Raw genomic sequence first — 144,179 nt, forward strand, 5'->3', positions numbered from 1 at the left:
CACACACACACACACACGCACGCATGCACACAGAACACACACACACACACACACACACATCATTCTCGTCTTTATCCTTCCACATGTCCCAGGAGTACAGATACATGCAATGTCCCTAGAGGCAGTTTTTGCAGGCGTTCTTCATTTTAAGGTCAAGTCCAATCTGACCTCCAGTACTTTACAGTGATAGCAGCCAGGTGCTGGACGGATTTGGTGTTTCAATGAGCCTTTGACCTTGGCTTGGCTTGAGGACACACAGATAGTGTTACAGAATGAGGGTATTGTTTTTCCTTAGCCTGCAAGCTACACAGCTTATCACTGATGTACTTGTATGGGCCTAAAGCATTTCACTTTTATACAGTGTGTATAAACAACACATAAATAACGACATAAATGATTTATTCTCAATTACTATAGTGCAATTAAGTATTTTTTTTGTTTAAAAGCTATTGTCCTTTGAGATAGACTGTACAATTCAGTCTAATTAAGCCTCACCAGCAATGCTGAGTTTGAATAAGAACAAATAAAGAGGCAGTTGTTAGCTCCAAAATGAGCATTTTATTTGGATGGTTGGGGTCAGAGATGTATAATTTGTTTTCCAGTACACATGGTTATCCACAAAGCTTAAGTCCAAACCATTTCCGGTCTTAAAGCTGAATCTTTCATTAGTACCTAGCATCACCCCCCCCCCCCCCCCTTTTTGGTACAAATTCAACAGTTGTGCTGACAAGTTCACTACTTTTCAGTTTTTATCAACGCTTTTTTTGACGTTTTATACAAAAAACTCTTAACTTCTAAACATTTAATGTCACCCAGGTTTTTATTTCTTTCACTTTGTAAATAAATTTGGGAAACAACATTTTTCATTTTTGTTGTCATGAAAAGATAAAAACATGCAAAAAACTTGAATTTGTAGTCCAAATTATACATTTACAAGTTTGGAACTTTTTGCACTTCATATACTACATCAAACAAAAAGAGATAAAGAAAAAAAAAAAAACAAACAAAAAAAAAACATTATGTACACATATCTTTTTACAGTGAAGTAAAACTTGAAAATATCAGATGATGACTAAGGCAAATGAAGTGTACATAGATTAGACCAAAACAGTTTTTTTTTTTTGTTTTTGTAAAATACTACATCACTTCAGAAAAAAGAAACCTGCTACAAAAGTATGATTCATAACTCCCTTTATTTGCAACCAGCTGCATAATTTTAATTTTTAGTGAAAACTTCTAGAAGTCTAGTGTACTGTACAGTGCTGCTCTTAACTGTTTTTCTTTTCATCCAAGCTAACAGATGATCCTTCATTTTCTTTGAAATTTATTTAAATAACCTTCAACAAACAGGAGCATTGTGTAACCAAAGGGAAAAAAAAAAAGCATGTAGAAGCATACCAGAGTTTAACATACTTTGTTTGAAATCACTCCAAAAGTCAGTACCATTAAAGCCTTTAACATAAAACTAATCATTTAGATCCAAAAAAATGTACAAAAAGGCACATTATATCCCAGTGCTTCTGTACTGTGAAATTCAAGTGTAACTGAGCGCATTCAATACCAACAATCTGAGTGGTGACAGTCCATGTGTCCCCCTCCCCCCCTCCCCCCCACGCATCCTCCATAACTGGACCACAGCCTATGCCTAAGCTTTCAACAAGCATATGTATGCGTAGACTACAACAATAAGCCTAGGTTGGTTGTTTTTGAAAAAATTTCTGAATCAATGTTTTTTTTTTTTTTTTCTTTTTTCTTTTCTTTTCTGTCACAGTTCTGCCAGAATATCAGAAGCGGTCCAAGTCCAACAACAGGAAATCTTTCCTATTCTTTTTTTTTTTTTCATCTTTTCAGGGGCTCTATGTCCTAGTCGTCACTTCCACCGTACATATCTGCCAGTTTTCTAAAGCGTGGGCCCCAGTCGTTGAGGTAATCGTAGTCCTGGTCACCCCCGCTGCTGGAGGAGTTGAGAGAGCTTAGAGAACCAGCTGTGGAGCCGCTGCCCTCGTAGTCGAATACTAGCAGGGAGTCATAGGGAGGAGCGGTGGGGTCGTTGTCTGCCGCTTTGAGTCCCTGTACAGAAAGAAATAAAATCTCAGATAAAGGAGGGGTGCACAGCTTCCTCCCCCCAAATGCTGCACACAAACAGGATAATCTATTCTAAAACCAGTCTGTGGTTCTCCTGCCACTTGCTGAGGAAATCAGATTCTTATCCAGATTAATCAGGCTGTTCCTGTGAGTCTCCTCTGTGTTTTTTTGAGATTGAGCATGACCAGCAGCCTCAGATTACTGGAATCATCTCTCCTCCCCCCAGACCCCTGTACAACACCTCCCTCTCCAAGGACCTTGTAGAGACAGTACAAGTCTGGCAGTATACTTTATCTATAATCTAGATAGCAATATCTTTTATACATGATATATATCAGGCTCTTCCCTTAACATTAGCAGTATGTACAAGAATCAACTGTATCACAGGTGAGAGGAGCATGTGTGTTTGGTAGTTCTATTTTGAAAATTGCGCTCGACATTCCCAGAAATCCTCACAGCATCATGAGAGGATTGTTATTGATTTCTAGCCCTGTTCCCCAACGGAACTCAGGAGAGTTGATGGATTGCTAGTCTAGGAGTTGAGATGTGCTTTGGCCATGAACCACTTGGATCCAAGCCTGGTTTCTATCTTTTATTGCCACAACTGAGGACACCCAACAAATAAGAAATGAATTAAAATAAGTGGAGCAACATAACACAAGAGAAACAAGACCTCCGCTTATTGGGAACTTGTCAAAGATTTATAGTTTCCTCTGTGCTGCCATTATAGCGCTGAAATGCGCTCAAATAAAAAGATGGATTGAATTAAAGTGCCTGGGCACTTACTGATTATTTTCCACTTGTTAGCTTTTGTTAAGTATTTGCTCAGGGCTGCAGTGCTGATAATTTGGTGGGAAATATGACAGATGGATCGTTCATTACAATTACAACCATAATTGCATTGCTGGTTATAGCTTATAGCCCCCTCCATCTACAACCAAAAACCCCACTGGCAGTTTCATAAGATTAGTCAATCACAGAACTCAGCCTCATAACTTCATTATAACTGAGTCATCCGCTGTGCTGGAGACAATCATAACTCTGAAATGGTGAACTGTCCTCACATTTTGAGTCACTCTGTCCCACAAGTAACAAAAGAGATGTGTAATCAAACACACTGGAATTTCTATTCACAGACAACTGTGCCAAGGCTGAAACAAGGCACTATGCAAAACAATGAAAGCAATCATTTCAGCTTTGTCTGCTTCTATGGCACTGGATCCACCTGTGAGACGTCATGTTGAGCTGCTGCTAATATATTTAAATGTAACCCCCCTCTATGGTAACCGACCAGGAAGTTAACTAATAGACCTTTGTTTGTCCAACTGTGAGGTTAAAGCCCTTATGCTAAACCTATGCTTATTTTTTGTGTTCCTTTAATTTAATTAAGAGCCACAAGCTCCAGGGGTATGTCCACATTTCAAGATGGAGATGAGACCCCTCCTCCACCCCTCTCTGTCTCCCTGCCCCTCTAGAAACTTGCCCTTATCAGTTAGGCCAGATTCCAACTCCATATGAGCAGTGCAGCTACAATGACTGAGCTTTAGCAAGAGTCAAATCTGAGACTAAAAGCAGTTCCACAATCCCTGGTTGCAGTAATTGTTTTCTGGGTCAGGATACTCAAACATGAAAAGTCTCAAAGGTCTAGTGAGGATATTAAAGTGACAAGTCTGATGAAGAATGGTGTGTATTGTCAAACTATTCTTTATTGGACGCTATAAAACACAAAATTTCACTCCATATCACCTGTTACGACAAGTGTATTAGGTGTATTCATGACACACGGTGAGAATGAAAATGAGTTGTGCCTGGGTAAAGGAATCTGAGAGATAGATGGTCAGGGAGAAGTGCTGAAAGAACACGGTCTAATCTAAAAACATGGGCGCCATCCAAAAACTAGGGGAGAACTCCATTTGTAATGCTGTGAAACTCTTGTCTGTTGGAGCTTGTGAAAAATACATGACTGCTCTTTTCATTTTACATTCTCCCTTCATGCTGGAGTCAATGATGGCCTCAGGCAAACGAGGGCACTCTGAACGGTACACTCCGATAGAAAGCCAATGTATTGCTTCTCTCATCTCCTGTTTCTATGCTGACACATCTATAACACTACTTTGGTGAAAAATGGAGAGAAAAACAATTATATCTAAGTGAGTTAGCATCATGTACTTTTTGGTCTTTATACATGTCTAAGCGGGTATATGTGAGATGAGAAAAGTTTCGAGTTTCTGCTCGTAAAAGAAGAAAACAATTCTGATAATAATTGATTCAATTTAAAATATTTTTTTCTCTCAGTACAAGGCAGTGCATACTCCAATACTGAGTCATATGAGCCAAATTGTTTATTTAGATACAAGTTTATCGTAAGAAAGTCATTCAACCTGAAAATGAAATTCAAGCTTTGTCACAGCACTGATCCTTTCATTTCAGCTCTTTTCCTGGGATTTGATTTCATACAACAAAACAATCTTTGTTTTCAATAACTGTTGCTGGCTGGTGTTTTTACCTCGTTGATGAAGTCTCCAATGTCTCCAGGGTGGGGTGCTGCTGACCTCATAGGATACTGTGGTTCAGGGTGGAGGGGTCTCTCGTCTAAACGACGGATTCCCACTGGCTTGATAGCATCAGGTTCAATCGTGTCCGGCTGTTGGAGCTGGCTCAGGTCATAATCCTGGGGAACACATAGACAAATAGGAGTTAGCTGTGCAGTGTGACAAGACTTCCAAGTGGGTGTGATTATTTAAATAGGTAAACACATCTTGTGTTGTACAGAGGAAGAAGTTCAGCTGATTGAAGGGAAGGTTTCAAAGTTAAACTGCAATGAGGAGAGTTAAGGGAACATGGCAGAAACTTTAATCTTCTTGTCTGTGAAGCACAAGCCCTGGGACAATGTGACACATTAAAAGAGCCATCACTGAGGGGGTCCAAGTGAGGACCACATTGCATGCTGCTGCGGAGTGTTTTTACTTGTGTGGTGTGCTGCAGGAAGGATGTGCAAGGGGCTGTTTTGCTCTAATCAATGCCTAGACACAGGATGGTGGATATGCATAAGCCATTGCTAATCCTATTAACATTACCACAGCAACGTGAATGGCTCATAGTTTGTGCAAAGTCATGGGCAGGGAAAGGGGAGGAGAAAGAGTGAAGAGAGAAAAGGAGTAAGGAAACAGAAAGAGAATGCAGTGAAGAGCAGAGCCGATCGGAGCTTGACTGGATGGTATCACGATGACAGCAGATATGATGAGAATATGCCATTTGAGAATCAGGGTGTGTGCCTAATAGGCGTGCATGATGGATTGTCCCTCTTTAGAAGATTTTCAGTAATCCATCCATCTCTAATATCCCTCCTTGAAAATTGTCTTTGCTTAGTTGAACATGCACCTACCCACAGACATGTGCACGTTCACTCCCAGGGGGAAAAAGGCTGCAGACACTCCAATTTAAAAATAAACAGGGGAATAAATATAAACCCTGTGATGATGCACCAACAACCCAGATATCCAAACATTCTGAAGCAACTGGGCACTTGCCAAACACCCAATCTAAACATTAATAAGAATTATCTCAAATCTAAAACAATCACATTTATTATTCATGTGTAATTTGATTTCATGGACAAAGACAGTAACCCTGAGGCTAGATGTAGAAGAACAATGGTCATCACATATTATTCAATAAGGCCATCCATCATTTTGGTCCACTTCAGTCTGACTCCTGTTTGACCTTCACTGAGGTCACACACCAGAGGGGTCATGAGATGGGAATTGCAAGAGAGCTGTATAATGGCTGAACTAAGCAAGAAGGGCTACTGACATACCAGCTGCCTTCAGGGAATTGACTCCTCACACACTGGCCTGGTGAAATGGCTGCCTCTAGCACTCATGACCCACATTAAAACATGGTAGACTGAACCTCGCCAAGCCTTATATACTTTATCTGTGTAGCTGAGCAATTTCCAACAGAACTGAGTTTATCTCTAATCATGCCAATGGGAATCTTAAACCAGGGACCAGAGATTCCAGACACTGGTTCACCATCCTCTGTGTCCGCACGCAGTATGATCGCCCTCCAGTGACTTCACACATCTGAGTGATAGCACCTTAAAATAAACCTTAAAAAATTAGCTTTTATTTCATTTTGATTGTTTTTGACAGTTGTATTTGTCAACATGCAGACATTCACTCATGTAATTATAGTGCTGACTTGTTAATAACACCTTAAAAAATATATTAACATCTTATTAATGTCTATAGTAATGTCTGCCTATGGAATATAGGGCTGGATTTATTTTTAAGTGTTTGTACTCATTTTTGCCTTTACTGTATAGACATGAGCATCTACTATAAACTTTTGAACTGTCCAATGTTTACCCTGCCTTGCATCCAATGTGTGGGATTGGATACAGTCCCCTGTGACGCTGCATGTACCAGGATAAGTGGTAGACAATGGATGGATAGATGGATGGACATGAGCATGGCAGTGATGTTCTAGCTCTCAGGAGGAAGTTAAACAAACATAAATTCAAATTTAGCCACTATTTCCTTAAATCCCATTGCAAGAGTTTCATGCACAGTTGGACATAGTTGTGGCAATGTCACCCTGAACTCAAATCATTTTGCACACATTTAAATAATGGCCAAATGTGCAAAAACATGCTTCATGTTGTAATGAAAAACATTTAAAGGATAATTTCCTCTCTATATCTTGTGACAAAACACATAAGGCAGTTAAACTATCTGCATAAATAGGCCTGATTTGTGTAGAACTTGTGTTTCACTTATTGAGTAGGATTAAAAAAAGAGAATCGAAATAGTTTTTAACATGTTACCAAAGCCCCACAGCATAAGGTGACTGAGGTCATCTGTTGATTGAGATGACTCATCTCAGTTTTATTTTTTCACCTGCAAACCTGTGCACAACTTCTCAATTTGCTGTTATTTCTCCATTATTTTTTTCACGCAGTGCAGCTTGATCAGCTGTCTGCTTTTGATGAAATGAGTGTTTCGCAAATGAATACAGACCAGGGCAATGGCAACAGCAGCCAAAATCATATACTCCGAGAACGCCCAGTGGTCTGACACTTCAATTTCCTTCCCAGCAGGAGATAGGGAGAACAGAGGTGAGCATTATAAAGACCACATTGCTGGGAAAGTCGGGTCCATTTTTTACCCAACACTGACTGCCCTGATTCCACAGACAAGACCATTTTCTCCTGGCACCCTGCCCTTCTCTACACCACTCAAAATGGAAGCTTGTTTTCCTTCAATAAATCGTTCTACCCGTTCTTTAGCCTTTGAGGGGTGTTCATGCGACAGCTTCTTTTTGACATGTTCTGGTTCACAAGTGCATTTTTTATGTGAAAGTAAGGATGTGAATACACAAGTGGGTGCGCTCCCTCCTGCCTAATCACTTGCAGATGTGTAATGGCTTTCCAGTCATATTGTTACCTTAGACAGAGCTTCATTATTGCACCACAGCAGATGTCTGTCTCCAAATGACATCAGCTTACCAATTACAAGTCTCCGAGGCTAATTTGGCACTGTGCTGGGTCAGAATGGGGTCTCCTGCTCATTTCTGCTATACCTAGGCCACCCGAGCTCTTCAGCCAGCAGCAACAAAATAGCCCATTTGGTATATTACTGCCTTTTTTATGAAATGATTCCGTTCTGCTAACAAGGGGTCATTAGAACAATTGAATTTGTGTCTGTGTGCGCCTGATCAGTACAGGGGGATACAGAGCTGTGACTTTATTGATGCCTGCGGTGCTGCATTTGTATTTTGTGTGTCTGTGTGTTATAGGGCTATGAAGCAGGAACTAGTTCCAGCTGAGGAGACATTTGCAGTCTTAGAACCAATAGGATCAATGTGTTTTTGCCTGATTGATTGAGGTTGCTCTTCAAAACTACTCCCTGAAAAAAAACAAAAAAGCAAAACATTTCTAATTTGCAATAAAATCTGTGCTTGGGAAGTGTACATTATGTTTAAGTGCAGAAAAGGGCTAGGTGGTCTTATTTGTCATTATGCTGCTTTAGTTAAACAGAAATTGCTACTGCGCTCCATTGATGTGACCTGAATGTTTCTCCCACACAAAGACCACACACTTGCCTTTTGTCACCCGTTCAAAAAAAACGTAGAGCATCATGATGTGTAGATGTTTGACATTTTCTTGCACTAGAGCCAACGTGACACCCACATTTCTCATTTGTAGAAAATGATTTATGGTTGCACCAATACATCAGGCATTTGGTAAAATTTAAATTTGGGCAACAAACATAATGATAAATGTAACTTCTGAAATTAGTTCAAAATCTTGTATATGCATCCAGTATTGTAAAAGTCCATGTGTAACACTGATATAGAAATGTGTAAATATAAGTTTGTGAATTATTTATCACCATTTAAACATTCAAATACTGACTGCTTGTGTCCTCTGTGGTAAACACCACTACAGCTGTTACCAAGTTCTGAGTCAAACGTTTCTACAATTTGATGCTCAGCATCAATGCTCTGACCCCAAACCAACAAGACATAGACAAAGAATTGCAATAACTAAAAAAACTGTTCTCACTTGTCTGCACACTGTATAAGGCAATTTCCAGAAAATATATTGACCTCATATTGCCACATATTAACTCTTCGTAAGCCACCTTTCTTACCTGATCCTCCTCTCCTCCACCTTCCTCATCATATTTGAGGATGTTGTCTCTCACATCATCTTCAGGATCGATGAGAAGCTGCTTGGCCTGGCGCTCTTTATCACGGCGCTTCATCCACACCACAAACAGAAGCACAAGAACTGAGAAAGAGGGAGATTTCATATTACAAAACATAATAATTTACATATTTTCATAAAAACATAATCGGATGTTTTACAGCTCGGATGGTGCCCTGATCAAGGCTGTCTCTTTGGTAATCCTATAGTAATCTAGTCATATCTCAAATAATCTTTAGCTGTCTTTATAATCCCTGTGTGTGTTCGTGCGATGTGCTGTTTGACAGAGACATTGAGACACTCACTCAGGAGAATGATGATACAAAGGAGAATGGATATAATGGCACCGGTGCCCAGACCGGCAGCCATGGTTGGCTGTTGGTCAGTACAGTCTCCACTGATGTCACACTGGCACACTTTAATCCGCAGATAGGAGGTGTTGGACATGGGTAGGTTGCCTGAGTCTGTGATTATAATGGGGATGTCATAGATACCACTTTCAAGGAAGCCAATCTTCAGGCTCATCTGAGCAAAGTCACCTGAGAGGAGAAAAAACAAAAAGAGCAAATTATCTATAATGGTTCCTTTTCAGATGAGACTCATAGGAAGAGATAATTATACAGCAAGTTAATGTGATTACTGTACATGTAAAATAACATCATGTTTCTTTGTCAGATATGTCGTTCAGGGGGGGATTAAATCAAAACTCAGAACAGTTGTTTGTATAGACTGTTCACATTATAATTACTCTTATTAAACACAGATATGTAGCTTAAATTCCTACCTGGAAAGTTACATCAGCATATCTAATCCAAAACATGGTCAGGATTTAGATTTGGAGCTTATAAATCTACTGAATACCTTCTGATAATGCTGCTTAGGCTGAATTCCCAACTGCAATAATCCAAATGCCATTATCCTATTAGAGTATAGTCACTGCATTTAAAACGCATCTAATATCTTACACACAACAAATGAATTCCTGCACTCATGTTTTTCCTTCAATTTGCATAAACAATTAATGACTGCTTGGTAAGGTTAATATAATAACATATGGTCAGTCCCACCTCTACCTGACACTTCTGTAGTGGGCAATTAAAAAATGATTTTTAAGTATTGCTCACAAGTATCAAAAATCAAAGTCTCAAGCTTTAATTACCAAACAACAGACATGTATGAAATTAAATGCTAATAATTGAAAAAGGCTGAAACAAGTCTTTGATTTTCCAGTAATTATTACAAAAGAAGGCCACTGACAAAAAGATCAATCGAAACAGGCATTGACAGCAAAATGATTTCATTTCATTCTCATCATTGTGAGCAGCCTAATATGAATCTAAGTAGGGTTATTTAAGTGAAATTTTTTGAGTGTAATCCATGTCTTACCACTGATTCTGGTTATGGTCCAGTTTCTCCGGACATCAGATGGCCGGTAGGCTAACTCAAAGGCAAATGGCCCTGCGTTGGGGTTCAGGTCTCCATCGAGTGCAGTGATGTTGATGGCGTTTGGCTCTGGCTTCTCACATATCTCTGCCTCCTGAGGGAACACCTTGGGAGCATTGTCGTTGATATCTAGCAGGAAGATCTGGAGTGTACCTGTGCCAGTTGCTGGAGGTACACCTGCATGGACAATGACACGATATATACACACACAGACACACTTAGCCTATACATATTTATCAGAAATTGGATTTTTAATAATTTACATATGGATAGGAATATATGTACTATTGGAATGCCAGTCATTCATTTTGTAGTCATTATGCAGTTGACAGAGAAAAGTAAACCATGAACTTTATTCTTTGGGTCTCATACTATAACACGGCACTCTAAAGAGCCATTTATTCTAGTGGGAGAAGACCCATCCAAACTGCATACTGATCTTAGAATCTAATCTCAAGTGAGGAGATAGACAGAAAGAGGGAGATATCACAACATTTGGGTGTGTGTCTGAAGAACGTCTTCCTGATGAGGAGGCGGGCTGGGAATACTAAAGCAGACAAACAGAGCCCACTGTCGCTCCTCTCAGGCTTCTCTATGTATTCACTAAGCTAAGAGGCTTTTTTACCATTCAGGCCACGCTCAAAAGAGCTAGTCATCCAATCCTGACCCATTAATGCTGAGAAACCTCTTTATTGGTAGACTTTTTAAGCCTATTGGCCTAAGCTATGCTCTGAAGAAGAGGGTAAACTTGAACAGAAGTAAATCCCAAAGGTGCAAGGAAGAGGTGAATATATCTACATGCTGGATGGTGCTGGGATTGCTAGCACATTAACCTTCAGCTAAGGTGGTCAGTGTTCCAGACAGGGCAAATGCCTGGTACTGACTGACCTTCAAATTATGTCTTTGAGTCTATACCAGAGATAGTTTTACTTTTTTCTCACAGATACTGTGAGTTTGTGCACTGGCTGCAGGTGAAAAACATCATAGTCAAAGTGATGCTGGTTGGAAGATTGACCTTTGAGAGGTAAGCTACATTAGACATCCACTAGGTTTCCTTTTGAAAAGGCAGCATTATCTCCTCCTGAATGCTCTAACAGTAATGGCCTGGAATAGAGTGCTTGTGTAACAGCCTGCACTAAACACCTTGACCATCTAGCTGATGCATCACAGTAGCTCAACAAGGTATTTTTTGCAACATCGCTCAAATGGTTACATACCACTGTCAGAAGCCAGAAACGTTGCATTGTACAAACTATTCTTCACAAAAGGTGACTCTCTGTCCAAAACGGCACTTGTTGTGATTCGACCTGTGTTGGGGTCAATTCTTAGCCAGTTGGCTGGATCTGAGAGTTTGGAGTATCTGAGCAAAGGGAAAAAGAGTTTTACACAGTAATTCACACTCCTTAATATTTGTTCTAAGATGAATTTTCAGTCAAGCGTTATCTGCAAGTTCTGTCAAAAAGTAGGGAGAAAGTTTTAAAAAGGTTCAGTGTTGTTTTCTGCAGAAGAAAATACAGTTGGAGAATTTAGTCTCCATTACCAGTTTGGCATCTCTTTCTTCTAAAATGTTTTTGTTATTATTTGTTTACACAGAATAAATATTTTAGACATCATGTATTTTACATAATTATTCAGCCTCACAGGGGACAGAACTGGCTTGTTGTTATCAGTAGCTCAAACTAATTTGTAGGACAAACCGTGGAATTACAAAGCTAGCTTATTTCTCATGGACTGTTTTCGGGCAGATAAACTTCTACAGCCAAACAGCTGTGAGGCAAGATGTCTGGTGAAAATGAAAGAAAACAGAGCTTGTTCAACACGAATGAGATAAAGACGTGCTGGGTGTTGTTTAAGCAGGAATGAGGCTGAAAGTGGCCACATTAGAGAGCTCAGAGAATTTCCTTTTCCCCTTTTTAGTGTAAGTCTACCTGATGCTTTGCTGCATGAAGCGATCAGGGTCCTGTGCAGTGAAGGTAGTCAGAGTTGATTCTGGCAACATTCCCTCTTCCAGTTTAATGAGCTTGGGATTGGGTTCAAAGTAGGGGCTCTCATTGACATCTATCACTCTGATGGAGACAGTGGCAGTGGACTGGCGAGGAGAGTGGATGCCTCTGGCTAGGGGGACCTCGTTCCTTGCTTCCACTGTCAGCACATACGTCCTACTTATTTCATAGTCAATAGGCTAGAAAACAGGATGAGAGAGAAAAGTATAGAGAGTGACTCACACCTTAAAAAACAGGATAGATATGATCACATTATATTTCTGGCTATGGTGAGAGAGCAACACAGAATAAAAAACTTTTTCTTCTTCCTTACTAAATTTTTACTATTGTAAAAACTCTGCAGACAGTGGGATGAGATAAAGATATTGTATCCCTTTGGGGTCATCTGAATTACACATTAACAAAAGAGTTGTAAGAGCAGTGCAACCAACCAATTTAATTTGAAATGAGTTCTGATTTTTAAAATTGTGTTCTTAGTTCATCTAATATGAATTTTCACCTAATTCACATCAGAATTTGCTAGCAGTAAGTTAGTCTGTCCCTATAAAAATCATTGCTAGTGCTAAAAAAAGGTAATATATGTGACAAAAAAGTTGCAGTGGTTTTCTTTCATAGGAGTCTCATAGGGGAGTTGCTTTAAACAAAATATTTCTACTTTTCAAATAACTGAACTGGACAGCTGGATTATTAATTTGTTTTCTGGGACAAACCGAACATTTAAGAAATTTTCACTTATATCAACTTTAAAGTATTATCAAAAATGTTATAAACACTTACTGAATATTTTAACTGCCAGATATGAATACTGAGCCAACCACCCCCACATGTCTTAGTAAGACACACATACTATATAGTATGCATCTCCAAGAGACTATATTAAAGTGGGGGCCTTACCTTGACGACTGTTACCAGGCCCTCGTTAGTGGTTGGATCAGTGGGCACGGAGAACCTGCCAGTGGGGTCGCCCCCGGTGATTTTGTAGACGGCATTCCAGGCCGGTGTGTTGGGCTGGTCCTTGTCAGTCACAGTCAGGTTTGCCACAATGACATTCACACGGTTTTCAGGCACGTCGCCGAAAAACTATATGAATAAACCATGAAAGTACAGAACAGCAAGCTGTTAGTGATACTGCTGTGGCAGCAGAAAATACACTGAGCCTCACCTCACACAGCACAGCAGGACCAATCTTGAGTAAATAGACATCTAAGGTAACTTATCATGTCATCATGGTCATCTCATTCCCTATCCTCCCCTGATAGCACAACAGTGGCATTACAAATTTCAGTGATTCTCCAGCACAGTAAGTACCTCTTTCACTTTAACAGACATCCTAGTAGTTGCATGTGTCAACATTTGGAGCGGGATATAACACTTTATGCATGGCTGGCTACTTGTGTATCTGTATGGCTTTGGAAATGCTAAGCAAGCAGAACTAGGTAAGTGAGCAGAACTGAGAGTTGAGTGCATATATCCACACTGGGGTGAAATGGTGGTCCATGTGGTGCTTTTCTTTCACTAAGATTACTGTAACAATCTCTCAGATACAAGTTGTTTCTTACCGTCTCAGCAGTAAACTCTGGTGGATTGTCATTAATGTCAGTGACTCTGATGACAGCAGTGGCTGTGTTGGAGAGGCCATACATGGGGTTACCCTCCATGTCAGTGGCCTGGATGATCAGTGTGTATTGAGGCACTTTCTGAAGGGGAAGAGAAGAAAAACAATAACAGGATTAAAACAAAATTCTTTGTATAGCAATGAGGTGAGCATTTTTAACACTGTTAGCCATTAGCTGTGAACTAAATTACGTTGAGCATTTATTCATAATATTCTGACCCCAACAACTAGAAATACTATTTAATATGACTGAGTTCATTACAAAATTACTACTACAAAACTACACCCTCAAAAATGCCCACAGAGGTAAAACAACACCTCTAAGACTGTGTTAACAAAAACTAAGCTTTAAAAGCTGAAGCTAAGTTTTATTTCTATTGTATTGGCTTATGACACACTTTACAAGTGTCCCTAATAAGCTGGCAACTCAATGTGCAACAGTATTAATGTTTTCTAGTGAAATGAAACAAATCTGAAATGGCTAGTTAGCTAATTATAATGACGAATGGGGCTTTTTATATAAATATGATTAATTCCCTACAGGGGCACATGAGTTTGTGAGTGCATGTGTGAAACTTGCACCTCTGCTATCTAAGCCATCATGAAGATAACAAATGACTCTTTTCACATTAAAAGCCACTCAGGTGACGGACCAGTTGTTGGGTAATGAGAGTCGGGCAAATTACTTTCATGGTGGCACTGGCGGACATAAAACTGCAGCCCCAGGGTGGGAGTGATTGAGCAGTCACCTAGCCAGATTGCCCTCGCTAGAATTGCACCAACTGGCTCCAGCTTTCTATATTATTTTATTTATTTTTTCAAACAGCCACATGATCCAATTAAATTAAAGAGTGGTAGCATTTACAGCACGGAAAATGGAGGAAAACAAAATGCAAGAAAAGCTTCTGCTTTGGGTTGGAAAAAAAAGAAGGCGACAATGAGGGAAGGGAGACATTTAGCTGCTCAGTGAGGCTCAGTGCCTCCTTGTAAGAGTAAATAAGTGTAAAGAAGCCAAGTCCATTTCTACTTCTTATTTAGTTAGTAATCAGCAAAATTCACTTTGGCTCATTAGTTCTCAGACAGTCTGAATATGAGCAAAGCTACTCAAGCTGTTTTGAAATCATATTTTAAAAAATGCATTTATGTAAACAAGGAAAATGGATATGTTGATCTACAACAAGCAAGATGAAAGTGAATTATTATAATGGATATCTTGCTAATGAAAGTTTCACTTAAATGCTGATACAGCAATTGTATAAGACTACTTTCACAAAAATTAAATAGAGTCGAATGAGAAAACAAGCTAAACTAATTCATAAATATATGTAAAAGAAGTCAAAGGGAAAGGGAGAAGGAAATAAAGGAAAAGTATCAGTCACTTCTCTGTCCAGGCCGGCCGCCACCGTGATGATGCCTCCTGTTTTGTTGTTGATTGTAAACATATTGGAGGTCGGACTCTCTGGATTCTGAGACAGGATCTTATAACGCAGCATCCCGTTAGCTGTTTTGGGATCGTCTTTATCAACAGCTGTTACTGTCATAACAAATGTTCCTATGGGACAGAAAGACAGAAACAAGAAGCTAATTTCTTTTCTTTCATATCTTCCATTGACAATCAAAAGAAAACAGACCTTGAGTGAATAGTATCATCTGACCCATATCAGATTTATAACTTTTTAATATACACTTCCGAGGTTCTTTCTTGTGATCCTAACACCACTGATCACTTGATACAGTCCAAGAAAAATTAACAAAGTGGACACCCCAGGAATGCCATCAATGCAGTTTCAGCTGATAACAGCATGTGGAGGCTCAGACTACAGCCAATTGTTTGCTCATACTGTGTGATGTTGTGCTCGGTTTTCTGAGTGTATTACCTGGCTTGGAACCCTCTGGAACAGTGCCGTTCCAGATCTGATGAGTGAACTCGGGTCTGTTGTCGTTCATATCGATCACATTGATCACAATGTCAATAGGGTTTTCTACTTGGTTGCCATTCAGGTCCACTGCATGAGCTCTCAGCTGAAGGAAAACATAAACACATCTGAACTGTAGAACTGTTCAAGCAAGGACTATTTTCAACTGTGCAAACAATATGTATGTTGGCACAAACTAACCAATTAAACTGCTGTGATAATTAACAGCACAAGTCATCACTGCAGTTATTACTGTATGTACAAGAGCATATTCAGAAAATCCAGCTTGACCATAACAGATCTTCTTTTTGCTTAGTATTTTTTTAATTAGCAGTTTTTCACCATTACGTGCATAGGCCAAAAGACAAACAGTGATCAGAAAAGACAGAAATTGAGAGAAATTGGCAAACTCAAATACCAGTAACATACTCCAAATAACCAGCATATATTTTATCATATTAGTAAACACTATTAGATGACATGTATCATTTAAAAAACCTTGCTTGATGCCTTCCTGTCTGTGTCAAAACTCACAAATACAGTTATATAATTTAAAGACCATAGCAATGTAATGGAAGAACAACAAATTAATAAAGCAGCTTTAGAAGAAACTGGAAGTTATCATAATCTATCTAACACATATTAAATCTGCTCAAAAGCATCATTTTAAATCTTTTACATTCTCAAACAGATAAGTCACATTACCGTGGAGGTTTTTTATGCTACACATGACCGTTGAGCAAAGCCAGGGAATGTACAGCCCAGCCAAAGCAGAAAAACCATTTGCAAATTACAGGGGTATCATTAAAGATACTAGTATGAACGATTGCATCTGACTTACATGGAAGCTGGGAATGTGCTCTCGATCCAAGGGTTTGTTGACTGACAGCTCACCAGAGATCGGGTCAATGATGAAGATGCCAGTGGGAGGCTGGTCAGCACCAGGGCCTGTCACACTGTATCGCAGGGACCGATTTTTGTCGTGATCTGAACGGATCTGTGGGTGTTAAAATTTGTTAATGAACACTTTCAAGCAATGCTAAATATAGTGTGAGCCATACCTGAGTTTTAGGACTACTACCGATACAGAGTAGTAACATAACATACACAACACTTATGGGTCAAAATTTGCTACATTGGGTACTATACTCATTTACTTGCAATAAGCTAATAATGAAAAACCTGAATTTCCCTTCTGCAATTAAAGTTTATCTTATTTTGTCTATCTTAATGGTAGTACCTGCCCAATTTGTTTGTTTATCTAATGCCAACAGTAAAACTGCATCACCATTACGATTGCCAGAGATTGTATAGAGATGTCTTTAGATTGCTGATAAACTCCAAAACATTGTATTTCTTAAAAAAAAAGAAGAGCAAAGAAAAATCTAACTTTAAGAACCTATACCGAGCAAATCTTTAGTTATTCAGTCATTTGGTTAGTAATAACTCGCCGTGGAATAATTGATTGGCTAATTATTTCAGTACCAATCATAGTTTTTATTTAAAAATGGTTGTTGTGCAACTAAAAGGGTGTATAGAAAGAATGTATGTCTGTGTAGCATTGAAGTTCTGTCTTCACTGAGCTACCTCTCTTGTTTGCCATGTAAGCCTTCACTGTGGGTCCATGCTGACAGAGTGTTTCCTCATCCTAATATTATCCACTCAAACCCAGAAACAACCAATCTTACATGACTGGATTAAATGTAATATGTGTATAGGACACTCATGGAAGTGAAAAAGGATCTAGTATTTCCTCACTGTTGTATTTCTTGTGTTCTGTTAGCCACCCACATCCAGCCCTGACCATAGAATTACTGCAAACAAATTGGGACATATGTGTCCTTGAGTCATGATAAAGGCAGTGCAATATCTCAACAGGCAACAATCGCACTAGTGAGCACTTCAGATTTCTCTCCGCTTCTAAATAATACCATGTTATATTGGTACCGAATGCTCCCTGAAACAAAAGATAAATTCCACGGTAGAAAAAAGATACCTGACCTTTAGCGAAGTGCTGTAAATATGAAGCATTTTCTTAAAGACATAAGTATCATGTCTGTGCCTCTCTGAGTGGGAACTCAGCGCAATAGGAACCTATAACATTGTCATATCAAGAAAAAAACTTTTTTTTTTTTTTTTTCTTTTGGAAGTTGTGAAAATGGTGTGTGTGTGCGTGCATGTGTTTGGGTGAGGCTGTGATACCCGGACAAGCTCTTGTGGGAATGGGCCTCGGGAATTTTCTGGGACATTGATTGGGGGGATGACCCAATCTCTCTTCATGCGTTTGAGTTGGCCGTCCAGGTTTCGTGGTGGAAACACTATTTCCTGCAAATCCTTGGACATGACTGTAGGGACAGCATCTTCCTGGACCTGTGGAAAGGAAAAGATTTAGTCCAGAGCTAAGTAGCGATCACACAGGCAGAAAAACTATTACATGCATTTTTGCCACATTAGTAGCATGGCTCTATAGATTGTATGTTGGGTGACTAAAGACTGAAATATCTCAACAACTATTTTGTGGATTGCAAGATGCTATCATGTTAATAAGAACCATTCATACCTGCTAAACATCAGCATATTAGGATTGTCGCATTTAGCTCAGAACACTGAATACAGCCTCACAGAGCTGACTGAATAGATGTTCAGTCTTGTTATTATGTATACCCCGTGTTCTTAATCTTGATTACTTAATCACTAAAATCAACATCAGCACATAACAGTCTATGTACTTGACAGACACCTTACTTGAATGGCTGATAACCTTCTCTTTTTGGGTTAGAGAAGGAAATTGATTTGGTGATAAAGGAAAAAGGCTCCCATTTTCTACTCCAAACTTATAACCTCTTCCATTTAATACCTATTCTGAATCTGTGTTTTATCAAAGACAGTAATCTTTTTATGACTTCCTTTGTACCTTAAAATATCTACAGTAAAACATGTCATGATACACCTTGATGCACTTTAGGGTGGGTAACACGGCAGTGACACAGCACCAGCACTGGTTTGCTTTAAATGCCAGGCCTCCTCTTATGTCCTGATAAAATGCACCCACACAGATAGACCAGCTTCCATAATGGATCTGCCATCCTCCCTCAGCTGTAATGAATGAGATTTGAAACAAAGGAGGATGGTACCTGCAAGCCAGACACTAAACACACAGATGGCTCAAATTGCCTATGCTGCTCCAGAGACTGGGGAGACTGAAGTAGTGCCAGAGAAAGTTAAAATAACCTTGAACAAAACAAGGCAGGAAGGAAAACAGAAAAACAATATGTAAAATATGTCAATGTCAAGGAATGATAGCTCGGATTTCAATGGAACTGTCACAGCCCTTGAAGTATTTTCCCTACTGTTGCCTCTAATTATGTGCATGTTGATTTGTTGTGAAATAGTCAATAGTCCTACAAACTACTGCAAAGTTTCCTACACAGACAGAGAAATTAATTAGCACTTTACCACCTTATATCATGACCCATATCCCACATTCCCCTTCATATAACATCTGGGGAGCTGCCGAAGAGCTTCCACTAATCATGTTTGAAATCCGATTATACTGCTTTCACACATTGGAAATGCAGAGAGGCATGCACGCAGATAGTGAAGGAGCATGCTTCAGAAATATCTATTACCTTATTAAAATGGGTGCAAGCGAGAACAGTAATTATTTGCAACCTGTGTCTGGAATGATGAATGGCATGGTGGGTTTGTTCAGCTCAACAAGCATCTATCTCTTGTGCACTGGAGGTCTGCATCCATCCACACTCTCCAAACCCCCTCCATCTTCTGACTAGGAGTCGACTTCCAAGTCCAGGAGGGTATAAGGCTGACTGATAGCCTGAGTGTTTATGAGTGAGTGGGTAGGATTTTCTGTGTGTGTGCTTGCTCTTTTAGAAAAATTCTCTTGGATTCTTAAATGTTTTCTCCTTATGGACACAGGCGGAGCAGAGGTTCTAATAGAGGTGGATATAGTGGGCGAGGACATTTGTGTTAATGAGAATATTGTTTGGTTGTCATTGATTAAAATGTTTCTCCAAGGATGCTGCATTCATGACACAAGTAAAACAAATGTAATTGCTTAATTGTGATTAAGACATGCGTGATGATTCGTGACAATAGTTGTACTGGGGCTAAGATAGCCACTCATGACCTCATAAAGATATGGGAAAGTTAATACCTGATTACATCAAAGACAAATCAGGGTGAATCCAAATGCTCTCAAAAGATACACATCAAAGTAAAGCTACTCAGTATAACTAGTTATGATACAGGTGATCATTTGTGTACATGCATAGAACCAACATTTGAGATTCAGACCTCTACTTAAAATCTAAAATCCTGCAGAATATCCATGTTTACCTGTTTGGGACGTGTATGTATTTGCTTTTGACCAACCAACCAAGAACAGTGACTAATGGTATCATTAAAATCACATACCTGCAGAAGTGCCTATTGTTAATTAGTGTCAATGGCTAACGATGGTGTTGTGAAAAGCCATGGAATCATTACTGGCTACAAGTTTAATTTCGGCCCAGCAGACCACTGTAGCCACAACACTGATGACTCATAACAGTCAGTATTAAGTTTGCACCCAGGTGAAAAGTAATGTCTGCCTTTCCAGTGAATGGAGGGTAACATATTTAGAAACGGACAATAATGGTCATTTGTTTAGGTGTATTACAGGGACTATAAGAAAAGCACAGCAGCTTTTGTAAAACAAATATGATTATGATATGGGGGTGTTTTTTTTTTCGGCAGCTCCCATTGGGGGTTGCCACAGCTGACTAATTGACCTGCATGATTGAACTGGCACAAGCTTTACGCCAGATGCCCTTCCTGACACAACCCTCTCATTTACTTGGGCTTGGGACTGACACTAAAACCACACTGGCTTGTGCAACAGTGGTTGAGTTTAACAGCCCCTGGTCTTCCAAGAGCATATCCTATCCAAGTACTAACCAGGCCCATCTCTGCTTAGCTTCTGAGATCAGATGGGATCAAGCACTCACAGGACCGTACATTCATATGAGGGTGTTCATTAGGACACCAAAAAAACAAAGATCTTACAGCAAAGATTATTAGAATATGCACTTAAAACCCTACAGAATGTGTCAGGACAGAAAGTGTCACAGCCCCAGCTCTCCCCACAGTGGAGCCTGTGTCTGTCTCTGTGTTGCCCCCTCTATGTGTTACAGGTACTGGCTGGGCTAGAGTCTATACACCTGGCACACCTGGGCCGGCCAGGTCAGTCCCCCAGAATGCTTAAAGCTGGGCAGCTTTAAGAATAACAGCCTTAAGGACTTGTTTTCATTTCCTGGGTATAAGATAGAGCATGTGCAGTGCTTTTTTTGCACAGTTCTGCTCCTTGGCTAACAATATTGATACATGAGCACCTGGTCATTCTAACTAATTGCAGATGACTGCACAACACATCCAGCGGAATGGTTAGAGCCTCACTCTACAACTCAGAAAGATGCTTCCCATCTTCCAAAGTGCTGAGAGACGTGCACCCCTTTTGGATTATAAGGCAATAACCTCACGATCACAAGGCATGTTCAATGGAATCAAGTTAAAGAGATGCTATTTGGCATCTGTTTTTGCTAACCACTGACCATGTTGCGTATATGGTTGTGCTCCTATTAAAGTAACACATTAAGTTTTAATTAGCCAGCATTAATCCAGTCTCTCGGAACACCTGCTACAAAAAACTGCATGGTTAAACCATGAACATACAAAACAACAAGGTGTGAGTGATACTGCTGTGGCAGCAGAAAATACACTGAGCCTCACCTCACACAGCACAGCAGGACCAAATAGACATAAGTAAATAGACATCTAAGGTAACTTATCATGTCGTCATGGTCATCTCATTCCCTATCCTCCCCTGATAGCACAACAGTGGCATTACAAATTTCAGTGATTCTCCAGCACAGTAAGTGCCTCTTTCACTTTAACAGACATCCTAGTAGTTGCATGTGTCAACATTTGGAACGGGATATAACACTTTATGCATGGCTGGCTACTTGTGTATCTGTATGGCTTCGGAACTACTAAGCAAGCAGAACTAGGTAAGTGAGTAGAACTGAGAGTTGAGTGCATATATCCACACTGGGGTGAAATGGTGGTCCATGTGGTGCTTTTCTTTCACTAAGATTACTGTAACAATCTCTCAGATACAAGTTGTTTCTTACCGTCTCAGCAGTAAACTCTGGTGGATTGTCATTAATGTCAGTGACTCTGATGACAGCAGTGGCTGTGTTGGAGAGGCCATACATGGGGTTACCCTCCATGTCAGTGGCCTGGATGATCAGTGCGTATTGAGGCACTTTCTGAAGGGGAAGAGAAGAAAAACAATAACAGGATTAAAACAAAATTCTTTGTATAGCAATGAGGTGAGCATTTTTAACACAGTCATTAGCTGTGATGTCATTTTGAACTAAATTATGTTGTGCATTTCTACATAATATTCTGGCCCCATTATATGCAAATGAGGATAGACAAACAACTAGAAACACTGTTTAGTATAATGCAGTTCACTACAAAACTGCTACTGCAAAACTACACCTTTAGGAAATCACTTTGGCTCAGTTATCAGACAGTCTGAATATGAGTAAAGATACTCAAGCTGTTTTGGAATCATATTTTTAAAAAATGCATTCATGTAGACATGGAAAATGGATATGGTGATCTACAATAATCAAGATGACAATAAATTATAATGGATGTCGCTTAAATGCTGATACAGCAATTGTATAAGACTACTTTCACAAAAATTAAATAGAGTCGAATGAGAAAACAAGCTAAACTAATTCATAAATATATGTGAAAGAAGTCAAAGGGAAAGGGAGAAGGAAATAAAGGAAAAGTATCAGTCACTTCTCTGTCCAGGCCGGCCGCCACCGTGATGATGCCTCCTGTTTTGTTGTTGATTGTAAACATATTGGAGGTCGGACTCTCTGGATTCTGAGACAGGATCTTATAACGCAGCATCCCGTTAGCTGTTTTGGGATCATCTTTATCAACAGCTGTTACTGTCATAACAAATGTTCCTATGGGACAGAAAGACAGAGACAAGAAGCTAATTTCTTTTCTTTCATATCTTCCATTGACAATCAAAAGAAAACAGACCTTGAGTGAATAGTATCATCTGACCCATATCAGATTTATAACTTTTTAATATACACTTCCGAGGTTCTTTCTTGTGATCCTAACACCACTGATCACTTGATACAGTCCAAGAAAAATTAACAAAGTGGACACCCCAGGAATGCCATCAATGCAGTTTCAGCTGATAACAGCATGTGGAGGCTCAGACTACAGCCAATTGTTTGCTCATACTGTGTGATGTTGTGCTCGGTTTTCTGAGTGTATTACCTGGCTTGGAACCCTCTGGAACAGTGCCCTTCCAGATCTGATGAGTGAACTCGGGTCTGTTGTCATTCAGATCGATCACATTGATCACAATGTCAGTAGGGTATTCTACTTGGTTGCCTTTCAGGTCCACTGCATGAGCTCTCAGCTGAAGGAAAACATAAACACATCTGAACTGTAGAACTGTTCAAGCAAGGACTATTTTCAACTGTGCAAACAATATGTATGTTGGCACAAACTAACCAATTAAACTGCTGTGATAATTAACAGCACAAGTCATCACTGCAGTTATTACTGTATGTACAAGAGCATATTCAGAAAATCCAGCTTGACCAAAACAGATCTTCTTTTTGCTTAGTATTTTTTTAATTAGCAGTTTTTCACCATTACGTGCATAGGCCAAAAGACAAACAGTGATCAGATTTTTTTCTATACATGTAAGACACTGTCCATTCACTGATATATCTATATTTTTGAGCCGACCCTTGCAAAACAAACATAGGAAAATATAGGTAAAATCTACAAGGCTGTTTTTAACAGGCTACTTGAAGTGTAAACTGATAATATATCAATATCAAAATGTGAAATGCATACAGCAAATTTATATTACAAGAGACAGAACATAGAGGGAAATTGGCAAACTCAAATATCAGTGACATACTCTAAATAACCAGCTCCTCTTATATTTTATCATCTTAGTAAACACTATTAGATGACATGTACAGTATCATTTAATTTTAAATAAAACCTTGCTTGATGCCTTCCTGTCTGTGTCAAAACTTACAAATACAGTATTAATAATAAAGTTATATCATTTAAAGACCATAGCAATGTAATGGAAAAACAACAAATGAATAAAGTAGCATTAGAAGGAACTGGAAGTTATCATAATCTAACACATACTAAATCTGCTCAAAACCATCATGTTAATTTTTTTATATTCTCAGATGGATAATTCCTGGGGGACCCCGGTGTTTATTGAGTCTGTGGAGGCTACACATGAACAGAAAAACCATTTGCAAATTACAGGGGTATCATTAAAGATACTAGTATGAACTATTGAGTCTGACTTACATGGAAGCTGGGGATATGCTCTCGATCCAAAGTTTTGTTGACCGACAGATCCCCAGAGATCGGGTCAATGATGAAGATGCCAGTGGGAGGCTGGTCAGCACCATGGCCTGTCACACTGTATCGCAGGGAACCAATTTTGGCGTGATCTGAACGGATCTGTGGGTGTTAAAATTTGTTAATGAACACTTTCAAGCAATGCTGAATATAGTGTGAGCCATACCCAAGTTTTAGGACTACTACCGATACAGAGTAGTAACATAACATACACAACACTTATGGGTCAAAATTTGCTACATTGGGTACTATACTCATTTACTTGCAATAAGCTAATAATGAAAAACCTGAATTTCCCTTCTGCAATTAAAGTTTATCTTATTTTGTCTATCTTAATGGTAGTACCTGCCCAATTTGTTTGTTTATCTAATGCCAACAGTAAAACTGCATCACCATTACGATTGCCAGAGATTGTATAGAGATGTTTTTAGATTGCTGATAAACTCCAAAACCATTGTATTTCTTAAAAAAAAAGAAGAGCAAATCAAAATCTAACTTTAAGAACCTATACCGAGCAAATCTTTAGTTATTCAGTCATTTGGTTAGTAATAACTCGCCATGGAATAATTGATTGGCTAATTATTTCAGTACCATAGTTTTTATTTAAAAATGGTTGTTGTGCAAGTAAAGGGGTGTATAGAAAGAATGTATGTCTGTGTAGCATTGAAGTTCTGTCTTCACTGAGCTACCTCTCTTGTTTGCCATGTAAGCCTTCACTGTGGGTCCATGCTGACAGAGTGTTTCCTCATCCTAATATTATCCACTCAAACCCAGAAACAACCAATCTTACATGACTGGATTAAATGTAATATGTGTATAGGACACTCATGGAAGTGAAAAAGGATCTAGTATTTCCTCACTGTTGTATTTCTTGTGTTCTGTTAGCCACCCACATCCAGCCCTGACCATAGAATTACTGCAAACAAATTGGGACATATGTGTCCTTGAGTCATGATAAAGGCAGTGCAATATCTCAACAGGCAACAATCGCACTAGTGAGCACTTCAGATTTCTCTCCGCTTCTAAATAATACCATGTTATATTGGTACCGAATGCTCCCTGAAACAAGAGATAAATTCCACAGTAGAAAAAAGATACCTGACCTTTAGCGAAGTGCTGTAAATATGAAGCATTTTCTTAAAGACATAAGTATCATGTCTGTGCCTCTCTGAGTGGGAACTCAGGCCAATAGGAACCTATAACATTGTCATATCAAGAAAAAAACTTTTTTTCTTTTTCTTTTGGAAGTTGTGAAAATGGTGTGTGTGTGCGTGCATGTGTTTGGGTGAGGCTGTGATACCCGGAGAAGCTCTTGTGGGAATGGGCCTTGGGAATTTTCTGGGACATTGATTGGGGGGATGACCCACTCTCTCTTCATGCATTTGAGTTGGCCGTCCAGGTTTCGTGGTGGAAACACTATTTCCTGCAAATCCTTGGACATGACTGTAGGGACAGCCTCTTCCTGGACCTGTGGAAAGGAAAAGATTTAGTCCAGAGCTAAGTAGCGATCACACAGGCAGAAAAACTATTACATGCATTTTTGCCACATTAGTAGCATGGCTCTATAGATTGTATGTTGGGTGACTAAAGGCTGAAATATCTCAACAACTATTTTATGGATTGCAAGATGCTATCATGTTAATAAGAACCATACTTGCTAAACATCAGCATATTAGGATTGTTGCATTTAGCTCAGAACACTGAATACAGCCTCACAGAGCTGACAGAATAGATGTACAGTCTTGTTATTATATTTAGCCTGTGTCCTTAATCTTGATTACTTAATCCCTTACCTCAGCAAGAAATAAAGTAATTCAAACTATGTGCAACTATGCAGCATTTTTTATGTCAATTATTGAGTCTGCAAAGGGAAAGGTGTTACCATAGACTCCACCTTATAATTTAAAAATCCTGTGAAAAACATATCTAAAATCCTTCATTTTAACCTTCATAATTTTAGGCAAATCAGACCATCACTGCTAGAAAACGCAGCTAAAATATTTCTCCACTCCATGATTTATTTCTCCTATAGAATACTACTTTACAACAAACTCTCTTCTTAAAAAATCCTTAAAAGTTTAAGATAGAAAACATCTTTCCTTTCATCATTGCCCTTAAGAAATACAATATTTTAAGTTTTGAAATTTCTGAAAAATTCAAATTTGCTTGTTCAGTTTATAAAATCTTCCATGGACTTGCTCCACCACCATTGGGTGAGTTCATCAAATATTAATGGCAAAGTAACCAGAGCCTCTACTAGAGGTGACTGTGCAATACCTTAATAACACACAACATGCAGCAAACCGATGTTATCAGTCAAGGGCTGTGAGATTTGGAATAACAGTCCCGCTGAATTAAGACAATGGTCTACCTTCAATGCATTTAAAATCCATCTCAAACAATGGCTTAAGAGGAACCAGATCTGTGATCATTAATTTTTGTGACAATATGTGCTAAATTTAATGTTGTATATTATTATATCTATTTGTTGTTCTGTACCATGGATTTTCATTCGTATTGAAGGGTGTGCCCTGCTGTGTTGTACATGATAGTATGTGTTGTTTTTCTTATATCATATTGTTTCTTCAGACTTGCTGGGGACTACAAGCTCTTCCATTCAATACCTAATTTGAATGTGTGATTAATCAAACACCTCAGTCTTTCATGACTTCGTTTGTAGCCTAAAATATTTACAGTAAAACGTGTCATGATACATCCTGTTACACTTTAGTATGGCTAATGCAGCTGCGACACAGCACCAGAACTGGTTTGCTTTAAATGCCAGGCCCCCTCATATGTTCTGATAAAATACATCCACACAGATAAAACACATTTAATTGCTTAATTGTGATTAAGACATGCGTGATGATTCGTGACAATAGTTGTACTGGGGCTAAGATAGCCACTCATGACCTCATAAAGATATGGGAAAGTTAATACCTGATTACATCAAAGACAAATCAGGGTGAATCCAAATGCTCTCAAAAGATACACATCAAAGTAAAGCTACTCAGTATAACTAGTTATGATACAGGTGATCATTTGTGTACATGCATAGAACCAACATTTGAGATTCAGACCTCTACTTAAAATCTAAAATCCTGCAGAATATCCATGTTTACCTGTTTGGGACGTGTATGTATTTGCTTTTGACCAACCAACCAAGAACAGTGACTAATGGTATCATTAAAATCACATACCTGCAGAAGTGCCTATTGTTAATTAGTGTCAATGGCTAACGATGGTGTTGTGAAAAGCCATGGAATCATTACTGGCTACAAGTTTAATTTCGGCCCAGCAGACCACTGTAGCCACAACACTGATGACTCATAACAGTCAGTATTAAGTTTGCACCCAGGTGAAAAGTAATGTCTGCCTTTCCAGTGAATGGAGGGTAACATATTTAGAAACGGACAATAATGGTCATTTGTTTAGGTGTATTACAGGGACTATAAGAAAAGCACAGCAGCTTTTGTAAAACAAATATGATTATGATATGGGGGTGTTTTTTTTTTCGGCAGCTCCCATTGGGGGTTGCCACAGCTGACTAATTGACCTGCATGATTGAACTGGCACAAGCTTTACGCCAGATGCCCTTCCTGACACAACCCTCTCATTTACTTGGGCTTGGGACTGACACTAAAACCACACTGGCTTGTGCAACAGTGGTTGAGTTTAACAGCCCCTGGTCTTCCAAGAGCATATCCTATCCAAGTACTAACCAGGCCCATCTCTGCTTAGCTTCTGAGATCAGATGGGATCAAGCACTCACAGGACCGTACATTCATATGAGGGTGTTCATTAGGACACCAAAAAAACAAAGATCTTACAGCAAAGATTATTAGAATATGCACTTAAAACCCTACAGAATGTGTCAGGACAGAAAGTGTCACAGCCCCAGCTCTCCCCACAGTGGAGCCTGTGTCTGTCTCTGTGTTGCCCCCTCTATGTGTTACAGGTACTGGCTGGGCTAGAGTCTATACACCTGGCACACCTGGGCCGGCCAGGTCAGTCCCCCAGAATGCTTAAAGCTGGGCAGCTTTAAGAATAACAGCCTTAAGGACTTGTTTTCATTTCCTGGGTATAAGATAGAGCATGTGCAGTGCTTTTTTTGCACAGTTCTGCTCCTTGGCTAACAATATTGATACATGAGCACCTGGTCATTCTAACTAATTGCAGATGACTGCACAACACATCCAGCGGAATGGTTAGAGCCTCACTCTACAACTCAGAAAGATGCTTCCCATCTTCCAAAGTGCTGAGAGACGTGCACCCCTTTTGGATTATAAGGCAATAACCTCACGATCACAAGGCATGTTCAATGGAATCAAGTTAAAGAGATGCTATTTGGCATCTGTTTTTGCTAACCACTGACCATGTTGCGTATATGGTTGTGCTCCTATTAAAGTAACACATTAAGTTTTAATTAGCCAGCATTAATCCAGTCTCTCGGAACACCTGCTACAAAAAACTGCATGGTTAAACCATGAACATACAAAACAACAAGGTGTGAGTGATACTGCTGTGGCAGCAGAAAATACACTGAGCCTCACCTCACACAGCACAGCAGGACCAAATAGACATAAGTAAATAGACATCTAAGGTAACTTATCATGTCGTCATGGTCATCTCATTCCCTATCCTCCCCTGATAGCACAACAGTGGCATTACAAATTTCAGTGATTCTCCAGCACAGTAAGTGCCTCTTTCACTTTAACAGACATCCTAGTAGTTGCATGTGTCAACATTTGGAACGGGATATAACACTTTATGCATGGCTGGCTACTTGTGTATCTGTATGGCTTCGGAACTACTAAGCAAGCAGAACTAGGTAAGTGAGTAGAACTGAGAGTTGAGTGCATATATCCACACTGGGGTGAAATGGTGGTCCATGTGGTGCTTTTCTTTCACTAAGATTACTGTAACAATCTCTCAGATACAAGTTGTTTCTTACCGTCTCAGCAGTAAACTCTGGTGGATTGTCATTAATGTCAGTGACTCTGATGACAGCAGTGGCTGTGTTGGAGAGGCCATACATGGGGTTACCCTCCATGTCAGTGGCCTGGATGATCAGTGCGTATTGAGGCACTTTCTGAAGGGGAAGAGAAGAAAAACAATAACAGGATTAAAACAAAATTCTTTGTATAGCAATGAGGTGAGCATTTTTAACACAGTCATTAGCTGTGATGTCATTTTGAACTAAATTATGTTGTGCATTTCTACATAATATTCTGGCCCCATTATATGCAAATGAGGATAGACAAACAACTAGAAACACTGTTTAGTATAATGCAGTTCACTACAAAACTGCTACTGCAAAACTACACCTTTAGGAAATCACTTTGGCTCAGTTATCAGACAGTCTGAATATGAGTAAAGATACTCAAGCTGTTTTGGAATCATATTTTTAAAAAATGCATTCATGTAGACATGGAAAATGGATATGGTGATCTACAATAATCAAGATGACAATAAATTATAATGGATGTCGCTTAAATGCTGATACAGCAATTGTATAAGACTACTTTCACAAAAATTAAATAGAGTCGAATGAGAAAACAAGCTAAACTAATTCATAAATATATGTGAAAGAAGTCAAAGGGAAAGGGAGAAGGAAATAAAGGAAAAGTATCAGTCACTTCTCTGTCCAGGCCGGCCGCCACCGTGATGATGCCTCCTGTTTTGTTGTTGATTGTAAACATATTGGAGGTCGGACTCTCTGGATTCTGAGACAGGATCTTATAACGCAGCATCCCGTTAGCTGTTTTGGGATCATCTTTATCAACAGCTGTTACTGTCATAACAAATGTTCCTATGGGACAGAAAGACAGAGACAAGAAGCTAATTTCTTTTCTTTCATATCTTCCATTGACAATCAAAAGAAAACAGACCTTGAGTGAATAGTATCATCTGACCCATATCAGATTTATAACTTTTTAATATACACTTCCGAGGTTCTTTCTTGTGATCCTAACACCACTGATCACTTGATACAGTCCAAGAAAAATTAACAAAGTGGACACCCCAGGAATGCCATCAATGCAGTTTCAGCTGATAACAGCATGTGGAGGCTCAGACTACAGCCAATTGTTTGCTCATACTGTGTGATGTTGTGCTCGGTTTTCTGAGTGTATTACCTGGCTTGGAACCCTCTGGAACAGTGCCGTTCCAGATCTGATGAGTGAACTCGGGTCTGTTGTCATTCAGATCGATCACATTGATCACAATGTCAATAGGGTATTCTACTTGGTTGCCTTTCAGGTCCACTGCATGAGCTCTCAGCTGAAGGAAAACATAAACACATCTGAACTGTAGAACTGTTCAAGCAAGGACTATTTTCAACTGTGCAAACAATATGTATGTTGGCACAAACTAACCAATTAAACTGCTGTGATAATTAACAGCACAAGTCATCACTGCAGTTATTACTGTATGTACAAGAGCATATTCAGAAAATCCAGCTTGACCAAAACAGATCTTCTTTTTGCTTAGTATTTTTTTAATTAGCAGTTTTTCACCATTACGTGCATAGGCCAAAAGACAAACAGTGATCAGATTTTTTTCTATACATGTAAGACACTGTCCATTCACTGATATATCTATATTTTTGAGCCGACCCTTGCAAAACAAACATAGGAAAATATAGGTAAAATCTACAAGGCTGTTTTTAACAGGCTACTTGAAGTGTAAACTGATAATATATCAATATCAAAATGTGAAATGCATACAGCAAATTTATATTACAAGAGACAGAACATAGAGGGAAATTGGCAAACTCAAATATCAGTGACATACTCTAAATAACCAGCTCCTCTTATATTTTATCATCTTAGTAAACACTATTAGATGACATGTACAGTATCATTTAATTTTAAATAAAACCTTGCTTGATGCCTTCCTGTCTGTGTCAAAACTTACAAATACAGTATTAATAATAAAGTTATATCATTTAAAGACCATAGCAATGTAATGGAAAAACAACAAATGAATAAAGTAGCATTAGAAGGAACTGGAAGTTATCATAATCTAACACATACTAAATCTGCTCAAAACCATCATGTTAATTTTTTTATATTCTCAGATGGATAATTCCTGGGGGACCCCGGTGTTTATTGAGTCTGTGGAGGCTACACATGAACAGAAAAACCATTTGCAAATTACAGGGGTATCATTAAAGATACTAGTATGAACTATTGAGTCTGACTTACATGGAAGCTGGGGATGTGCTCTCGATCCAAAGTTTTGTTGACCGACAGATCCCCAGAGATCGGGTCAATGATGAAGATGCCAGTGGGAGGCTGGTCAGCACCATGGCCTGTCACACTGTATCGCAGGGAACCAATTTTGGCGTGATCTGAACGGATCTGTGGGTGTTAAAATTTGTTAATGAACACTTTCAAGCAATGCTGAATATAGTGTGAGCCATACCCAAGTTTTAGGACTACTACCGATACAGAGTAGTAACATAACATACACAACACTTATGGGTCAAAATTTGCTACATTGGGTACTATACTCATTTACTTGCAATAAGCTAATAATGAAAAACCTGAATTTCCCTTCTGCAATTAAAGTTTATCTTATTTTGTCTATCTTAATGGTAGTACCTGCCCAATTTGTTTGTTTATCTAATGCCAACAGTAAAACTGCATCACCATTACGATTGCCAGAGATTGTATAGAGATGTCTTTAGATTGCTGATAAACTCCAAAACATTGTATTTCTTAAAAAAAAAGAAGAGCAAAGAAAAATCTAACTTTAAGAACCTATACCGAGCAAATCTTTAGTTATTCAGTCATTTGGTTAGTAATAACTCGCCATGGAATAATTGATTGGCTAATTATTTCAGTACCAATCATAGTTTTTATTTAAAAATGGTTGTTGTGCAACTAAAAGGGTGTATAGAAAGAATGTATGTCTGTGTAGCATTGAAGTTCTGTCTTCACTGAGCTACCTCTCTTGTTTGCCATGTAAGCCTTCACTGTGGGTCCATGCTGACAGAGTGTTTCCTCATCCTAATATTATCCACTCAAACCCAGAAACAACCAATCTTACATGACTGGATTAAATGTAATATGTGTATAGGACACTCATGGAAGTGAAAAAGGATCTAGTATTTCCTCACTGTTGTATTTCTTATGTTCTGTTAGCCACCCACATCCAGCCCTGACCATAGAATTACTGCAAACAAATTGGGACATATGTGTCCTTGAGTCATGATAAAGGCAGTGCAATATCTCAACAGGCAACAATCGCACTAGTGAGCACTTCAGATTTCTCTCCGCTTCTAAATAATACCATGTTATATTGGTACCGAATGCTCCCTGAAACAAAAGATAAATTCCACGGTAGAAAAAAGATACCTGACCTTTAGCGAAGTGCTGTAAATATGAAGCATTTTCTTAAAGACATAAGTATCATGTCTGTGCCTCTCTGAGTGGGAACTCAGGCCAATAGGAACCTATAACATTGTCATATCAAGAAAAAAACTTTTTTTTTTTTCTTTTGGAAGTTGTGAAAATGGTGTGTGTGTGCGTGCATGTGTTTGGGTGAGGCTGTGATACCCGGAGAAGCTCTTGTGGGAATGGGCCTTGGGAATTTTCTGGGACATTGATTGGGGGGATGACCAACTCTCTCTTCATGCGTTTGAGTTGGCCGTCCAGGTTTCGTGGTGGAAACACTATTTCCTGCAAATCCTTGGACATGACTGTAGGGACAGCATCTTCCTGGACCTGTGGAAAGAAAAAGATTTAGTTCAGAGCTAAGTAGCGATCACACAGGCAGAAAAACTATTACATGCATTTTTGCCACATTAGTAGCATGGCTCTATAGATTGTATGTTGGGTGACTAAAGACTGAAATATCTCAACAACTATTTTATGGATTGCAAGATGCTATCATGTTAATAAGAACCATACTTGCTAAACATCAGCATATTAGGATTGTTGCATTTAGCTCAGAACACTGAATACAGCCTCACAGAGCTGACAGAATAGATGTACAGTCTTGTTATTATATTTAGCCTGTGTCCTTAATCTTGATTACTTAATCCCTTACCTCAGCAAGAAATAAAGTAATTCAAACTATGTGCAACTATGCGGCATTTTTTATGTCAATTATTGAGTCTGCAAAGGGAAAGGTGTTACCATAGACTCCACCTTATAATTTAAAAATCCTGTGAAAAACATATCTAAAATCCTTCATTTTAACCTTCATAATTTTAGGCAAATCAGACCATCACTGCTAGAAAACGCAGCTAAAATATTTCTCCACTCCATGATTTATTTCTCCTATAGAATACTACTTTACAACAAACTCTCTTCTTAAAAAATCCTTAAAAGTTTAAGATAGAAAACATCTTTCCTTTCATCATTGCCCTTAAGAAATACAATATTTTAAGTTTTGAAATTTCTGAAAAATTCAAATTTGCTTGTTCAGTTTATAAAATCTTCCATGGACTTGCTCCACCACCATTGGGTGAGTTCATCAAATATTAATGGCAAAGTAACCAGAGCCTCTACTAGAGGTGACTGTGCAATACCTTAATAACACACAACATGCAGTAAACCGATGTTATCAGTCAAGGGCTGTGAGATTTGGAATAACAGTCCCGCTGAATTAAGACAATGGTCTACCTTCAATGCATTTAAAATCCATCTCAAACAATGGCTTAAGAGGAACCAGATCTGTGATCATTAATTTTTGTGACAATATGTGCTAAATTTAATGTTGTATATTATTATATCTATTTGTTGTTCTGTACCATGGATTTTCATTCGTATTGAAGGGTGTGCCCTGCTGTGTTGTACATGATAGTATGTGTTGTTTTTCTTATATCATATTGTTTCTTCAGACTTGCTGGGGACTACAAGCTCTTCCATTCAATACCTAATTTGAATGTGTGATTAATCAAACACCTCAGTCTTTCATGACTTCGTTTGTAGCCTAAAATATTTACAGTAAAACGTGTCATGATACATCCTGTTACACTTTAGTATGGCTAATGCAGCTGCGACACAGCACCAGAACTGGTTTGCTTTAAATGCCAGGCCCCCTCATATGTTCTGATAAAATACATCCACACAGATAAAACACATTTAATTGCTTAATTGTGATTAAGACATGCGTGATGATTCGTGACAATAGTTGTACTGGGGCTAAGATAGCCACTCATGACCTCATAAAGATATGGGAAAGTTAATACCTGATTACATCAAAGACAAATCAGGGTGAATCCAAATGCTCTCAAAAGATACACATCAAAGTAAAGCTACTCAGTATAGCTAGTTATGATACAGGTGATCATTTGTGTACATGCATAGAACCAACATTTGAGATTCAGACCTCTACTTAAAATCTAAAATCCTGCAGAATATCCATGTTTACCTGTTTGGGACGTGTATGTATTTGCTTTTGACCAACCAACCAAGAACAGTGACTAATGGTATCATTAAAATCACGTACCTGCAGAAGTGCCTATTGTTAATTAGTGTCAATGGCTAACGATGGTGTTGTGAAAAGCCATGGAATCATTACTGGCTACAAGTTTAATTTCGGCCCAGCAGACCACTGTAGCCACAACACCCCACTTTCCAGAGACTGCTGGGCCACATATTTAGAAACAGACAACCATGGTCATTTGTTTAGGTGTATTACAGGGAAAAGCGCACCAGTTTTTTAAATTTATTATTTATTTATTTTTTGTCTGCTCACATTAGGGGTTCGCCTCAGCGGATCAATTGATCTTCGTGATTGATTTGCGCATGAAGACTCACTTAAAATTGTACAGAATGTCTCAGGATAGAAAGTAGCACACACACATACAAAAATACCATGTTATCATGTGTGTATGCAGTAGCACTCCTGTAGGTTTAAAGTAATTGAGCACAATTATATAATTCACTGAAGTTAAAACCTGTCCTGCCTTAAAAGCTTCTTTTCATTTCCTGGTTACAAGAAAGAGCCTGTACAATGCTTTTTTTTTTTGCACACTTCTGATCCTTGGCTAACCACAATGTTGACACATGAGCACATGGTCATTCTAACTAATTGCAGATGACTGCACAACACATCCAGCGGAACGGTTAGAGCAGCACTCTTCAATTCAGACAGATGCTTCCCATCTTCCAAAGTGCTGAAAGATGTGTGTCCCCTTTCGGATTATAAGGCAATAACCTCACGATCGCATGGCATGTTCACTGGAATCAACTTTATGAGATGCTATTTTACATCTGCTCTTGCTACCCACTGACCGTGTTGAGTATATATTTGTGCTCCTAGTAAAGTGACACATTAAGTTTTAATTAGCAAGCATCTATTCAGTCTCATGGAACACCTGCTACAATTTAGGTAACTAGTCATCTGTGAATGTGCTGTGTGCCTAATAAGTGTAAGTTATTTGAGGCGAGGGCAAAACTGATCATTCCACCTTTCTACAGTAGCCAGAAAATTTAAAAACAAATTAGAAATGTTATGGACGTAGTGGTGGTCTATTTACCTGCTGGTTAGAGTTTGTCGAAGATGTCAGCCTGACTTGGGTCACCCATTGCTGCTGAGTGGTGGTATCACTGGCTTTGACTAGCAAGGGTGACGCAGAGAGGGTCGAGTAACGAAGACTCCTGGCAGCATAAACTACTCCATCGGCCTCTATCCGGAAGTCAGATGGGTTGTTGCATTCAAACTGCACCAGACCACCTCGGCCACAGTCAAGAAACCTCACTGCAAGAGACAGAGACATGGATTTAAGTTCAAATTTATCCCCACAGTGAGAGAGAAACCTAGAAAAAAACAGCTATAGAGACAAAGAAGGTGGAAGACAGACAGTCAGACAGACAGAAGGTCCACAAAGGTTTTCTGATTCTCCTTCTCTCTCATACATTATTCACTTCAAGCTGTGCCCCAAAGGTATTGCTCAAAACAGGTGCAGTGGAGGAGCGAGTTGCAGGCAGAGAAAACTACAGAGGAAAGGGAAATGCGCCCTTAAGGGCTATTAAAGAAGAAAACCCAAAACATCACATTTCAATTTGGATGTGTAAATTAGAATGTCTACATGCCCTGCCTTGTTTGGGTTTTGGAAAATATATACAATCGTAAAAGCATGTTTAATTCTGCTAGATACATCATTTTATTTTTTAGCTAAGGCCATTGCATGCTAGCTTTGTCCTCCATGACATACAGGGATGCTTTCTGCAGATGACTGCCAATCCTCAGCTCCTCAAGAGACAGAAGTAAGCATATGTGATGTTTATTTCATCAGCATGTTCACACAGAAAAGATGCTGAACTTCACCCATGCATGCAGACACTGCAGGCAGGTAGCTCATGGGGGTTTGAGTCCCACAGGTGCCTTAGTGGCAGTGGTACAACATCGGTTCATGTTACAAGTGAGTGACAGCACAGCACAGCCTACCTTACTCCTACATGTACGCACACACACACTTAAAGATTCATTGTGTTGATACGTTTCCAAGGCAGCGCCCCCACCTCCATGTTTATAGCACACAAAATGGCATAAAACGGAAAAAACAAAAAATTCCTCATGGCCACAGAGATCATAATTTTACCATTTATCATTTGTGTGGAAGCTCTGCTAGTGCCGCTTTGAATTATTAAAGCAGATGTGGAATTACTTAACAAAAGCCTTGAAGGGGGGTGCCTAATCTTCCTTTATGCTGCTACCTTGGGGACCCACTGATGTCTTCAGTGTATCATCTGCAATCTGAGCACACTGAGTTCCTCTAGGCTGCAGAGGAGGACGCAGTAGATGAGTCTGGGGTTTAAAGGAAGTCATACATTTAACCCCAGATCTAATTTAATTGTATCGCCCAAATGCTTGCAATCAATTCAGCCAAAGTGAACCACGGCCTAGTACAAACAAATGTCACTGTGATGACATGGGTGAATTTAACACTTTTCTTGCTGCTTATAACAGCAGACATGACAGATGTATTAAGGCAGAGAGCCTTGATCCTGACATTTACAAAGATGTGTCTATTTTCTTAGAGCAAGCAAAATCTTCCTATTACTAAAAAGTGAATGTGATAAAAGAAAAGAAATGAAAAAATAAATACTACAGCAAGCATCTTTTGCTAATTAGGTTTTGAAGTGTGAGAGCTAGAATGCAAGTGAATGGGAGAGAGAGGGAGGGGGAGACAGAGAGAGAATATAAATCAAACATATGAGGTTGCCTATGTAAAGTTTGGAATTTGACATCCAGTGTATTCACAATGTATTCATCCTGATAACTAAGAAGTGCAACTTTGCTATACTTCATCAAAACTCAAACAGGGATAAAAAATCTTCTACAAGGACAATGGATTACATGCCATTACAGCCTTCTAAAAGTGGTAAACACTGGCAAAATCAGAAAGCAGCACAGCAAACTGGATTTTTTTTTTTCTGAACAATTGCCATTCATTGAAATATTGCTTAACTTGCACACTAGGGCAAAGAGCACTGTAGGAGAGCCAGCACTTTCAAAAATGAAGACAGAGGATGACAAGACAGGCTATTTCTTCTATACTGGAATGCACTTAATCTTGACCATCTTCTTCCTGGCTGCTTTTGTTCAATTACCCTTGACCAATTAGTTTTTTTCTTTGAACCTGGAAAAGCCGTCATCAGATAGATGACCTTCTCTCTCTAAAGGTTTTGCCTTAAAGCTAGTTGCCTGTAAACTCAAAGCCTTTAGGCAATCACCAGGCAGTCCAAGTCAGCAGATACTGAGACAAAGGTAGAATACAGAGTAAGAGGACTGTCAAAATAACTCACAATGCAATAGAAGAAAAGTCCATGGACATCAGAAAATTCAGTATCTTACTATTCTTACTGAAGTACTTGGATTAGGAATATGTTACACTCTAATTCAGAAAAACAGAGAGATGTGCCATAAATATTTTAAGTCATCTTTGAAACATAAATTACAAATACCTTTAAAAGTCAATAAGAGACTACAAATGTTAATCTGGCTCAGCTTGTTAAATACAAATGCTTAAAGGTGTTGTCAATATCTATCATTAATCTCAGCCATCACAAAATGCATTTTAGTGTCTCTCACTCTGCCACATCTTTGTTTCACATATATTGTCTTTCTGTCACTAGATGCTGCCGGCCATGTATTTCCATTTTCTATCCTAATGACATTTTCCACCATACATTTTTGTATGCATGTGTAGCGGTGCACTTGACAGCAGCGTTCCCCCTGTGAGTTATTTTAGCCCAAGTCTCTTGTTGAGCTCTCTTTAACATTGTCTGAAACTTGGCCATCAGGACACCTCTGAAAGGCCCTTCAGCAGTTAGCCCCCAAGGCAATCGCTACTCAAACTCCCAGCAGGCACAGCCATTTCCAATGATAATGAATGGGAATGTCCAACATGTGTCTATTCATTTATCGGCCAGACTCTGGTGGCTTCTAAAATCACAGAAATGTGTGGCTCCACTTAAAACCAGGCTGCTGCAACTTATCTATATCTAGATGTACTGACTCCCTGAGGTACAGAGCTAAAAGAGACCTTGGGCGCCACACCCTATCAGACATGTCGTCATGAGAAGAAAGATAAAGGCCTTTGCTTTGGACAGAAATGCCCATGCAGCAGAGGGGGACTGAGGGTTAGGGTTAAAAAAGGGGGATGGGGAGAGAGCAAGAGAAGCAGAAAAAGTCCCGTCAGCAGAAAGCCCTGTCCAACTAATGCCCTGCACTGGGGCCCAAAATTACCTCCGACTCAATGATTCTATTCACGGCTTAGATGTCCCCCTCACTGACAAGCAACACAAAAACCCCAGCTAACCTCTCCGTAGTGCCAGAGTGCCTCGCTATTGTCTGCTCCATCACGTGACAACTCAGACAGACACAAATAGTTAAGAAAGAAACAAGCAGAGGCAGACAGAGATACATTTAATTTGGAACAATGAATGTGGACTCCATGACTGCATAGAGGCAAAGAAAATGTTCCACAACCTCAACCTTTATACCGGGTTGCCAAATAGACTGGCTGCAAGTGAGCAGGCTGAAAACCTCTTCAATGTACTGTAAATGTGACAAGACTGATACCTCTCATGTGAGATCATCCCAATATACCATCATTCATTCCTTGGAAGTGCGGTCACTGACAGCTGAGAAATACTCAGCATAGGTGTTTCATCAGTAGTTAATGCAGACCCTGGCAAATAACCTCCCCCACCCTTCCCCAAACACACACATCTACACACATATACAACCCTGGCAAATAGTACAGCACTCACACAATGACAAAATGCATTACTCACAAATGAATGTGACCACGTTTAGTTCAGTGGACTGGCAATGAGACAATGCAATGTGAAGCAGAGGCTCCAACTGAAAGTGTGGTGTGAGACATCAATGCCAGCACCACTGTTTACAAGATCCTGTTAAGCCCCATTGGAGCGTGCACCTCAGTTTAAACCGCTGCGAGATGAAATTTTAATCTTGTCCAAATTTGGAGAGAACATGCCAAAATAAGGTCCACATTCTTTATAGACTTTGTGGGCGACTACAAAAAAATACAGTTCACATCATGTTCTCTAATAGCCCAATTATTACACAAACTGCTAAAAGCACAATAAACTCATGTTTTCAAAATAAGATGGCTGCCTGCTATGCATAATTCTGTAGGCATGTTATTCTTACTAACTCTATTATCTAATGCTATTATTATGAATGCATACTCTGCAGCTTCAAGGCTGTAAGAAAAAAAAATGCTACTGTACAACTTATCCTATTCTTCACAATTATAGCCATTATAGTTCCATTATAGAAACTGTGACATTTGAGGTGATGTAAAGTTGCACTACTTATCTGAATCAAGGTATTTAAAAAAAAAAGCATTTATTTATAGAAGTAGAGATGTGGCGATGTGGTGAAGATATATTTCTGTTTTCAGAAAACAGGGTGTTCTTCAGAGAAAGTAAACTGTTTGTAGCCGAAGCATGGATTTGAGAATGATGATACTCCCTTTTTGCCAGTCTAAGCCCTTGAAGGCATTTTACTAATGCACTGCACTTCAAATGTGGAAAGCATTCAATGCATTTATAGCTGGGCCTAAAATATGTAAGGGATTTACATGAAAAAACATATAGTATTTGTACTCTGTTCAGTGTCTCTAGCAATTAAGAAAACTAAAGACGAATTGCATCAGAGCATAAACACATTTAACAAGCAGCTGGCTCATTTCCCTAGCTTGATTGCAGTGACCATTCCCCTAGCACTTGGTTTGTCTAGTTTATGCATATTGTTGAAGCTATTTTTCCTTCCTAAAACTGCTGCCTCAATTATAGCATTATGAAGAGGCCCTCAAAAAAATTATTGATACTACCTTTACTTATCACACAAACCCACAATGCTATACACACTGAGAAACATAAGTACCATAGAGCATCTCAGCAGCTAAAGCCTTGGCCAATCTCAATCTCACAGAGATTTTTAAGATGCCTTGATCTAGAAAACTGGCCCTTAGTGGAGGAGAAACTGGCTCCAATCATTTGATGTGTTTTTTTTTTCTTCTTTTCATTTCGCTTGCATTTATATCACATTTGCACATGGTCATTTGCTCTACCAGGGCACAGCAACTATTGTATTCGAAGGACAATTACAAGGGAAGCAGACTCCCCACTGGGCCAGGACTCACCTGCATTTCCTTTTGAATACCAACGTTCCTCCCTGTTACAAAGGTTCTATACTGTGTCTCAGCAATGATTAGCTTTAAGGAAACTACCATTACTCTCTCCATTGTCTGCCCCATGCTTACACATCAAGCTTTCTAGCTTTGTACCTGCTGGGTTTTGAAGAAAAAGCCAGCCTCACGCAACCAGCCTCTGTGATCTTCCTAAACTGACATTCAGTAAGAGCCTCTTATTCCAGTGGCAAAACAGGTTTTGCTGCAAAACAAAATACGTGATGACAGTTGGGCTCTTTTGAATAAGTAATATTTGGCCTTTGAAAATTAGCTATCTCAATAGGTTAGTAGTGAAGGGGGAGTGCAGCGGGCCATCACAATTATTCTTGGGGCTTTGTTGGGTAAATGAAATGATTCTGTGTTTTCCAGTACAATGACAGCTGGGCATTGTGTGGATTACTGTGTCACTGGAGCCAAGAACTGATAAGGCTAAGCTACATCCTTCTGCAGTTATCAGTGCATAGCTACTGGGATTTTGTTCTGTGAGTTATTGAGACGAACGGCCTGATATAGAAGCTTTAGTGGGTTATAAAACTGACCACATTACCAAGATGTCAAACACTCTTACTCTTTATGATGTATATCAGCAAAGCTCTGTGACCCTTGCAAATGCGTAAAGGTGAAGTCCATTAGAAAAAAGGCGTCACATTAATATAGCAGTAAATTAAACAACAGAAATTCTGAACACTCATATCTTTACAAAGTAAAAAAGAAATATATGCATACTCATATGTCTCACTGGTCTTTCTCTTCCAAGTTCAAAGGACAATAATTGATACTTATTGAAGAAGGAAGCTTACAATTACTGTGATTGGGCTAAGTGGTAAATGTGACCATAAAACGCCTGCATAGCCTCCTGTCTCTAAATCTTGAACTCTACAGTCTGCACCGCCCAGTTGGCAGAACCTCTTCGGTGTAAATGATTGAGTTCTATGAAATGAGGTATCGAAAAGTCACACACATGACAGCTATTCTTTGACCTTAGTGTGTCCCCTCATGAAAGGCCACAGGTTTTTAATTGCTCAATATACCCAAAGTCACCTTAAAACTTGCTGCCATTAGTCACTCTGTTCTATCTACACAAATTTTAATAATTAATGGAGAGACATAGCAAGAGATGGAGAACAAAAGTGGACAGGGTTAAAATAAACTCCTTTCTGTCAGGCTGAAGGCCAGAGGCAGGTTAAGACAGAGATACCTTTTAGAAATCAGATTGTGAATAATGAGCCGTTTAAGTTGTCCACATGCATCTCTTTTTATTGTTTCTGTGTTACTGAGTTCATTTTCTAGTGGCCATGTGCTGCAGTAATACACATTTTAGAAAATGCTCCACTGCACCATGCATCCATCTCTGCTCTCCCATGGTACTACTGCATCTTAGACATTTTCAATTGGATAGTTGATATAGTTCATTTCTTATGTATCCGTATGATTAACAAATATACTGCAGCAAGAACTCAAGTACTATGCACAGAATTCACTTAGAACCTGAAGTCAATTTTAAGTAAGAAAACCACCCCCATTAGATCAATTTGTCTTTCCATTTGAGTGACTATGTCACACACAGGTCTATAGATACAGCTCATACAGTGAGCAATTTGCTCAAAATGGCTGAAAGAGCTAATGGTATAGGTTTTTTCTTAAATGAATTTTGTGTTAAGTCCATGAAAATGACAAGTATTAAGCTAACAGCCCTATGAAAACGCAAAAAGGTAAGGCAGCCATCATGTCTCTGGTTCCCAGCTGAGCTGATATTTTCTGAAGAGGCTGATCACAAGGGCCAGCACTAAAACTGCCTTACTGCAACCTGTAAAATGGCATTATTAGTTTCTTTTGATCTCGAAAGCACAGACTCAGAGCTATTTTGTTTCTCGCCTTGATCATTTCTGTCTAAGCTCAATTATAAAAATCAGACAAAGAAGTGACCAGTTATGAGGTAACTTCTGTTGGCATGTTTTTGGCTCTTGTAAGACTTTTTAATAACACCAGCAGAGTAGCTCCTGTCTCTGATTTGTCGCTGACAGAAGAAGGAGAAATATATCTCTCTGTCTAGAACTGTACCAGTCATTGTGCCACAGGGACAACCATTATCCATGGCTTTTGGTGGAAAAACAGAATAGGTGATATATGATGTCAGTGGCTTATTCTGCCTTCACCGAGAGGAAAACTATAATCATGCATATTTAGCTGCTGAAAAGCTGCTGGCAAATGCTAAGTCTTAGCAATTGTACTATGTCTCATTTACTGTACCACTTTAATGAAGCGTAACGTGCATGTTTATGGAAACTATAGCAACAATGATTTAAAGATATGTGCAATGAGATGGTTATTGTTAGTGAGTTACTAAGAGTGTATGTATGTTTTCACATAGGGTGGAAACATACTGAATCACTCAAATCATGACCACATATGTGTTCTTCATGCAGTTATACAGCTGAGAAATTAATTATGCTACAGGAGTGGTTGGAGGAGCTTCCAAATGGTCATGTTAGGCTGACGGCAGTTTGAGTATTTAAAACCAAAATGATAGGTGGAGTAACACTGTAGGGATGGATATCAATAGATGGTTTATCAGTCATTTTAATTACTTCAATCAAAAAAATTAATTTAAAATACATCTAATCATTATAAAGGCAAAGGTCCACATTGTTCCAAGTTAGTTAAAAGATAGACAAGGCCATTACTGGGAGAAAACAAGCCAAACAGTTCATAAAACTTTGATTAACAATGGACAAAGGTTTTGCAAATTAATGTTCAAGAAGAAAAAGCCATTTCCTGTGAGATGGCCACAGAGGAAGCTATTTGTACGTTATCAATTTTAATAAAATTAGCATGGTTGTATATTAGGATGTGATTAAATTCTGACAAATTGTCTAACCTTTTGTGTCATTACTTGGAGTTCATTTAATACAGAAATGAAGCGGATCCAGCCACCATAAATAATAACCATCATGTGTGACAGGAAAAGGTGTTATCTCTTCATATGTGACACACTACATGCGATACAGCACATATTAATCTCACAGTAATCAACTGCTTTCAGTCTAATACTAATTTAAATCATCTTGTTCATCCTACTACTAATTTAAAACAAATTAAATTTTGTGTTTTAAATTAAAACACATTTAAACTTTCATTACATTGTGCTGAGTTACTCACACAAATGACCAGTGAGAACACAATGACAAGGACATCATGTGATATTCAAGGCAGTGTAACAGAATAATATGAATAACATTCCAATTTACATGCACTACTTCCCCCACTCTGCTTAGTGAGTCATATTCACACATTCACAAATGAGTGGGAGTCAAGGCTATGGCAGTGGGTGTAAAAAAATAAAACATCCTGCATATTTGAAAAATATTAGTAGAAAATGTACAGGGTAGAACTGGAAGCTAATCTTGCTTCTAAGTCTATTAGCCCAACTCCACCTCCTTAAGTTTTGTCTGGACGTTTTTTGTCTGTTCTTAATTTCTACTTTATTTTCCTCTGTTTTCAGTTTTGCTGTATTAGTCAAAATGGGCTTAAATATGCGATTTTTTTTTTTTTTTTTTTGAGTATATCAAGTGTGATGACTTCAGCAAATTCACAAAACCTCCCATTATGTTTAACCTGAGGTGAGATTGAATCTGTTTATATAAGCTCCAACCCTCCAGTAAATGGACTATCGTTTAATAGAGGAGATACGCTATTACGCAAATATAAATTCAACCATATTCTTAGCAATGATGAGACACTATTTATTGAAAAGAAAATAGCTAATAAGACAGCTAATAAAAAAGCAAGGTTTGTGCATCTGCTCTACCTTCATAAGGAATAACACTGGTGCCTGCTGTGCCCAGATCTGTTGTCAATCAAACACATGCAAATGAATAGCTGAGGTACAGATTGATACAGACCAATGCATCCAATTACAAACCTAGCCACACAAACAAACATATTGTTTTTTTTTTTTTTTACATTTTCTTTATAACATGCACACACATACTCACACAGATGTACATATTCCCTCTATGCTTCTACATACTCACAGAACTGCACAGCAATTTGAGCCAGATTCAAATAGTGAGGGATTTCAGGCAACACAGATCATTTGAAGAAAAAAAAAACATCTAAGGATGAGATGCACTCACTTACAGTAAGATGTAAAATAAAAGCTCAAGAAGAATGCATGGGGATCTGGGTCTGACTCTGGGGCCATTATGCCATGTGTAGCACAGTCACAGGTTTTTGAGAACAAAGCTAATGGAAATCCTGCTTCTATGCATTTTCCTTTGGAGAAGTCAGGGCATGGGGAAAAAACAAGGCATGTGAATCCTCTTTGGCTGGGAAACAAAGTGACAGACAAAGGAGATGAGGCTATCAGCCTCTAGAAAAGACTATCATACTTTAAGAGGGGTGCCACTACTGATTCTCTCTGAAAGCACACCAGAAAGTATTTATGGAGTCATTTGTACATAAAAAACATATTTTGTATATCCTACCTTACTCATTACACCAAACTCTGTAAATTGTACAAATCGTGTGGAAGTTAAAATATTCCTAATGAGATGGAATAAAATGCAAAAGAAAACATAAGAAAGAAGAAGATAAGCTCTTTGGCTAAAGAGGTCATAAGGACATTTAAATTCTCCTTTTTCAAAGTGAATGAGTCATTGTGGTGAATAGACATTACATTCACAGCTACTAAACATTATCCTCAATTTGCTCACTTGCTCTTCCACATTTGAAAATCTTTGACTTTTTAAAATCCCTAAATAAGAACAAAACATACCAACATATGAAAAAACCTAAGGCTACGGAGTGACTGCTTCTAGAAACCTACATCCTCTGAAAGGTTGGGGAAGAAGATGTGAAATGTGGGGAAAAAAATCTATCCTCAAAACAATGACAGCAAGCAAAAAAAAAGCTTTTCAAAGAAAGGGATTACGGCAGCTGCCAATACACTGGGTGTGCGCATTTGCCATTACACGTTGGAATCAATACGTGTCAAATTCCGCTTGAAACACAATTAGCCTGTGCTTAAAGAAAAAGATGAAAAATACACAGAAGGGAGATTAAAGACAAGCCCAATGTTCCTCTGAAAAGCTTTCATATCCAACACATTCACAGCTTTTCAGATGCATGACAGCTTGTTATGTGCTGCTCCAGTTGAAGAAAGCAAACAGAGAGGAAAGCATGCATTTGTATGAATTTACAAACGCTGTCTTAATGTGTCAGTAGAGCTTACTCCTTTGTACTGTGTTTGTTCCTGAAGATATCAAGTTACAACTGAGATACCGTATGCATCTTGCCACGGATCTTCTTTGACCTGCTTGACCCTTTCCTACACATGGTTTGCGCTCAAAAGAGTTGAATTGAAAAAAGGGAGAAGACAGGTTATTCTATGGTTGAATGATAGTATAATATCCATCTGTGCAAAGCAATTAAATTTTGTATCTCAAGGCTGAATGAATCATGTTTTCAAACTGACTGCAAATTTGAAAAAGACAAGGAACTAATTGTACACTATTTTTTCAAACGCTGTCAGTATATAGACTTTGAAAACATGAGTTTCTTAACTGATTTTGGATGAAAAGTTGTGCGACACCTGCATCTCTTGCACATTTCAGGAGGTGTTAATTCCCGTTACTGTTTTATTTAATACGGAATTTCAGTCTCTCACGCTCACTGCGGCATCAATTTGTAAGAGAGACACATCTTTCCATTAGGGCTGTTCACTTTCATATGCGTGATTTCTTTTTTTTATTTCCGAGCAGAGGCAATTTAACACAATCCAACCCAACAAATTGACATACTGCACTGGAGTCTTGCATTCACATAATGGAGAGTGAGCAGCATTAAAACTACACAAAAACAAAAAGTTTTCTGTTCCAAAATGCCTGAAGACTGAAAATTAGGTATACACATCTATGAAATGTGCAATGCGCATTTCAAGAGTTTGTAAAGAATGACAGAAATAACGAAGCTTGCCTTATATGAGCAAAATCAGTGTTACACATCACAGTTCCTTCACTGTAACAGTTGCCCAGTGCAAATGCAACATCAGGTGTGAACAATTAGTGTTGGCATCAGCAGCACAAAGAAGCATCGCCTCTCACATGCATTATCTGTCTTAAGGGAACAGTGGAGCATTAACATGTGGGGTGCATGGCTGTGTGACTGGACTCGGTGAGAGTAGAGACCTCTTATTTCCCTGTAATCAGCTGAACTGAGTGGGTTCAGAGAAGGATCTGTGCAGCTGTGCTTTATTACAGACACAATGAGTCCCAGATTAGGGGAACTGGAAGTAGGGAGAGGGGAATAGAGGATCACAGGGGAATAGGAAAGGGGGGAGGGTTAAATAACTCCAAACACATCTGTCCTCAGTTTGTCTGCAGATATAACACCAAACCACAAGCATGGTCATGTACAAATCTGTCTCCGCTTGGAAAGGCTGCCTGCGGAAATGTTTCCAGACCTTGGGTTTTTAACACAAGGACTCGTGGGAATAGTCTGTCGCCTCACAGTGAGAGCAGTGTACTTCAGGGTCACACTAACACTGGCAATGGTGGCACAAACATGCAGGTGGCACAAACATGAAACACCAGAGAAAGCTTCTGGTGTTGTTATGTGGTATCAAGGAAATGATCAGTAGTGCGTGCATTGTGACCCACAGTTTTATAGTGAAAAGGCATGCTGTTTGTCCACATTACCAAGAAGAAATAGACAAAAAAGACAATTTCTTTGTTTTGAATGCCACAAAAGTGGCCTGATCTGTCAATAAGCAGGGTAATTGTCCAAATATACAATGTCTTCAGACCAGGCCTGTGTATCTACCCAGTTGAGAAGTGAGTTTTTACACTTAAAAAGTGCAAGCATCATGGTACCTCCACTTGAGTCACCCTAACTGACCCAGAGAAATAAAGAGACAGATGAAAGGGAGTGAAGTGAGGTGCTATGTTTGGTCTGTGCTGTCCCATTCCGCTTCAGTGGAACCTCTCAGGCAAACAAAAAAATGCACGTTCACAGTGTGTTATGTCAACAGAGGCAAGATTCACAAGGAAGACATCCCACTGCCATTGGGGATTACTGAAGAGTCTCTCTGACCCCCCCTAGAAGAGTATGTACGTAAGGAGTGATTAGACATCAAACTACACAGTTGCAGCCTAATCCACCACATAATTCCTAGTGTGCCTCCCTGCTTTCTTCTTTCATATATACAGAGTATATACAAGATGATTCCTAATACTACTCAGAGTTAATCCAAAAATAAGATATTGTGTTTGTGGTATAAGACTTTCCTGTGTTACAGTTGATTTACTAACAGGAAAAGCTACAACTAACTTAATTTAGTTTTCATGACTATTGATCTCATTTTTCATTACTAGGGAAATGCCAAACTTAGGTAAAATTGGCAGCAACTGGCCAGCAGTCACATGGACACAGGTAAGGTCAGCACAGCTCCATTGTCACAATTAATCAGGAGTAACTTGTTTTAGATAGGGTTCTCTAAAGGGTGGCTACACCCTCACATTCTGCTGCAAGCATCCCTCCCATCATATTTAAAATGCAACAGTGAGGCTACAACAAGATAAAGGCGGGGCTATGTAATTTGTGATGCACAGGGTCTGGGAATGTGGAGTAGACGGGGGGATTTGGTGGAGCTTGACAGTTACTACCAGCATGTTTCCTCTGAGAGAGGCACTGTGTGGATACCTGTGTTGTAGCTGAGCAAGTGGCACAACTACGAGAGGCTGTCATGTGTGTGTCTCTGTGGGAGTGTCAGTAGCCCTGCTGTTTTTCACGGTTAAAGTCACTGATCGTCAGTCTCTAATATGCTGTTAAGCTCTGCAAAGAGCAGAGATATTTACTACCCCTGCAAGGTAATAAATCTTGTTCATATACAACGACGTTTTTTCCACTCTTAACAGGTTTGCTAAACTTAGTACAACTGCAGCTATCACGAGGGGTGAAGAAAAGTCTTATGTTGTCACAGTTGAGGAGGACCCAAACCCAAGCAGGTAGAATTGAGCAAAATTTGAAAAAAAAAGTGTGATTTTTTTTAAACACAATATACCAACATATGACGTGATTATGTAAACAGCACAAAAAAGCAATTTAGGTTGTAGTAAAACTCTACTAGGCAAGCAGGTAAGAACATCAATTCCAGAGACTGGAATTGATCCTATTTTTTAAAGCACATGAGCAGACGAACAGGAATGAAGGGGGCTGCATCACTTGGTCTGTGGCTGGTTTTATTACTTACACTGCTTCTCATCTAAGGCTGTTCTCTCTACTTATCCGCATGCCTCTGATTCAGTGGAGTGGGCACAGGAATTATGTTTTTCTTTTCACTAACTTAATCTACTTTCATTGGCTGATAAAACCTTGTGCTAAAAGTAAGCTTATTATTTATTGTTTTGAACAAAGTCTATCTGCACCAGGTGTGAGCATGCTCAGATGGATGTAGGGATTCAGACAAGAAGTCCAGGGGTGATGATAATAATAACAATAATAATAACCTTTTATTTTTGTTCATATCTTCTGTGGTCAGAGGATGGCACAGCTGCTTATTAACCAATATGATCTTCTGCGCTACTCTATTTCCTCTAGGACCACACAGGACAGATCTGGCAATATACATGGACACTCAAGATGTACAGCCTAATAACTCACATTATATGAATTCAATAACACATGTCTATAGTGCTGCATGGTTGTTGATGGGAGCAGTAAAACAAACTTTAATATCCTAGTGTGTTAGAACTGTTAATGATCAGTGCTAAGAGCTGTTAAGCTGTAACTCACTGTCCACAGCCACCTTACTGCCAGTGCAGATGGTAATTTTCATGCTAAAACTACATGTGAGTGTTGAAGAGATCTCACTACAAAACAGGCAGCACAGTGCCCATAAATAACATTCAGACATTTTTAAAGGCATACCAGCTCTATGACGTCCGCATTGAGCTTGTGGAGCCTTAAAACTCACCACAATATATGATTCACCAACTCTTACTGTCTTCTCAGCAAAGCATGACACTAACTACTTTGAAGGTCATTCTTGAGCTTGTGATTTGGCATCTGAGGGCAAATAATAAGTTAGCTGATGTAGGGCTTTGGCAAGGCTGGTGAGTTCAGAAAAACATAGCAAGCATGGCATGCAATGAGATTACAAAATGCCGGCCAGCTGTGTCTGTTGATGCTGTGGAACGCTTTCAACATATGGCTTGAATTAAATACATCAGAGTCAGACTAGGCTTTTAAAATATGCAAAGGCCCCATGGATCTAGAAATGCTGGATTAATTAAAAACACATTGAAAGACACATAAAATGTATCTTGACATGTAGAAATGCTGACACTGTATTTATGTGATCACAATTCAAAAGCACAATTCAAACTAAAAAAAAATACTTGGCCAAATGTTTCAATATAAATAAGTACCCAGTTTTAAATAAAAATCTTAACAACATTTGACAGCATGCATTTAACATCAAAGATTTAAATATATATGTGGTGCTGAAGTATATGATATGTTTTTACCTCTAACAATATTGCTAAATGGAAATAATCGAAATCACATTTAAGTAGCTAGAGCTATAACAGCCCATTTCATTAGCACAGGAAGTTGTGTATATGTGTATACTGGTATATAAGGTGTTACAGTGTCTGACTGCAGGCCATTAAGAGTTTAAAAATGAGAAGCCACCTCCTGCACATGTTCAGACAGATAAATATGAACTAATTGCTGCCAATAACAAAGGGGTAAAATGCTGGCTTTGAAGGGCACCCTGTTTTTTTTTCAGATTCTTTAATCTATTTTGAAGTTCATCATTGCACTGGGCAAAAATCAACATAAAAGCAGAGAAAAGGTATAAAAAGTAGTAGTGAATACTGTGAGCCATTACATCCATCTGTGTAACGTTGATTACAAAGGGATGGTAGATCAGATTTTCAGTTTCTGGCTAAAGCAAACACAGCAAAATGGTAAATAAATGTTTAAAAACCAATCAGTCACTGAATGAAGTTCCTGACACTCAAGACCATAGCATGAAGCACATACTGAAGTTTAACTAGTTATCACAGTAACCTTATTACAAAACTATAGCTCCATGATAACCCGTCTTTACCCCATTCATAGCAAAGTAAGCAGAAAAATTGAGCCCAGGTCAGAAAACTCATGCTGAACCCTTTCACACTACTGAAAACCATAATAGCTTCTGGGATTGTTTTGCTGGTATGAAATTTAAAATTTGTAAGATGACAAAGGGTCAGTTGATGCACTAACATGCAGTCTAAGAAAGGGCGTTGTCCCTGAACCTCAGTGTGCTGTTCCATCTTGTGTTACATATCCCCTCTATCCTTTGTGCACAGGGACAATAACAGTATGAGGTAGACCGGGGGGTGGGGTGTTAGTTGCAGGGTTGATGGCTGAGCTCTGGTTACCTTCCCAACCACTGCTATAACAACATATGGAGGAAGCTCAGTTACATGACAACAAGTCCATCTTCCTCTATTTGTCTCTTTTCTATTCTAATGCCTCAGGACAGTTAAGCACTCTTAAGCAGTACACACACATATACACACACACGCACACAGGAGAGAAAATCACATCATTGGGCTGCTAACACAATAAAAATTTCTAACGTTTATACAATGTTCTCTTTATCACTAAAGCAAATAAATGCTTGACTTCAATTGCTTTGTTATGCAAAATCCAAAATATTAATGTTTGTAGGAAAATAATTGTATCATTCCTCTCTTTTGTACACTAATTTACATAATGTGGGTGTAGAGGGGTCAAAGATCATCCCCATCACAAATCCCTTTGAGCGAGGATTCACAATGGGCAGTAGCTGAATGCTTTTAGCCTAGCGGCAAAGGGGAGTGCAGCTCCTCCCTTGGTGCCATGCTCCTCCATCCCAATACCCACACCTTTACTACACCCTGTTATTCACTGGGTTTACCAACTGAAAATAATCTTACAGCCTGTGCTGTAACCCGAAGCAGTCTATTGCATATCAGTTTTCAACTCAGAGCAAAAAAATGCTTTGAGGAAAGGAAACAATACGACAGAAAAAAAACTGTGGAACAAAGAAAAATAGGAGGGTGTAAAAGCAGAGCTCTACTTGTAGCTATTTTATTGTATCCAGGTCCATGGCGGAAACTGTGGGGCTTCTTTCAGTTGTCACATTAAAAGACCCATCCATCAGAAACACAGCTTAGTGTTGGCCTTGCAGACTGGCAGAGGGGACACTTTTCCACTGTGGCCAACACTCCTGAAGCAAGCTAGTGTAAATAAGATTTCCACTCATTATGACAAGCATACAAACAAGGCCACCACAATCCACAGAAAAGAAAAGAAAATTAAAGACATGGTGTGAGGGATGCTTGTTGTACACTAACCAAGTGCAGCCTAGCAGAGAGTTTACTACATTTTACTCTAAATAATATTCCGAGGTTACATGATCAAAAACCATGCAGTTCACATGAAGTGCATTCAGCACTCATGAGTTCATTAAATCACATTCTCCGAAAACTACAGTTGCTGTTTTCCAATTGGGACTTCAGCCTCATAGAGGGCTATTGTGCCAGAAGCCTAATAATTAAATATGCAGACTTCAAAACAACAGCAGATATTTTAAAGTGTCTACAGCTGAGACACTAGCACTAACATGACAGCTGTTGTGGCCAGGATGACCTGGAAGCACAAACATTTGCCTCTCTGCCTCACAGGAATCCACATTAGGTGGTCGTTGGTATTACAGAACCCCCTGGAAGTGCCACGGTGGCAGCTGTACACGAGAGTTTACAGCCCAAACACAAACATGAGATAGGGTGTTCAGAAAGGGATGGCTGCTACAAGTGCATTTACAGAATCACACACACTATCCATGACTATGTGCCAGGAATAAAACAAATTACATGACAGACTGTTTAATGAAACCAAGTACACATTTACATATATTTACTTAGAAAAAGAAAATAAGGAATAGAAATGATGTGAGTGGGAAACCAACCCCATTTGCATCATAAATCAATCAGGATAACATCACTACAGTCATGTGACCATACACCAAATACTGAAAGGATGTTGTCCTTGCATATGTCCCACTCAATCAGGCTTCAGTCTTCTGCTCAAGTAGACCAGTGGGAGCTGAGCTTTTAAGATCAATGTAACATATGGAACACACCAAAGTGAGAGGGAGTGGTGCCCAAGGGTTAGATTTAAACATGAACAGACAGCTGGTGCCTTAAGCTATGACAGCAGAGAATTCATATGGAATTCTATTCCCATTTTTACGGCTGTGGAATTGTGGAGCTTCTCTGGTAAGAACATTAAAGGGTTTTTTATGGGTCTGCTAGTAGAGAGCGGGTCAAGTTAATGAGGGGCAATGTCCAGCCCATGCTCCTCCTCACTTTAACTGCATGCTACCTCAAAGCCAAAGTGTTGGACCCTCAGTCACATCAGCGACATCTGGCCCCTCCATCTACAAACATGGCCCTTAATGGGCAATTACAAAGTCCAGGCCCTGGGAATATGCTTCAGTTTACAGTTCCAATGTATCCAAACCCAGAATCCTCTGTCTATCATGGCCGCATTAGGTTATATGAGACAGGAGGCCCATCAGACCTAATAAGCCTTATCCTTTCCACAGGATGGCCATTAAACTCCCCCCTAGAATGGCAGCCCAGCCATCAGCTCCCAGTCAAGTAAATTAAACAAATAAATGGCGTCCTCAGAATTACAATTAAAGCATAGAATAACATGAAACTATGAAGAGCTCATTAAAGCTCTACTCCATACCAAACTCAATTATAAATCATTTATAAGGCAGACATCCAATGTGTGTATATTGTTTCACCCTTTCAAAGTCAGACTCATATTCAGTCCTACTACATGCAATTCATTTGTATGTGTGACAGAGAGAGAGAGAGAGAGAGAGAGACAGAGAGAGCGAGCAAGCGTGAGAGGTTACACAGAGCCATTTTAGTTGCCCCTGACAACCCATGGTTTTTGCCAAGTTAAACCCTATTCATTTAAGTTCCTCTCTTCTTCATTTCACTCTTCCTCCCTCTTCAGCTGGGGGTCTCCTGCTTTTATTAAGTCCCCTCCCCCCTGTCAAACGCAACCACATTATCCATGTCAAATCCATTGGAGACAGCCTGAGGAAGTCAATATGGAGCTGATAAGATTCCTGAGGCAGGGAAAGCAAATAAATAAATAAATACATACACACACACACACACATTATATATATATATATATATATATATATATATATATATATATATATATATATATAATTTTTATTGATTTATGTGTTTTTCTTGTACAAGCACAAGTAAAGCTCTCATGCTGAAATGAAATCTGGACAGAGAGAAAATAATAAAACTCTTTTCACAATGTTAGTAAGCTCAGAGCCACTGAAAAGAGGATTTTTGTACAAACACATTAGTCTGCACAGTTTATTAAAGTGTTTCACCAAAGAGAAAATTCAAACATTAGGTAGACAAAGAACAGATCAGTTGTGCTGTAGAAAAAAAAAATACTGTTCAGAAATTATTTTTAGCTATGTGATATATTAGCTCAGGTTTGAGCAAAATAAACCACAAAATCATATACAACATCATGCTTGTCTTCTGCAGTCTTTTTTTGCAATTAACGCCTGCCAACAGCTTTTCACCTTCCTGTCCTGAGCCGCAGGTGTGAGAAGACCAATGTGTGACCCGATGAAAGACGCTGCCACTGTAGTGCCAAACAGTCATTTCCCCTTACTGATAGGCCATTCTTTATTTAGCGTAGCCTTAGGAGGTTTGCTTTCCCACCAATACACACCGGCAAAGACACTAAAAATAAACCATTGCCACAAGCACAGCTCATTGGTCACACACTAACCACAGCAAACTAGCTATTCTTTACCTGATATGATGGTGGGTCTTGAAATCAGACAAAAAACAGCAGAAAGAAAAGATTGAACATGGCATCACAGGTGAAAGTGTGGATCACCACCTGTACAGTGTTATTTCTCCCACTAGTTCTTCTGCTCACCCAATGGCCGGAACTCTAGAAGTGACAGTGAATACTAACGATGCGAGCTAGAGTCTCCTGGGCCTCTGTACAGCAGGCATGGCGTAGAATCATAAACGAGCAACTTTGACAGAAAACACATAGGCTTATAGAAAAAAGTGGTGAAGGATGAGCAGCAGAGGAGGCAATGAATTTAGAGGTTGGGGGATTTTTGATATGACAGGGGTTAGTTATTTGCTGGCAGCAGCAAGCCCTTTACCAACAAAGGGCCTTTCATATTTCCTGTGAACAGAGACAGAGACTCCCATTAATCCCGGAGGGAGGGCTCATCTCAGGCTTCTCCTCCGCACATAAATTACTCTTCTTATGCCCTTCCTCCCATTACTGCTCAGTGTTTACAGCATAAAGAGTAAAGAAAGAAAGTAGAGGAGCCACACATCTTTAATGTGTTAGGCCACTCTTAAAACAGTTATGTCGGCACTAACTCATAACACATGTGCCAACATTTGCTTTGTTCCAAGCCACAGTCAGGATGCTCTGGCTACCCCACTCTCTGTGTCCCTCTACTCATTCTGACTATGTCTCATTTCTGTCTTTCTCATATGGGAGGAGTGAAAAAGCACTGCCCAGCTGTCGCATTTCTGAGCAGTTGAAAGCTGCTCTGATGGACAGAGAACATGCCAATCCCCACTTATCCTGCACAGAATGGAGTTTAACAGTGGTGCACAGCTGTCTGTGTACACATGCTTATAGCCCTTGGTGGTCTGGTGGAAAGCATGATAAGCGGCTAAGGAACCATCGTCTCACCTGTGTGGCATGCTGAGAGTGGATTTGCAAGAAGTGGAGGGGAAAGAAAAAGATAGGAACGGAAATGAAGTGAGAATGAGAGAGGAAAACAGTTTGAAAAACTCCCACTTATGTGTGTGCCCAGTGTCTGGACTGTCGTATTCAAACAGGCACAAATCAATGGTGTTGCAATTGCATTTTCCAAGCACAGTGCACACTGACCAATAAATGAAGGCCTGGGATCAGAGTATAGGCTAAGGAGAGGGTACACACAGCATTGACTGTGGCCAGGTTTCATAGAATGGTGTTCCAGCTGTCAGCAGGGTCCAACACCTACTGTTGACATACACACCCTTTAATTCCTGCAACAGCCCTATTTATAAGGTGTGTAGTGTGAGAGCCCTCTTTTTGTTAGTTTATCTACCATTAAAAGCAACAAACAGCCACACTGTTTTCCTACAAGAGTGTACTGGTTGCTGCTGTTAAGTGGTGAAAAATGTCATGTCTTCATAATGGCTATTCATTTATGGTACTTTGAAACTGGCTTTTAAATTCAACACAATGATTAAATGGTAATTTTCAAGCCTGAAGTCAAAAAATGTGTCAGCATTGCATTACTAGATCCATAGTGTAACGTCTCAAACACAAATGTGGACTTGTACTCCACCTTGTATCATCAAATATCTAATAATGGAAGGCCACACATCTCTCCCACACATCAGTATGTAACCTGCTAAGGCTCACAAATCTGTTGTGTCTAGATTTTTCCATGAAGCTCCTGTCTATAAAAAAAAAATCTCAAACTGCACAACTTCAATATATTCCAATCCATAAAAGAATGGGTGACTATTACACAGCATTACCTATCATAAAAAAATCATCTCTTTCAATCAAATAGATGTATAAAATAACAATCAGTGCCAGTGTTGCTCACTACAGCCATTCTGCACAGAGAAAGCCTGGTAAATGTAGAACAAAGCCTTGTTTGTGTCTTTTGACCTCAGCTCTCCTAGACTACACATTCTTGGTAGGACAGAGGGAAAATGTTCAATCGAGTTCACCACAGTTGTTTTTCCGCTATTTATCCCATAGCACCCCCTTTAAAAGACGAACTGTGTAAGGGTGTGTATACTGGGAATTGGAGGAGCTGCTTAAGACAAACACTAAATTCTGTAGTAATAATGCTATGTCAACCAGCTGGCTTATGTTTTTGGCAAGTCATCCACAGTATATTTTGTTGTGGACTGTGCTCAGTTAAAGACGTTCTTTATTCATTACTCACATAATTTCTTCAGGTACTCACCTGATTAATTAATTAACTCCAAAAATCAAAATATTTCTACATTATTGCCCCTACCTAAATAACAGCCAGTAGCTAATTTTCCAAAAAAAGTGACTCAGCTAGATGAAACCATGGAGGACAGCCCAGGTTTTCATACTACCTGTTAATGACTGACAGCTTTATCAAACAGTGACAGGGATTTGAAAGTACGACCTAAGCAGAGGAGTAGAAACAGGTACATTGAGTTAATATCCTTATCCATTATTAACACTTGTAAGGACACAGCAATATAAATAGATGCCTCGAAATGCTGCCATCTTTGGCTGAGATTCTCAGACAACCAAAGGTGTGATTTGATCCATCAGGCTGTGATAAACCGACTGTGACTTCATGTGCTTTACTGACAAATTTAGTAATTTTAAGGGAAGTGCTCCAGCATTTGGTCCCAGAGCACAAAATGGCCCACATTGAAAGCAAATCCAGTGAAAATTTTTGGATGTTAAATCTCATCTCTATCTCTATGAGTAACTGCCATCTTGTATGAAAAAAGAAAATTCACACCTCAAATAGGAGGAGAGTGTTAAAAAAAGATGTGATATAACCATGATGTTGCTGAGTTCTAGCTGTCCAGCGAGCTTTCAATACACATTATAGATTGAATTAATGCACACCAAAATTCAGCTGAATATTTAAAAGTCACTTTGCATTTCAAGTATTTGTTGGTCATTCTCTTTTTCAGCTGAACTCTGTGTGAACCTCAGATTTAGAGTGACAACCATATTTAGCCACAGTGTCATCATACCCTAAGTGCATGTTTTCCCCATCAGCTGGCACCCACTTGTCCACAGTCCTTGCTCGAGGTATAAGCTTTTGCGATATGGAGCATTTCAGATCCAGAATAGCCCTCCCACTTATACGGACCCCAACACCCACAGGCAAAGATAATATTTTTTCCATTTTGTACACTTCGACAAGTAGTCCAGCCTGAGCACGCAAATAGGTTCTTGCAACACACATACACAGTGCATTTACAAACAGTACACACAGCACACAAAATTCTCATGCATTAGTACTTTTTACCTCATCCTGTCATCCTATATCGTTGTAAGCCAAGCTACTCTAAATTAACTACAGAGGATGGCTGCAGCCATGATTCCTACTACCTAAATGAGGTTATAGCTAAGCCTACTTTATATTTGAACAGAATGAACAGAACAATAGTACAATATCAAAAATGTTCTTTAAGCTGGACATCACTAAAGATGTCCTCTAATAACAAAAACATATTTGATTTTTTTTTTTTTGTTTGTTTTGTTTTTATCTATTGCTTATTTCCATTGGGATGTGATTGTGGTCCTATGTACAAACAATGCATCAGGCAGAGATAAGCTTCCCCAGAGTCAATAAAAACGGTTTTAGTTGAACCCCATAAGGGACTGGGTATGATTATAAACACAAGTAGTGGAGCTGGAAATAACATCATAGCATGTTGATCCAATATAAATGCATGCCTCCCTTGCCTCCCACCAGGTTTTACAGACTGGGAGCTCTGAGAGAGGATGGGAATGAAATAACATGTGCTCAATCTTCTACACCTATAGCTGTTTCTCCGCAGTCCACACAACATTCTTTACATGCTTCATTTATTCAAATGCTCTGCTGCCTGTTCAGCTTTTTTCCCTCTGTCTTACAGCTATAAATGTACAAGTAAATCACAACCAAAGACCCACAAAAACAAAAAGATTTATGATTGAAATAAAACTGCAATGTCTATGTGGCAGTTAAAATCGCCTTTGCAAAAGCACTTTGATTAGCGATTCAGAATCCACAAAATACTTCAAGTAATAATAATGACCTCAGTTCAAGATGTGCTGTTGTAATGTGTTTTGTGTTCCAAATGTTAATCCTTCAGACAGTTCACATATTGCACCCTGATCTCTCCCAGACGAATTCAAGATAGCACTGAGATTCAGTGTAACTCCTTCTGTATGCACTCTAAGTGTCTTCTTTGGCAGCAGACAGTCAGGGTAAAAAACTAGTGATTTAAATGAAAGAGAAAACTGGAGAATAAAGTTCCCCCCAGGTTTGATTCAAAGCCCAGCCCCTTAATAAGCCCAATTCATTGTCCTCCTGGGTCTGGCTCCCTCTATCACTAGTGACAGGCGTGAAAGGTCAATAACCTTGGCTCATAGCCCCAATATGGTTAGCAATGCCATAAATTAATGGTTGAGGCCGTTATTCCAAATTCTTCAAGTCAGCTGAAGGAAGCTTATCTTCTGCAAAGGTCACAGTCCTTAGAACACTTAGTCCAAGAGTGAAAGGCTGACACAAGATCTATATAAGATTGAGCGGTGTGCACTCAGGTGGAATCAAATGGAAGGTAGCTGAGATGCTTTTGAAAACCTGCATTACAGTTGTCAAGCATGCAGAAGAGGCCTGCTCGATTATGGTAAAAAATCATAATCACAATTATTTTGGTCAATATTAAAATCAAGAATGATTCAATGCACTGGCACTGCTCTGGACAATTGCTTAGTGACTCGTAACATGGTTTTTGCTGTTACTTTAGACTGTTATCATCTTATAATCTAAAAGTTTTTATGCAAAAGAACATGAGCCTTATTTTAGTATAAACATGTTAATATCAGATCTGGCTTGGATGGCATGAAGAAAATTCTCTTTGTCCAATCACCAACTGGGCTTCTTCTTGTCTAACTCATTTTGATATTACTTGGCAATTTAGGAAGAAAGTATGTTTGGCCTAATGCAGCAGATCTCCAGCTAATCCACAGACTAAAATCACTGTCATTTAACAATGAGATGTCAGTATTAATATAAATATTGATGAATTTAATACAATTGATCTTGCTTCTGAACAGAGCTCCCAGATTATAACCTCATACAAGCAGACTTTACCTTTCTAGTATAAAATGGTGGGCAGGTAAAAGATGAAGCAGATATCCAAAGAAAACAAAACAATTTCCAAGAGACATTCAAATCAAAATCGCATTCAAACTATCTTTGTCTTAGCCACCTCACTGGTGAATATTTGCCTAACACACAAAGTAATTTTATGCAAGTCAGACTCAACATGTTTAGAGAAATTAGCAGACCTTCCCTTTGTAGCAGCAGTTATAGCCTTCAGTAAGAATCTACCCCCCTCCAGGCTCTGTCCTGCTGAGCAGGCAATGCTACAGGAAATAAAGTGGCGACACGCTGCACGCTCTTTAATGCCTCAGTAAATATCGACAGAGGAAGAGATAAAATAAACTGAGACAACATAGGCCACGGAGCGATATGTTGCTTACTGCCATAGTGTGCTCAAATGGAGACTAGAAATTACTGCAGGTCAATCATAATATCTGTGTGGTGATGGCAGACACTAGCAAGGCCTAGTAACAGTAGATCACTTGAGACAAGCAATATAGTGGCTTACATATGCTGATAAGACAACAGTTTGGGAAAGGAGGAACGAAAGTCAATGTTTATCACTAATCCAATCAAGATTCAACTAAAAGATTTGTTTTCTATAAATAAAAGTAATGATGTTTTTTAAGCAAAAAATAGAAATAACTGTCACTCCACAGGTCACTGGAATGATATGATCAATCAATAGTGAATAGGACTCAGCTTTATTCATATCCTATCTCTAGACAGGTGCGGACACACAAAAAACAACAAAAAAAGTGTAAAAAAGAAAAAAAAACTTGTCATAAGGAACTATGAAAACACACTGCTTCACAAAACCCGAAACAGTCATCTATCAGAAATATTATCAACACAGCTGAAATCGCACATTACACTCATGACTGAAGCCACGAAGCAAACAAGGTCACTGGAAGAAACAAACTCATTTGTAGAATAATGGACTAAATGCTTCAGTACTGTCCTTGCATTACTCAATATATACACATCAATCATTGTATAGAGCCAAGGGAGCTCCTCCATCTTAAAGCTCACATGTGGCAGTGGGGGAAAGGACTACAGGTATGGGAGTGGTGGAAGGAGATGAGAGGGGACTGGATAAAAAGAGGATGCGTGGAGAATGTCACAAGAGACAATCTAGTGACTCATCAGAGGATACTGTCCAGAGAAGCGCCAGTGCATTGAAATTGAAGCCTCAGCTGGAACACAATAGTTGGTGTGCCCCACAGGAGGTAGACGTCTCTTCCCAGGCAGGATATTGGCCTTTGTGTGAATCATTACAGTATCTGGGCCAATTAATGTGTCCCTGCTTTAAATTTCTTGTTTGCTGTCAGAGAAATAATTGTGTGCCATTTCATGTAGCCTCTTGCACACAGCATGAGGTTTGAAAGTGTGCTACACTTGCATACAAAAAGGGCTAAACACACAGCTAGTTGTGTTCATTTTCTACATTTGGTTAAACTATCTCATTAATATATTCATTAGAGTATTAGCTTACCTCTTTGACCATGCACACAATGATGCTTTGTATCCCTGCTGTCTGTCGTTCACATCTACATAAGACAGGTAAAGCTGTTGAATCTACACCTGGCAGCCTGTGAAAGCACTCTTGTCTAACAGCAACAAAGCTGAATGTATTGCCTTGCTAACAAAAGTTTTAACGAGACCAAGAAATGGGGAATGGTTTCCCTTTGCATGCCTAGTGATGGAAAATGTGAGGACAAGACTCTCTATACTGCTCATTTAGCTTAATGTAATGGTCAAAAAAAAAATCCAAGCACAAGGGGCAAAACAGAATGGGGCCATTGCACAATAAACAGCTCAGGCAACACTGCAAACAGAGCCGTCTTTGTGGAGACAGGATCCGTAAAAGAGATATGGACTTGTTTGCTCTACCCACCAAAAAAGGCTGTCCCACGGAAGAAAAATTGCACTGAAATCCACAAATCAGTCCCTAGAAAAGTAAACAATTCACTCCATAGTGCTGATATATTGTTTTCTAGGCGCAAGCTGGCATTTTTTTTTCTACACTAGTTCTAGCATTTCACTTGTGAAAAATAACACTTGTCTAGTTATATGAAGGCATATATGCATAAAGTCAGGTCAATATGACTATTTATAGACGGCCTCATTACAGAGTTGGGTTATCTTATATGGTCTTTGTGGCTGTCTGTTCTTCACATTAAATAAAACATAAATAATACATATCTGAACCAGTTTGCTGGTCACAGCACACCACAATCACTAAGAATGACTCCATCTTCATTTCATGTCATGGTCAACTGCCAGTATGGAAGGATTGTTTAAGAATGATAAATAAATCTTTTCTCTTTTGACAGTCTTTCAGATGGAAGCAGACGCATAGGTTTGAAAATCTTAAAATCCCCATCATGGATGGTGAGGCCCAGGTGCATCTAGAAACAACCTAGGAACCCCACCTAACCTTCACATAACTATGTAAAAGAATATTATTCTAAAAGGTCTGATTTTCAAATCTGTATCAATCCCTGTGGATCACAGGCAATTAAATTCAGGTTTAGAAAATGCAGTTTCATGCAACCTTGTGAGAGAAAAATAATCTAGTTGGATTTTATAAAACGGTGTAATTGCTGGTTTTCAGACCGCATCTCCATTAAGCCGGAGACATTCTAAAACAGCAGCTTAATGTAGATGTGTTGTTACAGACAGTCTAGGTCAAATAGCCTTTACCAACAGCTGATTATACTCCCTCACCAGGAGCCGCCCATACACTTGTTCACCACCACCAAGAACAGTTTCAGTAGAACAATCTAATTATACTGTATGCCTAGGACAAACGCCCTACAGATACTCACAGGCATGTGAGAGGGACACCTTAACTGCTGCCCAGAGTCAAAAGCACATAGTTAAGTGCCAACAGCAGAGGGCAGAACCCGTAGCTGATAAGAGTGATATGAACAGAGGTGATGAGAAGTGGCCAGGGCAATGTCAGCTCTCTACAAAATACTTTACCTACATTTAGACGTTGCACAAGGACCTGCCTGCCTCTACATATGCAGAGATCATTTTCAGATTACCTTTGGACTGGTTGAGAACTTAGCACCTAAAAAGGTCAGACATAAATAAAATATGCCCTATCCTGTCAAGCCACACAGCAGGCTCACAAAGCACACTTGCAAAGTAGCCAGTGATTGGTGCTCCTGGTTTAATACACTATCATTACTATTATTTCATTTTTTTGATATAGCCTTTGGACTGCAATGGGGCTATGATCTTCTGACAAATGGCTACAGTAGCCCACCACTAGCTGTAGCACTCGAGTAACTCTGCTTCTTCGTTATAGTGTAGGCAAACTGCATCAAAGGCTACGTTCCAAAACCATATACTGCCAAGATTCAAACTGTCATCACAATATGTGGTGCTTATCTAGGGCATGGAACTTCCAGGAAAAAAACACAGTGACAGAAGGTGAAAATAAATTTATGCAGGCTGATAACAATAAAGAATAAATCAAATTCAACCCCAACCAGACAGTGAAGCTTTAGCTCAGAATTGTAGCAGAACCCTCATTACAACATATTGAACAGTGCAAACAAAGACCCTGGATTTATTGATCCACTTCCAGAAAATAGAGGGGGGATGGTAGAAATAGACTGCGAACAAACTTACAGTGAAACTGCTGCATTAGCTTGAAAAAAATCTCAAGGCAAGCTGGAGTTTCAATCCCACCAAAAGCAGAAGGATGGTCATGGGTTTGTACTTGATGTCCCACAATGACAAAGGGAATATGTGAATCATGCAGAAGTTGCTATATTATTTAAAACAGAAGTTCCACAGTGTCTCATCTTTCTCTTCATTTCTCATCTGCTGCATGATGCATCCTTTGTGCTTGATCTCATCTAGAAAATTTGGGATTTGAATTTTAAGAAAGTCATGTTTGACTATTTAAATTATTCAACATTCGCACAGACATCAGTGGAAAACTTATCAACCAAAGACACAAAGATCTCCACAGCAGACATTCTAAATTATTCCTCAAAGGTATAACTGACGAGTCAATAAACAACATGTTGTATGTTCCAGGTAGCATTGCACGGTGTATCAATACTAGAAAGGTATCGCGATACACTGCAGTTAAAAACGATAGAATAACTTGTTTTAGTATCAATACAAGAGCTTTAATAAGAGCCATATATCCGAAGTTACGTTGCTGTGTGACAGTGGGCAGCGCTGTGTGTGTGCAGCACTCTGATTTACTCCAGGCCGAGTGGGCGTGTTTTTTTCTCTCTCCTGCTTCTCTCTGTAAGCTGCAGGCAACTTTCATGGTAAAAAAAGGCATGGCAGCAACTTTCTCACTGTCTACGGCTTGCAGGCAAAGCAGACACATGAAGTGAAATGCGGCATTATTTCACTTATGTAGCCGACAGTCAGGGCAAGCCCATGAACGCTGCAAAGCCACACGGTAAAAGATGTTTCAAACCTACACAAATCAATAGAGCCAACAAATCCAACTTTTCAAAGCAACTTTCCGACAAATGTGCCGAGTATAAATCATTTAAAGAGCGACAGGGTGGGGATTAGCAAATGTGATGATAACATTTCTCAATTCAATAGAGTGTGACAAGTGAACTTTCAAATTTCATGTTCTGTCATCTATAAATCCTTTACTTTTCCTGATGGTTTAGTTTTTTCAATGGTATCTTTTAAGTATTGGTATTGAGATACTTAGGCAGGTATTGGTATCGAAGTGGACAGTCCCTTACAGTTCTTTGCCTATACTGCAAGCACCATAGTAGGCTGCACATCATGCTTCTATAAAGAAAACCGGAAGAAACTTACTATGTTGACTCCCTAAAATCCTAAATATGTGAAATCTGGCTTTGTCTTTCTCCAAGCAGTGAATGATCAGTTCCATAGTTCAGAACATCCTGAGGAAGGGTTGCCCAATCTTTTGTGGCCTCCCTAGTGGTGGGTCCTTAAACGTCTTTTTTCTGTTGCTATTTAACCTGCCAGTGGGAACTTTGAAGTAACGTAAGCCATAAGCCTGATGGCTGGTATAGCAACTTCACTTCTGCACAGCATTCAACAACGCTAATGAAAAATTTCACATTCTGCTTTGATTCATCAAGATCTCTCAGAAATTTCTGAGGTAGGCAGCCCAGACAGCGTCAGTCTGTGTGAGTTTGTTTCCATGCCCAAAACTGATGTTTACACTACTAAAGTTAACTTTTAAAAATGCAGATTGCCAGTGCAGCATTAGCTTAAGTATTTAAGAAAGTGTTTGACAAAACCAAATAAATGTACATTACTTATGGTTCCTACTGTGCTGGAAAAGGTACCTACTCTGAAGTACAAAAGTCCCCCAAAACATCATTCTAAGAACTATATCATAGTTTTCAGTTCCTGGGGTACGGACAAACAGCTAAGTGGGACCTTCCACCAAATGTTCTAAGAACAATGAAAAGGTTCCTTTGGTCCAAAAGCACCTTTTTGCCTGGTGTTCAATTCATCTATATATCACCAGGAAATTCCCTTCAGCCTGATTCCCAATCTGAGCGCAGGAAAAAGTGTTGAGTATGTTCCTGAGCACTTGGCCCAGTTTACAGGAGAGGGTCAAGCAAGGTCATGTCTCACCAAACACTGGGGCCCCTTAAACACATCTGAGTGGCCCCAGCTGTACCCAAGGCCAACAAAATTTTAACAGAGCGCAGAGAACCAGTACAACATGAATACAATGTTTTTCTTGTCCAAAGCTTTGCCTTAAACAAACACAGCAATGAGACGTAATTACCCCAAATGATAGATTAGGTAAAAACTGAGATGTATTTGGCCCAAGAGAGGTTTCGAGTTCATGTTCTCATTGCTGACATTAACGCTAACGCTAATTGTTTCAGTCACATTATTAAACTGGTCAACTGTAAATCTCTCGCCCAACTCATCTATGGAGCCATTTCACTGGACCCTCTTGACATCCTCACATTTAAAGCACTTGAACCAAGGCTAAAGCCCACAATAAACATGCTTCTCTTTCATCACTGCAGCTTGCATAATTGTCAAGAAAAGAAGTAAAACACAGGGCTAAGGGGTGGAGGAAAGAAAAATGAAAGCACAATAGATGGTTGGGGGTAGGAAAGGCAGAACAGCAGCATAAGAGAGTGTATTAAGCTCAATTAGGCTTTTGGGCTTTTCATTAACCCAGTTTTTAGGGAGGGAAACCTCTGCTGAATAATGCTCTGACTGACTCACTTTGCCACCCTGCTGTAAAGGCCTCATCTGGAAAAAAAACTACACTAAGTGTGTCAGCTCTCCAAAGCCACCAGAATTCCATTAGACACCCAGGAGCAAACCACCCGCAGCCACATCCTACCTTAAATTAAATGCAATTTAAACTAAACAAGATAAGAGGAAACACTGCAGAGATGTTTGAAGACTTTAGCTGCTTTCATCTGATAATGAATAACTATGTTTGGTTATTCTGCTGGACTCAGTATCAGGGCAGAGCAAACATTCGGAACCTTAAAAGCAAGGTCATAGGGCCCTAACCTTCCTTTTTCAATATGGTTTTGCATCTGCATACAATGAGCATAGCCTTCCTTTAATGGACCACTAGAGAGGAATTCTCAGAGAGGAATAATTGCCCTTCCTGCTTTCTCTGTGCTTGTCTGCCAAGTTACTTTAAAGAAATGCATTTTAAGAAACCTATTGAAAATCAATGGGATATCACTTAGCCAGCTAACAAGAATGTGATTAAATCTTACAATCAAATAACTATGTTAACTGGCTGGCCACAACTGCCTTCATCAAATCCACAGGATGTCTTTTAATTTAGTACAATGCCTGCTGTTTACATGTGAACTGTAACCATTTCCAACCTTTACAAGTCTCAGGGTGTGTATTCTCTCAATCAATGGCAAAGAAGAGGCTGGAATACTGCAATTAGATGAGACAAAGACGCTGCAGATATGACTCACTCACACTGTGTTTTATACATTTTTGCAATCAAAAGCACCAGACTATGGACAAATAAGTCGTATTACTGACATCTTACAAAATTTACAGATAATATTATATTGATACTCACACAGATCCTATTTCAAATAAGCTGACTACCATGACAGACCACTCATCAGTAACAGTAAGGAGAAGCCTGTGCATACTAGAATTCGCTGACTTGGTTATTTATAGCATGACAAAGCCAATGTGTTCTGTTGGAACATGTTCTGATTTTCCGGTACAGGCTTTTTATTCACTATTTAAGGGTCCAATTAACATTGTTAATGAAATGCAAGGAAACATAAAGCATTAGCCTGTTACATGCAGCTAAAGAAGCCTCAATTTGAAAAGCACCTCAGCTCCTGGTCAAAAACAATATTCTAAACCACAATGGTGAAAGCAAAGTTGAAAAACTTTGGGCATACTCTTCACACTGTGGGGGCTTTGTCTTTCATAACATGCCACAGGAGCTTTTCATTAGAGAAAGCAGTTTCATTAACACCATCCCACGCTGCTGAGCTCTGCTGCATTACAATGACACAGGAGTGCCCCTCTCTGTCAAGGAAATCTCCACAGAGCAACAACTCACTGGGGGAGGGGAAGACAGAGAAAAGAGGAGAAGGGGTAGTGCCGAGGGCAGACAAAAGGGAACCTGATTACCCCCAGTCACGGCTCATCCTCAAACCAACAGAGGGAAATCCATCACCTGCAGGATCAAACAAAAACTTGTGCACAAGCTAAAGCCCAGTGAAAGCTGTACACACCCATCTAAGCACTCTCTTCCCTTTACCCTTTCTTCTCTCTCATTGCTACCTCCCCCTCCACCTCTCTGACTCACACCAGCGGCAGTATGCGAGTTTTAGGCACACACTGTGAAATCCAACACAAGTGAGAATGTTTTCTGGTCCAAATGACCTCAAGGCTCTAACCTCTCTAATAGCACACTGGTGATATATTACAGTTTTTATTACCGTCTGTAGGCATGCGTACCGTTTCACGGTAGCTGCATCCTCATTTTGCCAATATTAGACTCCAAAGAGGCAGTATTGGTCATGCCTGCTGCAATGTAATGGATTACTGTAGAAAATAAAACATTATCCACACCTTTTTCTACACCAGGTTATATTTTAGAAATAAAAACTACAACTGGGCTTCTGACAAAAAGACTACTGCTCTAACAAACATTCTGAAAGATATTTAAATTTCTGTAAATATTATTACTGAGTGGACTTAGCAGTGGTGGACTGTAACTGGACACATTACCATTAGATTCTAACAGGACTTTGAAATTTGTACTGAATTGATCCTAAATTATAAAATACAAATATAAAATAATGGCATATGATAATGGAAATAATAAATGCATGAGCACAAGACATGGAATGTTTAATAGCTGAGATGCTTGCTTAAAGTCACATACATATTTAAATGGCTGTAATTGATTTTTATTCATTGCATTGTGTCCCCAGTGCAATCAACAAAGTTTTCCTACTTTTAATGATAAACCCAGCAGTTATTATTCGTGTCAACGAAATGCAAATTGCAAAAAGAGAAACTGTTTAGCCATAATGTGTATAATCTAGCTCTTAAGTAACAATCTGCTTATGTTTGTGTCTGCTTTGAAAGAAAAAACATCACGTAAGCAAAATGGACAGGAGCTATATAAAGTTGAACCACATTTCTGCTCGTTTACAAGGCAAACTACATGACTTGCAATACCACACAGCTACACCAAAGCTAATTGTTTAAATATGTCTGGCTTCTTCTGATCCTTCCTGCAATGTAACACATGGAGGCAAGCACGCACAACTGAGGCACATGCCAACACATACACATACTCAAACACAGACATAACAAGCATCCACCACAGAAAAGCACAAGGAATATTTCACCACTCACCACTGAAAAGGGGCTGTCCTTTCTCTGTGATATCTGGCACCACAACCTTGTATACATCTTCAGAGAAGCCTGGCCTGCATGGTGGGGTGCCTCTGCCCTCTGCTGCAATCTGTGATGGTGGAGAGAGAGAGAGAGAAAGAGAGAGAGGAGAGCTACAATGAGTCATAAATCAATCTTCAGAATTGTACTCTGTTGCCTCCAAAACCTCTTGGTCACGTTCGGAAGTCCCCACAGTTGTATAAAAGCATCTGTTGTTTTTATAGCGGGGACTGCAATTAGGATAATGAGGCCAAAAGGGTTAAGCATTAGCCAAAAAGCATGGCTAGGCAAGAACAAGCTCCATTTGTCCCCCTGGAGGGGCCCAGGCAGAGGGTAGGGTTATAACCAACGTTCTTGCTCGGCCCCTCTGATCAACACACTGCTCTGAACAAACACTCCACTTTGAAGTACAGGAATAGGGAATAAAAAGTAAAATCCTAACGATCCACTGCTGGGGGAATAAACATTTGGGTGTGAATGTCTGAATAAACAAGAAATAACAATTGCTGATGTCTAAAGCAACTGCAAGTCTGACTGTGATCAATATAGTGCTTTTTTCTCTCCTCGTTTTAAAAGGAATAACTGTGCTTAGAGTGTAAACACAAAAGATGTAGTGAATAATGAGGATGTTGCAAAGAAAAAAAATAAAACTGTGAATCACTGGGGCATGAGCTTCCATAAAGCGTGAATTCAGCAAGAAAGAAAAAAAATCACTAACAGTGAGAAATCGCAAGCAGAGCATAACTGAAGAAAAAGCTCTGGTGCCTAGGCATGTCCAAATACTCTATCACACAACCTCAGCATTGATTCAGCTCCTAGGACTAGGGACCAGAGGCCTGGCCTTATTTCTTTTGGATGTACTCTCAAAAGAATGTAAAACGAGAGGCGCCCTGCTGAAAAAGAGCATTGTGGGTATCCGTGCCACTTGCCATTCTTTATCAGAGGAATTTAAATGGCAAATGCTTGCAGAAGGGGGGAGGAGCAGAGCTGGAATTCTAGCACGTTATAACAACGGCACCAGGATGTACAATAGTCTGGGTTTAAGTATTAAAGCAGGCTCCAATCCCCTGCAACAACCAGACTACTTCTGCTGCGAAAACTGCATTATTTAGTTCCTATTTTCCTATTGCACACACACACACACACAAAACAATAAAGTGGCCACACGCTCAAGAAATTAAATGAAATGACTAAAATACTCTGTTACACCTACAGCTCCCATCCTTTTACAACTGAACAACAATTATAACTGTTGCCTATACACAACCTGCACTACCACAGATATTTACTGTGGGCTCTACTTTTCATTGTTTGCTCATAACGGCTTTTAACACAGAGGCAATTAAGTCGCCGGCGGACAGGGACACGCTGCAGCAATCTACATAAATATTAAACCTAAACTAAATATAACCGAGAGAGAACTGGGTTAATGGAGGCCCTATCGCCCAGCTACCCAACAATAAAAGATTCGTTTATACGAACTCTGAAATTAGACGACGTCAGCGAAAAACCTAATTCGCAGTGTATCTATTTTCTATTTGTTTGTCTCGTGTGAGCCTCGAACGAAAAGCACCGTTAGCTACTAATTGCACCGAGAAGCCCGTGTTAGACCTACTTTATCGTAATGTTTTTGATACACACAGCGGTATTTTTTTTTTTTTTACAAGCAGCATCCCTTGTGTAGTGGATGTTGGGATGACAGCAGCTCGAACCGGACTCCTAACTCAACAAGCAGCACCGCTAACGGAGCAAACAAACCTGAAGTGTCCGGTGTAACTCCGCTCCAAACCGCTCTGACATTACATTACCTGCAGTCCAGCCAAGACCGCCAGCAGTAGCAGACCGCTGCCCTCGTGTAGTGAGTACATTTGTACGCCAGCAACTGCTTAATTTCCCCCTTTGGAATCCGTGTGGGAAAAAAGGAAAAAACAAAAAGAAAAAGGAAAAAAAGAAAGGAGGAAAAACCAAAAAAAAAAAAGAATATCCTTCTTGCTCAAGTGTGGCCGCGGTGAAACACGTCCCTCTACGACAAAAGCCCGAGCGGTGGCGGCGGTGGCAGCATGTAGCAGCCTCCTCCTCTATCTGCCTGGTCTGAGCACTGCCTGGTACTGAGGCTGCTGCTCCCTCCCCATCCAGTCCGACACAACAACAAAAAGCGCCCCGGCTACTAGTCTATAAACCGCCCATCTCACTGTCTCTCCCTACTGGTCACACAGCCAATTTCAATGCTGGGACTGAGCCTGGTCACCTATGTTACAGAAACTATCACCACCAACAGCAGGGCGTTATAATATCCACTCAGAAACTAACAGCTCTGTTTATTCTCTGAAGATTTTTTTTTTTTTTTTTTGGATTTGTATTGCATTCTTTTTTCTGCTCTTCCCCCTTTCTTTTTGATACATAAAATCAAATTCATTTTTAAATTTAAATTTTATGATAAAATATAATACATTTTGATGTGATATTTAATATATTGTTACTTCCTTAGTCTGAAAGAAAGTGCCTTATCATTTCAGATAGCTCTGGTTGAGGTCACCATTTATTTGTTTATTGGCTGGTTTTTCACTTATTCATGCACATTATATGTAAATGATAAGTCTCACTCTGAGACTGACTTAAAAATACAAAAACGAGCAAATAATCAAAACCAACATTCCTGTATACTACAATGTAAATACAGCTTATCAAAATTAAGACTACAATGTAGTTCATTTACAGGTATTTAGGATAAGAATGTAATGTTGTAAAGTTATCAAATGGTAATGTGTTACACAGGGTTACATGACCATCTATATTGTTTTTAATTTAAATTCTATTGTTATTAGCTCCAGACTCCCCTGAGAAAAATGCTTTTTGAATGTCATAGGCATCACTAATTGGGGATTCAGTCAGCTGTCTCTCAGCCTCAACCTCAGCATAAACAGTAGGCCAAACTCTATTGATCATTAGGTGGGAGAGTTTGATCACATTGCCCTTTGATAATTGCTGTTTACTGCACAGTGGATCTTAGGAATTATTAATTGTCAGTTCATAGGCGCTACAACTGTATGTGTGTGTGTGTTTCCCTATCTCAGACATATATATATATTTATATATAGACTCACTCTCTGCTCACTGCTCCACAAATGACTCCATCACTTAGGAAATTTTGAATTTTGTATTTTATTCATTTGTCTTCACTTAAGTGTAGAATTCATAAGTGAAACTTTTTTCATGTTTCACTAAAATATGCGATGAATAATTCCCTTACATTATCTTCTCATGTGATACAGCCTGATGAAGGTTAAATTACCTCAGTTGTGTTACTGACACTTAATTAGCTATCAAAAGATGACTCTATGGAATAGATTGCATCTGTGACACAAAGATATTTGAGTCTGGTGTATGAGCAAGATACTCATTCTATTTCCTAATAATAAACAAGGGCAGACTTTTGGTTCACCTCCTCCTGGGCAATCTGCTGTTTTCCAAGTTACTGGCATTTTGAGGTACTGGTGAGTCTGTGATGAGAGCAATTCTGTTCCCCTCCTCCTTACAAATCAAACCATCCATTCCTGAGAGAGTGAGTTGTAATCTTAAATAGTCACTATCACATGACACTTACAATCAGCACACACATACAATCACAGAGGAAGAATTAAGATAGGACTGAATAGTCTTTGAAAACGCTCACTTCTTGTAATAAGTGACTCATGTCACTAAGTGACTCCTGTCATCGATTAGTATGCCTGATCATCCATGTATTAAAATAATTAGAATGCCTCTTTGGTGAAAATGAATGCAATCAAAAGAACAAAGAAACTGTAACAAAATTAAGATGCTGTAACACACCTAGATTATCAAAAAGTCTATTGTGGTCATGGTTTTGCACCGCCATTTGTTCTCACAGCTTTGAGAAACATGACAAAGTTGTGTTTTTACCATAGGCAGTCCGATCCTATGTGCACTTCTTTTGTTTGCAGTGGCAGCATTGGGCAGGAGATTAAACTGAATGACCTGTTGATAATTGATATCGCATTTTGTACAAATTGTTAAATTTATGTAATCTAATCTAATTGAGAGTGGGATCAAAATGCTCCATCTCTTTGATTAATGCAGAGGCGGTTATCTTTCATCAGTACTTGTCTAGGCAGCAAGGGGAGGAGGCGTTAGTGGGAATCCAATTTGGACTTGGTGCATTCAATCACACAATATCATGTTGCATGATTCATAAGACCAATCTGAGACCCCTGAGAACTCTGTGTGCAGCCTATACCTGAATTTGGCATGATTTAACCTGTGCAATCAGAGGAGAAATTTACCATTAAGGTTCCTATGTAGTTTGTGGTTAATATATTCTCATGCTGTCTCTGTGTAGACAGATAATGTTTTGTAGGCATGTGTGAGGGAGCTGTGCGATGCATGCTGGTCATAGTGCTGACAGTGCAGTTGACTCTCATAAGCGGAGGTGTCCGAGGGCTGGCGGCCTGCAGGAGCCCTTCATTCCACACCTTTTACTCTGCACAATTGGATGCAGCGTAGAGCATTGCAGCATGGTGGCCTTGATGGCACTGGAAGAAAAATGAACGAGGTCAGCAGCACTTTCACATCTGCAGCACTTCTTCATGCTGACTTTGTGTTGATACAGGAATATCATACGGTTCACTCTTCGCTCCCACATACTGTAATGCAGAGCTCAGTTATTTCTAGTTAAAGCCAAATATAGAAATATACAGTGTTCAGTGACACACATGCATAAAACCTATTTCTTTAGAATTTATTGGCTGCTTGTGTAAATTGACCGAGACACAGACGCAGCATATTGAAATGACACTGAGCCTCAGCATTCAATCAGTAAGGGAGAATATATTCTCCTCTGCTATAAACACACACATTTTGACCCCTTTCAACAGTTGGTTAATTATCTTGTCATCGGCTGTCTCATTCATGTCAGAGGTTGCTTTGGAACAAATTAGTGAGTGGAAAGGAGCAACCTAGTCTTCAAAGCCATTATCAGTTCCAATCAAGCTTCATTGTGATGCATTCAATAAAGGATCTCTAAGGACCACAGTAATGCTCTGATTATTCTCCTCTCATAGAAAATTGGCTCATTCTGTCTTTTATATCATTTGAACAATGGAGGCAAATAGAGTCATGCATGTATTAGGGTACACATACACACATATGTGTAATTGCATGGTGAGTAGCTAAACTGTGCATTTGGCATCTTATCTGGTTAATTGAAGTTAGTTTTCATCGTCTGTGAATATAGTGTATGATCTGTTTTAGACAAAAAAAAAATGCATGATTATGTTATTGAAATTTTTAACTTTAAAAAGGATCTGATTATATTGTATTATATGCAAAGTGACAGAGACATGCAAGAACATTTCCACAGTGTTTTCTCTGTAATTTCTTGTGAAAAGACATGTCAGTAAAGCAGCTTGGTGCCATCCTATTGTTGACAAATAAAGGCAAAATACTGCTTTGCAAGCTTTAGCGGCAGCTCTGGCAGTGTCTACTGAGTCACGGGGCCCATACAAGTGTGTGTCTGCCTTAATTTAGGGATTGTAGTTTTTGCTGGGAGCCACATCTGCCTGCTGTGTCCTGGTGTGGCACACTGATCTAATAGTGATTGATTGCCTGATTAAGGCAAATTGCGTTGAACTCCAGAGCAACCCAATGAGAGAAAAAAGCATATTTAGTTAGTGATGCAAGAAAAGGGTGGCTATTGATTTGTAATGATACATATGTGCAAAAAAGCAGTTGTCTCAATTATTTACTGTCCACTTGCTGTTCTGTATTTTCTGTCAAACATACCATGTCTAACACCTTAGTTTCCTGTTTTTTCTCAATTGTTCATTATTGCAATTCATAAGAATGTAAGTATTCAAAAAAATGACTGAATTTATTTTAAACAAAACAGTATGCAATGGGTTATTAATCTGGATCACGTATGTAGCTTACCATATACATGTACATACTGATATACGGATATTATATGACAGTACACACTAGTGGAACTCCAGTTCATTTAGACTACTGAGTCTACAGACACACTAGCGGCTCTATGAGGCTGTACTCAGGCACAATGGTGGTTTGAGCTAAATTGTAGTTTGAATTATAAAAACGTCCACGGAATTGCTATCTGCACCTTTACTTTTCATCCATTATCTATACTGCTTATCCTGTAGAGTTGCAGGGGGGCTGCAGCCAATCCCATACACCCTGGCCAGATTGCCAGTTTATCAGAGGGCTGATATATAGAGTCAGATAAACATGCACACTCAAAATTCACACCTACGGGCCATTTAGAGTCACAAATTAACCTAAGCTGCATGTCTTTGGGGGAGGAAGCTGCAGTTCAAAGAGAAAACACTAGACTCTTTAATTTTCTTTAATAAAATAGCTTTGTCTTCCATGCATGACAGGTCTGAAACATGCACAAGCATACACCCTCTCTTTCTCTCTCTCTCTCACGCTCTCTCTCTCAGAGTTCTCCCACACACACACAATCAGTTTGCACTAACAAGTAAGCCTACTAGCTCAAAACATTTTTGAGGTATATATAATTTTATAATAAGTGCACAGCCATATTCCACATTACTTCAAACAATTGCAGAAAAAAGTAAACCAAATCATTAAAGTTTTCATTGTGCAAAATTCCCCCTGTAATATTCCAAATGCAGTACTTATTCCAGTGCAGCTCTTTGCAACCTGAGTGTTTCTTTGGTGTATTCGTGGCTTGAAATTTATTTCCCTTATCACTATTGATCTGCAAGAAGACAAGGTCTCTGGCTGTGACAGCCTGCCCTGTCTGATTTAGGAGTGGACCAAAAGCCTGTCTGGGAACAGGGACCTGGATGGATTTATATGAAGGCAGTTGCTGCTGCTGATCCACCCTTGCACCCTCCTCTGTCTCACACCGAGCTTCAAGAGTTTAATTTCAGAAGCAGTCAGGGAAGGAGACACTGTTTTTTGTAATCACAGGGGTAATGAAATTAGAGGTTTCTTCAATAAATGCTTGATTTTTTTTTTTTTTTGTTATCTTAACATTTTCAGCTGGGGGAATTTAGTTTTCACATTTATTAGATTGCTTTTGTGCAAATGGTGAAGAAGCCTGATTATAAAAATGTGTTAATAATAACTATGGGCTTAGGAAGGTGGGAAAGGGCTTGCTTGCTCTAAGAGTTTGTCAGATTACATAAAGTGGTATGGTGTTTTCAATAAAAGGTTTAAAGCCACGATGAAAATTATGATAAAAGGCAAGCTGGTTAATATGCCATGATAATAAATGAAGATACCGTACTACTGTAAGTTTTCTATATCATGATGGTATATAGTTATACAGTATATATCAAAGACATGTAATATAGAAACATAATATATGACAATCCTCCTAAAAAAACAAAATTATTGAGAACAATATGCTGAAAATGTCATTGATTTGGCATAAGATACAGTTTATGCCATAGTACCTTGTCCAAAATACTTGCCAGTGGGTATTAGGATTTATTATATTTCTCTGTCAATGTGAACAGGATTATTATCTTGCACATAATGTTATTGCCACAGCTCATTAGCAGTCAGCAGGTTATCAAATGCTTAAGATACTGTGTTTGTTTCCTTAATTTAAAAAATGATGCTGCATTTTTTTTTTAGAATCAGGTAAATGCTGAAAAGTAAAACTTCTCTATACCAGCAATATAGAGCATTTAAAGTTCATCGATACTGTCTGTAGTAATACTGTCTGAACTGCAAACAGTAGCAAACCTTCCACCACTGGCTAACCATTGCTTAACACTATAAACATGGACTATTTGAATGTGATCTAGTGTTTTATTTGAAGTTACGACCACGACAATGGTTCAGTCAATAAGGAGACAGAATTTATTTAATTTAGAAGGATATTTGCAGCCTAAACAGCAGATGTTAGCAGCAGGTTGCTCAGAGCAAAGGGTGCCTCATTTGGCTCCCTCAGGAGGTGATCATGAGACATATTGCCTTTATTCTCACCCTCCACACAGACACATGACTGTTCTGTTTACCCGCTGGGAATTTCAGCAAGACTAATATCAAAGGGTCAGTAGGACACAGCAAAAGGTCTGAAGTGAATGGTTTTTAGTTTCCCAGTGTTTATGAAAACTATGATATCAAAAGAGCTTTACTTTGTTAAAATGAAGCAGAATGATGCATTAGTGTAAGTCACACAATCCACACAACTCCAAAACACCCAATGTCCCACACAATTCTTTTGAAACTGAATGCTGAGTGAAGCTGTCTTCAGATCCTTTGCTTTTAATATTAGGTTTTGCATAGTTAAACATAAAATACTCTTCCATGTGGCAAATATTTTTTTACTCTCAGGTATTTTCACAAAAAGTCTTTAGGATCACATTTTGTCTGAGTCTGTGCTTTTTTTAGGTGCTCAATTCCTCTCTCACCTTTCTCAGTTTCTAATTGGGTTTCATTGATTTACTTTTCCATGACGCTGGCTTGGCCAGGTCTCTGCTGACCCTGCAAAAAATATCAGCCAGGGCTGTCTAACAGGCACGGTTCCGGCCTCCTCCCCTCCCCCCACGCAAACACACACACACATACACACACCCAGCACCACCAATACAAGCAGTGAGCGATTGTGTCAGTGAGCTGGAAGTGAGTCAACCTGCCGCTCCTGTGGCCCTCACAGCAGAACCATAGATTAGCGTCGCGCTGAAACAACAAAAGGCTCTAGGGGGGTGTTTGTACCCACTGTTCAGGGACTCTAATATGGTTATAGAGGGGGAAAAGTGAGAGGGCCAAATGGCAATCATCAAGAGGCCTGGGGACACAACCACTCATCTGTGCCTGAGGAACCATGTGTCACCTTGAGCTCTCTTGAGGAGGTGTCCGGACACAAACCTGCTGGGCCAGACAGGGTGTAAAGAAGGAGGCCAGATGAAGGCAGAGAGGAAGTAGAGCTGGCTCACAAGCTTTCCATATGAGACATCTGTGGCAAGTGGATAAGAGAAAACCAAGCAATGACTTGAAGAAAATTTGAGTGTAGAGGGAAAATTAAAAAAGCTCTCATCTTTTCAAATCTGCATGGAGCAATAGAGAGGATAAGAAGAAAAGGACATAATACAGACAGAGCTTTGATACCAACTGTGTCCTCATTTCCTCCTCTCGACTCCTGTCCCCCTTCTGCCAGGCATTATAAACGACTGATTATGACAGTGACAGCTCCTCAGGTGTGCAGTATGGTAGATTTGTTATTCAGCTCACAGGCATTGGTGTCCCTCCCTCTTACCACCTGCATAGACACACACATGCAAGCAGTAGCTTGCATACATACACACGCACTGACGCATATGTATTGCTCACAGCTGCTGTGTCAGCGGGACTTTGAAGCCACAGAGAGGGGGATATTATATGAATCAGCCTCACACAACTGTTGTGTTCGTAACGCTATGATCCAAACTCACAATTTAAGTTGGGCTTTTATTATTTGATTTAGATTTTCATGGGTCACCGCTGTTTTTGTGAAGTTTGATTTATTTAATTTTGGAGATGTTATATTTTAGTGGTCAAATTGGTGGTTTTCTGTCCCTGGATTAAATTGCTCAGTCAATCTAAAACAAGAATTTAAGGTAAAACATTTTCCATAACAGAACTATACACTGCAGTACAACTTAAAATAAAAATCCCAGTTCTAATATTATTTGTGAATGTGGGCTATACTAAAGACGATGTGATGTATTTTTATTATTAAAGCAATCAATAATAAATATTTTATAATACATTTGATCACATGAGGAATAAATATGTTCATCAACAACCATACATATGAAAGAAAAAGCCTATGCCTATGTGTGGTTATGTCACCTTGAGATTTTCCCAGAGGAGCCACGTTTGGTAATGGAAATACACCAGAGGTAAAATGATCCACTAAAAACTGAGAAATCACTGGTACATATTTTCTCAGCAACCCTTCTAAATCTCAAAGCAAAGACGTCTTTATTGTCCCACTAACTAAGTTTTCAGCTTCCAGCTTCCGTCATGACTGACTAGTTAGTCATTTTACTATAAGGAAAAAGTTGCCTGTGGGTGACTGAGACGCACCCTGGAAAACAGCAGGTATTCAAAAATAAAATGAAAACATGTACTTATTAGTTTCAAAAAATGGGCAAAACAAACGCATGTTTACTGTTCTCCTAAATTACAAACTGCAAAGTAATTTTCTGTTCAGATGACCTGAACATCACAACTGGATATCTACTGTACAACAGTATCCAATTGGGGAACTTAGGTGGTAACACTGAACATCTGCTGTTGTATAAAGTTCTCATCATCCTGTTTTCTTTTCCTGTTATGATATTTTTTCTTAGAAAATGGCTTGTGTTTGAAAAAAAAAATTAAAGGTGGTGAAAAGATACTATATAAAACAAACATGGTGAGTGGCAATTCCAGGACATGTTAAGAAAAAAAAAAAGATATTCTTAAGATGTTAATTTTTTTAGAAGTCTACTCACATGGCAAGTGCCTGTTAGTTCAGCACAGCCCATGGTTGAGCTCGCTAATTTCCTCCTGCTTTGGCTTCACTCTACCATGTAAACGCAATCAAGTTGCTGACAAAGTATTTATGTTGGCAGAGCTGCCGTCTGCCTTGTGCATTAAAAAAATTAAGAAATATGATCTAAAAATAGAAGGATTAATCACTAGCAGGCCTCGCCGTGGGAAGCAGTAACTTACAGAGGGTTGCGGCTTCATCTTTTAAATTCACATTGATTTCATTTGGTTATATTTGTTATATTTGTGTTTATATTTTCAAGCTAATTGAACTTGACAAGGTTAATTTGGTTAATATGTACAGTATGACACATTGCTGACCTTTTTTACATACAGATTTGCAGTCAACTTTTAATTGGGTTCTATGTTCACTTCATTACTTTGCTATTCTAATGCAAGCAGACTGCAAACGGCAGATATATTAGATGTGATGTAACCTGAGTAGGTTAACCGAGCATTGCACTCCCTACATTAAGACTGATTGCCCAACCTTACAAATGAAAAGGTTACATCAACCTTCAATTAAAAACTTCACATTTCTCATACTATACAGAGAAACACAATGTAAATGTTAGTATAATGGTGGCTAGGTCAAGAGCTGAAATGGTAATGCCCTGGTCCCTAATTTACTTTGCTTCCTTGAGGAATTAGTACTCATAAACGCTCCATTACACCTATATTTCATTTCTGCCTTTAGGGCCAAATTAGACAGACGTCACCTTGATTGGAGCGGACTGTTACAAACTTTCAGCCTCATAGGTCAGAAACATATACAGCAAGAATCAATCTACAATAATAATTGCATGTGTTGATGTATGTAAATGAATCATTTTCATAGCGCATTAAATTCACATAAGAGAGAAAATAGGTCGGTTTTTGTTTGTATGTTTTAAAATTAGCATTTTATTCTGGAGCAAACCTAAGGTTGGAGAAGAAATGTAGATATCATGTTATGAATATGACCAGCTGTTAGTCAGGGCCATGGCCACTCTCAGTGGCAATGAACCTTGGGGACACTGTTTGAGCATCTGTTAGTGAAAATACCAGAGCTCAGACCTCTTAAAATAAGACTGAAACTGATGCTGACAGAGAAGATCTTATGAATGTCATGGGCTCCTGAATGTAATGACAAATTGTATTGTGGGTAGAGTTTAGGATTCTGGTGACAAAGTGTCATCTTGCATTAGCTTGCTGGAGATTGGCGGATCAGGCTAAACAAGGTGGCAGTGAGGTGGAGAGAGGCAGTCAACAGATGAGACTGTTCACTCCTGACAAGCTTACTCTGTTCAAGCGCTGAGAGGAAGAGCTGGTGTAGTCAAGCAATTCTTTACTTTTCTGGGTTTTGCTCTGCTCACTGCAAACCACATGATTTTCCATTTCCACCACTGTCACTTTTAGTTTTAACTTACTGTTTTCGTTTTTTTTGGACATATATAAACACAAGTGCAATATGCTTTTGAAATCCAAAAACATATAAACAACATCAGAGTGCCTTTAAGTTGTATAGGAACAATCAGATAAAAGGTAAAAGCTCTTGTGCTTATCAAACCTCCCAATCCACAGTATAAATTTGGAACATGTTTACCATCCAGTCTCCCTGCGGCATCATATTGGAATCAGAAAATATAGTGGGAGAATAAAGATGGAACCCAGAGTTTTCCCACTTTCTATTACCTGTATTTTATTTTTAGCAAATTTTTTTTGATCAATTGTGGGTCAAGGAAAGTAACTAAAGGTGACTTTGCCTTCATGCTTATATATAATGCCAGCAAACTGTGAAGCCTCTTTCATATGCTTGCCGAACTTGCCGTCTGTGTAACATTGGCACTTTTACATTTCTTCGAGCAACATCTTATTCTATGTTTTTCTTGCAGGTTCTTTCACTGCTGTCCTTGACCTGTTGTTTCTTTTTAAAAAGTCTTTTTAGTCTTCTAAACTGCAGTCTTCTTATACTGCAGTTTATCTTCAGCTTCTAATTAACTACGTGTAATTACATTTTCCATTTTAGCTTACTTTATGCTATTCAGTTATTTTTCTGTTAAAGTGCTGTTACGTGCACTGTGAATCACCTTGTTACAACCTATGTTATTATTACTTATAGGATTAAAATGACAGATTTCAAAGACATGTTATTTCTGAGCCATAATCCCCTTAAACATTTCTGAAAGCTGTTTTCATATGAGCTGTTGAAGTACAGTGATAAGATGATTCCTCTTAGTCAGACAGCCTGAGAGGCAACTTGGTGGCTCTCTGTCCTTGTCATCTGGCTCCTGCCAGAGCTTTGAGCTGAAAAGCTGGACATCTTTGTTGTCCTTTCCAAACCTTTGCTGGGAGTTAGGGAAAATTAGGGCAAAAATGTGGCTCAAAATGTATGAAATCACACTTTTTTCCTTGTTGCATACAATTTTTTTCTCAGACACATCAGACATCTGAGATGTGTTTAGCCCTGCCACTGGGTAAAAATAACAAATGCTATGAATAGGATGTTGAAATTGCCCTTGCAATATTATGATGTTAATTTAATTTGTATTACCATTTTACGATGTGAAAGGACAATGTGACATCTCCCTGCATGCAAAGTAGGACAAAATATGCTATCTTGTAATAGCTAATTAAATTTCCAATATGAATACTAACATGTTGAACAGGATTCTCCTACAAGTGTCCTTCATTGGCCATATCCATGTTTATGTTTAGCATTAATCCTGTCATCAGAGTGGAAACATCTTTCTCTGTGTGTGTTGGCACAGAGCTCGTCAGTCATATCAAAAATAATTCATTGTGTTGATCTATTGATGTTGAACATTTGGGCTGAAGTTATTTCCCAATGAAGACTGATTTTCTTTTTCCCCTAGCAAACAATGCTGTTTGTTAAACTAGCCATTCTAAACAGTTGTTACAATAAACATCCAGTGGTGTAAACATCTGTTAGTGATATGCAGCCAAAGAAAAACTAGCTCCTGTTGATTATTGTATGATACATGCTGTTACCAGAATTCCACATCTTACGTTATAATATTTTGTCATGTTTGCATTTATTGGCTTGTTTGTAAGTTTGTCCAAATTCTGTCTCCAGGATGTTCCTGCAGCATGTCTGAGCACAAGATGACAGGACATAATAGGCAAATTGAAAAATTGACTGTTAAAACTTTTGGTTTTAGTAATGCAACCACATTAGTAGAAATGTGACTAAAATTACTATCACAGTCATGCTATTGATAATCCTGTCCAGTAGGAGCACGCTATGATCCATGATTATTTGTGGTTTTTCTCCTCCCTACCTCTTGTTAAATGGGAGCTCGCTAATACTGGCACTTTAACAGATAACCCTGTGAATTTGCATACTTTTTGCCATTAACAACACTGCTTCCAATAATCACCCCTGATTTGCTAATGGAGCTTTATTATAGCATCTCTCCATATATTTGCAATTATATGTGGTCATTGGATGGCTTCATTACAAAAGCATATTTAAAATGTACACAAACAAAGTGCTTGATCTGCTATTTATTTAATGAAGATACATTTTGCACCATTGTGTAGTCTGCAATAAAGCTTTATCAGAAAAGTGAGAAATTATACAAATGTTTGGATGAGAGTGCTTAACCTCTGCTGGGTCTCTTTTTATGTGCCAGTCTGTGATCTTTTTTTAGCCTATAGGACTAAGATGGAACACTACTGTTAACTGCACAGCAAACCATGTAATTATTTCACAGTTTGGGAATTATAATAGTTGGACCCAGACTTCATAGGTCTATTAGAAAGCACACACTTTAGCTGTACATCAATATAATAGCTACAATACCTTCACCTTTGTTTTGATGGAAAGTTGAAACGATCAGTTGCACTGCAATAGAGTGGAGGTGGAAAAAAACATATAAATAGAGATCCTGTAAGTACATCCCTTTGCAAAATGCATGCTATTTTCAATTCTATAGCTCTTGTAGGCTTTCACAAGCACCCCATTTCAAAAGTTACTATCTATCTGTCTCACATCATCCATTCCTCCAACCTGAAACTGTGAAACTTTTGGGAATATGTAATAAAACAAACATGTCTGAAGTAATCTCTGTCAGATAGGCTGAATAAATACTTGACACATTCAACACCCTACTGGCATGACGTGGAGTTTTCACTCACATTCAGGCTGAAACTACTTCAGTGATTGTGAGACTGTGGTGCTGGCAATGCTTCAGTTTCTCTCAGAGATATCCCTGAAAGCCTTAGCCTGAGTGCCTTTATTGAAAATGCCTTGGCTCCACATTGACGCATCATTGCTGACCTAGCATTACCCCTGCTTACAGTCACATATTTTAACTCAGTGTGATGACAGTGGGGAAGTGCAAATAAGATAAATGAGCAGTCAAAGTGCAGTAATACAACGCAGAGTACAGGAGTACAAGCAAAGATCATTTAAAGATTTAAATGTCAGATTAGTGCAAGTGATGTTCTTTTAAAAAATTAAAATTAAAAAATAAAAACGAACTCTTAGCCACTCAAAATAAAAAAACATACTTATTATATAAATATCATCTAAAGCTCTGGGTTACTGCAAAACTGCAATGTCTAAATATTTAGCCATTTTTTGAATGAATTTCTTTTATGGGGAGTAAAATGACAGAGCAGAACATCAAATTATGTTACTGGGGTGGTAATGTTGCACCACTTAAAAGGTACCAACAGTGAGTTTAGCTAACCTTAAAAATAGTCATTAACTTCATGGTCAACAGTTTTCTTCTGACCAATACATTAGTTGTAGGGAAACCAGGTATTGCAGCAGATGAAAAATAAGCCAGAGCGAGTGCAATAGGTGAGGAAATGCAGCCAAATTCAGAGACAGACATCTTTAGCTTCAAAGGTGTGGACTCAATGAGCAGCGATGGACAGGTGCAGCACGTCAACGCCGACCTCCATCCATGCAGAATAGATATGCTGCTTAACCAATAATGCTGCCTACCACCAGTCAGAATGTATTTACGATGCTATATGCCCTTTTTATACAAAGTTGACTGTTGCTCATTTCTGAGTGCACATTATAAGGATAGAGATACATCAGAAGTTGCATGCTATGCAACTTTCACTGTATGTCGAATGTCATGCCTTTGCTCTGTCGCATATAGACCATTATTTTCCACTCCTATGAATGTTTCTACTGAGCACTGAAGTAACATAACTACTTCATACTGAAGTCTAAATGAGGGCCTAGGTAAAGCTGGCCTTGGAAAGACTGGAAGGATAGTTATCCTGAGACTGTTGCAGCCCACACTGCTGCATCCTTTATTTATTCTAACAGAGTAAAGTTTTATTTCATTTCTTATCCTGTGATGTTTTTCTGCTGCTTGGCTGTGTGCATTTCACTTACCACTGCTACACTGCACCCATGCTTCCTTTCTTGTGCTTTGTTACATTGTAGCGGTCCATGATGTTGAATCATTGTAATGTCACAGCGGTGCATTAGTTGTGCACAGATGTTCATTTTGCTGTGTTGGTCTGAGTATTATACAAGGTATAGTGGTTTGTCAATTCTTGTTTAACAGGCTCCATGCACCCCGTGCATTTGTTTTATTTATGCCCTCCTTGCCTTGTTTTGTTGATCTGTATAGATTTGTAACCCAGTCTAACCTTGACCATATGTATTGAACGATTCAAAGTGGAAATCAGCAAAGGAGTATGAAAGCACAGAAAAATACAATAGAAAAGGTAGACACAAAAATATGTGTCAAATATGTATAAAAGGTTGTTTGGGATATCCCTAATATCATGGTGGAAAAAATAGCCCAACATCAAGGCAGCTGGTATTTGTGGCCCCATTTCCTCATTTAAGCATTATATGAAATGCCTTACTTCTGTTCTCACACAGAATGTGATCCTCATTAAACCCCAAAAACAACAAAACAGCCAGAAGAAGCACATTTTTTAAAAAAAATCAGTAGAGTTTTGCATTTGATCCATGGTTTTTATTTTTATGTTGCACCAAGAACTGTGAGTGCTCAATTTTCTGAGTAAATATTATGTTTAAAACGTAGTTCTCTAAAAGTCTTTACGAGGGTTAATAAAGTATCAGAGTACATGGAATAGATACAACTTGAAAATGAATGGACAGGACACCCGTGGATACAGAAAATATCCAGTAAGCCCCTACTGTGTATTGCCATTAATGGATATATGCGGCTTATTCAAAGGAGCAGTGAAGCATTTTGATGGCTAAATTTAGTTGAGCATAATTATCATCAAAGCTATTTGGAAACAAAAACAAGCAGGTGATTGTAGAAAAGGACTTTCTGATAAGAAAAACAAAACATCTTTTGGTGTCAAACTGTCAAAGAACAGCACTGATTAAGGCGTTACAAAAAACTGTTCTCAGACTAAAATGTGGCTATGTGTGCTGTTGTCACATGCAATGACAGGTGGGATCTAAATGGAGCTATCATGAAAAGGATGTTGTTCACCTGATGTGGGAAATCTACTCTCCTAAATTATTAATGTTTGATATAATGTAACATAAAATAATATAATGTAACATGATATAATAAAATAATACAAATGATGTGACTAAATTTCCTAAAAGATGACACATTCAGTCAAGACATGCATTTCTAGAAAATAAAGAATCCCACCTCCCCAGAACAACTAACAATAAGGATGTTTTCTGACAGGGAGTAAAGAGATTGCTGTGTACTGCTTTATTTTTATGCAAGAAATTGTGATAACACTTAAAGGACAGTAGGAAATTTGCTTTGCTTTTGCACAGGGGCAAAAGAAATACATAGCCTTCTATGCTATTGTTTTTTGGGCTGATTGATTTAGATGAATTTACCCAGAAATGTAACATAATTAGCTCACAAGGGTTCTTGCAAATTCATTGCAGTTGTTAGGGCACTCCTCCTTACAGGGGGACCAAGTCTACATCATTTAGCACTTACTGTACCTGCATGTTAAGACCAGTGAAATTAGATATTATGGCACTGCTGCAGGAGGCCAAGGAGGCTCTTTAGAGTTTTTTTTTTTTTTTAGACCGCTGCTGCAGAATTAAGGCGGTAATTACAGAGACAAATCACTTGAGTTTATCCGAACTGTGGGAAAAGGGGAAAACCAATTTCTGAACGCATTAAAGGAGTTTGTGCACACACAGTGCATGTTGATTTCTCAACCAGATGAAATGCTTTTGGAGGACATTCTCTGGTATTTTGAGAAACTGTATAGGTTATATTTAACAATGCAGTATAATAGGTTATCTTTGATCATTTTCTGACATGTTGTGATTATTATTTGTAATTGTGTCATTTTTTTAATATTTTGCAGTGAGTACTTTATTAACTGAGTGTTACTTGAGTGAAGTACAGTATAGTCATTCAACTGCTGAGAGTATCACATTGATTAGACCATAATCGGTTTGGGCACATTTCTCCTGTTCAAATTCAAAGCACAGCTGAGCTCAACACACAGCCAGAGCATAGAGATTGAGAATAAGCATTACATCATGCTTGTTGCATGCAAAAACACAGCCTGAAGTAGCTTTGGACACTACATTTTCAAATGTTTGCTTAAATATTTAGGAATTTTATGGTACATTTGCTGTAAAAACACTACAAAATCAGACAACTGGTCAGGGTAAACTACAATATTCAAAGATACTCATAGAACTTCAGCCAATTTCCATCTTTAACACAGCATTAGTCCAAATTCAGTCCTTACTTATCAGTACTTATCACCCTGGCACTCTGCAGAGACCCTGCACTGGTGTTTTTTTCTTATTACCTCCACCAAGGACACGCAGTTTTCAGTTCCATTTATTTGTTTGTTGGTTTGTTAACAGGCTAGCTCAGAAACTTTTTTGTTTTGTGTGATAGTGCAGCCTTGAGCAAGTATTTGAGTGCTTTTGGGCATAACTTGCTATTATTTCTGAATGTTCAGGATATTTTTTGACAGTTTTGCAGTGAGTAGGTGTGCGAGTCTACAACACTTACCCGAAGCCACTGCTTGTGAAAGTGTAATTCTTGGAAGCAACACCCAATCCAAAGAATTGTACTTTAAAAACTTTTTGGGTGAGCTCTGTTGTTTTATGGTTTATGATAAGCTTTCACTTCTCTAAATCAATTCTTGTTATGAGCCTCTTTCAGTCAAAGAAATACGAGACAATGGTTAGGTCTACTAATTCACTCAAAAGTTTTTTTGTGGTGCCACCATCATTCGCAGTTCTGTGCTGATTAGTTTTCATGCAAGACAGCTAAAATTTGGAACGGAACAACATAACAAATAAAGACTTAACTGAGTAATTGTGCAAGACATGTTTGCCATAACACATATTGCAATGACAGACCAAAAATCATGAATCCATAAGCTGCAGGGAAACTTCATGGACTCTCTGGGAGAAAAGATATTCAGCTATGGCTGTGTCCAAATCAGGATTTGCCAAGTCAACTAAAGACTCAGCACTTGAAGCTGATGTTTTCCTCACATTTGAATGCCTTTTTTTAGTTATCTACAATTCAGGGACTGTGAAAAATGTGTATCTTGCTCAGTTGAAAAGACCTAGAGAACCACAGAACGTGTCTCCTACCTGGGTCCAGACAGCACTATTAGCCGGACAGAGGTGGAGGATGCATTTACCAGCATCTGGTTGAAAAGGAGTGTAGCTGAGTTTGTTAACATTCCGCACATGGGCTGAGAGCATTGGAGCAACAATTAGAAAAGAGTCGCGCTACCCTCAATTTCCATCACCTCTCTTTGTTTCCATCAGAGTAGGTTTTCTAATGAAGTAATTTTGAGACAAGACTCAGTTTGGAATTTTTTTTAAGCTGCCATGCTACGATCCTGCCACCCTTTTCAGTTCCTGTTTGGTAGATGTAGACTCCCAAAGCACAAATTCACACACAGTACAACAAAGCATGTTTACCCTGTAGCAGCTGTGAACATATACTGTGTTGAGTCAAATAGCTTTTTGAGGAAATTATATTTTGGTGTGCATATGACTCACTGCAACTACATAGCAATTGAAACTAGATCTTGCCCTGACATCACATGCACATACTGTATGTACTAAACTGAGTTGTGCATGTTTGACTGACAGGGCTTTTACAGTTCTGTCCAAGATGTGTGGTCAGGATTTGAAGAGAATCTCACATTCTCTCAGACATTCCAAATAAGGATGATACTGTAGCTATTACCATGGCCCTTAGGAAAAGTGTATCAATGACATCAGGAGTATTGAAATCTGTCACAAGCTACATACGACTGAAATCATGACTGTTACACTTCACAGAATGAAGCCTGTTACTTTTTGTAACATGCTTGATTGATTGTAATCTAATTGCAAAAAGCCTGTAAATCTTGGTAACCACATTTAAGAGTTGCTTTTTACATCATAAAATCTAACTTGTTATTACTGAAGTTTGGTGGTATTTATGTATTTTCTCACTGTGGTACTGCGTGTGACTCTGTGCAGTGCACCAATGGTTGAAGCAGATGGTAAAATTTTTATATGGAGTGGAGAGCCCTGCCAATATGTCCTTGCTTTTCAAGAACCCGGGTTTATTGTTTGAAGTATGGCATATCAGCAAATACCTCACTGAAATTCAAATGTGGTGAAATGCAGTTATCTTTTTATGGGGATTTAGATGGAGCTGTTTGGAGTTGGGGCTTCCTATTCATTTATTCTGTCACCATCGAGTCGCTCAGCTGTATTACTGCATTGATGCACTGTGACAGTCTTAAGCTATTTTTATCTCCTTTTCTATCGTATTGAGAAATTACTGCTGATATACTGTAGAAAAGTCATGTTTTTCCAGCCAGCACCAAACTAAGCCTATATAGTTCATAACACTATCTAAGCCTGCATATTGAGTTTTGTTCCTCTGTGACCTGTAGATCAAAGTAATGGACTGTTGGAGGCTGTGCAGTCCAAACTAAAGAGGCTTGAGCTACTGAGCACTTTAATGGTTTTGGACAGGTTCTTAATTACAGGACAGTTTCCTCTCTTATGGCAACGGAGGCAATTGTATATTTTCCATCTAATCAATACAGTAAGGATGTTTAATAAAAGTACATCAACAAATCCTGTCAAATCAATTAAGACACAGTTTTTCAGAACAGCAGCAATGCATTCATTACCCTAATATGATGGAAAAATAACACACATAGCACTACTTAAATCGAGTTTTTCATAATTGCATGATTATCTTCCCACACAAGTGGTGGGTTATCACTTTTTTTAAGTATAAATGGCTTTTAATTCAGTGACATGTATTATCCTTGCAAAGAGATTACAGTGTGAAATTATATTAGGAGGTCAGCATTCAGAGCTGGCATCCAGCAGCTTTTCTTTACTACTGAGTGCAGTCTGTGTGTCTTCAACAAGCTGCTCTTCAAGGTCCATCCTTGTTCTGTCTGCTGTTGTGGGCCTCTTGCACCACTGCACTCTGGTAATGGTCTGATGACTTTTTGTTCCAACAAGTTCAGCAGGTCAGAAGTGTCATCTATTTTACTTTGGTCAGAGCTGGTATTGATCTTTTCCTAAGTGTAGCTTCTTTTTCTCTCTTAGCAGGGATTTCTGTAGCAGCGAGAGAAAATACTCCTCTCCCCCTACTTATCTGAACCGGGCCCGTCACACGTCTTACATCCATACAAGCTGTAAACATTGATATGGTGCAGCACAACGCTGAAAAGCTGATACATTGCAAGTAAATATTTTCATTGCATGGCATCACAGTGAAATAACGTTGACTGTCATGGGTGAATTGCTGAAAAGCAGTGTGTTTACGGAAGCATTTGTAGATGCTCTTGTTCGTGCTGTTTTCATTTTGAATTTGAACTGCACTGCTCGAGGTAGTTATGATATATTTAAAATAATTATAATCATTAGTTGTACTAGTAGCTGTACTAAATAGTTGCAGTACTACTAGAATAAAATTCTTCATTTTACTTGCATAACACTATAATATAATAAAAGATTAAGCAAACAATGAATGTAAAACAGGGGTGTAATATAGGATTGCTACAGTCCGATGGTGAAAATGCTCTGCGTGTTGAATAATAGATTTTTGACAAGAAACATGTTAAAATTAAAAGTGCAAATGTAGCTGACAACACTAATTTGTGTCTGAATAAAATGGTGAATATATAAAGTGAGTGTTGTGGCGCCATTCACTGTCAACACTTTGCTGCTTATCAGCTTTAACTAAAATGGTTAAATTATAAAGGTTTGTGATGAGAAAATCTTTATAATTTTTAGTAATTTGGTAGCAGTCAGGGATCACTCCTGTCATTTTGCTCATTTTGAATCTGAGTACAGAGAAGTGAAGTGCTAGCTTTCAAAAAGATATAGCAGCTGGACTGTGCTTACAGAGTACAGTAGGTAGATTGCATTGCTCATCAAGTTACATTGAGATATTTATTCCAAACCAAGCATACTGACGTTATAAAGATGAGTGAAATAAAAACACTGATGCATTAGCTGCACTAACACGCAGCAGGATGGATAGCTATCTATACAGTTTCGCCATCATGCGTGACTTTTAATACAAGTTGCAGTGTTTTGACAGCTCATATAACCAAGTGGTATGATAAGAACCTCATACACCACTGAAATGAAGAGTGCATATATAAATTATGTTAATTCCATAACGTGCCTTCCTTTCTGTGGGGGTGAGAGATGTGTAAATGAATGGCAGGGGAAACGCTGCAGGAATGAACAGTTGTTTTTCTTCGTGTTTAGTATCCCCATCTTCATGCACAGTGACAAATGATGACGTCAGTGATCAGTTTTTCTTAGCAGATTTCTCTTAGCAGTTTTCATCCGGCATACTTTCATGAACAACTCTTTACTTGTTAAATATGCCACGCTTTGTAGCCTGTTAGGAATGCTCACCCTTCTGTCATATTAAAGATGTACATTTTTCTAGAACAGACTGAATAATTTAGTTTTTCAGCGAGATTTTCCTAAAAATCAAAGACTGAGCTTGTCTGGAGTGCTGAAGTGCCTTCTAACCATGTTAGAACTGCCTTCTGTCAACCCAAAGTCATTTTGAAAGTATTCTATCACTGATGCATATATTGTTTGATTCACATGGCCAATGACAGGTGATTAATTTTAATGTGGGATCAAGTCAGTGGGTGACATTTTTTTATCAGCAGACACTTTAGGTAGATAGCCTTCTACCTTTTAAATTACTATACCATATCCTTTTTTAACTCCACTGTGTCCTTTGCTCTTATCGGATCATATTTTTTGGTTGTTAAAAGAAATATGAATTTCAGATATTATAAACTAAGAGCAAAAATATGCCTTTACACGTACGTGCTGCATCGCTTGAACCCATTTTTGCTTTCTGTAAAATTGTATGTAAAATTCAAGCATATCATTATGTTAAGCAAGAACTCCGGGTAATACAGGAGGAAAAGATAAGTTGCTGTCACTGTGCTCAGAGGTGTGCTAGTTGAGACAGACAGCTCACTCTATGACTTTGAGAAGTTCTACAAGACCTCATCCAGTCACACTCTGGACTAAGCTCGATGTGAACGATTCGAGGCAGGCAGAGATATCATCCATCAGCCACTTCACCTGGGCCTAATGGCTTGCCGCAGACAGGCATGTTTCACTGTATGCATGATGTGTGCATACCACATACCCACCTACTCGTTTTATGTCAGAATATCAGCAGGCAGCACAGTGTCAAGGCTCACAAATGGATTTTCTAATCCACTTGTTTGCTGGAAGTTCTTTCAACCCCCTGGTTTTGAAGCCCAAGCCAAAAATGTACTTAAACACAAGCATTCCCTTATATTCTTTGTCTCAGCCCCCAGCCGTCATTGTGTGTTTTGACTGGCTAAAACATTTCCGTGGTAGAGAGAAAGAGATGCAGGCAGGAAAGGCAAAGGACATCAGAAAAGCTCAAATAATGAGATGTCAAGCAGGGCAGACCATAATTGTTAATTACATTTATTTCAGTGCTTTTGGAATGCAGCCACGGTGCTTTCAGGAATATAAAGTGGTGTCCTCAACATGTTCCAGATTCAGGCTTGTAAATGGGTCTGAGTAATCAGTCCTGAAATTAAATAAGTAGCACCCTATTCCAGTCTACAGACGGGCCTTATACAGCCATATAAGGCCAGATGTTTAAAAGCAAGATAAAGTTTAACACTGACAAACACTGGCTTTGTTAAAATTGCTGAAGAGCTGCCAATTTGTAATTACTCTAACTAGACAAATATGTTTCTTCATTACAGAAGAGTTAGGGCTGCATGGGTCACCAGAACAGGGCGTTATAGTCTGACATAGTGTACATGAACTGTTGTATGGGGTGTTGAAATCACTCCCAGCATGTTTGTTTTGACAATGTCATGTTTGCTTGTTCTTCTCTTTAATTGACACATTAATTGACCTTTCTTCAACTTTTTAACTCCACTTGAACTCGCTCTACAACGTCTGCAGGCAAGTGACGGTCACATCTGAAAGCAATTAAATTAAAAAGCGCTGGACAGGACCAGTTAGCAAAGTCTAACATGTCCCCATCCTGTAAGCGCTTTGATTCTGCCATATCTGTTCTTTCATCTGCTGTCCAAATAATAAAAGAATGCATCTTGTTAGAGCTGCTCGAACTTCCTGGCAGCCTGGTGCCTTAATTGAATTCTGAAGAGAAACTGTCAGTCATTTTATTTTTCTGTCAGCGCATTTCTGTGGTGGTAGAGACATAGGAGAACTGCAAATAAGGCTGTGTTTGGAATCAACAACACCCCTTCATACACACATCCACATGCTCTCATGTACATATACCTTCCCAGTTTTACTTGCCACCCCCAAACCATCTGCTGTCAGACGTTGGTAATTAGTTTTATGGTGTTCTTGGCAGCCATAGGACAGCGTCACGATAATTACCCTTTTATTGTTTTGTATTCTATTGTTAATGTTGTTGTTGGCTTGTCCTAATTAAAAGTTTGAAGCTTCGTGGAATTAACACAGGCTGCCCTTTTAGTCCTTCTAAATTGCTTATCCTGCAAGGCTAACATTAAAGGATGTGATGGATGCAGCGAGTGACTGCAGTAGATATGGTGTGGGATGGTAAATATGTCTCAGTAATGGAATAAACTAAATCCTCTGGACTACGGTGCACAAGAGCTGCTGTAACCACATGCTGTAATGGCTTCTGTGGTTTCTGTGTTGTTGCCACTTTTCTCACAGAGGAGAAACTATCATTACTATCTTTATCTTGTCTTACAACCTTGCAAAGTATTTCAGGTGCTGGGGGAAAAAAAACCCCTGTGTTTCCCCTCTCTTGATTTCTTTGACATTTCTTTATTTTCTTCTGTTGTGCCATCCCCATGGGTAACGCACGAGTCAATATTCTCTCTGCATCTTTCACTGTGTTGTTTGTTTTAATGTTGACAGGTGGCCAGAGCCGACTTTGTCAAGCCTTAGATGCGTTGTCTGAAAGGTCTCTGGTGACGAGCTTTGGTCATCGTTGCAGCCAGATCCACATAAGCCCAACACAATAAGCTCTCACATTCAACAGCACACATTAACCTGAAGTATACACTCTCTAGATTAAATGGTAAACTCCACATAGGAGAAAATGGATGGATAGATTGACATTAGCCTATGAGTAAGAAAAGAGATGAGTCTCAGAAAATCATGAAGAAATGAAGTTTAGGTTTAAAGTGCAAATTTTGCAGCAGTGACAGTTGACAACTGAGTGTACTTTAACTTAAAACAACAATGATGTTTACATATAATAATACCTATAACTCGCATTGACTATATTTCGTTGTCATGCAAGAGTGGGTTGTACCCTTAACAAAGAACTATTTTGCATAATACAGTACTGTAAGCCAGAGAAGAATTTGACAGCTCTGTATATTTCCTTGATTATTAAGTCATAGACTCCAGAGAAGAAGCTGTTTTCATTTTGCTCTCAGCTTTTCTTTTTGCACAATTGAATGCCATTGGCAGTATGCTGTGAAGCATTAAGGGGTATTTGTGATACAGTCTGAATGACTGATTACTAGATCTTTACCCAGAAGTTTGGGAATGTAATCAAAACATCTTTTTAAGTTTTTATCATCGTCTCAGTCTCTTTCTATCACTGTCTCTGTTCTGCAGATGTTCAAAGCTGTGCAACATGTCTGTGAGAAAACACTGGTAAAAATGGCGACTTATGTGTCTGCAGTGCACAGGAAGCAAGAAAGCTACACTTTCACTCGAAACATAACATATGGTTAGTTGGGCCCACTGCACTTTAAGGCATTAGTACATTTCTTTTAATGAAGTAGTTGAGATATATGCTTTGACATACAGATGTGAAGGCAGATGTCAAGAGGCGGTCAGCTGTCACGTTTGAATGTTAAGGCAAACTTGTGGTCAATAAAATATTTATCTTCTACATAAGTGGCCTCACATTTCAGTCACTAAAATATTAAGATTAGCAGCTCACAGTAAAAGTAGTAAGTAGTTTATATACATGTAAATGATTAGCATCCACTTAAAAGTCTCTTTCCTCAGAATCAATGACCACCAATTATTATAATTACACTTCAGCAAAGTATGTGAAAACTTAAAAGGACAGCTGCTGCCAGGTAATTACTAAGTGAGGCTGTGTTTTTTTTTTCTCTATATACATGGATTTAATTGATCATTTTCATTTAATTTTCCCACAATTTTTCCTTCCTAATTATCTAAGTTTAAGTTTGGATTTACATAATGTCCTTTCCTTAGTAGAAATGTCAGAGCATTTCATGCAGTATTTACACTGGCTGTGCCAACAAGAGAGAAGGGGCACAGCTATCTCTTTATTCAACACAGGGAGAGTAATGATTTGCACTCAGAGGGGGCTCTGGTGAGGGCCGGACATCTCAGTCTGTGTCCTTTAATAGTGCCTGTCTCCAGTGATTAGGGATTGTTGACAGGGGAAGTTGTAGTGCCTAGCACCAGATGGAGCGCTCAGTTTCTTTTTTCCCATTTATTACCACCAGCCCAATCTATGCTGACTCGAAAGTACAAAACCACACACACACCTACACACACACACACACACACACTTTTGCTCATTATGTCAAATATCAGATGGTGAAACAAACATTGTGAAGTCATGGGGGAGAGCTTGGCTGTTTTTCCTCCCACACCTTCCGAAAACTTCTGGGTCTCAGGGCCACACTGGCAATCACACTGCCGCTCTCTCATCATTACACCCTGGTTCACAGCACAGCATCAGTGCTTTCTATCCTGGTTCAGGACTAATTAGCCTGCCATCTCTATTCTCTTGTCTTTGAGGCTGCTGGATTTTCTGTGATTAGTTTCTTCTATGTCATTTCTAAAATGGTTCATAGGATTTTCTGTCTTTTCTGTCTAAATTAATCAACAGTGTTCTTTCTTCTTCTGACAAAAAAGAAGGGCCAGACCTTGAGCTAATTGTAAAGGGGTGGCTGTGTCTCAAAGTCCTTTCCCTCCAGTAGACTAAGAGACCCAATTCTCTATTCAAGCTAACAGCTCTGACTGTGACAGTCTGTTCATCTTTTAGAGTAGGGCCCTAACAATGCTGCGACGTAATTGATTACGTCAATTACAAAAATATGTGAATTTGCATGGAATTCGTTGCACTGTTTATGTTCATCGCTTCTATGGCAACCCCTGGGCATACTAAAAATGAGATTGTATCCCGAAAAGCTGAACCCAATTATGAGAAGTGGGAGAATTCTTTAAACAGAGACCTAAAATGGTGTCATACCTTTGTAAATCCGAAATGGCCTACCACAAAGGTTCAGAAGAGATGCACGAGCATTTCAAGGAAACATACTGGGAATCAAAACAACGAGACAGCAGTGATAGTATTTATTACACTAAGTCTGTGTTTGTCTGATCTGGTACCTGGGCTTGGGAGCAGTCATTGCATTCTTGTCACTTGCATTTCAGGTGAGAAAACTCGACAGATAAGATCATACCAGCTAATATGGCAATGCTGCTTTCCAGTGCAAGTTGTAAGCAGTTAGCTCATGTGCATATTGGCTTATAAAATTAATGATGTAAATTTCCATTAATATTACACTTTAAGTTGTCATAAGCAACCTGTTGCAGATAAATAGGGGAATTTCTGACTACAATTGGCACTAACCAGTGAAGTAAATCATACTCAACTCAATGCACAACACTTTCTATAGTAATTAATAGCAGAATATAGTAAACAACACCTTTTTCTAATTAGGCCTACACCTCATAAATCTTCTGATGGATAGCATAATTAGAAACAATTAAAATGGTTCCTTAATTCATAGAGTTTGTGTTAAAATAAGTGAAAAATGCACTAGCCTTTCTTATAGATTAGTCGAATAATTGAAAAAAAAATCTTAAATTGATCAAATAAATTGATCAAATAAATAATAGCAGCCTTATCTTTCTTTCTTCATTTCCCTCCAGTGATCAAGCCATAGTTCACTCAGGGCTTGTGATGCTTGGCCTCTGGTGGTTTTAATTGAGCCACACCTTTAACTCATGCATGTACACAAACTATGCAGACATAACATGGCAGGCAATGCATACTGAATAGCTCTGTTTTTCTGTGGGTGCTGAAGGCTAAATTAATTTGTATAAAAGTCAAGGATAACTAATGGACAGGCCGGACAAATAATACAATAAGAGCCCTCTTATTCCACAGTAATTCAAATACACAAGGCTTATTTGATTATATATTCCTGCCAAATGCATACTCATCCCCATATGCAAAAGGAGACCTAATGGCATACTAATGCACTGTGTTAGCCATTATGCATGAACCGTTTCAGCCTAAGCCACCATGAAAGCCAATCAAACCAACAAATTCCACAGTGTGCCTTATTTTTCAGAACAGTTTATTCTCCTGAAATAAGCAATTAATTACATAGAGTTAATTGCAGACTGAACTGCAAATGACCTCTACTGCTCTGTTGCTGCAGTGTGTATACCCTGAGAGAAGAGTGTAATAAATGTACCACAGAGAAAGGACGCGCTCAGAGGATTAGTGGGGGCTTGCTTGTGCCAACTAAAGCTGGGATGTGATTTTTGGAGATAACACCTGACCAAAATAAAGAAAAGCCTCTAAAACATATTTTAAGGCTGTATCAGTCAGCATGGACAACAGTTAAGGCCACAAAGCCTCACTCTTTCAAGACATTTTGAAGTTCTGGAAATTCGACCCAGCCATGTCGCTATCCATCAGACGTGGTCATTAAACTGCGGCACAAGGAAACCATCTACCGATCATCTCTCATCATAAATCACTACGTCCCATGAAACAATACAATTTCTACACCTCACAATCCATCCCTCATGGGAGCAAAGAAATCAAAGCAGGTAGTCACACTGCTTTAAGAAAGTGGCCAAGTAGCTGATGCTATTCACACGTGATGATGGTTGCTTAGCCAGGTCTAGTGTATGAGTCCATGCTAGTTGATATTGGCTGGCCCATGTGCATGCTAGCTCTGGCTTTAATCGGCTATAATTATAACTAATGGCTATAATGATGAACATTTTCTACCCAGCAGGACAGTGCAATTAGGATCAAGTGAATTCAGTATCTCCTCAGGCAGTCCCCAAACCCTCTTTCTCTCAGTCTATTTAGCCAAGCTGGTGCATGTGTGCACATGCACAATATGTGGGTGTAAAGAGAGAGTTAGCTTTATCATGTACTGTACAAAGATTTTTTTAGTTCTGTGCAACTGGCATTTCATCAAAACATCTTTTAATAGTTTGTAAGAAACATCTGTTAACTAAACTAATTAAAATGAATTTGATATTACCAACACTGATGCCACCTTTTCTCTAGGCGATGCAAGGCAATCTAATGCAGCAGCTTTGTAAAAAAGCAAAACAAAAACATAAAACTTTGCTTTGTAAATTTGATCTTTTTTTTTGACAGCATCACAGAGATTGATTTTCTGGTTAAGCTTTTTGGTGTTGCGTTGGATTGACACATTTCTGCCATTTTGTTTCCCCATGTGTGAAAATGATGGTGGACATCATTTTAAAAACACTTTAGACTTAGCCCTGCATATTAACAGCATGTGTGAGAAACGGGTGCAGACGTGCTGTAAGCATTTCAGTGGTTTTGTTGATCAGAGATGACTGCATTATTCATCAAACAAGACTTGCCTCTGGTAAAACTCTCCACCCTGCAGCTTTCCAAGTTGTTTTTTTTGTTTGTTGACTACCACTGAAAACCTCTATCACTTAAAATCACATCTGGTTTTCCAGACACACTAAATTGCCTTGGGTCAGTTACACCATGTGTCTGATTCAGATTCGATTTAGCTTCAATCAATTACTGTGTTTTTGGTGAGTAGTTCAACAAGCCAATCTTGTATTTTAGAGCCAACATGCTGCCTTTAACGTTAAAAGAATATGGATTTGTTCCTTATAGACTGGTTGCCATGGTTACTAGCCTTATAAAGTCCTAAAGTGGAGGATGTGCACAAAAAAGACTACTACTTTCAACTGTATCTCTTTCTCTCTTTATACTTTTGTGCAAATTAAAGCATGTGTACAAACACACACAAACATGTTCTTAAATATATATACACACACACACACTCATACTGTACACACATTGTGCTCCTAAAATCAAGCCACGTCTCCATGGAAACTAGAGTTGAATAAAGAGATTGCCTTAATCACTTGATAAGTAATACAAACTCTGCTCTCATCTGGCCAAAGACATTCACTTTCCAATATCATTTTAAATTCAGTATGCAAAATGTGTGAAGCCATTTCATTCTATTACCTCGAGTTATACATGGTGACATCTGGGACAGTGCTCCAATATGTTGTACTTGGGGTTAATTAAGAATGTAATGGTCAAGTCTGTATTTCTAATAGAGCTGACAGAAGCTCATAATTCATTCAGATTGATTAGATTTTAAAGCACTGGTCTGTATTACCAGTAGACAGAGATGACTATATAGAACAATTATTCCTGAATCAGTGCTGATGATGTCCATTGTTCTGAATGGGACGTGGAAGGAAATCTGACAAAGCAATAAGACTGTTTACTCAAATTCACTATTAAATCCTTAAGTACAGTGACACATATTTTCTCTTTGTGATCAGTTGAGTTGAAGAGTTGAAAAAAAATAATAACATGATGCACTTGATGTGAGAGGATTTTAAAAATAAAGGTCAGGTTTTAGTCTGACAATTCTGAGCATTCTGCAAAATTCTTAAAATCTGTAGTTTACTGTACATATTGCATGACTGGCAATGAGTGTGTGTGCAGCACAAATGAGTAGAAGCCTTGTTATAAAATGAATGCTATGCTGCTTTATTTTAGATTGCATCTTGCAGTACAGTTGCTATGTTTTAAATCAGTATTTAGTTTCTGCAAGAATGCAGATGTTTTAGTTGAGAGCGTGAAAGCTGCAAGCTGTTGCTTGTGATTTATTAAACAATAATGTAAAAGCTTTTTGGAGTTGACAGACAGATGGAATTAAGGTAAGGCTGTTTGCATACTTCGGGAAAAATACACCCACATATCATAATGTTAGCTTGTCAGTCACTGAAACAGTGGAGACGTGTTGAATTAACAGAGTAATTCAACAATTCTACTTCTTAAATTATATACTATGTGTTTTCTTGAGTTCTCCCTGGCCTGTTTTTTTTTTTCTTTTTCTATTGACATTCTGTCTAATTTAGCTCACACTTGTGAAGATTTTAATCAAATATACCATAATCGCGAAGTTCAGAAGTGCTGTTATAATTAGTATACTCTTTATATCCTCTTTTGCCAGTTACAAATTAACAATGACACAATTATTTGTGACAAAACTTCTATCAGAACTCTGATCTCTAATGATAACTGTTGACAGCTCTGCACTGCAGCTGCAAGTTAACATAAGCTTCACAAATGACGACACACTACTCCACAGCTGCTAATCATATTTACACTCTTTCATTATCTGATTTCAATGTAAAACTATGATTAATGTTCTAACGGGTTATTGAATTTATGTATTGTTATAAAATTGTTAATTGAATAGTGCACTCTCTTCATGTAACTGACAAGTAATACATTTAGAAATACCATAAGCAATAACCTGGTGGTATTTTTCCCTATTATTAAGATACAGGTGTGTGTCTGATGAGAAGGTAACAAATGCGATTTACTGCTGTATACTGGTGCACAACAAAAGTCATGATTGATGTGCCAGTTTCAGGTTCTCTCTACCCATCAGTAAAAGAACTACACAGGCTCTATCTAGGTTTTCCATCCCCTTCCCCAGAGGCAGTGCTCTGATGTGGATGAAGTGAAGAATTATCACATTGGGAAAAGATGGGCACCTGCCTACAGTACCTGGATTTCATTGTATTTAATTTTTTTTTTATTCTGGTGGTACTTGTCTGCATTAAAAGTTAAAAGGAGTGAAAAAGGAAAGGAAAACACTGAAACTTTCCATAGCCTTGCATAACAAAGTTGATTTGAATCTAGCACCTTTCTAACAGATGAAAATAAGCTCACACAAAGGCTGAGGTGATTCACACTTTCACACTTCACACATCCTAGAGCATGGTTTCGTACATTATAATTTGTCTTGTGAAAGCTATCGTAGGTTTTATTTTGAAAGCAGAGGCTGAGATGTTAAACAGGCTGATATTGATTCCCCTTGTAAATACTGCACATTTTTGCCTACAGATAAATAAGAAAGTGATGTTTGTTGAAAGTAAGCAATGCTAAGCACGTCTCCTATGTGTCCTAGCTGTCATTAGCCTTTGTCTAATTCCTGAATTCAAAGCAAGAAAATATGAGGGAAAAGACATCTGAGTCGCATCGGCTGAGCATCATGCTGAATTCATTATTCTACAGATGCGACAGAACTGCAGCTACCTGGTCATAGAACTGAAAGCAGGGAAGCACCTAAGCTCAGTCATTTTGCATGATTTTCTTCAACTGCAGAAATGCTGGTAGGAGTGGCCAAACAAAGTGACAGACCTGGTGATAATTAAAATAAAAGCTGTCATTCAATCAAGAAGTGAAACACATCTGCAGCACTTGAGCTATAAGTGCTGATATCAGGAGAAGACAGAGGAGGAAGCACTCATGCCAATTTGCCAATTTGCTGTACCCTATGAATAACAAATTAAAATAGGAAATAAATTATGCAAATAAATGAATCCATGTGTCTTCACTTAGACTGAGACGAGAGCGCCAGAAAAAAATTGAATCTGAAAAGCTTTAGAGGTAGAAACGCTGTTCTGTCTTTTTTCTACAGGATGCTAACAGTTGTATTTAATGTCTTACACAACATGGCTTTGTTTCTATCTCCGCATTTTTGTCTCATGCATTTCCAATGTGTAGTGGGACAGAAAACGTAATGGAACAGAAAATGCAATTTTATGATGAGTGACTTTGACCAGTCAACATACTGTGAGTGTAACTGCTGAACTCAGTGATGATAATGATGAAGGAAGGTGAATTAAAGTTGTGTCGACATGCACAATGTCTTGCAAGTTTTTCCTAATGGTTCCAGACTATATTAGATTAAATTTTAACAGTCACCGAAGGGGAATTGAGAATATGTTGCATAATGTGGCCTAAATACTTAAATTTGTAGGGTGGATAAGGAAACTGTTGATGGTGTAACATATTTTTTTTCTTTTTTAACTATGAAAACTTGCCGCTGGTCACTACAAGAGCAGCACCGTCAGCATTAAAATATGAGCCCAAGGTATCCAGATGAAAATTAGATGAGCATGACTGCTCTTGGTATATTTGTGAAAATCTACCATTTGTTACTTCTCAGAATTCCCCCAAGAGAGAAAACACATCTCACATTACTAAAAATATAATCCACTCCCAGGGGCTTTTCAAGGTCTGAGAGGCGTTTTGAAGTTTTTAGAACATTTTGGGCTATTTTTATCTGCCTGAAAATTCAGGAAAATGCAGTCAAGTGACTGTTTTTCTCTACCAATCTAGCAAAACAGCATGATTTCTGTAGGTCACCAAGCACAACCTTTTAAAATGCAAAGAACATTTACTTAAGTCAGTTACTAAGCTGTCTTGAATTTGAAGTGTTGTTCTGTGAAGGAGCTGTATTAGTAATAAGCCATATAAATACGACTGCCTGTTACGTTTCCCTTTTATCAGAGGTGTCATAAAGAGAAATACTGTATATTTTATGGGGGATACATTATATCCTCTTTTGCCAGTATGTGGTTGGCAGAGCAATGGTTATGAAACACAATTAACAGAATATTTTAAGAGACATGTAAATTATGCAAAGCTCAAGGCACATACAGGGGCTTTAATACCTCCCTTGTTTCTCTTGTTTCCCCCATGCTTGTTTTCATACCCACCATGTCAAGATAATTACAGTGAGTACATAAAAAATTAAAACATTACACTGCTCTTTGTACAGTATGCACTGAATGATAATGGTCAACATCCCTGTAGTGACAACTGTAAGATATACAACACTAACATAGTCTTTGGACAGTTAAGCATATTACATGATGCCTGTAACTAACAGTAAGGACCTTAAATTATTTGCAAAAAGAAACATTCAGTTTTGTGTTGTACTCTGCATTTCTTATAATGTTCTTAAACCTTCCAGTCAATTGTATCTGTATGCAAATGCAAATGCGAGTGTCTACCCCTTCATAACACTTTCTGAGTTGTCTCAAACAGAGATGAGATATTTTCTTTTGTAAGTTAAGTAATATGCAGAATAAGACAATTCCCTTTAGCTTGTATTTTAGTGTATTATACAGCTCACAATGCAAAGCCCAGCATGAAATGTCCAAATTGTGTGAATGTGTGTATTTTCAACAAAAGATGAGTTATTGATGTGAAGTGATGGCAAAAATATTTTATTAACCTCCTTGACAAATGTAATGATATAAACCTGGCTACTATTAACCTGCACTCTCTGAGAGCAGTGTCTAAATAGCTTTATTCTGTGAAAATTCTGCCTATTTTACTTTCCTTGGCAGGGCCCGATACCGCCTGAAGACTGAGGTTATTCAACAATCGGTTGTTTTGATTGGTATTAGGCCAACAGCACTGTCAGACTCAGGGATATAAAAGAGATATAAAAGAGAATCACAAATCATAATCCCCCTTATACAAGATTTTAAGTTGTTGAAAGTCCTGGTGATTCTCTAAACTTTCCTCACATGAAGACATATCAGGGGATATGGACTATGCTGGACCTCTAGAGCACTCACCACAGGGCTTTAACAGCCTGCGCTTTGATGTGTGGTTAGGTGGGTAGACACAGAGACAGGGAGAGAGACACAGAAAGGAGCAAGCAAGTATTAAGTTCAAGGCCAAGTTAGTTTGATTTTACACTTTCAAGCTCAAATGGCCTTTCAAAGTCGAGAACAGCATTGAAGAAAAGTCACAGGAGATTGCATCAGTATTGAGGAAGACTAATCATGCCAAAGGTTGTTTTCATAAACCTTTAATTATTGATGTTCAGCAACCAACACCAACCACAATGAAAGCAAGGGCAGCTTTAGAGTTATTGCCAATATAAAGCAGACAGTGATGAATCAAACTGAAACAAACGGTTGTTGTTTGTGTTTTTGCTTGTTTAGATGGTGATATAATAACTATATTGATGTTTTATGTTACAGAAAACATCAAAACCCTGTAGTGTTTTTTTAATATATGTATCATTTTTTATGTATTGAGTAGGAATAAATCAATGTCTCTTTTATGCATAAAAACACAAAAATTAAAAATAAATAGGCAATAGGCAGTGCATCATATTCTCTGATGGTTTGGCTATCTAACAAGAATCCAAAAATTTCATGCACCCTTCATGGATAGATCTTTCTTTTGGAATATGAAAGGAGAATGCATAAGCAACATAGACAAAGAGCAATGCACCTTCCTACTTTGCAACTGAGACATGCTCCACTCACATTTGTAGCAATATGTCACTACTAGCAGTTGGACATGGCTTGCCAAGCTCCCCCGGACAGGAAATATGAGGTGGGTGATTTTTATTTAACAGCTCATTTAGCATTCATGTATAGTACCTTTAGCCCAGGTTCCTAATGGCCTGTATCCTGCAGGATTTGTCAGAAGATGTATGAAAATGCAAATATGTCAGCATACCCAGCTCTCTCAGCATGGAGACAGATATAGAACTGCAATAAAAAAAAATCTGTGGAAAAAAAAAAATGTGGGAGCCTTTTGCTTGTTTTTAGCACTTAACAGGTGGGTAATACTTTGGTTACCTAACACACAAAGGGTGTGCATGAGGCTTCCATAACACCATAATGAAGTTAGGAAAACTGACAAGAACAGAAAACTTGCTGTACCCTATGAATGAAAGTTTAGAACTGTTGTGAAGTCTCATTTGGTTAATGAGTTTAACCTCACACCACTGTAACCGTTTTAAGATAGATACAGGCACAGCAGTCATGGAGGGTATCATCATACCAGGTCTTACGAAATGAGCTTTTACACTCTCAGATGTTATGATCATGTCAGTAATTGTTTCCCTGACCAACAAAAAAGATGCATATTTTGAAAGATGGATTTTGAATGAACGCTACAACTGTATTACATGGGAAACATTTGTGTAGCTACTTCCACAGACTGTGTTCCACTGTGAGGGAGTACTGATGACATGTGGTGCTTGGATAGACTGACGCATTTACAGCTTTTAAACATCTGGCTTGAATGTGTCTCAGACCACCTCCAGAGGAGGTAATCCAGAGGTGGATTACTCTCCATATCTAGTGCTTCTTGCCATTAACACACACTGATTATGCAACTAATAAGTACATAGTTGCTGTTGCTTTTTTCCAAACATGTCTGCATTTTAAACAGCTCTCTAATCTTTACCCTAGTACTCAGTGCCACAAATTTAATGAGTTTGAGTTTTTCTTTCTTATTCTGTGTAGTAAATCAATTTGTATTTATTTTAATAAAAGTGCGTAACTTTTCCACAGAACTTTGAATCCCACATAATTTTTATATGGTATTGTTCTTTAAGAGGCAACAAATCACCATTCATGTCATCAGCAAAAGATAAACATTTGTTGTTCTTACACTTTTTCCTTTAATTATGCCCATAATTAATCTTAGGTCAGGTGGCTATGTGTGTGAAGGGGGAAAGGTTCATGATTGTCATTGGTTGTGTAGTGTTAGCCAAATGAAACTACACAACTACACACAAGCAAGGGAATTAAAAAAAAATACTGTCAATCCTATTAGGAGTGAACAGGACATTGTTCCCCTATTAGACAATAAGCTACCAATGGCTAATGGGTTTACCACAATGTGTTACTTTCTACTCTAGTTACCCGCTCCAGGTCTCACTAGAAATAATACAAATCACACAGCTTTCTGTTTGACAGTTAAAACAGATGTAGCTTAAACTGAGGGGGGAAATATTTCTGGGCTTTTATCACGTGCTGTCATCAGTAAGTGTTGGTGTGTAATGTGTGGAAGTCCACTGTCAGCTCCAGTCTCCTTGTCAACAATTGTCAGCTGGATCACTGCCAAGCAGACCTCCAGCAAGTGTTTTTCCATTACATTGCAGCTTCACTCTACAGAGCAGCAATGCTGTAGGTGTGCGTTTGAGACTCCTCCTCTGGTTCAGTCCTACCAATATAATCACCTTAGTTTCAGGCCATTTGTGCATATCACCACAAAACAGTTTCCAGTGTTTTCAGTGTTTTAAGTGGGATCGTTTTCCCAATGGAATTATTTTATTCTAAGCTCAGTTTCAGCATGTAAACAAAGGAAATGGCAGTGCATTCACTCTGTCACACAGTCAAGTTACTCTGTGTTTAAAACGTCATACGTTTTGTGACTTTTTGACAGTGGACTTAGGGTCCAGTTCTTGAGTTACAGTACTTGACTGAATTGCACAGGTTCCCACGGTTCTCACTTGCTGTCTGATAAATGAGGGCACACTGTGGGAGGTATATTAATCACTGAAGCTCGGTGTTGCTGTGGCAACACCAGGACACAAAATCCTCCTTTGCTTTTATACTGAGCCCACCTGGCTAGTTTTTATAGGAGGTCAGTCTTTAGTAACACAGGGTAGAGTGTTTTTATTGATACAGTGCTCAAAGGATGAGCGTAGATGTGTGTGCACCTTTGTGTGTTTGTGGATAAAGTTCAGGAGTTGCCTCGGGTGTGTGCAAGTTGAAACCCTTTTCTTCTTGTGCATACACTGGCAACATCTCTGTTAAGAAGAACACATTACTTCTATACCACACATTTTGCATCGTGCCCTCAGCTTTTAAATTGGGTTACTGAGAAGAGATGAGCACCATGATAATGTTTAACAACTCATTTAGTATTCGTGGGTAGGACAGTTCAGTACTGCTCTGGGGACAGAACACAACCATCAGTACTTTTCTGTCTGAGCACAACTCTGCTGGATGCACAGTGATGTTAACAATGCAATTTAACTCCTCACCACAGAAAGTGACCTTTGCACTTCTCATGTTGTATTCCTTATATGGTTATGTGTGCTCAGATGTTGATCCCAGTACAGTCAAACATGACAGTTTTTGGTTGCCATACAAAATGTTCACAGCTGTAAAGGGTGCACTAAAAATAACCCTTATGTTTCTTTTCTTTCTTCTCCTCCACTTGTTTTGTCAGATGTGAGGACCTTTACTTCTTTTTTTTTTTTTTCATTTAAGCCTGAGCATGGCCTTCGAGTTGGGTGCTTGCTCAACTTGCTCAACCGCTTTTTTCATTCCCACCGCTTGCCAATTTTCCTGACAACTGAAGCAGAATGCACACAGAGAGAAAGGGGGTTTGAGGCTGACGCAGAAGCATTTCAGTACGTTTCTGCCCTTTGTAATGGCTGTGCTCACCCTTTAAGCACCAGCCCCCCACCCCCTCCTGCATTCCTGCCCAAAAGCCTTACGAGAACAGGGTTTATCATCTGTGATAAAGTACCCATGGTCTGGGAGGAATCAGCCTTGGATGTTTATTACATTAGGTCAGCACGTACTAATGGAGAAACTCCTACAGACCATGTCATCGCCACAGGGCAACAGTCTAGTGGATACAAAACAGTATTACTTCTTCCCCCTCTTTCCCTCTCTGGTCCTCTTTTTTTAACAGACAAAAGCACACACCCACACAGGAAAGGTCATACTTGATTAAGAAACCTTATTGGAGTCTTTAGCCTATGCAATTTATTTGATTGTATGCAATTTGCAAATAAATCAGCAAATATATAGTTTGTCTCCTGCTTTCATACACTGCTCTGACAGATTTTTTCATTTGGCTGGAACAGTTTTGTTGACAGAATGACTTAGAATGGTGTTCGGTGTATGTTTTTTTTGTGCTTGCGTGTGACTGCATACTGTATGTGTATATGTATATGTGAAATTATTACACCATATGGTTTTGGTGTAAGATATGTAAACAGCGACTGAGCCTGGGTACACTTATTTTCTTTGCTCTCTCACTCTCACACATTTTTAAGATCTGATTGCAAGATTTAATTAAGTTTTCATCACTTTGTAGCCACACAAGGCCTGAAAATGATGTAATCTCACTTTATTTATTTGTCAATATTGCTTCTCCCACTTCCTCTTAATCTTTATTTCGGCCTTCATTATTCACTATAGCAAATAAATGCTTGTGAGCCATATAACACATTAAAAGCAGTTTTTGATCTGACAAAAAAAGGCACTCATCACATCAGGTGAGATACTTTATGCAGCATCATTCTGACAAGCCACTGTTAACTAGTAGAGGGAAATTTTAGAAAACATGCTAATAAAAAATAAAATAAAACCCAATGACTTTTTTTTTAATTAATACCAAAACCCCAACGGAAGATTTACTGGTTTGTCAAAATGTTTATTTTTTCTTGAGTAGCACTGAAACATCAATTACAACAACCATGATTATACATTGACTCACACACTCATCTTTTTTTCTTGATCATATTGTCCAAATAAGTCATAAGTTCAGTCTTGCATTCTGATGTATTCTGACACAAATGTGCATTTACAGCTCGTGAGTTCTACACCAACACTCCAGTGATGACTTTACTCTGACTTGCGCTGTTCAGGTGTCTGAGAAAGCATCAGCTGCCAACTCACCTGAGGCCCACAATTAGCGTTGAGCAGCTGCTAAGCTTTCTGTGCCATAACAATTCACACTCTGTGGACACAGACTGTCAGCCTTGCAAGATCAGCCACACAGAGCGATAAGCCTGTCTTCTTTCCTTCCCGGTTTCAGTCTTTCAGAATTTGTCCTGGATTTGTGATTGCATGCAAAGAGGCAATACACCTTCTATTTTTAAGCTATAGACTAACTGCCAGCCGTCCTTCCTGGAGCAGGCCACACATTAAAGTGACTCTCATTCATTTTCATCAGTGTACCATTGGAAGGAAACAGTACTTCAGTTTCAACTGCTTGTCAACCCCCTGCGGAAACCCTGGCCAATACAACATCAGTGGCTGTTTTGGCACCATTAATGAGACACACTAACTGTGTGTGATGTGAATCATAGAGAGAGCTGTTGCTTTCCCATGCTGTGCTAAGCGCCTTGTGTTTTAATGATTATTAGTAGCGTCAGAACAGATGGACAGATGGTTTTTCTTGAGGCAGTCCCTGTTACAAACAACTGTCACAAGTGAAACCAGTTTCCTTAAATTATCTATTCTACTGTGACCGCCTCCTGAAATTACCATTATAAAATGCACAAAATGGCAGATAGGGAAAGTAGATAAATGTTGCTGACTTCTCTTGTTAGATAGAGACTTTTATGATTAAACTAAACTTAAACTATTGTGCAAAACATGAATTCAGCTAAAAAGCAGACCGACTGAATTCATTCATGTTCTATTCAATCCAGTAGGCACCAGGGTTATTAGACCCTATAGGCTATATGTCTTTATTATCAGCCAACTATGTCCTTACTAATATTTGTAATATTCTACAATTAAGACATTGTACATTTGTGTATAACAAGCGTTTATTGTGATTTGAAATGTTTCCATTCTCTGCAATTAAGAAATGTTGATCAACCTGGTTGACGCTGTCACTAAACTTTGTTCAAAACAACCAGTGCAATGATTGTGAAACACTTCAAGCCACCTTGTATGGTCCTGCAGCAGAATAAATTGCAATATCACATATTGCTTTTTTTTTTCATGTTTAAAATATTATTCTATCATTTTATTTGATTATTATATTATCACTGGAGAAGGTGACAAACACGAGACTGCAGAATCGAGCTTTAAGTGCTCAGTTTGCTTTGCTCAGAGTGATGTTTGCATACCGTGAGCAGAATACTAGATACACAGCGATATTCAATGTGAACACTAATACTGACATAAATTAATGTGGGAAAACCCTAGCATGCATGTACAGTATATTCAGTCACAACCTGTGTGCATAAATACCCCCAGCTCACATACCGACTGACACTCACACACACTGGCATTTAATAACTTAATAACTTCCAGTGCCACAGGCTTGCCTGAGATCAAAAAGCATGATGTGTCGGTACAGGAGCATTTTCTGCTTGTGTTGTATAACCATACGGAAGCTGTTACATATGAATCAGTGTCCACCTAAATAAAGGTGTAGAAGTGCCTTCAAAGCAGAGCAGACAAAAGTGTTATGTACTGTGTCTGCACGTGAAAAATCATTCCTGGAAGCAGCAGAGGTACCTGCCTTGGCGTGTCTCTTCTCCTTCTGTGAAAATCTTGTTTTTCTTTCTAGGCGGTGTAGGTGCGTATCTGCTCAGAGAGAGAAACATGTTGCTACTGTACCAAAACAAACAGGATAAATCTCACCAGCAGAGGCAGTGGTGCAGAGACAAGCCTGACAACAGCCGCAGGGCCCTGCGACTACCACACTCTGCCTAATCAAGCAGCCTTTTGAAAATGTTGTCACTTTTATCCTGGCAAAAAGAGAAGGGTAAGAGCAGGGTTTCAGGTGGCATCAGAAAGAATAGGAAAACAAAAGAGGGGAAAAGATTTATTTCTTTAAATTCTTCTGAGTAGCCCTTCTTTAGATGCTGCACAAATAGATGTAGCAAAGGAATAAAATGCAGCAGAGTGGGAAGTAGGAAGTAGGGGAATTGTACATACTGTCTTGCAAAATAACTGTCTTGATTCATTGCTCTCAGCATGTAAACAGCCGTTAAGTGATTCAAGGTGAACACTGGCTGTTTTCGTTTTGTCAAAGCCTTTATTTAAATTTTTTTTTTTTTTTTGTCATGTGTGGACGGGATGGCGTGCAATTGACAGGGCCCTTGTCTGACCTTGGCAAGGAGAGTAATTCAGTTATGATGGACTTAATAAACCAGTCAACCTACAGCATAAAATTTAAGTGGTGGGAAACCAGCAGCACTCTATGAAAATGCAAAGCAAACTGGGATGGCTAAAAAATGTATGTTCACCTCTGATTATTGTTTTACATCAAAGAAGACCGTCCTTTCTTTGAGTAACATGACGATGATGAACGTTTCCACCAGACAACAGAAAAAATCATCTTCAACTTCAGAAAGAGTTTACAGCTACCTTCTCTTTCAAGCATCCCAGCTCATTGAGGCATAATCTTTGCATTAATGGAGACTGATTACGAAACTCATCTGCACTCTTGAGTTCATTTTCAGCACTTGAAGAGTGCTTCTTTCTCATCCTCAAGGCCCAGGATCTGTAATCCATACTCCAAAATCTTGTTGAAAGCCTTTACAAATTGTATGTTTAAAAATTTCCTATGCTTGGCACACAGATATCAAACTGTAATACTTCTAAATTACATCTACTTTCGAGACCAACAGATTCATGCTTTAACATAACAGATATACTGTAACATATACTGTTTCAGTTAGTCAGTTTCTTTTGTTAGACCTTCATTCATATACAGAGTTTATTCAGAGTGCCTGACACCCTGCCCCTGCCACTCACCCCACCCCAGCCCACCCCTCGCCCATTGAAGGGTCTCGTAATTACTGGTCTTAACTTCCACGGCATTTCAATGACTCTTTTAAATCAAAATAACTTGAGGTTCAAGGTTAAGAATATATTATAAATAATTAAATTAAACCCATTTCCATGAAAAGTGTTCCTCTTGATTACATTAAAACGGAGGAAATTGATTGAAAGAATTTTAACAACACAATAGAAGTAGGCACACTGGCAGAATGTTCAGTGTCAAGCTGTTTCTTTGGCTGAATTTTAACAATGTATGCTTTATAGAAAAGGATTTCTGTTTTATGTTAAGTTTGAGTGTGAGTTTATCTTGAGGGTATTTCCCTGTTTGCCAGAGGTTTTTTTTTTTTTGTTTGTTTGGTTTTTTTTTGTTGAACATATAAAAATAACAGCCTAACAAACAACCTTGGATTTTCCTACTGGTTTGTGCCAGTGTTTCTGTCTAACAGCATGGAAAATATTGAGGGCACCATACCTCAAACCACATGTTCCTTCATTTCAAAAGAACTCCTTGAAAATTCCAAATCGAGACGTTATTCCCTTTGCTATAACATTAGTAACCGAAGTCGTGCCACATAACATAAACCATCAACTCCCTGACATGTTACAAAAAGACAACCTTGTAGAAGGGAATGCCACTGTTGACATAACATACAAGGCTAATCTACTCCACATTCTGCCCCCACACTAGGATTTATTTATTTACTGAAGAGATGCTATATTACAGGCAATTTTCTATTAGGATTTTCTCTCAGAAAATTCAGTAAATACTCTGTCAAGTGTTCTAAGTGTCATTGATACTGTGTAATTGTATTCATTTTCCACTTTCTTTTTGCATTGTGTCCTTGTGCAAAGTGAAAAGAAAATTACCTTAAATAGTCGTCATTAGCAGGCATCAGCAATCAGCTAGTAAGCCAAAGGAAACACTTCTGTTAAAATAGCAGGGACTTTGAGAAAACGTCTGACATATAAGAGAATTCAGGATAGGACTTAAAGGTCACATATTATATCCCTTTTTAACATGTAATTCATAGATCTCTGATGTCTCCAAAAGGTTTCTGTTAATTGTTCAGCTGAAATACTACTCAGATCATGCATTCTGGCATTCCTGAAAATGAGTTTCACCCTGTTCCAAATGGGTCATTTTACTGTCTGTAGCTTTAAATGCAAATAAACTACCGTCCCCCACGCCCCTTTGCAGAACCGTCTTTGAGGTCTGTGACCTTCTCACCCGGTGCATGGCTGGCGCTCACTGTTACCACAGTAACCAGTCAAGTGTTAAGTGAAAGCCGAAAAAAAGTTGGACAATGTGAATCCATTCATTTTGTTATGTCTTGTAATAGGACATTTCAGCATAGTTTAATCAAATCAGCGACAGGGTTTTCTTCAAGTGGCATTTTACTCGGATTTAAGAATTTGTATAAGTTACTGTTTTCTTAAAATGCCACAGAAGAGTACAATGGAAAATCTGTGGCATGGCTGCTCACTAGTCACACAGTGCTGTATATGTACAGTCCAGTACAACTGCTGTTGTACTTTTGTTGTGTATGTGCAGTACATATCAACTAATTTGAATTTTCTCTGACTAACATTTATTCACAAGCAATTAATTAATAGGCTATGTTTACGGCTCCGTCAGTAAAAGGGAAGCTGAAGGAAGACTAGTGAACCTTGTCTGCCTCTCCACTCAAATCCTTCAATCTCTGCAAACACTCTTAGCTAAATTAAACACTGTTAATTCATTTAGGCCTTCCTTCCCTTGAAGAAAGTTGACTTTTCCACTTTCCCATCAGTGTAAAATGAAGAGTAACAACTTGCAGTAAAAATAAAAATAAGGTTTTTGTGCGGAGATGAAAGAAAAACTTTGCAACATCTGGCAAGCAGACGCTGGCAGGTTAATGTAAACAGAATGTCCTTTTATGGTAGTACTCCTACCCTCCACAGAATCAGAGGTATGATGTGGAACACCTTCAAAGGAGTCAGGGGCCAGCACATCTTGTTTCAATTTATCCTCTCACTGGCAGACATGCTCTTTGACCATAATATACTCCCACAAAGAGGATACTAGGCATATGCTTGTACAATCACGCATTGATAGTGAGCCATGCTTGGAAATGGGCACATTCTCAGACACAAAAGCTTTTGTTAAATATGCATTTCAGACTCAATCCAGACATTCAAATATTCACAAACTCACATATTTACACTGTGACCTTCTGTGAAACCAAGGCGGGAGTAGATTAATTAGTTCACGGCCAGCCCAGAGAACTAGCCTCATGCCAAACCTGCATGTCAGCCTGTACAACATCTGGCAGAGGGCATCTGGTGCCATACATCAAACTAGCTCTTCCATGTTCCACGCCCCACACAGTGAATGTTGGCCCCATCAAACTAACTTCTAAAACTAACATTTGCTTTACAGAGGGAAAAGGGGGACTGTGAAGTCCAGAGGCAGAACAGGTTCTTGTACCTGCTTTTCAAAGGTCACTGCCAGTCCAAGACGTGCAACGGTACTTATTTATGGATTTAGGAGAAATACTGAAAGTGGGGAAAAGGATGCGTTGGAATGCTTGTTCATCCATTTTTTTTCCTGTGTGTGTATGTACCAAATTCCAACCTCAGGCTCCCAGTCCTCATACCCCCAGCTGCTCCACACATCCCCCCTGCCAAAGCCTTTGATGTGACTAGCTGAAATGTCATGAACCTACAAGCGCTCCAATCGCTTAGAAAGCTCTAATGAACAGAATAAAAACATAACCCCGAAATCAATGAGCAGGCAGCAGCAACCCTGTAACTGTCACACTGATATCAGAGCAGGTCTGCCCTCCATGCTGAAGCTGCAGGAGGAAAACAGGCTTCCCCTGTGATAATAGGTAACAGGCTTTAGGCCGTTAAACTGGGTCACTTAGTGGTGCATGTATCTGTGGCGCTTTCTAAATTTTTCCTCCTTGCCTCTCTTCTCCTCTCCTACATCTTTAGTCTTTCTTCTTCACTTTTTCTCACTCCTCACCCTATAGACCTTTTTTTATTTAAATGCTTACCCTCTGACAGCGCAACGATGCCCCAAGTACTCCTCTCTAACCCTGCCACCCACTATCCCCGACCCCTGATAACAGTACGGTAACTGCATTCCTCTCCAGCGATAGCAGCAGAGTATTACTGCTGCTGGTTATATAGCACATTGTCAGACCTCCATGTTTTCATGGTCATAAAGCAGCATGGCAGCCCTCTTTTCAATAGAGCTGCCTATCTGTCTGCCTGTGTGCAGTATTTCATTATCATGTTTCATAGACTTCTAGCTCTATCATTCTGTAATGAGAGAAAGAGATAGTTACCTGTGGTGCCTCTCCCTCTGTGCGTGGTGCCATGCTCTGTTTGAGTATAATTAAATGATTTTGTGAGGGATCAATAAGATTAGGGATTTTTGTTTATTCCTCCGTCACTTTGGATTAGTGGTGCTTTTATATCTGCTTTGAGGAATTTCACATACAACGCACACACACGTAACAAACACTCAGATAGACATCACGCAGACACAGAAGGAAATGTGCTGACAGGAGAGCAAAACGGTAAGAATACAAGGTGTTGAAGCTGTAAATGTGCTTAACAAACAGCGAGGTGTTTTTATTTTTGAAATGAATATCGGTAGATTAGCACTCCTCTTCTCGTCTTGGTAAAAATGGGTACAGCGTTAGTTTGTTTGCATAGCTATGGTCTTTGGGCATTACATATCATCATACCTGAGTGTGCCTTTGTACAAGCATTAGCCTCTGCTTAGGTAGAGAAGCAGCTTCAGAGGAGATTTCAGGGGGGATTTTTCTCATGGACTAAATTCTGAAAGTGAGGGTTGGCTCAGACATTTATAATGTAAGGAAAACCCATGGGCCTGCCTAGCTGCTGTTACGTGGGTAAAGGGAGAGTTTGCTATTATTAACCTTGCTATGAATCTCGTCCTTCTACCAATCCACCAGTAATCCTAATAATCCTAGCTTGCACTCCCTTCCCTCTATAATAAGTGCCAGATGCTGATAGTACAGATAAACAGCAAACCTGTGTTTTTATCCAAGAAAAATAAAGCAGCGGGGCCCACTGGAATCCACATGCTGTGATGAAAGAATGTGAGAACAGTGGTACACATAAGCAGAGAAAATCTCTCAAAAACAAGAGAGACAATAGGCCTCATTCAACAGCCACTCACACAGATTTGTTTTTAAGTGGCACATAGAAGTGTTTTAAGAGTGCAATTCCATTTCCTTGTACTTTTCAATGAAAGAAAATGTATGAGTCGTCCATACTTGTCAGATGAGCCATGTGCAGAGTGACTTACGAATCATAACGCCTTAAGCTAAATGATTTATCTGTTCAAATAACACACCTAGAGTTATTAAACTATCATGACAAAGTTTTTCTGCACAACTCCCACTAGATTATGAACAGAGGCAGCACTTAAATACAAAAGCAAATGTGCACTGTGCACTGTGTACTTAAAAGGGACCTATGACAGGTGACTATTCAAGCCCCCAAGTTAATTAAAAATTATTTTGAGAACTATCACTTATAGTGTGTGTCTCAGTAAAGGTTGTCCCTTCATTTCCTTTGGTAGGGTAAGCCAGCCTGCCCTAGTTGTAGGAATGCTTTGTTTCCCTTTTCCTTTCAGCTGTAGAATATGGTGGCCTTGGCTAATACTCCCACACAATACCTTGCCTTTAAGGCTTTTGCATGGTCCTTTACTTGGGCTCTATTCAGTGCTGCATTGTTACAGTATCCTTGAGCCATGCTAACAATAAGTTATTTTTTTTTTACTTTACAAATATAAGATCCAACTGTGCTTTAAAAGAAATGTGATTTTAAAAAAAACTTAGATATTGGATCACAGTATGGGGAGATTAGCATAAAAAATAAATGTACTTCACTGATGATATTTCAAAATGAGCTGACAACGCCTTTGATGGTAATGATGAAGAGGGTGATAATGATCGTCATGACAGCACTGATGTCTATGAAGATAAAAATTCAGACACCATAATAGTCCCGTTGCTGTCCTTATGGTAAATGTATCTTTTACACAACAGAGTACTAGGCAGCAGTCCTCAGCCAGCAATATGTTTTAAGCAGCTACTGCATCTTTGTTTACCATCTCCCAGCCTATCAACACCTTTCCTTCAGAGACAGGAAAACAAGAAAACCAATACCGAGGAGGAATCGATCATAGTAATGGTTTTTCCCTGTGGCGAGTGATGGCAGGGCAGGTGACATATCCCCCCTCATCATACACGGCGCAGCACTCCATCACCACTGTCAGCCAGAACTGCAGACTCCTCATTCTGTCCAATCTAGTGGTCCTTTACCTTATCTTTCCAATCGGTTTGCTCCTGATTCTATCCCCTCAGCCAATTTAAATTCTGAAGATTTACTTTAAGAGGTCAGAGTCTTCTGCCCCTTTATCATCCCAACGGGTCAAATTAATAGCCGCTACCTTTACATGTAACAGCAGAGGGATCTGCAAGTTAAGAGTAACGAAGACTTTTTCTGATATGCAAACTAGCTAAATTACTTGACTTTGTGTCAATTGCAGCGGGTGTTTCACAAAAAAAGTGAAAATATGTTCTTTTTTTGGTATACCCAAGTTTCACTTTAAGCTATGCTCATTAAAACTTTGATCAGTAGTTTGTCCCTTTTTTTACACATGCACAGTTTTGCTGTCTGTCACTGCCCACTCATGCTAACAAGCTCAAGTGAACAGAATTAGAATTGATAAGCAGCTGTACATTTAATTCAAGTCAAAAATGCTGTTTCATCAGATTTAAAAAAATGAAATGTTGGATACATTCTTTGTACTTTCTGTCACTGGGTGATTATATGCTTAGTTTTTACATCAAGTAACTAAAGTTGCTTGTGAAATAAAAATAAAAATACATATTTAACTTTAGTGCATTCTTTTAGAAACATGACATATACAAGCCTTGATGTTACGCTTTCTTATTTTTGAATGTCAAAATCTGAGTTAAAAAGTGTTTTTTTCTTTTTTCCCCGAGACTGGAGAATTATTGTCCAAGCCGTTTTAATAAAACTGTGACTGACCATGACTAAATGTTCTCTTTCTTGTTGAGAGGATCAAAGTGAGGATGACATGGTATCTCAAAAGTCAACACCTCACCCTTTTTTCATGTTGAATAATGGAGGTCCCCATTAGGCAGAAATGCGTAATTGCAATGAGTCAGACATTCTAACAGCTTCTTTTTTGTCTCTTTCTCAGTCTGCATGCCACACTGATGAATACATGAAGGGGCAGTCTGCCAGTTCAAACTCCAAGTCTTTATCCGGTGAATGTGTGTGTGTCTCCATAATTGTGTATGTGCTCATTTCATGCCCATTTCTTATTTATTGATTTTTTGTCTCATTATTTATCTATTTGTCCTCAGTCCATTACGGCATTAGCGCCATGATTGCCCTTTGGAATAAATCATGCTAAAGGATCTTAAGCAGTCAACTCACATACTGTACAATGAAGCGTAGCATATTGACCAATTTGTGATGGTTTATTAATGCAATACAGATAATTGTTATCTGTAATTGACCAAATAGATACAACTAAATAGGTTAAATAGCTTCACAAACACTACAGGCTGAGATTATTTCCGTAAGCAGGAGTTTTGGTGACTTTGCAACGGGAAAACAAATGAGCTCATTTGTAGTTGAAAGGTTCATTCTGATATTATAAATTACTGGAGTAAAAATAGCACTTATTCATGCATTTATTCCACACAGAGATGCAATACACTTTCGCAAACCTTTCCCAAACTGCATTCAAGAGGATGAGCAATGCTGCATGTAGTGTTTTCTAATTTAAATGGTTTTGCATTTAATTTTAATACACTGTAATTATATACCACGCAGACACCAAAGCAGAAACAATTAGAATAGACTGACGAGTTGTATACAGCCATAACATAAAATTTTGCATCGCAAATAATATTATGCACTATTAAGTACATATTTGCTAAACACAATTACTGCATATGTGTCAGTTTTTGCTTGAAACAAAATTCACTGAACACAAATAGTTTGCTCTGGTCCTCTTCATTTTATGTCAGGTAGCATGTAACCTGCACACCTGCCTGGGGGTAGTAGTCCACCAACAAATATACACAACAAAGTGGGATCAAACATGGTAAGCATTGATATTCCCTTTCAAAATGGCTTGTAGGCTTCAATATATGCTCTGTCATGTCTCTACTGTCAGCAGGTTAAAACATGTGAAAATTCATTTTTAACATCTCAGACACTCATTTGAAATCAGTGGTACTCTCATCTACTAACCCTGAAAAAAGAAGTGGGCATTATCTCCTCATACAGCAAATCACTTTCAACTGTGATTTTCTTTTTCGATCTTTCTCTCCCTCGCTAATATACTGAATGGTGCCATTACAGCATTGCCCTCCATTAGTCAAACCTCACAGTAAGGACAGGTTGGACAGAAGTTCCACACAACTGGGAAATTAAACTCCCTCATTTGAGACAAAGAAAAAAATGCTGCTCTGTTGTTGTTTATGAATAATTAATGTAATTGAATTTTTCCACTTTTTTCTTGTTTCTCTTATTTTGGGGGCATAATTAAAATCTCAGGAGCTCTTTGAATATACTTGGGATTAATTTCCCATGGCACATCTCCATCTGCAGCCTGGATCATCAGCCATCCCTCTCTGAATTAGCCCCCAGCTGTGCAACTGTCTGCCCAACCCAGGCCTAGCACGGTGTATAGAGGTACTCCCAGGAATGGAGTGGGTGAAGAGAGAGTGAGTAATGTTGAAGACCAGTGATAAATCTTAATATTTCACATCAATTTCATTCTGCAGAGTTGATTTGAGCCTCATTTTCTCTCAAATGGCCTTCTCCACTAAGATCTGATTGATACTAATAGCTTCAACAGCGTTTACATTTAGCGAGAGTAAGAGGTTTTTTTTTATTGGTGCAGACAGTTGTTAGTGTGGCACCACGTAACATTGTAAATTTGGTTCTCTTTTATGTAATGTGACTCTTGAGGGTGATTAGGCTAAGAGCTTTTGACTCACCACCACTGTCCATCTACTGTCCTTGTGATGTTCGTTGCTAATAAGTTGAGTAATTATACGAACATACATAAAATGCAGCTAATTTTGCTGGTGAGGCAAGCTTTATTTGTGCAGCTATATGTTTGACAAGGGACCTAAAAAGGGCTTTAATGTTTGGAGTACATTAACAATGTACATTTTTTTTGATTTTGGTGAAGTGATACCATACCAAACAGCAGTAATGTCACAGATTAATCCTTTGGAAGTATAAAATATGGTTTGATCTTCAACTGAGTTACTAATGCAGACAAACGCAATACATTTTATTTGATTTGAGTCAGAAATTACCAAACCCAGAGTGCGGTCACTGAAATAAAGATTGGAGAGGAGTATCAGAGCTACTTTGACTTATCGAAAACTTGCTATTAACAAAAAATAATCTGCTGATGTGAACCATGTCTTATAGAAAAAGAAATGCCAACTGACCCAATATTAAGAATTATTGATTTGCATGACACTGGAGAGCAGTACAGGGGTCATTTCAGTGATGAGGATCATGTCTTCTCAGTAGAAGTAGAAGTTGTGCAAACCAGCAGGAAAATGACTCTAAAGATTGAAGTAAAACTACAGAATGGCTTCAGAATGAAAATCCACCTTTTGGAGTAGCCCAGCTACAGCCCCCAGACCCTAACCAAGCAAAGATTAGAGTCATTCACAGCAGACATAAGGCCATGGCAGAACTCAAGTAGAAAATGGTCCAAAATTTCTTCTGAACATTGTGCCGGTCTAAAGCACAGCTACTGGAAGCACTTCTTTGAGGTTTCTGCTGCCAAAGGAGATTCAACCAGTTATCAAATCCGAGGGTTTGGCTGCTTTTCCCAGCAGCACAGTGAATGTTTAATGAAATAGTTATAATTTTGCAATATAAGTCATAAGTACATTGCATTTGTCTATATTTGTGAATTGGGTGAAGATCAGATTACATTTTATGGACAATTAAAAAGAAAGAAAACCAAGTTATTCCAAATGGTTTGCATACTTTTTCTTGACACTTGTCTCTAGTGAGTTGTCAAGTGTGATCTGCAGCCAGACAGCATACATGAAATGAGCAATGCAATATGACAGCAGAAACCCATGGGTTTATAACTCTCGCAGGCTTTGGATTGGAAACTGTCCTGCCAACTAAATAGCTAAGTATTTGGCTGCCTCATAGTCCAGGCGATTTAATGGGCCCTGGGCTCCAGCATGCAAGATATGGTTGATCCAATTTAGGCCATGCTCAATCAACCTAATTCTACAGGGGACACAAAGGCTGTGTACTGCAGTGTGTGCAAGAATGGCTTGCTCAACAAAGCAGCCCTTAAAGGTCATGTTTTTGCTGCCACCAAGCCTAGCCTTATAGAGGGCACTGTTTAAAATCTGAGTATGTAAATTTATCACAAGCCTCTAACTTATGCTATAAATCTGAGGGGCCTGGGTTTCAACTTGAAACAAGAGAGTAAATTGCAGCGTGGCATCTCCAAGACACTGTATGTGAAATCTGCAATCTAAGAAGTTAAAAAGTATCTTAAAATTATACTGACCTTACAAGTATCTGAACAATTTTGAGGAAATGAATACAACATGCAACATTCTTGTTTTCCTATTTATTCTTGCATCTTTTTGCTGTAGATACATAGTAATTATATTGGAAATTGTCGCATATGTATGCATGCGTGCACGTCAACAAGGTTTTTCTGCCTCTTTTCAGTATCCTCATCGTTCTCATGGGGAGTAAGGTGTCATGCTTTTGCTTCTTCCATACAAGGAGCCAATTATATTATCAGCATGGGACCTCTGTTTGAGATCGCATGTCCTGATGGTATAATGAAATAAAAGAGGTTTCACACACATGCTCCCACTGCGTCCTTGACGTTTTGAAATGTCTACTTTGCAATTTCTGCAATTTGGATGATAGGTATATTTTCAAAGATACCCTGATGTTGAACTTTCTCCACAGGGAGAGCTCCCATTACAAGGGGTGACACTGTTCAGGAAAGCAGAGAACATTTCATTGTTGTATTCCACGTTGCGAGACTTTGCTATAGATGATTTTTTGGCTTGCTAAAACTGCAGAGAGAAAACAGAAAACATTTGCATTTACCTAATTGTACTAAAAACTGTTTTGCTTAATTAGATTAGGAAGAATATGTTCATTTTAACATAGATACTATTGTTTGAATAATGACAGAAAACTAATCCTCATCAATATTGATAGTTGACTATCATTTATCAAGCACAAATGCCAAACATTTTTTGATGGTTAGTTGTGTCACATATTGGACTTTATCCACATATCTTATCTTTAAAATATTCTCTGCTATAAATTGCTTAGAGGCAATTAGAGGGTGAGCCATAAAACATGGAACAAAGATGGACATAGAAACTCAGCTGTAATTGAAGAGAATTTTAGACTATTTAAAGTCTAACATGCAAACTTTTCCAGAATTCAGGAATGTTTGTTGTAAATGCTCAAAACACTGCAATAAAATGTGCCAAGCAGTGCTTGATGGTGGGGTTTAAAACAGGCTTGTTATAATGAGATCTCCCACCAACAAACAGATGTGGTGAACCAGCATTCTGTGAAGTTAACATCTGTAGATAATTGGATGGCGTAGCTATTGTGGAAAACACGATGTGGGCCCCTGTTTCTCAGTAAGAAGTCATTATCAATGTTTATGTTAATAGTTTTACAACACCCGGGCTACATGCGGTCTTGGACTGACAGGGGTTTGGCTGTTTCTGTGTTTCACTACTTCATCCTGGGTTCATTGCTACTTGCATATTTAGAAGTCCTGAATCTCTGAACAGTCTGCTTTGAATTTCCAGACTTCAGTCACTTGTCTCCTGACAATCTCAGTGCCAGGTGTCTGCTTATAGGTTAAATTTTAAGGAAGCTTATTTTCAAATTTTATAAACCTATGCCAACAGTCTTCTACTTGAAAAAAAAAGTGCTTGCATATACCTGTTTATTTCACTGTGAAATAAAAAGAAAGAGAAATATTGGAACATTGTTATGTGGAAAAATAAACAAGAATTTTCATGAAGCATATGGGTTTGAAGGTTCCTTCTGTGGAGGACTACTCAATGAAACATGAATGATTTGGTGGATAAGGCGTTCACATGGATGCCATTTCATATTCTCAGAAATCTGGTGAATAACCTACAGTGAAGGAAGGTGGTCTGTCGCTTTCTCACTCTGTCCCCAGGAAGGCTTATACCGTCAGAGTATAAAAGGGGTGGTACTGGCCTACTTCCTGTTTGCCAGTCTAACGTTTTCACTGCTGACAGCAGGGGGCAAACCACACACCCAGATTCAGGTAATAATTGAGAATAAAACTGTTTTCTGTATGAGAATGAACAAATAACACACTAGGCTCAGTGTGTTATTTGTTTAACATGTAGATGATAGGCAAATGATCAAATGCAATTCACATGACTGAATTATGAGACCATGCTTGAAGCTCACATTTAGCATATTGCTACTTTAGCCAAACCATGTGCTCCTTCATCCAGCCGTACTAGACAAAGTGTACTCGGCTGTCACCATGACAGACCAGCTCATTTACTGCTTGACCAAATGTTAAAATAGCCAATCTGTGATCTATTGTATGTGATTTGAACTTGCTGACAGACATTTGATAAGACTCCAGTACCTCAGACCCCACAAGCCCACTTGGGAATTTTATGTAGTGGTGCTCCTGGAGTTTACAGAGAGAGTGGCACTAAAAAACATCTAGTCTGTAGAAGTCTTGCTTTGTTATAAGAGGAGTCAGAGGAGCATCTGCATGGCAAGAGCATCCAAATAAAATACCACAGGTAAATAACAGAGGGTAGCTAAATAACTACATTGATGTAAATAGGGGCTTTGTAGAACGTATCAGGAACAGCGAAATACCTTGCCAGAATATTGTCTTGCTACTTACTCAACCCAGTACGAATTGTAGCCTGATAATCTGACTGAATTGCCATTTTGTTTCACTTCATTCATTCAGCCTGTAATAGCATTGCATGGTGGGAAGGGCTGCTGGATGGGTGTAGTGGGTGAGTGTATTATCTCAATTTCCCATTTTAATTCTTTCTTTGATGTCTTTAATGTTGCTTAAAACAGAAACATGAACTCCCCCATCTCATATCTATGTTATGTCTTTGTGAAAGTACATTTGTGAAACTTTGTGAAAAAGATGGTTTTTGAAGCATACATTCTCTAAAATTCATCTCACAGACATGCATAGATTTATATGTGTACATACTGTTTTAGAGTCATAGTTATAGATATTTAGTATAATGCAGTAAAACTCTGTCTGGCTGCCTCAGAAACCCCTACAGACTAGTTTGAAAGTGATATTAAGACTTACCACTGCGTTTTCATTAACATTTTCGAATGAATTATGTTTCCACCTGCCGTGATACCCATGAAGCTCTCAGTATTTTCTAAACAGGCAAATTGTTTATCCACCTCGGCATAAATGATATTGATTGAACTAACTGAAGGAATGTTTTGTACAAGCAATGGAGTGCTATGGCATGTAATTATCTCCAACTGTCTTATGCTGATAAGGGGGAAAAAAATATCCCTGTCTCAAAAATGTTAATCCGGGTATTAGACAAGAGGGAAGATGCATGTCTCAGTGCAGACTGAGAATTTGTTTTTCAAACGCTTTCATTAGAGCCCTGTGATTGAAATAACTTCTTTGGCTGAGAAAGTTTTGCAAGGCTTTCTCGTTGCTTTAATGACAAATGGCTGGCCACTGTTTTGTACTGTAACTGCATAGTGGCTGAAATTGTTCAGACTCCATATGGAGAGTGGAGGCCTTGGTAATTGCTATCATTGGAGTATCTGAGAAAATGTGCTGTTATCTGCAAAAGCTTTTAAGAGATTGTCTAAAGGCAGTATTTAATAGTCAAATGGATGTGGAGGCTCTAAACCAACAATAGAAACAAATTTTAATTTTTCAGAATGAAGCCATAACACCATATTTGTTCTTTATTGTCATAATTCATCATTTTACTGTAATTTGGTGAATCTGAATGAGGCACCACAGAGTGCTTCTCCAAACAAAGAAATAATACACTAACTGAAAGTACAAATGCTCTCCATGCAGAAAGTCAGGATCATTTCATGTCATCTCTACACATTTTTATTTTTTTTAATCATATTACTTTTCCTACTTGTAAAGAAAGCAATGCATTACACTGTTATGGCTTACTTGGACACTTGACTAGAACATGAAGGTTACCTGACTTTTTATACTATTACAGTCAGTGGATGATGTAATACAGTAAAAAGCTATTTTTGTCAAAATAGAACCACCTTCCACTGTCGGTTTCATTGTCAGAATAGATTTTTTTTTTTTTTTTACCAAAATTGAAAGGCTTGCTTGGTAGATAACAATCATGGACCTGTGACAGTCCAGTTAAGATCAAGTTGTTTTACTCACTAAAAAACACTGAGCTGAAACTTTTTTTTTTAAAAAAGATGTGCTGTAATTGTACCATGTCTCAGAGTTCACCAAAGTTGAACTTGGTATGCAAAATGTATGCAAATTTACTATAGTCTTACTCTTGTAGTATTCTGTGATGACTTGATTTTGCTGAAAAAGTTTGCCATTTGAAGTGCTGGTATGAGGTCTGAAAAACTGACCTTTCTAAGATTCAAAGAAATCTCCCTGTGTCAGTCACTTCTAATGTGGCTTTGCAGGCCCATAATGATTTCCCATATTTTATCTGCCACTCCTGATGAAATGATACAGTACTTTCACATGACTGTGCATTACATTGCGTTGGCCAGAGCTCAAGGCAATAGCAATGCCAGTCTACCTGTTCATGAATTGACCTACTAACCCAGCAGTGAAGCTTTGACCCTTGACACCCTCTGTGGACGGGACCTTGAGCCCCTCTTGAGCTTGTCAACAGTCTTCTAATGTCTGTGCACTGGGCAGCAATGATTTATTATCTGTGCCCTCGCTACAAGGAGGGTCAAAAAATGATTGTCCTCCTGAGCAGAGGAATAAACCGTAGCTTGATAGTGTCAGGAACCCCAGCTGGAGCCAAGAACAAACTCAGCACGAGGGATACAGCTGACCTTTAATCTAAGCAAAGCAATGCATACTGCAGATGTCACCTTCTACATGTAGTTATTTTTATATTGTGATATTAGTTTTTATTATGTGTTTCTCTTTGAACTGTATGTAAATAGAAGGACATTCTATTTTCCTGGCAAATCAAGTCAACTTTGCAATTCAAAGTGCTTTACTTCAGGCACTGAAACAATCTCAAAGAACAATTGAGGGATTTAAAATAGTGTTACAATTTCAGCGTACATGGAAATCAGTGCAATGACTAAATAAACGTTAAGCAAAAACTCAAATAACTACACCTTCCCTGCGTGTGACCCTGAGGTGTTGTGTTGCCTGCCACGTATATTATTGGATATCCTGTGTGCACAATTGCTATTTGCCCTGAGGGATACTGGAGAAAGTGTTTGTCTCTTTATTTGTCACAGGAAAGCTGACATTTTGACACAAGAACATCAATATCGATATCAATCTATGAAACACCAAGCAAAAGGAGGAAACTAAGGGCAAAAATTTAGGTTTTATCAAATTTAATTGCATTTTTTTCACCAACCACAAACCATCTTAACAAAATATTGTTTCAAAATAAGAGAATAATATAGCAAAAAAAAAAATCATACCATTATTCCAAATGCAAGAATAAAAACTACTTAAGAATGAGGTGCTATAATCTTGTGCTAACTTTAACTAATCATAGACAATCTTGTACTATCAATATTGTCATTATCATTGTCTCACTGTGGTAAGCTTCCCTGTGTACTAAATCATGTTTACTGATGCACGGTACATCAAATCGCCTACCGACGAATCTGTTACGGGCTCCAGCAGTGATGGTCCCTTCGCTATGGTGTAGGAGCAGTAATGTGTGCACGAAACTGTGTGTGTGTGCAGGAGGCAACGGGAATGTGTTAGTATATATCTGTCTGTGTGTGTGTGTGTGTGTGTGTGTGTGTGCGCGCGTGTGTCTGTGTGTGTATGCGTATGCAAGGGAGACAGAGCAAAAAATCTGTGTTAGGAGGATAAATCCTCTTTGCTGTTTTGATTGCTTGAAGTTAATCTTATTTTCTTAAAGTCTTTTTAAATTTAAAAGCATGGAGTAACTGAGGGAAGCAGACTAAAGTCTATCATACTCTACAGTACAGTCATTTTTTTCATTGTCCTATTTTGAAGGATCTGAGGAGTTCAACACAAGCTGCTGTACACTTAGTGAAGACGAAGGAGGATGAAGTGATTATCTTATATCTCTTTTAAATGCCTCTGTCCTGCTGATGTTTACTCAACCCACGCTATCTCCTGGACTCACCCGAGCATCCCCACTACCGCCACTTCTCTCTATCTTTTCCTTATTTGTCTTAATGCTGATAAATGAGCCCGTTCTTATCCATAGCATTTCTCATTCAGAGTGGCCTGGTTGGATTTACTGGTGCTTACCTTACGATATCTTTGCCCCTTCTTTCTTTATGGTATTTGTCACAAGGACAAAAAAGGTTCAGGTTGTGAAATGCTGGGGAAGGTCATCCACAGCAGAACTAACATGACAGGAATATCGCAGTGAGAGTGGGTCATTTGAGTTCACTGACTCAAAGGCACTACTTTCACTTGTTCACAGCCAGGAGGAAATTCAGAGGTTTTTTTGTGTATATTTCATATTCTATTCTTAGTTCTTTTCATGTAAACTCTGTGCGGTGATCTGCAGGAAAAAAAAAAAACCCTTCAGAAATGTTAAAAGGAAAAATACTGGAGCTGTTTATTGCATTTAAAGAGGAACACTAGAGCTGCTAATTTTTACCTAGGAGACTTAAACTCTTTAAAGTACTGCCATTGCTGTAAATGAACACTATTATTCTCCCGAAGGTTTTCCAGAACATTACTATAATTATCATAATTGTATACTGTAAAAAAACAAATTTGCTGAACAACTGGAGCAATATCTCCATTCCCTCACTCTTTACTGTAGCTTGCACATTTTTCTTTAGACATACTAACACTTTTAGCAAACTTCTCATTCTTATTCCCCTGGAGAGCTTTTTGTGTGGCTCTACAGATTTTCAAAAAAGAGGGAATGAAGGCAGAAAGGAGAAACAGAAAAGAGAGAGAGAGAGAGATGTCGAGCTTTACTGATATTGCTGGCTGCTGTGTGACGCTGGGATGCCAAATCTGGGTCAGGCCTCCCAGCCTGGTTGAGGCTGCGATTCTGCAGGGAGTGCTCTTTAACATTAACATGGGCAAGAAGGAGATGGATTTTAAGAATATCTTGTTCCGCAGGTGTGGCACTGGAGATAAAGCACACCCTGGTAAGACAGCAGAGCACAGATTCATCAGCAGCACAGTGTGCCTAAAACGTTCCCAGACGAGCTGGTACGCTCACATTTTTTGTTGCCACAGAATTACACTTCAAATCCTACCACTCATGCCCACCTCTGCTGGTATTTTTTTCTGCAGTGAAAAGTAAGGGTAAAAGGTAGCAGCATGCACCCTTGACCCCGTGCACCACAGTCAGGCCTGTGTGTTACTGAGGGCCTCCTGGGTGCAGGCCTGTTGATGTACATAGTTTAATCAAACTGGCAGGGTCGCCCACACTGACAGGCTGTGTTATTTGAGCACATTACTCTGTGTGGCTGGCCGGCTCTTCTTTCTTCTTCCTTTAACATGGGAGTCAGTCGTCTCTGCTGCAGCGACAGACCGTGTTTCTTATTTTCCTGTGCATCAATCTCAGTTCTCATAGTTGACAGCACAATCCAGGAAGACTGTCTTAAAAGAAATCGAATGATGATCTATTCATTACTCATTCATCTACACTGACATATCATGACCACAGTATGGTTTCTTCTGTGTTTGACTATGTTATTTGACTGCTTGAACACTTTAAAATGAAATGATCATTTTTGTTGGTGATACCTCCAACTTCTTATGTGTTCCAGTGGAAAGGTCTAACTGTAATTTCATGTGGGCGTCCTATATGCTGGTCTTGGTTCGGTTGTCTGGCCACTGGGGAACCGTAGGAAATAGTGTACACCTCCAATGTATTACATTGTCTTGGTGAAGCTCATCACTGGCAGATGAAAGAAAGCTGCTGGCAATGCCACGTGTCACAGAGGTGGCACATCAGTCTGTAGCTGATGTAGAACTACTAATGTGCACAAGATATTGGACATGCCAAATGGAGGAAATAACTCAAAAAATAGAAGGAATTTATAACCTGTGTTTTCAGTAAATGCTATAGTTTCTCATGTCTTGTGCTCTAATTTACAGGACTGTGTTTGACCTTGCTGAACAAAAAAGCATAGCTTCAAAAGAAAATTGTCATAGAACATGAGAGAAAGCTATTAGGTGCTTTTTAAGATCAAGGAATGTGAGCAAACTGTGTAGCCTTGAAATGTTATACCTTTCTCTGTTAAACTAGAGCTGTTCTGTATTGTCGGCTGGCCATGAGGTGGAATTGGACTGAGTTGAGTATAATGCTAGTTTATTTTTTGGATGTAGATATACAAGCAGGTTTCACCTTTTCCTTTTAAGAATTTCCAGTAAACAGCATCATACAGAAGATGACTATCTTCTGATGCTAAGTTATAGGGCAGATCATTGTTGATGTGCTTGGAGTCACTTTCTGCTTCAGGGTCTTTCAAACATCACGACACGGTCTTCTATGTCTGAGGTTGATCAGGCCTCACCTACAAATCCTAAACCAATGACAGGCCTTCATGAGTTACGAGCTAGGGGTGCCTGGTTCTTTTCACTTGCTGCCTTGTGGTGTTTCTTTAAGACTTTTAACTCCTTCCTGATGTGAATTTTACCTTCCCTCTTGTTTTTCTTATAGGTCTTCTTCATTATCAGCATTCCTTTTAATCTGCTTGATCTTTCTGTAGCCTGATTGGTAGTGTGTATATATATATTGTCTTCATCTATTTCAAGACTGTGGAGTCTATAATAAACAGTTTTCTTTGGCCAGACTTTTAGTTTTGCTATCATCTTTAAACTAGTTTTAACTTGTTTCTTCCTCTTTAAGCCATGAGTTACAAAGCCTGATCAATGAGACCTCAAACAGAGTATAGACCAATCATTCTAATCAGAGTCGGGGCTGGTGAGTCGAGTACAAAGAAGAAAATCAGCTCACTACCACCCACCATTGTCACCCTGCTTGGATAGCTTCTATTCTGGTAAATGGGCATGAACATGCTCACCCTTAAATCAGCTTAATAAGGTTTGTAGGCAGCAGTCAGGTCATCTTAACAGAATTTCTCACTTGTCCAGTGTATTTTATCTGTCTTTAAAGGGACAAGAAAAATGTAATCTGAAGAATTAGTTAAAATAACATTTTTTAAAAAGCTGGTCTGCTGGAGAAAATCAAAGAAAATATAAAACCACGTCTTGGTCATCAAAAGATTTTGTCTTAAGTTGTCCAAGATTTTACCGGAATATATTAATACACCGGAATCAATAATTAAAATCTTAACCACTAAATAAGATGTGCCTCTTTGTTGCAATCTCCCTGCACCTTTCCTACTTTCTCTCTTCCTATCTCCCATTACTTGCACACGTGTACAGAAATGCACACGTGTGCATGCTTACTCATCCCTGTTCTCCAGGACTAATTACTTTAAATGAAAAAGGTTCTCCTGTGGGGCACCAGTTTCACCCTGTGTCTGATGAGCAGAAATTACATGCCTAATGGAATGGAAGGGTTGTGCAAATAAAAGAAATGAAACACACTTTTTTTTTTTTTAATCTTGGTGGCACCTTAAATTAGATTTTAATTTGGACCACACTCACTCATAATGGAGTGCAGTAAGGGTTCTTTGGCACCTTTTCCTAATTGCCTGTGGCTTTCTTATTTCTGCAGGTCGCCTTCTATGTCCATTATCAACTCCAGTGACCGCCATTTTAACCAAGAGTCCTCATGAGACTGGAACATGGTGTCAAGGCAGCTACAATAAGTGTCAAAGCTGAAGCACTGCATGTGACCCAACTCATTTTAAATTAGAACTGTGAAAGAATGAGCCTTCATGCCCTGTTGCTCTGCTTCTGAAAAGAACAATCAGCTGACTAGGCAGAATCCTCCTGCATGGTAGAAATATTGCCCCACTTCCAGGTGTAGAACCTGCCTACCATGCAGAATTGTCCTGCACGCCAAGATCATCACCCTCCCTCTTTGTAAAATAACCTGCCAACCAGAATGTCATTGGCCTGCCTCTGGCTAAACCATCAGCCAACCTATCCTTACTATTTCTTCTCTAGTGAGTCGACTTTTCACAGGCAAGGTGAGATTTTCCAGCCTTTCAGCAGATCATTTTGACAGTGGCAGTTGAGCCATTGTTTCTGCTGAGCAAAGAATTCTACTTCATTGGCACAGTGTTTTGCTAGAGAAAGGGGTTTCGACCTGGTCAGCAGGGTGAATTTCAGTCTTGCAGGGAGGTTTTGTCTAGTTGGCGCGTCACTTTCACTCAGGCAGTTTATTGTATTATTTATATACATACACATATATTTGGGACTGATAACAGGCCTATAGATACATGGCCTCATGAGTCAACACTTACCTTGATAGCTGTGTGTTGCAGCACCATTATAATCGGACTATAAAGTGATTCATTGTTTAAATAAATACATATATAACAACAACATATACGAGTACATGACCTAAAATAGACAAAACAAAAATACGCCAAATTCATAATCAACAAGGTTAATGGTACATCTTGACAAGGGGCAACCTGAGACACTACCTTTTGTTTATTGGGTTCAAGCTCATCTGTCAAAGAAGGAAAAACGCTTTTTTTATCAGCTTATGTCTGTGTACAGAAACACCATTAGTGAGTGTGTAGCAAGTAGTTATTACATTGGTACCTGCACCACCACCAGTACCACCCACAAGGCTGTTATATTTTTCAGGGGTTTTTTCTTACTTTTTTGGGGGGAGGAGTGAAGCTGAGGAATGTTTGCTTTGCCTCCTCCATCTGAGCCCATCTGAAAACATGACTGAGCTGCAAAAAAGAAAAGACAAGATACAGCTGCTGGAGTTAAAAATAAACAGGAGCTGTACTGACGGGAACAGAGTTGGTGAGAGCTTTAGAAGCATCTTCGAGAGCCTGACCTAATGCCCCAGAGGTCGCATTGCTGTGTGTCTGTGTGATGGAATGAAAAAAGTCACAGGGAGAGTTTGGAAAGAGAATTTTTTAAGTCCTGAGCAAACTTTTCCCATACAAAAGGCTACTAAAGAAATATTACAGTAAAATAAAAGCTATATTATGATAACTTTGTTAAAATAGTTATTACCGTTCTTACATTAGTCACATTTTCAATATATTTTATATCTAAAAACTATTAAGCTTCTTGGAAAAAAAAAAAAGCGTTCATTTTTTCATTAGCGTTATCTGTTTATCACCAAGAAGGAATACTGGGGGACCGGTCCTGGCATCCCAAATATGATACAGTGATAAATGAAAAATGTCTTCATCTAGTCTTATTAGGATTCTGCTACAGCCTTCTATGTGCTAGTGTTAAAAAAAAAAACTTTTATATCATACATGAGGGAATTCTGGCAGCTGTCAAGATACTCTTCTGATAATGTAAGCCAGGGAGACGAGGTAGATATGTTCAAAGAATTGCAGTAAGAATAGTAACTTATCACCAGCACCAGCCCCCTCATCTCTGACTGCAGCCAAGGCTTTTACAGCACACAACTGAGTCACTGTTCCAGCATCTCTGTCCTCCCTGCTTTACCTCTTCAGGCTTAAAAAAACTGAACTTATCCAGACTTGATATAGACCCATTGGTGTTAGTGTGTGTGTAAATTACAGTATGCCATAAATGTCTTACTGTGCAGCCTGTGATTATCATTGTTTGCTATTTCAGTGTACTGAACTTCAGATGAAACAGCTAAGAGTGCTGACTTAAGGGTGGCTTATTTTTAACATAAATGGTGTGTATGAAATGGTTAAAATCTCCTAATGAGTATTTGCATGTAGATGTAAACATGTTTCATTTTAAATTGAAAGTCATCACCATTAAATCCAATATGCAGCAGTATAGTTAACAAAAACTGGCTTAATCTCTTGTACACAAGGGTGTAAATTTGAAGTGACAAGTGGACAAAAGCCCTTACAAACGTCTTTATCTATGGTATAACTTTAATGCCCATGAGTGACAGCTAATAAGTAAACTAGAGCAAAGGTTAATATTTTGTATTGTGTGCCGCTCAACTCTATTCGTTATTCGCATTTCACAGTGAATGACATAACTGCCTGCATCCAATAGTACCGCTTCATCCCACAACAAATTACTTTGTAGGAGATGATATTCAAAGCTTAACCCTCAAAATAATTCAGCATCGTATAAGAATTCATCCTTTAATAAGGGATTATACCACAGCTTACTCTACAGGATTTTTTAAAGCCATAAGCTGGAATGGCACAAAGTTCTCTCAAAAGAAGAATTACGGTGGTGTAACATAAGCAATGATAGATAGATAGATTAACACTCTAACCATTTCATTGTGATCATCATGGTTCAGACAGGCAAAGAGGGCAACTGAGGTATTGTTTCATTTCAGTTATACATAACCCCTCCCAGTGGAATTAAGATGGCAAGCAATAAATTGTTGCTTCAAAAAATGTTTTGCTTCACTTACTGAAGATGATTTCTATGTGAGCTATAACATGATAGTTTTATTTCTTGATTTAACAACACTATCTGTCAGGTCAATTAACACGTACTCCCTCTGCCTGCCTGCACAATTTTCCGAGCACATTGAGAAACCACTGGCATTTTCACAGATGCAGTGTTTGCCGAATGAATGGAGATGCTATTCTAAAGTAGGTGGTCAAGGGACAAAAAAAAAAAAGAAATGCATTACATTTACTGATACGGCGTGGAGTGTGTTGCATGGAAAAATTACCTGCAATAAATGAAATCACAGACAGGAGAGGGAGAGATAAAGTGGGCGGGTGAAAATAGAGGAATGTGCTCACTGTTTGCAGATTTGTTGTGTGAAATAGCTGGCCATTATCTGGACGGCCAGGAAGGTTTAGCACAGTATGAGGAATGCTAAGGTGCATCCTGTGTAATTAACAGATAAAACTGTTGGTTCATTAAATGCATATGCAGTGTCATGCATTCACTACAGCAGTATTGATCGTTCGGACATCTCCACGCACCTCTCTGGTCACCGGACTTCTGACACACTACATCCATCACGCCCCCTTCTTCCACCATATTTATAGAATTTTAATTAGCTCTGAGATCAGGCCAACATCGTTAGCTTTTCTGTCTCTTTTTTCAGCAGGCAGACATGCATGGTAATAATTCTCAGACAGAAGCAGTGGTACTTATATCAAGGACACAGCATGAGATAGAGAGAGAGAGGGAGCGTTGGGACAAAAGGTTGACAGTTTAAAATGACAATGAAAAATGAAAGTACTGGAAGAGGAAAAAAAAAACAGCACAACATGTGGAATGCAGGCAGTAATGTCACCTTGGAATAATTTCAGTATGATTAAATGAGAAGCTCTAGCTATTCTTTTGTAATGACAGTATCTTAAAACAGTCAATACAACTGAATCCCAAATAGGTAGGTGGAGTGTGAAGTTTTAGTCTCTCTAAAATGCAAGACAAGACTATAATTTTCAGCCTTCAGATATCACCAGGCTTATGTAAAACACATGAGATATAATAGATATTGATTTTTACAGAATATATTAAATTAAATCATTAAATGCCACAGTGGTAATGCTAGTCTGTATGAAATACACACAAACACCCATTTTTGTGCATTTACAAGAAATTAAAATTAGCAATTCAAACAAATGCATACATTTAGTGAACAGACCTGTTACAAAAGTAGCCATACCTTACTTTGCGGATTCCATGTGTCTGGTCACTTTCTGTTATCTGCATGGGCTGTTTTTCCAAATCCAGCTACACAATAGTCAGAAAAACAAACATGGTAAAAAGCTATCTTATTCCATACTGGCTGTAAGATAGTCAAATCCACATCAGTGCATTAAAATGTAGCAGTGTCTTAACAGCCATAAACTAAAGTGGCTTCATGCTTAGTTGCTGAGATAATGTAAACTCTTGGCCTAAAGAAATGACAGGCTAACTGTGCCAGTGCAGATAACAATGATCAGAAACCTGGATAATCATGTATAAATACATATTTAAAACCCAGGGTGCTCTCCATGTTCCATCATAGCCCTAGAAAGATGAAAAACTAGATCTGACTCATAACTTGGAGTAGGAATGAAAACACACTCATCGCATAAGTATGTTTTACCAAATTATGCTTTCAGCTGGACAGAGAGGCACTTTTCAGCAGCCTAGTGTATATTCATCCTGATCCTCTGACACATGGACATGACCCCCTCCTGGTCTCTTGGGAGACAGTGTTCACACACACACACACACACACACATTTAGTGACAAACATACACACATATACACTCACACAATATTCACTTAAGGGTGACCTAATTAAGCCTGAGGGTAGGTGTAATTACATGCAACCTTCATCTGCCCTATTCTATTGTTATGGCTACTTGCTGCCTATGCACTGAGTCACTGTGTGTCTATGCTGCTGACGCCCAGGGACTGTATTTTTTCAATCCATTAGCTATATAATTCCACAGAGGCACAAATATAATTTATAAAGTTCTAAAGAGATATATTTAGTCTGCAATACTGCCATAATATTCCATTTAAGATCACATTAGGACCTCTTCACTTGGTTTGCTAATGACAAGTTATAAAATAATTATTCCAATAAATAATTAAGGTTGTGTTTGTGTTTTTGGAAACATTTTCCAGTGTGACTATCTAGAGACTGTGGTTGTGTATTATGGGCAGTTACAGTAGATACAATGGAACAGTATAATCAGGTATTTAATATAGGTAGTGTGTAAAATGCACTTGCTAATTTGAGGACTAAAACTATATCTGTTTTGAGATGGCCACATTTTGGCCATTGGGCCATTCATAAAAATGTTTAGCTACATAAATATACTATCCACAACTTGGAATGAAATTATAGTTTCCCCTCTAGGTTATGTGACGTGCAAGCTATAAATATAATCAAGACGTCTTTCAAAATGTTTTTATGGACTTTAACGTCTAAACTGTCAGATATTTTTACCATTAAAATAGATATAGATTGTATGCCTGAAGCGTGTTTAATTTCACTTAGACTAGAAATAATTTGTTTAGACAGTCATATTTTAATAGGCCAGATTAGCTTATCAGAAGTTATCTTACGGTTTATTTGTTCAGTTTGTTTTGGTTTTGGTTTGTTGGTTGCCTTGTCCTTATCAACTCCTTCTGACCTGCCAGTGACCTGGAAAGTCTAAATTCAAGTTGTGTGAACAAATTTTACTCCAATCCACAAAACATCATTTTAAATTCTAGTGAAGATCCCAGAGTGTCCAGAGATACTACAAGCTGAAATAACACCGAGACTGTCCTCACCAGAAATACTGGACACCTACACTTACATTCAGTACTAAAGTGGAAAGAAATTTGAGATTATTAGAAAGCCTTTGAAAGTCAAATGACTTACTCTGAGGTGCATGGACGAGGATTAAATAAAAAAAAAAACATGACAACTAAGTTGTAATTGGCTTCCTATAACCACAATGCAGTCATAATGCAATGACTGTTTTAGTTACCTACCCTACACATACCTTTAACAATAGTACATCATGACTACAAACCTTTCCTAATTACTTGTGTAATTTCCCTTAACTTTACCAGACCTCAGAGGGTGAAGACTTTCTGAAGTTATTTTAGAATGCACTCCTTCTATACAATCCATTCTAATCATTTTATCTAGCCCCTACCTTTTAACTTGTCATATTGTTTAATGTGTACTAAAAATGAAGGCTGCAATTTTAATTGTGCATATAATCATTTAGCACCAATGGCTCCATTATTGCCTTCCTTGAAAGAAGGTCTAAATCAATACTGTGTGGAGGGGGTGATGGCGGTCACTGATAAGAAATGTTATCACATAAGTTGTCATCTGTGGCAGCAATGTGCTGTAGTCCCTGTTAGTAATTAATCACAGGCGCCTGGTAATATAATACATTCATTCGATCTAAAAAGGGATTCATTGTTCTGAACAGTGACCCTTGAAAGGTCACACCCCCCCAAAGTGTTGGTCATACTTTCATACCTGTCTTTGCAGGATGCATTGGTGGAGGGGGGGCTACTCATTCCAGTTAATCACCATGCACATATCAAATGAGTCACTGGTGAGATTGAATTTAAATGAGCTTTAGTGTAACAATGTGCAGAAATAATTTTACCGCAGTGATTAATTGTGTGACAGGAGGTACGTCGCATTTAATAAGACAACACAATATCAATTAAGAAAACTCTTATTATATTCTTTTCATTCTTGTTGATGAATAACTTTCTTTATATTAATTTACCAAAATAGCAACAATTATATCAGTGTTGGACAATTGGGGATGCTGAGGGTGCTTCTTAAATGTTTTTCTTAATCTGGAAAAAAAAAAAAAGGCTACACTGCAGAGGTCCTGTCTATTGTCTAGACACTTTTCACACTGTTGACTGGAATGTTAAAAAATCATGCAACAATTCAACTCACAGTGTTGGAATCGTTGTGATGGGGTTTTGATTTGACCTCTTGGTGGAGAGGATGAAAGGTCAGAGAAAAGGAATGACTGACAAATGTACTTCCATCGATTTGTCCTCCTCGATCATTCTTTCATCTGCCACTCACAATAGATGGAGCGATTTCGGGGCGGCAAGCATTGAGAAGAGAAGAATAGGTTGTGGTGGGTAAAATAACAGGAAAAAAAGTAGCCTCGCCCTTATTTGAATGGAAAGGCATAGCGTGAAGTAAGTCACAGAGAGAATAGAACATACAATGGGTAGAGGAACAGCAGGAGAACAGGTGATTGTGCTTGTAAAGCAAATAGGTCAAGGTTGCCGCTTTGCTGAATAAGGTGTGTGTTTTGAGCAGGTGTTAAAAATGACACATTATGGCAACATTGGGACAGTGTGTAAGAGCTAAGACCGTGTTTAGACTGACAATAGCGCTGCAGCAGATTATTTATTGACCTTGCAATCATTAACACAGAATAAAATGGTAAGATACCTCTAGGTTTTTAATAAATTTATATTCATATACTGCTAAACAGTTTTTTATGGTGGTAATGTAATCACTGGCTGGATTATGCTCAGAAGCAACTTTATTTTTTTTGGTTAATGAAGTGTTGCATTTATTATTAGCAGAGGAAATGCATGTGATTGAGGAGAGAGTGGGGGGGGGGCTACAGAGCAGAGCACACTACAGGCACAGATTGTGGTTTACATCCACAGTCCAGTCTGTGGTTGGATTTAGGCAACAAACACTTTGGTGAAGATTAGGACTTATGATTATTAAAAATTAGCACTTGTGTCTGAAATCAGTCTGACTCATTTATGTTTTAAACCAGACCATGACCATTTTTAAACTTTAACTAAGGAACCATAAGGCTTAACAGAGCTACAAATGGATATGCAAGATCGGAGAGTTTTGCAGAGAATATTATGTGTGTAGACATTTCCCTAACACACTGAGTAACATCATGTCTGGGACTTGCCAAATATGTAAATTTACCTGTCCTCATTATATTGATAGAAAATGTAATCCAATCACAATTACATTTTGTTCAGAACATATTTAGTTGTTGAAGATTCAATGCATATAGACTAAATTTAACTTCTAATTACACTAATATATTATAAATGAGGCCTTTTTGTTTTTAAAGTATAAAAATGATAACTTCATTTTACAGCAAAGTTATGTCTCAGACAGTTTCTTGGCTCGGAGCAGTTGCTAGGCAACCAGCAGAGAGTCCAAGAAGTTTCTGCTCACAGTAATGAAATAGGTGTACACAACCTCGTAACATCAAGACCTGCAGTTTGTACACTTTAGTGGGAATGAAACAGAAGAGATATTCCATGTTAATTAGTTTTTAGTTAGGGAGCTTTAGTGATGATGATGATGATGATGATGGATCCCTGCAGCTGGATTTTGCTACAGACTAGCCAGGTTTGATGTTAAGAAAAGCTAACCAAGTTCTTGCTGTATTTTACAGGCATCTATACAGCAAGAGTGGTATCATTTAACACTCCATTAGAAGTTAATATGCATCTTTCCCAAAATTTGGACACATTCCCTTATTACAGCAAAGTCACATTTGGTAAATATCTGGCTCAATCTGCAGCCCTTATTCTCCATCAATAAGCTGGAGTATTTCCACATCTGAAAGCTAAGCTTTCCAAAACACTTTCCAACAAAAACACAGAATTTTCGACTGTTTCGGCATTTCAGTGTGGACGAAAATCTTCACAAGAACAACCTGAAACGGCAGTGTGGCTGCACGGCTAGTTCACCCACAAATAGAGTTTTTTTTCTGTTGTTTTTTTATTTAAATTTAGGCAGTTTATTGTAAACATAGTATGAGAAGTAAAAACTATTTATCTTATGCTAACCCAGATCTTTTTACTGGCCCATGCTGCATCTTCCAATATGAAACACAAAACAGATCTGTAAAAGTACAGTCATGCTGCTGTGATTCTTTTTTTTTTTTTTTTTATTGATCATCCAATTTGCTAAGTCAGTTGAATTAAGGCTTCACTGACATCTATCACTTGACTGCCAAATTGTCTGGGAATGAAAGTCAAGCGAACTCAACAGGGCACATCAGATTTGTGTGATGCTGCCTCTTTTGAGGCAGCTGCGTGAGATATGGGGTCAACCGTTGTGTTTTCCACAGTACACATCATCATTTGCTGGTCTATTTGTGCTCTGCTCACCATCCACTGCCTGTGTTGTTATGTACCGAGCCTCTTGATAGGATCATGTTGATCCAAGCCTGACAGGAAATCAATAAATTGTATTCCCTTAGCATTAGTGTTGGTGGATATAAAAAATGTCTTTTGAGCTCAGTCTTAGAACATGAAAGGGACTGACATGTAAGGGGTGTCAGTGTGGTTTAACTTCTCCAGACTTTGGTATAAATAAACAAGAAAGTGGCCACAGGGCTTAGTAAGAGATTTGCTCTTTTGCAATGCTGGATTTTTTTTCCTACCACCATGGATGCATTTATGCAAAGATAATGAAGTAGTTCTGTCATGCACCATCTTTTACATGAAGTGTGTGCATTTTTCCTTTTTTTCATTTCTTTATGTATTTTGTTCAACTGAGAGTTCCCAGTACAGATCTTTAGTGACGGTATACACTTTTGCTTTGCCATGTTATTTGTCCCTTTTATGTAATATGCACATACTGTCTATAAATACAGCAAAAACATAGTGTTTCCCTAAAAACTATATTCAGTCCAAGAAGGCTTGTTTTTGATTTAGGATTTCAATGGATGCTCATAACTCCCCAAGTGTACTCATCAATATGCACATTTTTTTGTTATGGCCATCAAGCTCAGATGACTGAGGGGGTGGAGATTTGGTTGCATGCTGTGCATCTACAGCTCCAACCTTTAGCTCATCTTGTTTTGCCACCTACAGAGTCAAAACATTCCCAGAAGTCAAATGTGCAGTGGGCCAATTAAATTCCACACTAAAACCATGTGGTTATCAGGGCATAAACCCTGTGTGAGGTTATTTTGTAGTCTGCTCAAGTCTCTGCTGAAGAGACGGGCACTCAGGCAAATGCAGCAATTCACACAGAAGGTGGTCTGATCAGCCCTATAGATCTTCACTACAGGGGTCTCACACCGAGAGCCAGTGTGAGGCTCTGTCTGCATCTACTTAATGCCCAACATCAGTCCTTAAACGCAACTACACAAACACCCAATGAAAATGGTTTCACCCTGTCTCAACTTGTACTCTACTGATCCTTTCAGTTTGGCTCATAAATTCTAGCAGCCTGCGAAACATAATAAGTAAGACTTTGCAGAGGGCCCATTTTGATTATGATAAGTACAGAGGAAAACATTTTGTCACAACTGCTTTTTTTCTGTGTCTGTCAGATAAATGTGACTGGGCCACCATGCTAAAATGTGGTGCTTCTGACACGACCACCATCAAACTGAGGCTCCTAGTCCGACAGCAGCTCCTTTAACAGACATTTTTTCTTATCTGAAGCCTTTCTGCCACCAACATCGCCCTCCTGAGATCGCAGCTGTTGTCTGCAACCTTTGGGTTTGCAGCTGTTGTGTTTTTGTTAAACTCATTGTTTTGTGCTACACTTCAACATACAGTAACTGTTTAGTAGGTTAATAACACCAGCAAGACATTGACAAGCTGTGAATTTCCCTCAGAACAATGTTCACAGCCTTAACATCTAACCCAGAGGGTGAGCTGCAGTGTAAGCCTCATGTGGATAAACAGTAATGAACAGGAACCATACTTTATCATTTTTGTGTGTCATTTGTGCTCATAAATTTGCATACCCATGGAACCAATATGAGAAATATTGGCCACTGTGCCATGCAGAACACGTCTGCCTTTTTAAAATCATACTGACAACTGCACTTACTAAACATACCATCTGACCTCTTTCCTTATCAAGAAAGGTTTCCTGCATGATCATTTATATATTTGAAATCTGACATGAGTATGTAAATTAATGAGCATAACTGTATATGGGTGTGCTGGTGCTGTTTATTATTATTGCACTTTGGTCCTTCTGGTCATTGCAGACAGCCACATACAGATATCTCAGTCACAAATCTAAACAATCTAATTTTTTATTCAGAGGTGTGACACGATGGGAGAGATAAATGGCCTTGGTAGCGATCAGCCATTGACTTGATACAGCACTGTGTCTGATGCTCCACCTGAGTCTTATTTGATGGTGAGGCACAAGTTTGATTAATGTTGCAGCTTAGTCCTTCAATGGTAGTTACACTGAAAAAAATAAGATGAAAGTCAAGCTTTCATCATGATGTTTCTTTCTTTCTGTATTTTTCTGTTTGAGGTAAAAATAGGTCAAGAAAATTATTTACTGTAATTTCAAAACAATTTACCTCTGTTCTCTCGTTTCTCTGCCTATGCTTTTACCATAGACGTCACTAATGTCCTTGACTGTGTGCACCCAAAAAAAAAAAAGAAAAAGAAATAAGGCTCCTTTTCAGCCATTTTAACATCATGTTATTTAAATCCAGTGAGAATAATAAAACATTTATTCAGACAATGTTTACAAAGGTCAGTCCACTCATTAGCCTTTTGAAAATATGACAATATTCATGATATGTGAGATAATGAGTCATTGTCAATGACAATTTAGAAAAACTCACACAAAACTACAAAATCATGATTTATGTATATATATATATAATCTACTCTTAATAATAATGGAAAATTAATTTAGCAATTTATATTTTTTTGCCTTTTTTTTTTTTTTTACTTCTTTTTGACTAATGTGTTGACAGATGCCACAAGTGTGATGGAAAGATGGAAGGAATACTTTGAAGAGTTGATGAATGAGGAAAATGTTAGAGAGCACAGAGTAGAAGAGGTGACTGTTGTGGAGCAGGAAGCAGCAAAGATTAGTAAGGATGAAGTGAGGAAGGCGTTGAAGAGGAGAGAGGAGCTGTGGTTTTGTATGAGGAAGTCTGGAGTGGCAGAGAAGTATGCTCAAGTGGTGCAGGACATGTATGAGAGCTGTAAGACAGTGGTGAGGTGTGCTGTAGGGGTGACAGATGAGTTCAAGGTGGAGGTGGGACTGCACCAAGGATCGGCTTTGAGCCCCTTCTTGTTTGCTGTGGTGATGGACAGGTTGACAGATGAGGTTAGACAGGAATCTCCATGGACCATGATGTTTGCAGACGACATAGTCATATGTAGTGAGAGCAGAGAGCAGGTGGAGGAAAATCTAGAGGTGGAGGTTTGCTCTGGAAAGGAGAGGAATGAAGGTTAGCGCCAGTAAAAGAGAGTACGTGTGTAAATGAGAGGGTCTCAAGTAAGTACCTAGGGTCAACAGTCCAGAGCAACGGAGAGTGTGGAAAAGAAGTGAAGAGAAGTGTGCAAACAGGTTGGAACGGGTGGAGGAAAGTGTCAGGTGTGATGTGTGACAAAAGAGTGTCAGCAAGAATGAAAGGAAAGGTGGACAAGACAGTGGTGAGACCAGCAATGTTGTCTGGTTTAGAGACAGTGGCACTGAGAAAAAGACAGGAGGCAGAGCTGGAGGTAGCAGAGCTGAAGATGTTGAGGTTCTCTCTGGGAGTGACCAGGATGGATAGGATCAGGAATGAGGACATCAGAGGGACAGCTCATGTTAGATGTTTTGGAGAAAAAGCCAGGGAAGCCAGATTGAGATGGTTTGGACATGTTCAGAGGAGGGACAGTGAATACATTGGTAAAAGGATACTGAGGTTAGAGCTGCCAGGAAGGAGGCCTAGAGGAAGACCAAAGAGGAGGTTCTTGGATGTAGTGAAGGAGGACATGAGGATAGTTGGTGTGGGTGTAGAGGATACAGAGGATAGGGTTAAATGGAGGCAGATGATTCACTGTGGTGACTCCTGAAGGGAGCAGCCAAAAGAAAAAGAAGAAGATTCTTTTGACTATTTATCACTTGAAATCCTTTTGACTAATTAAGGCCCAGATGCCTCACTGAGACTTTCCACTGCAAAAACAGATTTATCAAATTAATATGTAAGCTGCACACTTCAATTCAGTGCCTATACTATGGACAGCAACTCCAGAAAGAAACACAATACCTTGAAAAAATGATGTAAGAAATCACTTAAGCTTGTGCATAATTAATGTAAAAAAGTTTGAATGGACAGTAAAGTATATTCAGCCAAATGGTACTTTAAGAGTGGGTGTTATGAAAACAGTATTCATATGATATGAATGTGCAAATTTTGCCAAAATTTTCTATTAGTTATCTTGTGTTATTATTTTTGATATCATTACCAGAAATACCACATACCGTTTATAGTAGTAGCCTTTAAAAATTCAATTCTATTTCTTGCATAATTTTTCATTTCTGTAAATGTTCCACTATTCAGTTTCAGTGACTTATAACAGAATCCTTCTTTCAAGTGTGATTTTAATTGTGATGAAGCCTAAAATCAAATCATCCTGTTAAATATTCTGATTATTAAAAATATGGGTTTGAAATAAACCATTATTACTCTTGGCAGTTGCACCCACTCTTTTGGCCTCCTAGTGAAGTGGTGGTCAGTTTCAATTTCACTTTAGTCATAATGAGCATGGAGGTGCATTGAGAAGCCTGATCCTGTTAGACAACTGACAGCAAATATCAGCGTCTGGGACAAAGAGCACGATAACTGTGCTGACTGACATATGTCATATCAAGGCATGATGAGCCTCCTGCCACAGCTTTTCACATCACTTCACTTGAACTGTGCTGGTGTGATTCCACTGCCTAATTGAAGTGATTTCAGGTGTTTGGTTCTACATGTGACAGAGAAAGTGTCTTGACTGAAATCACAGACACCTTCTATAAATATCCCCCCTCAGCTCTAATCCACAATCAGTGTTGAACTCAGACAAGAGGTAAGTGTGACACCTAGTGTTGCTCACAGTAATAACAGCTTGTAGTTAGAACAGCCTTCCATGAGAAAAGTGTTGATGAATCATACGTGATTTGTGACACGTGAATGATTCAAAACAGCACACAATGGCAGCCTCTTCCATCATTGCATCCAGAGTAATTTAAATAAAGCATGTTGCATGCCGTAATACATGCATACAGTGATTTAATTAATCACAATCCCATATATGC

General features: G+C 38.8%; 1 protein-coding gene across 1 annotated transcript; it reads right to left on the minus strand.

The window, feature by feature from the left end:
- Nucleotides 1-801: 801 nt before the first annotated feature.
- cdh2 (cadherin 2, type 1, N-cadherin (neuronal)) lies at nucleotides 802-70,957 on the minus strand. Its single transcript, XM_026312838.2, has 26 exons — nucleotides 70,688-70,957; nucleotides 68,841-68,949; nucleotides 35,768-35,988; nucleotides 32,835-33,002; nucleotides 31,479-31,634; nucleotides 30,408-30,552; nucleotides 29,910-30,082; nucleotides 29,225-29,362; nucleotides 25,571-25,738; nucleotides 24,217-24,372; nucleotides 23,146-23,290; nucleotides 22,648-22,820; nucleotides 21,963-22,100; nucleotides 17,977-18,144; nucleotides 16,616-16,771; nucleotides 15,736-15,880; nucleotides 15,238-15,410; nucleotides 13,803-13,940; nucleotides 13,138-13,323; nucleotides 12,169-12,422; nucleotides 11,458-11,600; nucleotides 10,184-10,417; nucleotides 9,103-9,336; nucleotides 8,742-8,881; nucleotides 4,592-4,756; nucleotides 802-2,070 (listed from the first exon to the last, which is right to left on the minus strand). Exons 1-26 carry the CDS (start codon nucleotides 70,745-70,747, stop codon nucleotides 1,864-1,866), a joined length of 4,293 nt encoding a protein of 1,430 aa, XP_026168623.1. The 5' UTR covers nucleotides 70,748-70,957; the 3' UTR covers nucleotides 802-1,863.
- Nucleotides 70,958-144,179: the final 73,222 nt, after the last annotated feature.

Source organism: Mastacembelus armatus, chromosome 17, assembly GCF_900324485.2.
Source record: "Mastacembelus armatus chromosome 17, fMasArm1.2, whole genome shotgun sequence".
NCBI lineage: Eukaryota > Metazoa > Chordata > Actinopteri > Synbranchiformes > Mastacembelidae > Mastacembelus > Mastacembelus armatus.

What these genes read in the sequence shown, in the direction of transcription:
- cdh2 (XM_026312838.2), bottom strand. Translation starts at nt 70,747, where the DNA reads ATGTACTCACTACACGAGGGCAGCGGTCTGCTACTGCTGGCGGTCTTG. An exon ending in CGGTCTTGGCTGGACTGCAG is followed by an intron (nt 68,950 to 70,687) that starts GTAATGTAATGT and finishes CCACCATCACAG; the next exon opens with ATTGCAGCAGAGGGCAGAGG. An exon ending in AGCACATTCCCAGCTTCCAT is followed by an intron (nt 15,881 to 16,615) that starts GTAAGTCAGATG and finishes GTTTTCCTTCAG; the next exon opens with CTGAGAGCTCATGCAGTGGA.